At 48.5% G+C, this 144179-nt stretch overlaps 2 protein-coding genes and 2 pseudogenes across 2 annotated transcripts in view; 2 read left to right on the top strand and 2 right to left on the bottom strand.

Annotated features, from left to right (window-relative positions):
• The window catches only part of LOC123129308 (disease resistance protein RGA2-like), a 6739-nt gene extending 5698 nt beyond the window's left edge, over nt 1–1041 (bottom strand). The window contains exon 1 of the mRNA XM_044549525.1: nt 1032–1041. Within this exon, the coding sequence (XP_044405460.1) occupies nt 1032–1041 (10 nt within the window). The remainder of the gene's footprint in view (nt 1–1031) is intronic.
• A 59787-nt stretch (nt 1042–60828) lies between these two features.
• Nucleotides 60829–68115, top strand: LOC123131687 (disease resistance protein RPM1). The gene is made up of 6 exons (XM_044551364.1): nt 60829–61134; nt 61624–62837; nt 62927–64030; nt 64125–64223; nt 64605–65348; nt 66003–68115. Exons 3-6 carry the CDS (start codon nt 62942–62944, stop codon nt 67929–67931), a joined length of 3861 nt encoding a protein of 1286 aa, XP_044407299.1. The 5' UTR covers nt 60829–61134; nt 61624–62837; nt 62927–62941; the 3' UTR covers nt 67932–68115.
• A 4534-nt stretch (nt 68116–72649) lies between these two features.
• LOC123129307 (disease resistance protein PIK6-NP-like) lies at nt 72650–74299 on the top strand (annotated as a pseudogene).
• A 10963-nt stretch (nt 74300–85262) lies between these two features.
• LOC123129306 (disease resistance protein RGA2-like) lies at nt 85263–115524 on the bottom strand (annotated as a pseudogene).
• Between the last annotated feature and the right edge of the window lie 28655 nt (nt 115525–144179).

Raw genomic sequence — 144179 nt, 5'->3', positions numbered from 1 at the left:
TCCCGCAGCTCACGAGGCGACCGCTGCCCCAACAACCTCCTCCTCCGTGCCACCCTCCCTCGCCGTCACCGCTGGTGGCCTGCGGCGGCGGCGGCGGGGCGCGCCCGCCTCCTCCTCCTCCACTCTGCTGCTCCTGAGTTTGCCTTCTTCCTCGCAAGCGGCGCCCCCGCCCAGATCTCGAATCCCCTCCCTCCCCCTCGCGCCATGGCCTTGCCTGGGGTGGCGCTGCCATAGGCGGGTGCGGGGCGGTGTGGACTACGGTCATAGAAGAATGGTATTTGTCTGGTATTGGAAGTTCAAGGTTGCAAACACAGACAATTTTGAAGTTCGGGGCTATACATTAAGCTTTAATGGTTTAGGGTTGCAATATGGACTTATCTCTTTAAAGAAATACTTTTGTTGGTAAGGGTTCGTATTAACAAAATATTTTCTCGAAGGAATAACTAGTTGCTTCAAATTGGCCACAATCAAATTTTGTGGCCGTCGGATTCTCAGCCTGAATCTTAGCTCACATGCCTTGAGTGTATACCTTTTTTCTGGCCCTGCGGTTTTTGGTGTGGTTCTATTTTGGGTTTTTTTGTTTTGGCAATCCCGACCCGGATTGGACGGTGGGGTGATTGGTGTCCTTTTTTTAATGTTTTTTTTGTATCGACTCAATTGTGAGTCAGTTTGTCCTCGGCTGAATCCCGAGGTGGAGAGAGGGAGGGAGGAGAGGGTAGCATGGCGAGGGGCGGCAGTTGTAGTCGACGCCGATGAGACAAGTAATTGTGCCCACTTCCCTTCCTATGCTCAACCTATTGTCCTTCTCATCCGTGTTGAGTTGTTGATCGGCCGGGGTCAGCGAGGCCGATGCACCGACCACATCCACATCACCCCGCGCCTCGCCTCCTGCCACACCTTCTCCATACTATGTGACCTCGGTTGTTTTAAATTGATTTATGAGCACCCTCGGCATCGTTGTCCCGCGCTGAAGCAGCCGAAGCCGGTCACATCTTCTGTGCCGTGGGCCTGAACGAGGCTACTATGTTCACCTTGCACCATCGAATTCTCCGACAGGTTTGGTGCAGATTTCAGATGGTTCGCTTGTGGCACAACTCGAGGTTGCGAAAATTTCCTTGGTGTTAACTCCGTGGAAGTGGGACGGCTTCCCTCGTGGCCACCATGCCTTTCTGGTAGACATACGGGCAGCCTAGTAGGCCGGTTTTTTTCTTGGCCGGTTGTTACTACTATGATAGCACCAACCTCCTGCCTCCACCTTATATACACGTTGGAGGCTACGGTTTTACAACGAGGAAGATGCGGTCTAGGCCGCCGCCAGTGTAGACCTGGGGCCAAGATTATCTATGATGCCTATTTGCTCCTCCGGGCTCCTTCCTGTCGTCGGGTATGTGGTGGGCCTTGGGCCGTTGGGAAGGCCAGTAGCCGGGCTCCCTGTGAGTGAGCCACCCCTTGCCACGGAAGCGGCCTGGCTGCTACTGTGGTGCAAGCGCCAGAGTGTCAGTAGGGCGGCCCAGCTACTGTTGTTAGGCGCCCCTGATGGCGAGCATGAGATGGGCCCGCCCATGCGCTGATACGTCTCCAACGTAATTTTTTATTGTTCCCTATTATAGTATCAATCTTTGATGTTTTATATGTAATTATATGTTATTTTATATCATTTTTGGGAACTAATCTATTAACCTAGTGCCAATGCCAGTTGTTGTTTTCTACTTGTTCTTGGTTTTTTCAGAAAATCGATACCAAATGGAGTCCAAACGCTACGACATTTTTTTACGATTTTTTTCTGGACAAAAGAGACCCTAGAAACTTCGGGGGAGGGCCAGAAGACCTACAAGGAGGTGATAAGGAAATAGGGTGCGCCTAGGGGTGGCCCGTCCTGTTACCTTGTGGGTCCCACGTGGCTCCTTTTGACGTATTTCCACTTTTGTAAATTCTCAGATATTGGGAAACCATCAGAGAACCCCACGAAATAACTTTTCCTCCACCGCAAGCTTCTCTTCTTCCGCGATCCCATCTGGAGGCCTTTTCCGGCATCTTGCCAGAGGGGTAATCAATCACGAAAAGGCTTCTACATCAACCTTGTTGCCCTACCGATGATGTGTGAGTAGTTCACCATAGACCTACGGGTCCATAGCTAGTAGCTAGATGGCTTCTTCTCTCTCTCTTTGATCTTCAATACCATATTGTCCTCGATCATCTTGGAGTTCCATCCAATGTAATCTTCTTTTGGGTGTGTTTGTTGGTATCCAATGAATTATGGGTTTATGATCTGAATATTCATGAGAAGTAATTGTGTCTTTTCTGATCTTTATTGTGCATGATTTTTATAGCTTTGTATTTCTCTCTGGTCTATCCATTTGGTTTTGTCAACTAGAATGATTTATCTTCAGCGGGAGAGGAGCTTTGTATGGGTTCAATCTTGCGATGCTCTATATCCTAGTGACAGAAAGGGACAAGACACGTATTTGTATTGTTGCCATTAAGTATAAAATGCCGGGGTTTATTCACATTGATTGGGTTTACTTTGTCTATATCATGTCATCTTGCTTAAGGCGTTACTCCGGTTTCATCAACTTAATACCCTAGATGCATGCTAGATAGCAGTCGATGCGTGGAGTAATAGTACTAGATTGCAGGCAAGAGTCGGTCTACATGTCTCGAACATCATGTCTATATACATGATCATTGCCTTGAATATCGTCATAATTATGCGCTTTCCTATCAATTGCTCAACAGTAATTTGTCTACCCACTGTATGCTATGTGTTTGAGAGAGAAACCTCTAGTGAAAACTATGGCCCCTGGGTCTACTTTAAATATAAAAAGAAATCCTAAAAATATTTGCTACAATCTATTTTCTTTTGCAATTTATCTATCTATCACTACAAGATTTAATCCTTGCTAGTAACGAGTTCAAGGGATTGACTACTCTCTTGCCCTTGTTGGGTGCAACTATTTGCTTTTGTGTGTGCAGGGGCTGCTCGCGAGTCTTTGCGTGATTCTCCTATGGGTTCGATAACCTTGGTCCTCACTAAGGGAAATACTTATCTCTACTGTGCTACATCTCCTCTTCTCTTCGGGGAAAATCCCGACATAGCTCACAAGTAGCAGGAGCGCGTGAGGCCACATGCTACGACCTCGATTTTATCTTCACGTGTTTTATTTTTTATTTTTCTACTTTTACTTTTTATATACTAAGAAGTAGACATAAAAAATAAGTTCTAAAAAATTAATGATGTATTAAAAATGTGTTTCTAATGTATACAAACAATGTTGAATGTATACTGAAAAGTTGACATGTATTGAACAATGGTGGGGTGCCAGATCTGGAGTTCGATGGTGTGTCCAGGGTATTGCCCTTGTCTAATTCGTTCAACGATAATGACTTCACTTTTGGTGAGCTACCTTGGAGTTCCGCAAACCTGCGTATCGGCGATGGAGCCGCGTCGTGCTCGGTGAGGAGGTGATCGGTTAATTTTTTTATTCGGTGACTGTTGTGGTGGTGTCGGAGGCAGGTGACAAGTATTGGTGTCAAGCTCAAAGACTTTATGTTGTCTTTTTAGTATTGTCATGTCGGCATTTACGTAATTGTACTCTGATCTTTATGATATTAATGAGATACATATTACCATGCAAAAAAATTGTATTGAACAAAAAATAAACCAATGAAAATCAACAACAAATCAAAGAAAAGTGAGGAAAACCAATAAAAACAAAAAATGAAAGAAAACAAAAAAAATGAAAAACCAAAGAAAATCAATGCAAAAGAATGGAAAGAAAAAAATTCGAGAAACAAACAAAGAAACCCGATGAGAACCAAGAAAGAAACAAAAGAATACAAAGAAAGTAAATAAACTAGTGAAAACCGAGAAAGAACAAAGAAAATGAGAAAAAGAGAAAGAAAAAACACAGCAAAAACCATGAAAGAAACGGCAAAACCCAGTGACAAACGTAGAAATTAAAGAAAATGAAGAAAACCGGGGAAGAAATAGAAGAATAAAACTAAAGAAGAACCAAAGAAACCGAAAGAGAAATTGGGGTGAGCCTTGTTCCAAATCGGTCCTCTCAAAGCGCCGGGTCCATACGGGTTTCCAGCCCGTTTTTACCAGAGAAATTGGGGTGAGCTCAAGGAAGATGTGGTGAAAGGAGTAATGGAATTTTTTGAATCAGGGGCAATGCCCACAGGAGTAAATGAAACAGTGATTGTCCTTATACCAAAAGGAAATGATCCCCAAACAGTAAAGGACTACAGACCCATTAGCCTCTGTAACGTTATATATAAGGTGGTGTCGAAATGCCTGGTCAATCGGCTTCGACCCCTGCTGGACGGAATTATATCAGAGAGTCAAAGTGCCTTTATCCCAGGCAGGATGATTACGGACAACGCCATTATCGCTTTTGAATGCTTCCATAAGATCCAGCACAGCAGGAATGGGAGGGACAACTACTGTGCCTACAAGCTCGATCTGGCCAAAGCCTATGACAGGGTCGACTGGGGCTTCATGGAAGAAATGCTCCTGAAACTTGGATTTTGCAGGAGATGGACCAACTGGGTTACGCAGTGTGTTAGGTCAGTGAGCTACTCGGTGAGATGCAATGGCGAATTATTGGAACCGTTTATCCCCTCTAGAGGGCTTCGCCAAGGAGATCCACTAAGCCCATATCTATTTCTGTTTGTTGCCGATGGCCTGGTGCATCTGCTGAAGAAGGAGATGGCGGAAAACAGTTTAACTCCCCTAAAGATTGCTAGAAACGCCCCAGGTATCTCTAACCTCTTGTTTGCTGATGATAGCTTAATCTTCTTCAAGGCCACCTTGGAGCAGGCTGCTACAATCAAGAGAGTTTTGGACACGTTCCAAAGAAGTACGGGCCAGCTCCTCAGTGAGAGCAAGTGCTCTCTTCTTTTCAGTGAGGTATGCCCATCTGAATCAAGAGAAGGAATCAAGAAAATCCTCGGGGTACAATCTGATTCTTTTGAAAGTAAATACCTTGGGCTGCCCACACCAGAGGGGAGAATGAAGGATGACAAGTTTCAGCCTATCATGGATAGATTTGGGAAGAGATGCAGTGCATGGTCGGAAAAATTCATGTCCTATGCGGCAAAGGAGACCCATGTCAAATCTGTAGTCCAAGCCCTTCCGGTGTATACAATGGGTGTGTTCATGCTATCAAAAGGTTTCTGTGAAAAGTACGAGCGGATGATTAGGAAATTCTGGTGGGGAGAAGAGGAGGACCAGAGAAAAGTGCATTGGATGTCCTGGGATAGATTGACTATGCCGAAAAGAGGAGGAGGTATCGGTTTTCGAGATATGCACCTTTTTAATCAGGCGTTGCTGGCTAAACAAGCTTGGAGGTTGATTCAAAATCCTGAGAGTCTATGTGCGAGAGTACTGAAAGCCAAGTACTACCCCAATGGGAGCTTGTTGGATACCGTCTTTGCGTCGGATGCGTCCCCAGTATGGAGGGCGATTGAATTTGGGCTAGAACTTCTAAAAAAAAGGTCTTATCTGGAGAGTGGGTGACGGAAAAAGCATACAATTTCAGCGAGATCAATGGATCCCAAGGAAAGAGGGACTCATGACGGCAGCTTTGATCAGAAGGTCAAGAATTCGCTGGGTTAATCAACTCCTGCTCCCAGATAGAAAGGAGTGGAATGAGGCACTAATTAGACAGATCTTTCACGCTTTTGATGCTGACGAGATTTGTAAACTGTCAATCCCGTCTTCTGATGCAAGGGACTGCATAGCGTGGCACTACGAAAAGAACGGAATGTTCTCAGTCAGAAGTGCATATAAGCTTGCTATGGGTTTAAAGTTTCAAGACAGAGATAACCCATCTAGCTCTTCTAGAGATCCGAATGATCGTAGTATTTGGGACTTAATCTGGAAAGCCAAAGTGCCTGGGAAGGTCCGCATCTTTGGCTGGAAGATTGCCACAAGCACTCTCGCCACCAGAAAGAATAAGTGGAAGAGAACCATTGAGCTTGATGCCACTTGCAATCTTTGTGGTAACAGAATCGAAGACGAATATCATGCTGTCGTAGCGTGCACAAAGAGTAGAGCTCTGCGCTTGGCTTTACGGAAGAAGTGGGGTTTACCTGCAGAGGACGGGTTCAGATATACTGGAGATGACTGGCTGCAAATACTGCTTGACACTGAATCTGAGGATATGCGTGCAAAAATCCTCTTGTTGTTATGGCGTTGCTGGTACTTAAGGGAGGACTGCATCAGAGGACCAGGCAAGGAACCTATATTGGTTTCAGTGCAGTTCTTGATGAAGTACGAGGAGGAGCTTCGAACCTGCGGGCTGACTACTGAATCTTATCAGGGGAAGTGTGGACAGGGCCTGGCGGCCCCCCAGGACCAAACCACGGTGGCGCTGAACAACAAGTGGAGTCCACCTGACCGGGGCACAATCAAAATTAACACAGATGCATCTTTTATCGCAGAGATGGGAAGCAGTTCTGCAGGTGCGATAGCAAGGGACTTCAGAGGCCGTGTATATCTCTCGGTCTATAAGTTGTTGCCGTCTTGCAGTAGTGTGGAAGAGGCAGAAGCCCGGGCAATTTTGGTTGGCCTGCAAACATTGGCTGATTACCATAGAGGTCCCATCAGTCTTGAAACTGACTGCCAAACCATTGCCAAAGAACTGTCTGATGACCAGAAATCACGCTCGGCCTGCTATGGCCTGCTTGTGAATATCAAAAACACCTTGACAGCCTTTCAATCTTATACCATCAGCAGTACTGGAAGAACTGGAAATACTCTGGCACATGGATTGGCGGCAGAAGCTAGGTGCGCTGGAGATAACCTGATACTTGCGGACGTAACGGACAGTCTTCGTTCTCTCATGATTAGCGAATGTATTTGTCCTTCTGAGTAGTTTGTCCTACTCTGATTCTCAAAAAAAAAAAGAAACCGAAAGAAAAACAAAATAAAGAAACCAAAAGAAACAAAGGAAACCATATCGAACATGGGCCAGTGAAACAGCCTAGTGGTAAAGAAATTATACCGTGCCCAGTACTATACGGTGGAACTACGTGCATCCTTGCAGGTGCCGTGCCCCCCAACCTCCGCAAATTTAGTGAAGAAATTTTTATAGTGATTTTTAGATTGGAAAAAATAGAGATCATTCTGGAGCGTCGCCCTTGGCCAGAGTGCTGTGTCGATCCGCGACATCGCGACTTTCAGTCGAGCAAGATAGTTGACAACGCCAGCAACACGAGATTCCAGTCGGAATATGTTCATGGCAGCTTTGTCCTTCACTAGAGAGAGGATGGGGTCCAGGCTTGTCTCAACTCGCCCGGTCTCTTCCTCGAAGTTCTGACAAAATTCTGCACGCACAATTCAAAGACGAGTCAGTAGTGATATGACGAGTCGATGGTGACAAGTCAGTCGAGTAAAAGGAAGCACCTTCAAGCACGGTGAACAACTTCTTGGCAAGGCCCCCCCCCCCAGAAAGTCCTCCAGATCGTTCCGCTTGCGAGCAATGCCTTCCATCTTTTCAGTCAGGTTCTTCTTGTCCTTCTTCAGACGAGTCGCCTCCTTGTTGGCCTCATCAAGAGAAGTTTTCAGCTTAGCATTCTCTTCCTCTAGCTTGCCAACTGAAGCCAGCTTCTGTTCAGCAAGGGCGGTTTTCTCTTCATCTGTCTTCTGTGCGGCTTCAAGGTCTTGATCCTTCTTGGCCAGAGCTTGGTTCAGAGTTTCTAACATCCAGATTCAGAAAGGGCAAATAACACCCAGATTCAGAAAGGGCAAATAACATCCAGATTCAGAAGCAAATCAGTCGACAATTTCTACTTACCAGTGGCCTCATCCTTGGCCTTCTACAGATTTGTCTTGGCCAGCTCCAGATCAAGGTTGAGCTGAATCTGCTTCTTCTCTAGATCGGTGAAACGAGCCCCAAGTTCACAAGATTTCTATAATAAAAAGACGGTCAATCGACGGATGGAGGGGTTGGTTACTTCAGAATAATAATCTCATAAATTCAGCAAATTTTAAGACTACTGCACAATCAAACATCCAACAGTAGTCTCGGGGACTACACCCAGTGGGTGCACCTAGCGTGCCCCCACTGGTCCAGTTTTCACTCAACATGGTCTGTCCAGCCCGAATGCAAAAAAAAGAGAGGAGAGAGTTCTTAGACCATAGTCGATTGCCCGCAGTCGACCACGGTCTCGGGGACTACACCCAGTGGGTGCACTTAGCGTGCCTCCACTGGTTCAGGTTCCACTCGACATGGTCCGACCAGGCCGAGTGAGGAAATTCCGATTCAAAGACTACAATCGACTGCCTGCAGTCAACTATAGTCTCGAGGACTACACCCAGTGGATGCACTCAGCGTGCCCCCACTAGTTCAAAGATCCAACCAACACAACCTAGTTGACTCAAGATACAAATTTGCTCAGTTGCAAGTCAAAACACACATTGGGTGTACGAATGCGAAACACAGACAGATGCAAAGATTCCTCGAGGAAAGTTTTTAGGTAGCATATCCTAACAGAACAAGCTAAAAGAGTCAGTCGGCGATCTGCTAACCTGGATGTTGCTCTGGAGAGCGGAGCTGGCGTCATAAGTAGCTTGGCTAGCTTCCCGGACCATCTTCATCTTCTCCATCATAATGCCCGCCTGGCGTATAGCCTCTTTGGCAGCACCCACCTGGTCCTCTGGGACGTGATGTGTAGCAAAAAATGAAGGTGGATCGGCTGGAGTCTACGTGGCTGACGCTGAAGGCTGAGCACTCGACAGTGGTATGGCGAAGGTGACAGAAGTCCGATTGGCATCGCCGGCCTCCTGGATTACCGGTTCTGCCACCGGCGTCGACTGAGGCGTCTTGCCAGTGGACGTTTTCCTGCTTCTTCTTCCCAAGGGCCTCAGTGGCTCGTCCTTGTCGTCGTTTGGGAGATCAATGACGTTGGGAGGAGCTGTAAAAAGATCAGTCGCCAGAAATTCATCCTCATTGGTTATACCGCAGTTCAATCGACAAAACAAAGACAAGATCACGAAGGTTATACCTGGGTTGGAGGTGACCGCATATTCCATGTCCTCATCCTCATTTTTGTAAGTAGAATTCCCAGAGGTAGCGGCACTGCTAGTTTCAAGATTCATCCGGTCAAACCAAGAAAATAGTAGACAACACAAAACCTCGGGTAAAAATGAAGACAGAACACTCATGCAGAGGCAACAGGGATGTCGATTTTGATTTTGGGAAGAGCCTTCCGAGTCTTCTGCGTTACAACCTTGGATTGCTTCGGGGCCTCTTCAGTCAGCGCCGGAGAAGACGTTCGAGGACGCTTCGATGACTGCCTGGTCTGAACAGTCGCTTTGTCGTGGACGCTTGCCGGATCGAGAGTGAGCTTGGATCGCCTTTCCCTACGGGGAGGTGAGTCGACCTCTTCTTCATCACTTGGGTCGTCGCTCTCCTCGTCCTCTTCACCATCAGAATGACACTCGCCGCTCTCGCCTCCGCTCGCCTCCCCCTCCGGGTCCTGCTCCTGCTCTCCATTGGGCATCGAATACATCTCAATAAGAGCCTAGAAGACAACAAGCAAGACAAAAGTCAGTCGGTTGACTACAAGCAGTTACATGATAAATCAAGATAACACTCGGCAATTCAGAGTTGGACCTTGTCTGTTCGTACGAGTTGTCGAGTGGAGGGACTCTCCTGGCCCCTGGGGTTATCTTTGTTGCCAGTGATACCCCTCAACCACTTCTCCACCGTATCTTCGTCGACTTCTTCTGGATGGACCCGAGTGGAATCGTCAATGCCCGAATACATCCACATCGGATGGTCATGGGCTTGAAGCGGCTGAATGCGTCGTCTGAGGAAGACTTCCAACAAATCCATGCTGGTCAAGCCATCACAGATGAGCTGGACCACTCGCTCAACCAGCACCTTCACCTACGCTTTCTCCCCTGGGGTCACTTTCAAGGCGGAGGGCTTCTCTACTCGAGCCATGGAAAAGGGGGGAAGTCCAGTCGACTGACCCGGAGTCGGCTGGTCTTTGCAGTAAAACCAGGTCGACTGCCACCCTCGGACTGACTCGGGAAGGATTATGGTTGGGAAAGAGCTCTTAACCCTCATTTGAATCCCAAGACCCCCACACATCTGGATCACTTTTGTCTTCTCACTCGGATTAGCTTTTTTGACCGACTGAGAGCGACACGTGAAAATGTGCTTGAAGAGGCCCCAGTGTGGTCGACAACCTAAGAAATTCTCGCACATAGACACGAAAGCGGCAAGATACACGATGGTGTTGGGGGAAAAGTGATGAATTTGCGCTCCAAAGAAGTTCAAGAAAGCTCGAAACAAAGGATGAGGAGGCAAAGAAAACCCGCGGTCGACGTGAGTGGCGAGGAGGACGCACTCACCCTCCTGCGGTCGGGGCTCAATCTCTTCCTCCGGGAGCCGCACGTATCCGTGGGGGATCAATCCCTCCTTGGCCAGATCGTCGATGTCGTCCCGACGAATCGTCGACCGGATCCAATCGCCCTGGATCCAGCCGCGCGGCAGACCAGACCTCGACGAAGATCCGCCCCGGCTAGACTTCTTCCCCTTCACCTTTGTCGTCGCCTTTTTCGCGCGCTCCAAAGCCACCGTCTTCTCCTTCCCCATCGCAGTGGACGGAGCTCGAACAGAGCGGCGCCGCCGGGGCGGGACCGGATGCGATGGAGAAAACGGAGAAGGAAGAGGAAGAATGGGAACACACTGTTCAAAAACCCCTGTCCGACGCCTTATATGAGGTTGCTTCCGAGTGACTGACCTGTGTACCCGGGCGATCCTATCAAATCCCGCAACAGTCGCGTGCGCAATACGTGGCGAAAAAGGTGGCGCAGAAATTGAGGCGGCCCTGCCTAATCCAACCCGATTACTGCGGCCTCCTCCGCCCGCGCGCTTCTCAAAATTCAAATCCCGCGAGATCCGCGAGCAACGGAGCAACCTGTCAGACGGAAGATTTTCTCCATATCAACGCTCGAAGCTTTTCAGTAAAAGTTCACTCGACAAAACCAAGAATGGATCAAGGCGACTGAAAAAGAAGTTGGTGTCACCGTGTTGATTCGTCGATCCCAACAAGACACTTCCGAAGCGTGAAAATTGAATTGGAAGTATTTTCAACTCCTTCTCCACTCAAACCCTGGACCATTCGGGGGCTAATGATGAAGCTATGTACCTAGGGTAGGGTTATAGGCCTGACCTAGACATCCTCCCCAAGGACATCACCCTAAAGTCAGAAGCATTTGAAGGGTACCATCATCCACTCGACCAAAAACATTCCACTCAGAAGAATCAATGTCACTCGACCGTAACAGAAACCACTTGACATACAGAAGATCTAAAGTCACTCTGCACAGCAACAGTCGGGCGTATACTCATAGACTTAATGATCATTTATATCACTTTATTGCGGACGTTACCTGTAACGCTTCCTCTTTATGTACATTGAACTCCTTGTAACATGGACTAGCAGGGGTCCTGGCACACTCTATATAAGCCACCTCCTTCCACAGGCATAAGGGTTTGCACCCCCTGTGACACACACACGCATAATCCAGTCGACCGCCTCCGGGCACCGAGACGTAGGGCTATTACTTTCTCTGAGAAGGGCCTGAACTCGTAAAACTCGCGTGTACAACTTCGCCATAGCTAGGATCTTGCCTCCTCATACTTACCCCCCATTCTACGGTCAGTCTTAGAACCACGACACCCCCTCCAGCAAGGTGCCGGAACGGGTCTAGATTGGTTTTCGGTGGCTACAGAGGCTTGCGGCGGCGGAACTCCCATCTAGGTTATGTTCTGGGGTTTTTTGTATATATAAGAGGTTTTGGCATCGGGAACAAGTCAGGGGGGTCTCCGAGGCGGCCATGAGGTAGAGGGCGCGCCCAGGGGGTGGGCGCGCCTCCCACTCTCATGGGCAGCCCAGGAGTTTTCTGGCCCAACTCTTTTACTCCATGGCCTTCTTCTGGTCCAAAAATAAGCTCCGTCAAGTTTCAGGTCAATTGGACTCCGTTTGGTTTTCCTTTCCTGCGATACTCAAAAGGAGGAAAAACAGAAACTGGCACTGGGCTCTAGGTTAATAGGTTAGTCCCAAAATTCATAAAAAATAGCATATAAATGCATGTAAAACATCCTTGTCGGGGTACTGATCCACGAACACCTATGGGACCGGCGGACCGGGCCCCTTTCGGTTCGGCGGGGGCGGAGATTGTGCAAAGAGCAAATCGAGGCGATGCACGCGAGCGATTTACCCAGGTTCGGGCCGCACGGATGCGTAAAACCCTACTCCTACTTTGTGGTTTGTATTGATTTCTTGCTCGGGAGCGCGGAGTGCTACAGTACACACCAGCAGCTAGCGAGACCGAGTGTGAGTGTTCGAACCCCCCTCTACATTGCACTCGGGCCTCCTTTTATATGCGCAAGGGGTCACCGACAGGTGGCAACGGAGGTAAAGGGCAAAAATGGAAAGGTGTTGTGGTAGGCACAGCTACCCGCTATAGTGTATCATACCTAACCCTGACGGTAGGGGACAAGGGTCTTAAATGCCCGTCTGTGTCGCCTAAACAGTGCGAAAAGGGACCGCCAGGGACGCCACCGTTCGCCACGATGGCGATCTTGTCAGCGCCGCTTGCCACCGCACGCCCCTGGCTGCACAGCCTTCCGCCATGTACGCCTGGAAGAGCCCCAGAGCGACACGTTGGTGGATGTGCTAGAGCGCGGGCACAGAGAGGTGGCTTGCCGCGGCAAGTAGCTTGCCGCGGTCGTTGTCTTGTCGGGACGCGCGGTGCGCCGCGGCAAGTTCCTTGAAATGCCTTGGGTGGCCTTCCCGGCAAGCTCCTCTTGCCGGGGTCTTGGGATGCTTTTGATAGCCTTCCCAGCAAGCTCCTCTTGCCGGGGTCTTGGGATGCTTTTGTTAGCCTTCCCGGCAAGCTCCTCTTGCCGGGGTCTTGTCTCTTTGACTTGAATACTTTGTTCTTGAATGGCTCCAAAGGAACCACGGAGGACCTTGGCGGTCACCCGGCAAGCCTTGCCGCGGGATGCTGCGACTGCTCGTGCACAAGTTCGGGATACTAGGGTACCCTTACTCTAGTACACCGACAGGAGCCCCCGGGCCTGGGCCATACACGGTGCCGAGCGCTATTGGGCCAGGCCCAAAACAGGGCACGGGCACGCGCGGCCTAGGTTACGTCGTATCTTACTCCGTATCCACCGCCCCCCCCCCCCCCCGAACGGCACGCGTTAAATGCGGCATCGTGGGAGAGGTCGTGGGGGTTACTTTATTCGGAAATGCGGAACGTCCGCCCCCTCCTTTATAAGCAGGGGAAACAGGGGCAGTTCGCCCACTTGCCCGTTGCCGTTTCCAATCTCAGAAATCTCCGCCGCTCCCTCGCCTTCCCAGAGCTGAGAGAGAGAGAGCAGCACTCCGCCCCCACATCGCCACCAGCACCACCGACGCCGTCGACCTCCTCCACTGCTTCCGCCATGGCTCCAAAAGCCGACAAGGGGAAGGCCGTGAAGTCGACCGAGGCGCAGCGGCTCGCGGCGCTGCAGAAGGAGCAGTCCGTCTCCCCCCCCCCCAAGCTTGGCGCGAAGGAGCTGAGGGAGAACTATTACCTGTTCTGGTCGGCGGAGACGCGCGCGCATCCGCGCACCAAGGTACTCCCCGCTGCCGCTTGGAAGAAGCCTCCGAATGGATACCCCTTTTTTGCTCTGTTCTTCTACTGCGGGCTCTGCCCGCCCTTCTCTGATTTCTTCTGCGACATCATGAATACCTATGGATTCCACCTCCTTGACTTCACCCCCAATGTCGTCCTGACAATGGCAGTTTTCGCACATCTCTGCGAAAACTTTGTCGGAGTCCTTCCCAACGTAGCCCTCTTCCGCCACTTCTTCATACCCCGGGTAGAGAGAGGAGAGCCCCTATCCGGCGGAGTCGCCTGGGTCTCAAGGTCCGGCAAGAAGGAAACGTATCTGGAGGGAGAATTCCGCGGCAAGTGGGAGGAGTGGAGAGCTGATTGGTGCTGGATTGACGAGGAGAGCCCGCAGCCATTCACCATCCGGCGCCGAACCCCAGTAGCCCGCGGCAGCGATTGGAGCGACGTGGCCCCAGAGGACGACAGGCTGAAGATTGCTGTCACCAGGATCCTGTGCCTGAGGCTTGCCGGGCTTACTGTTGGCGCTGTTGGCGCAGACTTCCTTCGCCGCCGCATCGCCCCCTGCAGGAACGGGGGAGGCCCACTTGGGAGTTCAAGAACGCGGCAGACATCATGAGGCTGCGGCCGGGCCTCAACTACAACTTCACAGTCCTGGAGCTCAACGCGATGCTGCAGGAGTTGTTCAAATATGACCCCCAACATCCCGAGGTGTTCAGGTTGCCGGGGGGCGTCGTTCCGCTGTGCAACAATTCCTCGCTCGACCGCATCCGCGCAATGATGCCGGAGTGCGACTCGCATGGAATTGTGCCGACTTGGCAGGAGCCAGCCGACGAGGTCGTGCAGCAGTTCTTCGACGACTTGGTGGAAGTACCAATCCGCCTCGACGAGAAGGACGGCCTCACTCGCGACACCACGGATGCGGAGATGGCGCTCATCGCCACTAGGCTGGAGGAGGCAGCGGCAGCCGTAGCCACGGGCGAGTTTGGATTCACTTTGGAGGAGGCTGATGCAGCGGAAGCGACAAGCCGTGCCGAGCGAGGGGAGCCTGCCAGCAAGAAGGAGCTTGCCGGGCATGACACCGAGCCGAGCGAGCCTGCCAAGGACACGAGTGGTTCGTTGGAAATCAACTCCTCTTCCACCTCGTCTTTGAGTAGCTTGGCGCAAGCAGAGCCTCCATCTCCACCAAGAAGGCGCCTCCGCAAGGTCAGTGACGTGGCGGAGCGGCAAGCGGGTCAACAGTCGCCACGCCGCGTGACACGCTCCACCACGGCAAACACCGTTGCTGCGGGAGCGCCTCATGCTGCGACGGCAACTGGAGCGGAGTCTACCCGGACCACCGCTTCAGTCCCTACCGCTACTCACGCCGTGCCGACAGCCGGAGCGGGGTCTTCTTAGACCGCCGCCACTGCTCCCGCCAAGCGGCCAAGGGAAGCTTCTCCTCCGCCTCCTCCTGCCGGGCACGCGCCGGGCTTCGACTTCTCCGCGTTAAGCTCCGACGAGGAAGAAGAAGAAGAGTAAGCTTCTCTTGCTGTACTTGCAGTTCTTCAATTCTTGCTGTTGATCTTGTTTCTCACTTGCTTTTCTTCTGAACTTGTTCCTTTTTAGGACTCTGGCCCAGAGAGCGGCAAAGAGAGCTAAGGTCCCGGTAATCATCATCGAGGACGAGCCCACTGCGACGGCAGGTGGCGCGCCCGAGATAACCTTGCCGGACCCGGCGACTTTCCTCCAGGGCAGCCCCGAGCGTAAGTGTATGATTTACTTTCTGCTGCGGGGCGCGCTCGGGTACTTGTCTTTGCTGATATCTGCTTGTTGACTTGTGCAGGAGCCGAGCAGCCCTACCAGGAGCCAAGGGAGAATCCCCCGACAAGGGAGAACTCTCCGGCAAGGGATGGCTTCCCGGTAAGGGAGAAGTCTCCGGCGAGGGAGGGTTCCCCGGCGAGGGACAGCACCAGCGGCCCCCTGACAGCGGAGACCACGACTGCCGAGCCTGGTGCAGGTACTCCTCTTGCCTCAAAACTTCTTTCGGGTTCTTCTTCTTTTGATCTTCTCGAGTTTTTGCTGGATTTTGCTTGACTCTTCTCCCCTTGCCGGCTGCCAGACCCATCTGCTGCGGAGCGGATGGAGACCGAGGTCGCCGCCGAGGACGTAGCCGGCGCGGATGATCCCGCCGCCGCCGAGGCCGCCAAGGCTGGCGCCGCAGCGACTGGCGAGGGATCTGGCGATCGTACTGACGGCCCAGAGGCCGCAGGAGCGCCAGGCGCTACACCGACCACCGACCCGTTCGCCGAAGCCGCAGCGCCAAGCACCGAGGAGCCCCAGCCGGGCGTTTACTTGAAGGCCGGCGAAGGCGTCTTCATCAACCTCCCCTGGGCGTCAAGCTCCAGGGCGCCGGTCGAGGGGGAGATCTTCGATGGAGAAGTGCTTGCCTCCGCGGGGTTGAAGCTGGTCGACGCGCCAAGCAGCAGCAGCAACGAGCCCGAAGAAGAGCGGCTGTTGTGGAAGTTGATGTCGCTCTACCGCACGCGGCAAGCCAAGCTGGAGTCCCGCGAGGCACTTGTCGTGAAGGCGGGAGCTGACATCAAAAAGCGCGCAGAAGAGCTCAGGGGTTTCCACCGGGAAGCCCTCCGATCCCTGGCGGAGGAGCCGGAGCAGCTCGGTGAAGCGCGGAAGGCCTTTCTCCTCGAGAAGGCCGAAGCCGAAGAGCGGCAACGACTTGCCGCTGTGAAGCTAGCCGCGGAATAGGGCGAGCTGGCGCAGCGGAAGGTCAATCTTGACGCCCACGAGGAGGAGCTTGCCGTGCGCGAGGGAAAGCTCGGCGAAGCCCTCAAACAAGCAGAGGGCGCCGCCGCCGCCGAAGCCACCAAGGCGGAGTTGAATACGAAGGTGGCGCAGCTAGAAGCCGATCTCGCCGAGAAGGGCAGAGAGCTCAGCGCCGCCAAGGTCTCCAACGTGGATCTTGAGTTGAAGCTAACCACTTTGACCAAGACTCTGGACAGCGCCAAGAAGCGGGAGGCGGCCTTGAAGGAGGAAATCAAGACCGACAAGGCGCTGTTGGAGAGCGCTGCCGCCGCCCAGAACGCCTTCAGGGAGACTGTGACGCACTGGACGGAGAGTCTGGTGAACGCCGCCACAGATATCGACAAGGAGCTGGCGCAGCTGGGAATGGAGGATCTTGGGTATCCCTCCGACGACAACCTCCAGCCCAGCGCCAAGCTCGTCCTGTTCTTCAAGGGCGTGGCAACAGCCCTCCAGCGACTCCGGGAGAGGATACCCAAGCAGCTGGCCGACGAATCGCGCAAGATCTGCGCAGGAGCCCTTGAGAAAGTGTTGATGAAGGTGGCCTTCCGCAATCCGGGCCTCCGCCTCACCAACATCCTCAGGACCTTGCCGCCGGAGGCTGATCTGGAGGAGCTCAAGGCCCTTGTCGCATCCATTATGGACAAGGTGAGCGGGATCAAGAGGGTCGAAGGTGATCGCGTGGATTAGGCCGCCCATTTCTTCTTTCCTTGTTGCTGTTTGGCATGTTATGAAAACAAACTATTAGAGCCGCGACAAGCTATCCTTGTAATATAACTTTGTTCTATGGAATGATTGCAACGTTATTCCCTTTACTTGACTCCTCCCTTTGTATGTCTTTTTACCCTACGCTTTTAGGGAACTTGCCGGTGCAGGCACCTGGGCCGCGAGCGCTGAGTGCGGGACGTCAGCAGCCTGCTGGCGGTGACGCTACCGGCAAGAAACCTTGTCGCAACTAGTTGCAGCTCACTTAAGTTGCTGAGCGAACTCGAAAACAAAGTAAGGGCGCTAGCAGCTCACTTAAGTTGCTGAGCGGACTCGAAGCAAAGTAAGGGCGCTAGCAGCTCACTTAAGTTGTTGAGCGGACTCGAAACAAAGTAAAGGCGCAACTAGCTACGAGTTGGTTCCTCCACGCATAGGTTTTCCATACAAAGTGTGGTCGTTCAAGGGAGATAACTTAAAATTTAAAAAATTTGATTGCTCAAACTTTGGCAACTTAGCTTTTCTGTTGTTTGCTTCCCGGCAAGGCGAAAGTTCCTTGAGCGATGCCTGGTCCATACCACTATCTTCTCCTTTCCCCCCGGCAAACTTGTGGGCGAGGGAACCTTCTTTTCCTTGAGAAAAAAGAAAGGAGAGAAAATAGAGATATGGAGCCTTACGGCTCGTTATTGCTCACCGTGGGGTAGGTGCTGCACAAAGTGTCAGATCATATATGGAAAAAATAGAAAGCATAAAATCGACAAAATGTGCGGAGCACATGAGCTTTATTTACGCACGGGGTCTGCGCCCGGCTTTGTACGAAGGATTACATTCAACAGCGGCAAGACTTGTACAAAAAGTGGTTGCCGGAACAGGTTCCGACAACCGCGCCTTACGGGTAAAACTTATGAAGATGCTCAATGTTCCAGGAGTTGCTCACCGGAATGCCATCTTCAGTCTCAAGGCGGACAGCGCCAGGCCTAGTGACTCGTTTCACCCGGTAAGGGCCTTCCCACTTCGGCGTCAACTTGTTGGAATTCTTGGCGGACTAAACACGCCGAAGAACAAGGTCGCCTTCCTCGAGACTTCTGGCATTAACTTTGCGGCTATGGTAGCGGCGCAAAGCTTGCTGGTAGCGAGCAGCTCGCACAGCAGCCTGAAGACGATCTTCCTCAAGGAGCAGCGTGTCATCTTGCCGCAGCTGCTCTTGCTCAAGCTCATCATAAGCGAGCACTCGAGGTGACCCGTATACGAGTTCCGTGGGGATAACTGTCTCTGCTCCATAGACTAGAGCGAAAGGTGTCTGTCCAGTGGCTCGATTTGGCGTCGTCCTGATCGACCAAAGAACCACCGGCAGCTCCTCGATCCAGTTTCTTCCGCACTTGTGCAGCCTGTCGAAAGTTCTGGTCTTGAGCCCGCGCAGCACTTCAGCATTTGCCCTCTCCGCTTGACCGTTGCTTCTCGGGTGAGCAACAGAAGCGAAGCAGACCTTGGCGCCAAGATCTTGGACATACTGCATGAAGGTGCGGCTCGTAAATTGTGTACCGTTGTCGGTGATTATCCTGTTAGGGATCCCGAAGCGGCAAACAATCGACCTGAAGAACTTGACTGCTGACTGTGCTGTCACCTTCCTCACTGGTTCCACTTCCGGCCACTTTGTGAACTTGTCGATTGCAACGTACAAGTACTCAAAGCCCCCGACAGCTCGGGGAAAGGGGCCGAGGATGTCGAGCCCCCAGACCGAAAATGGCCAGGATAAAGGGATCGTCTGGAGAGCTTGAGCTGGTTGGTGTATCTGCTTGGAATGGAACTGGCACGCTTCACACTTGGTTACTTGTGCAGTTGCATCCTGGAGGGCTGTTGGCCAGAAGAAACCTTGCCGGAATGCTTTGCCGACAAGTGCTCTTGCGCCAATGTGGTGACCACATATGCCTCCATGTATCTCTGCCAACAACTTTTGTCCGTCTTCCCGGTGAATACACTTCAATTTCACACCGTTGAGTCTTCTTCTGTACAGTGTCTTGTCGACAAACTGGTACATACTTGACTTCCAGGCTACTCTTTCCGCTTCTTCTTGCTCTTCGGGAAGTTCTCCTGTCTGAAGGAAATGGACAATCTTCTACGCCCATGCTGGAACTTGTGGCTCGACAACAAGGACTAAAGGCGAATATGCGGCTGCGGGAACATCCGCTTCTACGGCGAGAACCTGGGTCTCTGCCGGAACTTGACGTTACCCAGCAAGCTTGCCGGAGCAAAACTTGTCGAGAGCTTCTGCTACAACGGAGCAAACCCTAGGGGTTGCCGGAGCAGACTGCTCCTCAGCGCTCTTGGTGTTGATCTTGGGGACTGCTGCGGGAACATCCACTTCTATGGCAAGAACCTGCGGCTCTGCCGGAGCGTGACGTTCCCCGGCAAGCTTGCCGGAACAAAACTTGTCGGGAGCTTCTGCTACAACGGAGCAAACCCTAGGGCTTGCCGGAGCAGACTGCTCTGCAGCGCTCTTGGTGTTGATCTTGGGGACCTTCTTGGCGGCGGCTTCGGGAAGCTCTGCCGGCAAATAGTCACCAGAAACCAACTTCCTCTTCTTGCTCTGCCCATTTGATGGCGTTACGGACGGTTGAGTCAGCTTGAGCACAAAGATCCCTGGTTCCACAGGTAACTTAAGTGCGGCGCACTTTGACAGGCCATCTGCAATGGCGTTTTGAGCTCTTTGAACATGCTCCATCTGCAGGCCGTCAAAGTGCTCTTCTAGCTTTCTCACTTCGTCGACGTAAGCTTCCATCAACGGACTCTGATAATTCTTGTTTACTTGGCGGACGACAAGCTGTGAGTCACGCCTGATAATGAGCTTCTTGATCCCAAGGTCTACCACGATCCGGAGACCGACAAGCAAGCCTTCATACTCTGCAGTATTGTTTGTTGCTTGCTCCTTGGGAAAGTGCATTTGGACTACGTACTTGAGGTGCTCTCCGGTGGGTGCGACAAGCAGCACTCCAGCGCCGGCGCCTTGCAGCAAAAAGGCACCATCAAAGTACATCAACCACTCTTTGCTTGCTTCCTTGTCGGGGATGCTCGTTTCTTGAATTTATTCATCTGGCGTTGGCGTCCATTCTGTTATAAATTCTGCCAATGCTCTGCTCTGGATAGTTGAAGTACTTTCAAACTTGAGGCCAAAGCTTGACAGTTCCAGTGCCCACTCAACAATCCTGCCTGTCGCTTCTGGATTCTGCAGTATCCTTTTCAGCGGAAAGCGAGTAACCACTGTGATCTCATGTGCTTGGAAGTAATGGCGCAGCTTTCTCGAGGCCATGAGAAGGCCGAAAAGCAATTTATGCACACTAGAGTACCTTGACCTAGCCCCCTGCAGAAGGGAGCTGACAAAGTAAACTGGGCGCTGCACCATCTTCTTCTGTACCTCGTCGTGCATCTGCGCAGATCTATCTTTGTCGGGACCAGAGCTTGTCGGGGAAGCCCCCTGCTTGTCGCTGGATGTGCTTGCCGTGGTTGCAGGCTCATCACCTGCCTCCCTCTCCGCTACTAATGCAGCACTAACCACTTGATTGGTTGCCGCTATATAGAGCAGCAACTTCTCTTGTGGCTTAGGTGCGACAAGTATTGGGGGGGAGGACAGGTACCTCTTCAAGTCTTGCAGCGCAGCCTCCGCTTCCGGAGTCCATCTCATTGGACCTGCCTTTTTCAATAATTTGAAAAACGGCAGGGCGCGCTCAGCTGACCGAGAGATAAACCTGCTGAGAGCAGCCACACAACCGGCAAGTCTTTGTACATCCTTGACGTGCTTGGGTGCTTCAATCTTCTCAATGTCTTTGATCTTGTCGGGATTGGCTTCAATTCCTCGCTGAGACACGAAGAACCCGAGAAGCTTGCCGGAAGGGAACTCCAAACACACACTTCTCTGGGTTGAGCTTGAGGCTGATCTTGCGCAGATTTGCAAAGGTCTCGTCTAAATCTTGTATCAGGGTTGCTTTGTCCTTGCTCTTGACCACTATATCATCCATGTAGGCTTCCACATTTCTGTGTATTTGCGGCTCAAGGGCGACATGGACTACTCTTGCAAATGTTGAACCAGCATTTTTTAATCCGAAAGGCATCCGTATGAAACAGTACGTGCCACATGGAGTAATAAATGCGGTCTTCTCGTCATCTTCTTCTGCCATGAAGATCTGATGATATCCTGAGTATGCGTCAAGAAATGAAAGCAAATCACATCCGGCTGTGGAGTCAACAATCTGGTCAATGCGCGGCAAAGGAAATGGGTCTTTGGGACATGCTTTGTTAACATCGGTAAAATCGATACAAAGTCTCCATTTCCCATTTGCCTTGCGCACGACTACAGGATTGGCCAACCACGTGGGATGGAGCACTCCTCTGACAAGGCCTGCTGCTTCCAATTTCTTGATTTCTTCTGCAATGAATTCTTGGCGCTCCACTGCCTGCTTCCTGACCTTCTGCTTGACGGGCCGCGCATGAGGACAAACGGCAAGGTGGTGCTCAATCACTTTCCTGGGAACGCCGGGGATGTCAGACGGTTGCCAGGCAAACACGTCGACATTCGCCCGCAGGAAAGCAACGAGCGCGCTTTCCTATTTGGGGTTGAGATTGGCGCTGATGGTGAAGGTACCACCAGTGCCGTCCTCCTTGGCGGACACCTTCTTCGTCTCTGGCGGAGCCACCATCGTCTTCTTACACTTGCCGGTGGAGCTCGATGGTGCGTCCTCGGCGGCAGCGCAGCACTCTGAAGAGGTGCGCTTGCCGGGGTAGGCACCAGAACTCTTGCTGGACTTGGTCTTCTTCCCCCCGGGAGCTTCAGCGGCAAGTGGCTTGCGATCTGCTGCGGCTGCTGCTTCCCGGTAGATCTTGTCGGCACAGATAAGTGCATCCTTCTTGTCGCCAGGGACAGAGATGACACTTATCGGGCCTGGCATCTTCAGTATGTTATATGCGTAATGAGAGGCCGCCATGAACTTGGCGAGTGTTGGACGGCCAAGTATCCCATTGTAAGGCAATGGAATATCGTCAACGTCAAATGTGACCCTCTCAGTCCTGAAGTTGAGCTCGTTGCCAAATGTCACTGGCAGCATGACTTTCCCTTTCGGTTTGCTCCTTCCCGGGTTGATTCCTTGGAATGTGCCGGTCTCTTCGAGCTTGCTGTCAGGGATCTGGAGTTTTTGGAGTACAGTGGAGGAGATCAGGTTCAAGCCGGCCCCGCCGTTAACTAGCATCTTGGTGACCTTGAGGTTGCGGATAGTTGGTGAAACCAACATTGGCAAACACCCGACTGCAGTTGTGCGATCAGGGTGGTCCTCAATGTCAAAGACGATAGGCGTGCTGGACCACTTCAGAAGTTTGCGCGATTCGACAGGTGGTTCCGCTGCATTGACTTCCCGCACCCACTGCTTGAGTTGGCGGTGTGAAGTATGCAGGGAAGCGCCGCCGTCTACGCACAAGACCTCTGTGGCTTTCTGAAACTCCTGCTCACTGGTCTCAACATCATCCATATCTTCGTCATCGTCGTCGTCTTCATCGTTGTCGCGGCCGCGGGGAGGTCTGTCTCCTTGCCGCTGCTTGGCCTTGCCGCGGCGTCCTCCCCGGCTGGCGCGCTTCTTGCCAGATTCTGCAGCGCCACCTTGGGCCCTCTCCTTGTCTCGTCGCTCGTACTCAGCCTTTTGCTGCTGGACAAGCTGCTCGACCTTCTTGCAGCTTTGGAGGTCATGGCCCTTGGTGCGGTGAATCTTGCAATATTGCTTGTCGGAGCCGTCCTGCTTGTCGGCGACCGCCACAGCCTGGCAGTTGGCGCACGCGGCAACCTCCTTGCCGGAGCTACCAACTTTGGCCTGCTTGGCGCCACCTTCGTTGTCGGACTGCTCAACGACTAGCACCTCTTTGCCTTTCGTCTTCCTGTTCCGCCGCCGGTTCTTCTTTGCCGGGGCAGCATCCTCACTGTCAGATCCTTCTGCTCCGGTTTTCTCTCCGGGGAGTTTCCTCCCTTCCCCAGCACGCGCACACTTGTCGACCAGGGCATATAGCTCACTGACGTCTCTGATCCTGCACATCGCCATCTCCTCCCACATCCTGCGGTTACGCACGTTCTGATGGAACGCGCTGATGACAGCGGCGGGGTGGACGTCTGGGATGTTATACTGTACACGGCTGAACCTCTGAATGTACTTGCGCAGGGGCTCTCCTTCCTTCTGGGCGAGCAGGTGAAGGTCACTCTCTTGGCCATGAGGTTTGTGGCCGCCTGTAAAGGCGCCAACAAACTGATGGCATAGGTCCGCCCAGGAGGATATGGAGTTATCCGGCAAGTGCATGAGCTAGGACCTGACGTTGGGCTTGAGCACCAACGGGAAGTAGTTGGCAAGGATCTTGTCGTCTCGCCCCCCGGCAGCCTGCACCGCGATGGTGTAGATGCTGAGGAACTCCGACGGATGCGTCTTGCCATCGTACTTCTCCGGTACATCTGGTTTGAAATTCTTCGTGCTGGGCCACTGGACTTGCCGCAGCTCACGAGTGAACGCAGGGCAACCTACAGCGTACGGCAAGTCGCCTGGTTCCCCTGGCGCATGCATGTCAACAGAGGGCCCGGCGCGCTGGTCTGATTGACGTCGCGCTTCTCTTCGGCGCTCGATGCGGGTACGAGCATCTTCTTGTTGTCGTTCTTGAAGAACTTGGCGCTGATCGCGATGAGCTCGCGGATCTGACGACGCGGTGGAGTCGCTGTCGAGATGGATCCGGTGAGTCGGCGATCTTGGCCTTTGGGGCGGAGAGTGCACAGTAGTTGCACCCCCACCAGCCTTGTCGTCTCCGGCTCGCGCCTGGCTGGCTTGCCGCGGCTGCGACGTGCTCGGCTGCCGCGGAGTGTCGCCGTTGGCGAAGCCGATGAGACTCTGGATGGTGGCCCTCCAATCATCGATCTTGTCCGCCGTTGGAGGGTAGTCTAGGAGCAGCTGAGCTCGCACCAAAGCTTCGGCTGCAGTGTCAGGTGGCGGTGGCGAACGGTGCGAGGAGTGGGATATGCTCGGACTTCTAACCACGTTAGAAGGAGCAGTACCCCGTCCAAGCGACCATGTCTCGCTCGCGCCAGCAGGTTGACGTGCATGGTGGTCTTTAGCGCTTCGAGATCCACCAGCTCAATCTTGATCTAGCGAACGCATGATACCGTGAGTACCATGACGCTGCCAGTCTCGCGCCTCCTGAGACGGGCACGGTGCATGCACGGACGCTGAGGTCTTGGAGTGCGCCCGGTCGTTATGGGAACCGGCTATGCCGCCGATGGGCAGCGCAGCCCTGTCCTTGGACCTGGCAGCACCGCGAGCTCCGTCGTCGACGCCCGTTCTTCCGCCGGCGTCTGCCCCACCAACCGTTTGCTCCGGCGGTGGTTGGCTCGGTGCGGACGGAGCAGATGCCTCCGAAACCTTCTTCTTCGGCGGCATGTTGATGAAGACGATGAAGCTCTAGCTCGCGAGAACGCCGGATCTGGTTCACACAGCTTCGACGCCCCCTACCTGGCGCGCCAAAGATGTCGGGGTACTGATCCACGAACACCTATGGGACCGGCGGACCGGGTCCCTTTTGGTTCGGCGGGGGCGGAGATTGCGCAAAGAGCAAATCAAGGCGATGCACGCGAGCGATTTACTCAGGTTCGGGCCGCACGGATGCGTAAAACCCTACTCCTGCTTTGTGGTTTGTATTGATTTCTTGCTCGGGAGCGCGGAGTGCTACAGTACACACCAGCAGCTAGCGAGACCGAGTGTGAGTGTTCGAACCCCCCTCTACGTTGCACTCGGGCCTCCTTTTATATGCGCAAGGGGTCACCGACAGGTGGCAACGGAGGTAAAGGGCAAAAATGGAAAGGTGTTGTGGTAGGCACAGCTACCCGCTACAGTGTATCATACCTAACCCTGACGGTAGGGGACAAGGGTCTTAAATGCCCGTCTGTGTCGCCTAAACAGTGCGAAAAGGGACCGCCAGGGATGCCACCGTTCGCCATGATGGCGATCTTGTCAGCGCCGCTTGCCACCGCACGCCCCTGGCTGCACAACCTTCCGCCACGTACGCCTGGAAGGGCCCCAGAGCGACACGTTGGTGGATGTGCTGGAGCGCGGGCACGGAGAGGTGGCTTGCTGTGGCAAGTAGCTTGCCGCGGTCGTTGTCTTGTCGCGTCCGGGAGCTGTCGCTCACCGGGCCTTGCCGGGACACGCGGTGCACCGCGGCAAGTTCCTTGAAATGCTTTGGGTGGCCTTCCCGGCAAGCTCCTCTTGCCGGGGTCTTGGGATGCTTTTGATAGCCTTCCCGGCAAGCTCCTCTTGCCGGGGTCTTGGGATGCTTTTGTTGGCCTTCCCGGCAAGCTCCTCTTGCCGGTGTCTTGTCTCTTTGACTTGGATACTTTGTTCTTGAATGGCTCCAAAGGAACCACGGAGGACCTTGGCGGTCACCCGGCAAGCCTTACCGCGGGATGCTGCGACTGCCCGTGCACAAGTTCGGGATACTAGGGTACCCTTACTCCAGTACACCGACAATCCTAGAAGGATAATATAATAGCATGAATACTTCATAAATTATAGATACGTTGGAGACGTATCAGCATCCCCAAGCTTAATTCCTGCTCGTCCTCGGATAGGTAAATGATAAAACAAATAATTTATGAAGTGTGAATGCTAGCAGGTGCACAAGTTTGATCAATGATAATTTCAATCACCTTTTCTAGCATCAGTATATGTCATAACAGTAGCTCAACTCATAAAACTTTTCATGATCAAGTAACACGCTATACATATGTTAAAGCATAGACCATAAACTTTCTTGAAAACTAACAAACTATGTTCTCAGTCATCAAACAATTGCAATTCATCTTATTTTTAGGAAGGGTCTATGTAAGAGCTTTGATTTAGCAAATCCCACATACTCAACTATCATACAGTCTTCCATGATTGCTACCACTCAAAGCATATTTTTAGAACAAATAGCATCCATCGAACACAGAGAAAGATAGGGGCTTAATGTTTTGTTGCCCAACTTACTTATCATATAGATAATTGTCAAAAATAATAATTCATGATCAAATATATTTGAATGGCCAAGTATGCTTAGATCTTTCCCTATCACATGATGCTTGCCAACTAAAAAGTAGGTTGGAATGAGAAGGAATACTACTGACTCTTGAATAAAAGTAAAAGATAGGCCCTTCGCAGAGAGAAGCAGGGATTTGCAGAGGTGGCAGAGCTCGAAGCTAAAACAGAGATGAAAATAATTTTGAGAGGTATGCTTTCATTCTCAACATAATGACCAAGAGTTCCCAATATCTTCCATACTAGATACATTATAGGTAGTTCCCAAACAGAAAGGTAAAGATTTTACTCCCCCTCCACCAACAATCACACTCCACGGCTTGTCCGAAACAACGGGTGCCGTCCAACTATCAACAATCCTGGGGGAGTTTTGTTTACTTTATTTGCGAATTTGTTTTTGATCTTTTGATCATAGGACTGGGCATCCCAGTTACCAGCCATTTTCTCGTGAATGATGAGCGGAGTCCACTCATCGTGAGAATAACCCACCTAGCATGGAAGATACTGACAGCCCCTAGTCGCTACATGAGCGATTCGGGCATACAAAACAGATTATTATTTGAAGGTTTAGAGTTTGGCACATGCAAATTTACTTGCAGCAGGTAAATACCGCATATAGGTAGATATGGTGGACACTCATGGAAGAAACTTGGTGCAAGGAATTTGGATGCACAAGCAGTATTCCTGCTTAGTGCAGATATTTTGGCTAGCAAAGGATTCTAAATAGCAAGCACCACATGCTAGACGATCCATAACAATATAACTTCTATATAAATATACCCAAGCATAACTCATTATGTTGTCTTCCTTGTCCAACTTCAAATAATTTGATCAACTTTGAAAATAATTAATGGGGCTCACAATCATAGAAGATGTCCAAGATAGTATATTATATGTGAAACCTCTCTTCCTTCAATATTCTTTCATGGATTGTTCAAGTGACCAATACTATGTTTGCTAACCTTCAATAAATTTACCACCTCTACTTCTTATATGTGAAGTCATTACTCCCCGTGGGATAAGCGTATGAAACATATATAATTTCAGATTTATGATATTCAACTCATTCAACAATTTACTCATAGGATATAAGTGAAGCACATGAGTAAATGACAAACTACTCCAAAAAGATATAAGTGAAGATCAATGAATAGTTAAATAATTATGTAGCTTTGTGAAGACTCTCATTTAAGAATTTAAGATCTTGGGATATTATTCAAACAACAAGCAAAATAAAATAAAACTACATTTCAAGGATAGCACTCGTCATGTGAAGAAGCAAAAACTTAGGCTCAACCGATACTAACCGATAATTGTTGAAGAAGAAACGTGGGGTGCCTACCGGGGCATCCCCAAGCTTAGATGCTTGAGACTTATTGTAATATTATATTGGGGTGCCTTGGGCATCCCCAAGCTTGAGCTTTTGTGTCTCCTTAATTCCTCTCATGTCACGGTTTCCTAAATCTCGAAAGCTTCATCCACACCAAACTCGACAAGAACTCGTGAGATAAGTTAGTATAAACCAATGCAAAAACCTTATCATTTTCTAATGTAACAAATCACTGAAATTATTATTCAACATTTCATAATAAATGCCTCTGCATATTTAATACTCCTATCCTCGAATAGAATCATTAAACAAGCAAACATATGCAAACAATGCAAACATAACAGCAATCTGCCAAAACAGTACAGTATAAAAAGAATGCAAGATTCATCATACTTTCCTAACTCCAAAAATTATGAAATTCTACCACACTGTAGAAACTTTATCAGAGCTCAATATGCAAAAAAATTCAACATTTTATCATATTCTGACTTTTCTAGGGAATTTTTGCAACAGCGGTAAACTTTCTGTTTTGAAACAGCAACATGTATACTTGCAAAATAAGCATGGTAAAGGCTATCCTTGACATTTTTATTGAAAATAGAGATGCAAAACATTTTTCTGAATAACAGCAAGCAAATACTAACAATATAAAAAGACGCTCCAAGCAAAACACATATCATGTGGTGAATAAAAATATAGCTCCAAGTAAAGTTACCGATGAACGAAGACGAAAGAGGGGATGCCATCCGGGGCATCCCCAAGCTTAGGCTCTTGGTTGTCCTTGAATATTACCTTGGAGTGCCTTGGGCATACCCAAGCTTAGGCTCTTTCCACTCCTTATTCCATAGTCCATCGAATCTTTACCCAAAACTTAAAAACTTCACAACACAAAACTCAACAGAAAACTCGTAAGCTCCGTTAGTATAAGAAAATAAATCACCACTTAGGTACTGTTGTGAACTCATTATAAATTCATATTGGTGTAATATCTACTGTATTCCAACTTCTCTATGGTTCATACCCTCCGATACTACTCATAGATTCATCAAAATAAGCAAACAACACATAGAAAACAGATTCTGTCAAAAACAGAACAGTCTGTAGTAATCTGCATCAAACGCAGACTTCTGGAACTCAGAAACATCTGCCAAAATTGGACGACCTAGATAATTTGATTATTGATCTACTGCAATTGGAATCAGTATTTTATCACTTTCTGGTGATTTTGAACAATTCTTTTCGTGAGCTGAAAGTTTCTGTCTTTTTCAGCAAGATCAAATAATTATCATCCAAGAAGATCCTATAGGCCTTACTTGGCACAAACACTAATTAGAACATAAAACCACATCTAACCATAGGCTAGATGTTTTATTTATTACTGAACAGGAACAAAAAGCAAGGAACAAAAATAAAATTGGGTTGCCTCCCAACAAGCGCTAACGTTTAACGCCCCTAGCTAGGCATGATGATTTCAATGATGCTCACCTAAAAGATAACAATTGAATAATAAAGAGAGCATCATGAAGAATATGACTAGCACATTTAAGTCTAACCCACTTCCTATGCATAGGGATTTTGTGAGCAAACAACTTATGGGAACATGAAACAACTAGCATAGGAAGGCAAAACAAGCATAACTTCAAGATTTTCAACACATAGAGAGGAAACTTGATATTATTGCTACAAGCATATATTCCTCCCTCATAATAATTTTCAGTAGCATCATGAATGAATTCAAAAATATAACCATCACATAAAGCATTCTTTTCATGATCTACAAGCATAGAATTTTTATTACTCTCCACATAACCAAATTTTTTCTCATCAATAGTAGTGGGAGCAAACTCAACAAAATAACTATCTTGTGAAGCATAATCCAATTGAAAATTAAAATCATGATGACAAGTTTCATGGTTATCTTTATTCTTTATAGCATACATGTCATCACAACAATCATCATAAATAGGAGGCATGCTTTCATCATAATAAATTTGCTCATCAAAACATGGGGGACCAAGCATATCATCTTCATCAAACATAGCATCCCCAAGCTTGTGGCTTTGCATATCATTAGCATCATGGGTATTCAAAGAATTCATACTAAGAACATTGCAATCATGCTCATAATCCAAGGATTTAGTGCCAAACATTTTAATACATTCTTCTTCTAACACTTTGGCACAATTATCGGAATCCTTATTTTCACGAAAGACATTAAAAAGATGAAGCATATGAGGCAACCTTCATTCAATTTTTTGTAGTTTTATTTTATAAACTAAACTAGTGATAAAACAAGAAACAAAAAGATTTGATTGCAAAATCTAAAGATATAGCTTCAAGCACTCACCTCCCCGGCAACGGCGCCAGAAAAGAGCTTGATGTCTACTACGCAATCTTCTTCTTGTAGACGTTGTTGGGCCTCCAAGTGCAGAGGTTTGTAGGACAGTAGCAAATTTCCCTCAAGTGGATGACCTAAGGTTTATCAATCCATGGGAGGCGTAGGTTGAAGATGGTCTCTCTCAAACAACCCTGCAACCAAATAACAAAGAGTCTCTTGTGTCCCCAACACACCCAATACAATGGTAAATTGTATAGGTGCACTAGTTCGGCGAAGAGATGGTGATACAAGTGCAATATGGATGGTAGATATAGATTTTTGTAATCTGAAAATATAAAAACAGCAAGGTAGCAAGCGATAAAAGTGAGCACAAACGATATTGCAATGCATTGAAACAAGGCCTAGGGTTCATACTTTCACCAGTGCAAGTTCTCTCAACAATAATAACATAATTGGATCATATAAATATCCCTCAACATGCAACAAAAGTTACTCCGAAGTCACTAATAGCGGAGAACAAACGAAGAGATGATTGTAGGGTACGAAACCACCTCAAAGTTATTCTTTCTGATCGATCTATTCAAGAGTCTGTAGTAAAATAACACGAAGCTATTCTTTCCGTTCAATCTATCGTAGAGTTCATACTAGAATAACACCTTAAGACACAAATCAACCAAAACCCTAATGTCACCTAAATACTCCAATGTCACCTCAAGTATCCGTGGGTATGATTATATGATATGCATCACACAATCTCAGATTCATCTATTCAACCAACACAAAGAACTTCAAAGAGTGCCCCAAAGTTTCCACCGGAGAGTCGAGACGAAAACGTGTGCCAACCCGTATGCATAAGTTCACAAGGTCACTGAACCAGCAAGTTTATCACCAAAACATACATCAAGTAGATCATGTGAATATCCCATTGTCACCACAGATAAGCACATGCAAGACATACATCAAGTGTTCTCAAATACTTAAAGACACAATCCGATAAGATAACTTCAAAGGGAAAACTCAATCCATTACAAGAGAGTAGAGGGGGAGAAACATCACAAGATCCAACTATAATAGCAAAGCTCGTGATACATCAAGATCGTGCCGAATCAAGAACACGAGAGAGAGAGAGAGAGAGAGATCAAACACATAGCTACTGGTACATACCCTCAGCCCCGAGGGTGAGCTACTCCCTCCTCATCATGGAGAGCGCCGGGATGATGAAGATGGCCACCGATGAGGGTTCCTCCACTCCAGCAGGGTGCCGGAATGGGTCTATGGTGGTTTTCGGTGGCTACGGAGGCTTGCTGCAGCGAAACTCCCGATCTAGGTTATGTTCTGGGGGTTTCTGTATATATAAGAGGTTTTGGCGCCGGGAACAAGTCAGGGGGGTCTCCGAGGCGGCCACGAGGTAGGGGGCGCGCCCAGGGGGTGGGCGCGCCTCCCACCCATGTGGGAAGCCCGGTACACTTCTGGCCCAACTCTTTTACTCCATGGCCTTCTTCTGGTCCAAAAATAAGCTCCGTCAAGTTTCAGGTCAATTGGACTCCGTTTGGTTTTCCTTTCCTGCGATACTCAAAAACAAGGAAAAAACAGAAACTGGCACTGGGCTCTAGGTTAATAGGTTAGTTCCAAAAATCATATAAAATAGCATATAAATGCATATAAAACATCCTAGAAGGATAATATAATAGCATGAATACTTCATAAATTATAGATACGTTGGAGACGTATCACTAGCTAATAACTATGGACCCGAAGGTCTGGGGTAAACTACTCACACATCATCGGAGAGGCTATGGTGTTGATGTAGAAGCCCTCCGTGATCGATGCCCCCTCCGGTGGAGCGCCGGAAAAGGCCCCGAGATGGGATCTCACGGGTACAGAAGGTTGCGGTGGTGGAAATAGGGTTTCGTGGTGCTCCTTGATGGTTTCGGGGTACGTAGGTATATATAGGAGGAAGAAGTAGGTCGGTGGAGCCACGAGGGGCCCACAAGGGTGGAGGGCGCGCCCAGGGGGTAGGCGCGCCCCTGCCTCATGGCCTCCTCGTTGATTTCTTGATGTCCACTCCAAGTCCTCTGGATCACGTTTGTTCCAAAAATAATGCTCCCGAAGATTTCATTCCGTTTGGACTCCGTTTGATATTCCTTTTCCGCGAAACTCTGAAATAGGCAGAAAAACAGCAATTTGCACCGGGCCTTGGGTTAGTACATTAGTCCCAAAAATAATATAAAAGTGTATAATAAAGCCCATTAAACATCCAAAACAGAATATATAATAGCATGCAGGAATCAAAAATTATAGATACGTTGGAGACGTATCACCCCGGGAGGTCTATGGGCCTAATGGGCCAAGGGGGGATAGACCAGTCCACAAGGGGGCTGACGCGCCCCTCTCCCTGGCCGGCCGGCCCTAGGGGAAGGAAAGGGGAGGGGTGGCCCCTCCTGCCTTTCCCTCCTCATGAGAGAAAGGAAAGGGTGCACCACCTCCCCCTGCCTTCCTCCCGCACTCAAATAAGGAAGGGGCGCGGCTTGGGAAGGACCCCAAGTAGGATTCGGCCCTACTTGGGGCGCCTCCTGTCTGCTTCCCTCTCCCCCGCCTATATATATGTGGGAGGGGGCGCCACACATAACCATGACAATCTCTTAGCTGTGTGCGGCACCCCCATCCACAGTTTCGTCCCTCGGTCATTTTCATAGTGCTTAGGCGAAGCCCTGCGGAGATAGCATCATCACCACTGTCACCACGCCGCCGTGCTGCCGAAACTCATCCACTGCTTCACTGTCTTGCTGGATCAAGAAGGCGAGGACGTCACCAAGCTGAATGTGTGCTGAACGCGGAGGTGTCGTACCACTAGTAGAAAAAGGGTCAAATGTGAAGCACATTAGTGCCGGTTTGTAACAGAACTGGCACTAATGTGATCAATAGTACCGGTTCGTGGCGGCGATCAATAGTACCGGTTCATGGCGAACCTTTAGTACCGGTTCATGCCACGAACCGGTACTAAAGAGGCTGTGGCAGCCTGCGGTCAGGCTATGGCCCCACCATCACCATTTAGTGCCGGTTCGTACCACGAACCGGTACTAATGAGGTTATGGCAAGCTGGTTTTAGTCCCACCTCGCTCCCCTAACAAGGTTTTTACCACCTTAAATATGTTACTTCTCAAACTATCACAAGCACTTGGTCTTCATTGAACTCTATGTGTAGAATTTGTGTCCGCAATATGAGTCTTCACCGGTTTACAAATCGTTGAGGACTCATATTGATAATTCAGATTGTACACAAAAAGATCATTGATGATCAAAGTATTTTTGATGTATAAGATCATATTGACAATTCAGACTATAAAGAAATATAAGATCATGATCTAAATGCTCTTATATTTTTTGCGTTCAGTATGCACCATTCAAAGCGACGCCATCAACTTTCAACCATTTATGCCTTCATTTGCTATTTTTCATGCATTTAATGATTTGTTTTGAGAGCTAAATGACCTTAAAATTGAAAAGCACTACAAATGAACTCTGAAAAGGTTGAAATTTGGCATGGTATCATCATTTCACCCACATAGCTTGTGCAAAAAAGTAGAGAGGGTTACGGCAAAAACTGGATGCACTTCATTTACAAACTAGACAATCTCTTTCGAAGTATTCGGGTTTCTGACGAAAACTCATCTGTTACAAAGGCATTTCATTTTTTAAACTTATTACAACTCGAGTCTTTTTGTGCATTCAGTATGCACCATTCAAAGCGATGCCATCAACTTTCAACCATTTCTGCCTTCATTTGTTATTTTTCATGCATTTAATGATTTGTTTTGAGCTAAATGACCCTGAAATTGAAAAGCACTACAAAATGAGACACATTAGTCCCGGTTTGAATTTGAGCCGGCACTAATGTATCCATTAGTGACAGTTCCAACGGCTAGGCGGGAGGAGCTCTTTAGTACCGGTTCGTGGCAAACCTTTAGCACCGGTTCGTGCCACGAACTGGTACTAATGAGGTTGTGTCAGGTCAGGCTGGGCCCCATGAGCACCTTTAGTACCGGTTCATGGCATGAACCAGTACTACAATTTCTTAGTAAGCTGTTTTTTAGTCCCACCTCGCGAAGAGAGAGGCACTAGGAGCGGTTTATAAGCCCTGAGTGCAGAGACGATGAAGAAGAGGCTCAATGCTCATGTTGCTTAGCTTCAAGCCTTGAGGAATATGGTAGACTGCATGGAGCTATGTGTAGTGCAGTTTACACTATTCCGAAAGGCTTGAAGCTAATTAACGAGCATTGCACCTCTTTTTTATTTTTAATAACTTATTACAACTCCGGACTTCTTCTGTTACAGCAAAAACTGGATGCACTTCGTGTACAAACTGGACAATCTCTTTCAAAGTATCAGGGCCGGTTTCAGACGAAAACTCATCTGTTACACCGGCACTTCATTTTTTCAAACTTATTATAACTCCAGACTTTGAACCATCAAGTTTCAACCATCAACCTGGCATGGTATATAAAAATAAATGAATAGAAGAAAATAAATAAAGCAGAAAAGAAAAAAAAACTATAGCAGAAAAGAAAAAAAATATAAAAAACTACTCAAAAATAAATAGAAGAAAATAAATATAGCAGAAAAGAAAAAAACACTCAGAAATAAATAGAAGAAAAAATAAAGCAGAAAAGACAAAAACTATATAAAAAAATTCGGGGCGCTGCCCTATGGGCCTGCTAGACCACGGGCGTGCAATTTCAGGCCCACAAGGCCCAGCACACTCACAGGGCAGCGCGCCGTAGTTAGGCCCAGAAGCCTGCTTTATAGAGGAGTTCGAAAGGGCAGCCGCGGCTGGGTTTATAAACCAGTGTGGCTGCCCTTCGCTCGACGAGGTGGGACTAAACTTTGTGCACCGCGGGTGGCAGCGCACCATCTTTAGTACCGGTTGGTGGCTCCAACCGGTACAAAAGGGTGACCTTTAGTACCGGTTGGAGCCACCAACCGGTACTAATGGCCTGCTCTTCCCGCCTCTTGGCCTGGCCAAAGTTGGCCTTTAGTACCGGTTGGTGGCTCCAACCGGTACTAAAAGCCTCTCCTATATATACAACACTTACGAAAATTTTCAATTAGTTCCTGTTCGTCTTCGTCGGCACCCCCGCCCCCGCCCCGTATCGTGCCCCGTCCCCGTCGCCGTCGTCGCGCCCCGGCCGTCCCCACCCCTGTCGTCGCGCGCGCCCGGCCGTCCCCGTCCCCGTCGTCGCGCGCGCCCCGGCCGTCCCCGCCCCGTCGTGTCGTCCCCGTCGTCGCCGTCTCGCACCGCCGCCCGTACGCCACCGCCCCCACTCGTACGTACACACACACAGACACATACACACACAATTTTTTTACTTATTTTCTGTTTTTTAGATTAATGCATGTCAAATTGTTAATTAGATGAATTACCTAGATACGAATGTTAGATTAATGTGAAATGTTAGATATGAATTAGATAGAAAATTTAAATATTAATGTCAATTGTTAGATGAATTAGCTAGATATTAATTAGGTATATGAGATTTGAACTAGTTGAATTAATATAACTAGCTTATTTTTAGTAAATGCTAGTTGATATAATAGAACTAGTTGAATTAGTTGAAATAATAGAACTAGTAATGTTTCACCTATATATAGAACTTAACTAGCTATATGTTAATGTTAATGATTTTTTCTGTTATTTGTTAATGATTTTTTCTGTTATTTGTTAATGATTTTTTCTGTTTTTTTATTATATATATATTTTTAGTTTATATAAATGTTAGATTAATGTCAAATGTTAGATGAATTAGATAGAAATATATGTTAGATATTAATGTCAAATGTTAGATGAATATTAGAATTAGCTAGATATTAATTAATGTTAGATAGTAAGTGTTTAATGTTTCACCTATATGAACATAGGAAATGTCGTCTGACGATGAAAAAGATTTCATTATGTGCGAACACCGTGAAGACCAACGCGGCCTGTGCGACAGAAATTTCCTTATTGATAATAGGCGCTTCAACATCAAGCTGGATGAGACATTCGAAGTGGATACAGTAAGTCACAATGGCAAGTATTTTTTTCGTAATAAAGCATGACTTAGGCTTCATTTGCTTCAACTTATAATTTTAAATTTTCACTATTCTACTGGCGCATCCCCTGCCATGCTCGAATTTTTGTCTTGGATAAGATAGGTTTCAGTGCGATGAATGATATGGAGGTAAAGAGAGTTACTTGAAGACCGAGCATGGGTATACTTTCAACGTCAAATTATACAATGCAGACACATACACCCATTTTGAATGCAAAACTTGGCAAGCACTATGCAAAGCTTATGCATTTGAGCCTGATATGGTTATCACCTTTGATATTCGTCCGGAAGATGATATTGAAGGTAATAGAGACATCTGGGTCGATGTGCAAACGCCTCCAGTTCTACCATTATGTGAGTTTTTCTCAACCACGCTTATGTCTTTGATATTGTTTATTCAAAAATAGTTGACAACTAATTTCTATTGTCAGCTTATTTCGGTTCAAGCAAACATGTCCGACGCTTGGTAGAGACGACCTACTACTGTCCCGGGGCTGAACTAAACTGCGAGAAGATAAGTCATTATGTTTCATGGCTTGAGGATCTTCATACTGTCAAGACAAATTTTCTTCCTGCACTTAGAAATGTTAGTACTCAAAACGTGCGACCAATAGTGATCATATTGAACTACGGTCACATCTATAATGGAAAGATGGTAAATTTTTTACTATTTGTTCTTACTGCATCTTTTGCATACATTATTTTTGAAGCTAAACTTTCATTACTAAGTATATTAATTACTATACGATGTTCTTCAATAGGGACTCCCGATGATAGTTGTGCCTCAGTGGATCGAGACAAAAGATCGCATGTCAATGGTTAGCTTACGACTAAGATATCCTACATTGCACATGAGTGCATTCAGGATTTCTGAAAGCGATGAATGCTTAATAGTGAAAGATTGGAGCAAAATTGTTAACGATCCCAGAGAAGTACTAGGGGGCAGCAAGGAGAAGCGCATCCCACAATTAGGAGACAGATTCATCTGCATGCTTACGTATGATGAATCAGGAGAGCTATACATGTTCTATGCTATTTTACCTGAGAGGGAGCAGCAGGAGTGATTTAGCTAGTTCATGCTCTTAGTACTTGTCCTCTCATTTCTGCATTCTCGTCCTGAACTTAATCTCAAAGAGTGATTTGCTTGTTATGAACGCTTGTAATATCATGACCATGACCATGTTGAACTCGATGATATCTTTGCTTCTGGTACAAGTGAATGTTTCTTCTTTAAAGCTAGTGTTGGTGGTGATTAGATAGCGGTAATGAAATAGTGGTAATGACGACTACGAAGATTTTTAGCTAGCTAGTATATACTGTTGTTGGTGATGATATGATGCAAAACTTTATATATTAATATGTGATGATGGTGATGATGATGATGACGAGTTATTATATATATCATTTATGAAAGAAACCGTAAATTAGTTTGAACTGGATGGATCCTAGCTAAGTGATCAAGTATATATATATATATGCCATATCCATATTACTTGATCACTTAGGTGATCAAGTAATATATATGGATATATGTCATATACTTGATCACTCAGCTAGGTAGGATCCACATATGCATCGAGTCGAAACTAATCTGCGGTACTTTCACCTAATGATTTAACAACTCATTATAATGTAAAACAATCCTAAATTAAATTGATAACACAAATTTAAAGGAAAAATAAAAAATAAAATCAAAACCCACAAACATTTAGTACCGGTTGGTGTTACCAACCGGTACTAATAAAATTAAAAATGGAACATTTTTTGAAATTCCATAACAACTTTTTGAAACAAGAACATTTTTAGAATTTTTTAACAAAAATTGAAAACAAGAACATTTTTGGAAAATCTTGAACATTTTATGAAATTGGGACCAAATTTTGAAAACGAGGACATTTTATAAAATTCCTAATAAATATTTGCAATTCTAAACAAAAGAAACATGAAAAATAAAAAAACAGCAAAGCAAAGAAAAGAAATTACAAAAAGAAAATGAAAAAAATTATAAAAGAAAAAGAAACAGAAACAAAAAGGAAAAAAATGGGAAATAGAAAACCGGTTCAGGAACCTCCTGGAAGATTCAGAACAAACCGGCTGAGAACCACCTAGAAGATTCCCAAAACCGGATTCGCTCAAACGTTTGAAGGGGTCGACCCATCCGAACCTTCTTCGATCTGCCCTGTGCGTCGCCTCTACTATTTGCCGCAGCGAGCGGCAAGTAGGAATTCACCTATGTCTCGCATTAAGCCAGACTATAGGAAACTCTCGCGTTGAGTGCTACAGTAACAGACCGGCCGAATAGACTGCACTTAAAACAAACAACATTGAAAAAAGGGAGGGCACAGATGTGGTCTCCCAAGATTCAAACTTGCATTTCCTCGATGAGAAGTAGTGAAGCCAGCCACCAGGCTTTCACGTGTTTGTGTTCACTAGTAGGACGCATCATACTTACAGAAAGGAAGAGCCGGTTTTTCTCCCTTCTTTTCCTGGTTTTTTCATTTGTGTCTTCAATTGTTTTTTTCATTTCTGTATTTCGTTTGGTTTATTAGTTTCTTTCTTGGTTTCATTTTTTAGTTTTTCTTTGTTTCCTTTTGTTTTTCATTCTACATTCTTATATACATGATCAACAGAAATTTAAATACTTGTTCAACCTTTTAAAATACTCATTCAATATTTTTTTATACGTGATCAACCTTTTTCGAATACTTGATCAACATTATTTAAATAGTCATTCAACATTTTTTAAATACTTGTTAAACATTTTTCAAACACATTTTCAACATTTTTATATACAGGATCAACATTTTTTAAATACTTTCTCAATATTTTTTGCAAATACTTGTTCAAGAGTTTTCAAATATTAGTTCAACATATTTCAAAATTCCTGCTCAATATTTTTTAAATACTTATTCAACATTTGTTGTTCAAATACTTCTTCAACAATTTTTACATAGATTTTGAACATTTTTTTTCAAATACTTGTTGCTCATTTTTAATACTTATTCAACACTTTTTCAAATACTTGTTCATCATTTTTCAAATACTCGTTAAACATTTTTTAATACTGATTTAATATTTTTCTGATACTTGGTCAACATTTTTTAAAATGTGTTTTTGAAGAGTGTTTATTGTAATATTTATGTATATAATATTTTAAAGTATAAAGAAAAGTACCAAAAGAAAGCAACAAACGAGAATAGAAAACAGAAAAAATAGGCCGTTGCCTCCCACCGGGCTGGGCCGTCCAACTGGCGCTTACCCCGACGCGAGACTCCTTCCCTGTCTCGTGTAATGCGAGAAAATAGGGGGCACCCGCCTTGCAGGGACACGCAGGACACACGACTCCTTTTTTTTTTTGAAGCCACTAGTTAACGAGCGCCCCTCGGAAGCCTCGCAACGATTAGTATCACTTGGCGCGCTTTCAGCCATTCGCGACATGTCGCGTTCTGGGTGCTCCTTCCGGATTTTTTTTCCGCATGCGTTTTCGGCTATTTGAATGATTTTTTCCGGTTTTTTCGACACTTTGATTTTTCACCGGTCTTCCTTAGCTTTTCGACCCAAAAAACTTTCTTTTAATTTTTTTTGCGTGTAAAAACGCGTTTTTTTTTGCGAGAGTCACGGTTTTGCTTCCGCGAGAGGCACGATTTTGCTTTCGCGAGAGTCACGGGCATGCCTCTCGGAAACGAAAAAAACGCGTTTTTTGTTCTTTTTTCCTTTCGCGAGGGTCATGGTTTTGCTTCCGCGAGAGGCACGATTGTGCTTTTGCGAGAGTCACGGCCGTGCCTCTCGGAAACGGAAAGAAAACGCGTTTTCTGTTTTTTCCTTTCACGAGAGTCATGGTTTTGCTTCCACGAGAGTCTCGGTTATGCTTCGCGAGAGTCACGGCTGTGCCTCTCAGAATTGAAAAAACATGTTTTTTTTCTTCCGCGAGAGTCATGGTTTTGCTTCCACGAGAGACACGGGTGTGCTTTCACGAGAGTCACGGTCGTGCCTCCTCGGAAACGAAAAAAAACGTGTTTTCTCTTCTTTTTTTTCCTTCCGCGAGAGTCACGGTTTTGCTTCCGCGAGAGGCATGGTTGTGATTTCGTCGGAAAGGGAAAAAACCTGTGCTCCCGATTCAGTTTTTTCGTCTGGTTTTTTCGTGAAAAAAAGTTCGTCAAAACCTATCAACATGGGTTCTAGTTTTGAAAATCTCGATGCGAGGAATCCAACGGTGAAAGCGGTTTGAGATTTAGACGCACGATTTGAGAGATAAAACATTTTGAATAAACGAATCTACAAAAAAGGAAAAACTCCCAGGTTGCGACAAGTGGCACGCTGCATGTGCGCCACTTGTCACAACTTGGAAAGTTGGAGTGATCTTTGCAACGAGTACTCCTCAACTAGTGATTTTGTTTTTTTCCGGTTGGTTTGCCTCTTTTGCTGGTCTTTTGTAAAAATGCTAAAGGGAGTGGGGGCATCTGGCCTGGCCTGGGCCAACTGGGTGCCTGCTGGCTGCCAAATGTTTTATTGTAGTAAATTGGGTGGATGGTGAGATTAATTTTGGTGATCAATAACCTGTCTGTATTTTTGTCATTTACGCGGACTGCTTGTGGCATCAGCTGTCTCAGTAAATTTAGTGGTTGCATGATGCGTGAGTTAATTATATTTTATGAGCAATGCTACACCTACGGGAAGCTACGAAAACTTTTACGTAATTGCTGCCGGGGGGATCCGGCTTGCCTGCTCCCTTTCCATGCTTCCATCCGTGCTCCCACCTCATCCAACGACTGTCTTTTTTCCTTTTTTCTTTCTAATCTAATCATCTCCCTCCTGTTTTTAAGGGGGTGGGGCCGGGTCTTATTTTGTTCCAATCAAATCAAGCCACGTATGCAGGAGCACGGATGGGCACACGGGAGGGGAGCAGGCAAATCTCGTCCTCGCCGGGGCACACACCGTTGAAATCAGGGGGGCGGTTAATTAGGAGTGGGTGGTTAATTAGACGAGTAAGAATAGGACAAGTCAGCACGTAAGCTCAGTGTAAGTGCATCTAGTGCCACCCCTAGTTGGTTTTGGAGTATTGACGACAAACCTAGTTGAGGGACTAATGTGTTTGTGAGAATTGCAGAATAATACAGTAGAAGTCCCTCATGATTCGGTTTTACTACCAGAGATGACCCCTAAAAATGTATGAAGATATTGAAGTCAAAGGTGGTATATGAAGATATTCATATTGAAGACTATGACAAGAGAAGACACGATATGAAGCCTATGGAGCTCGAAGACTTAGATCTTTCATAGTTCTTTTTCTTTTGTGTTGAGTTATAGAAACCACCATACTGTTAAGTGGGGTTCAAAAGAACCAGTCAGAATGACTGAAGTGATGCCTAAACCAAAAAACTATGTCTTCGAGTGAAGACAATGAGAGCGAATCTTGTCCAGAGTCGGACAAGTCAGCTTTGCTTGTAGCCCAAGTAAAGTTGTCGTGTGAGTTTGAAATCTAACCGTTGGAACACGTGTTAGTTCCTTAGTGACCCAGGGTCATTTCGGACAAATCAGGTCGGGTTGCCAAGTGGCTATAAATAGCCCACCCCCTACAACCATAAACGGTTGGCTGCTCAGATTAAAAGCACGGCTTTTGTCGTTTGAGAGAAACCCACCTCGAAGCCTTTGAGAGAGAATTCCTTGCGAGGATAAAGACCTAACCACCAGAGCCAGAGAGAATTGAGCATCACTTAAATCTTCTTGTCTGTGTGATCTGAAGACTTATTAAACTTGAGGACTGTGCATCCTCCAGCGGTTAGGCGTCGCGTTCTGAGCATCCAAGAGACATTGTGGATTGCCGGTGAACGAAGTCTGTGAAGGTTTGGGAGTCTACCTTGAAGACTTACCAGAGTGATTGGGCGAGGTCTATGTGACCTTAGCTCAACGAGAATACGGTGAGGACTGGGTGTCCTGAGCTGCGTGTTCAGGACTGGGTGTCCGGGACTGTGTGTCCTAAGGTTTAAATACCTAGCCGCTCCAACCAGACGTACAGTTGTCACAACAATTGGAACTGGTCCAACAAATCATTGTCTTCAACGAGTCACTGGTTTCATCTTCACTTCACTTTACTTACTGTTACTCCTTGTGAAGTCATTGTATATCTGCTCTATCATTTGTCTTCACTGAGTGACTGCGTGTTCTGTTTGGCTTCACAATATCTTCCTACCTGATCCTTACTACCTAGCTGCTATTAGTCTTTGTGCTTTCACTTTATTGAATACTTGACTATGGTTTGCCTAGTGTAGCCTACCTTCCGCTGCATGGTAATAGGTTTAATTTTACCGTTTGTCTTCAAAACTCCCATGTTCTGAAGACTTTCATAAAAATCGCCTATTCACCCCCCCTCTAGTCGATATAACGCACTTTCAATTGGTATTAGAGCAAGGTGCTCCCTTGTTCTGTGTGATTCGGTTTAACCACCTGGAGTTTTAGCTATATCGACTGCAGGGATAATTAAAGTCTCCGCTGCGTGCCCCGTCTTTGATGGAACTGAATATCCCTACTGGAAGAATAAGATGCGTATGCATCTTGAAGCCATTGACGTCGACCTGTGGTATGTCATCGAGAACGGCGTTCCCAAGGCTGGAGAAGGTGTCACTGCTGCTGATGTCAAGAAATTCATTCAACTGGACTCTACTGCCAAGAATATCATATGTGGTCATCTGACCAAAGGACAGTATGGCCGTGTGAGTGCTTTGAAGACATCCAAGTTGGTCTGGGACTGGCTCTCCAAGGTCAATGAAGGCATCTCAACCCAGAGAGATCAGAGAATCAGTGTCCTTCGCAACCTCTTCAACCGCTTCAAGCGAAATGACAATGAGAATGTCCAGCACACATTTGACCGACTCACTGACATCACAAATGAGCTTCAAGCCCTCGGCGCCACTGAGATTACCAAACACGAAGTCGTCAAGACGCTGCTGAGATCACTTGATAGTTCGTTTGACATCCTGGCCCTGATGATTCAAGAACGTCCTGATTTCAAGACACTCGATCCGTCTGACATACTTGAGAGACTCAACACACATGAGTTTCAGCTTTCGGAGAAAAGAGAGATCTACGGTCCAAACTATGGGTGAACTCGTGCCTTGAAGGCAAAAGCTGTCTCCTCATCTAAAGAAAAATCCGACAGCAGTTCTGATGACCCTGAAGACATTGGAAGGGAACTTGCTATGCTTGTCAAGAAGCTCCAAAAATTCACCAAGAAGAAAGGCTTCAGAAAGTCTTCCCGATCAAGTTCAAGGAATGATGAAGCTCCTGCTCATGACTACAAGAAGAAAACATGTCACAAGTGCAAGAAACTTGGCCACTTCATCTCTGAGTGTCCACAGTGGGACAATGAGAACAAAAAGAAGAAGAAGAGCAAGTAATATGACTCTGACGACAAGAAGAAGAAGAAGAAATACTCAAAGTCTTCTTCCAAGTCTTCCTCAAAGTCTTCATCACACAAGAAGAGCTCATCTGGCAAGGCACATGTGTTTGTTGGCAAGGAAATGGATTCAGAGGAGGAGTCTGCTTCTGAGGAGGCGGAGGTGGAGTCTGAGGAGGAATCCGACTCAGGCGTCGCAAGTCTGGCTACAGCATACGTTGCCAAGTCCATCTTCAACACTGAAGACAATGACTTCATCACCGACACCGATGCAAATGACAAGGACTACTCCGCTTCTACCTACTGCTTCATGGCGCGCGGTGCCAAGGTAAACACACGCACTACTCACTATCAAACATCTAGTGACGATGACTCTGATTGTGGTTCAAAACCTAGCTACAAAACACTTGCTAAAATTGCAACTGAACAACAGAAAGCTATGGAACATATTCAAAAACTGTTAGGCAGAAGCGATGATCTGTTAGGTGCTGAAATGACTCGATCTGAATCCTTAATTGAAGACATAAAAAATCTTCACGTTAAGTATCAGGAACTTGAAAGTCGTCATGAAACTCTCTCAACAACTCATGAAAAGCTTTCCTATGATTATCTTCAAAGGAAGCAAGATCTTGAGAAATTGAGAGCGGTTCATAAAGATCTTAGAACTGAAAACGAGTCACTTCGCGCCAAACAGATCAGTCCCGCTCAGGAAGGATTTGAACCACCATGTCTTAAATGCATTGAGCGTGATAATGCTACTTCTGTTGCTGAATGTTCTACTGCTACTGCTGTTGCAATATCTTCAACTGTTGATGTGGTAACTAACCCCTCTGCTGAGGATACCACCGCTATTGCTGATGAGAATGCTAGGTTGAAGACATTGCTTGAAACAGGGATGTACAAAAGTCTTAAAGGGCATCAGACGCTATGTGATGTCCTGAAAAAGCAGATTCTGAACCGAAACCCTAGGAAAGAGGGTGTGGGGTTCGTAAGGAAAATGAATGCAGATGGCTCTTACTGGAAACCTGAGCAGTACCCCAAAACCATGTGGGTTGCTGCAAAGGAACCTTCAGCAGATCCATCCAATCTATCTGGCTTCACTTGTGCTAACCCCATTATCATTGATGAATCCTTTGATGCAAACTATATACTGTTTAAGAATCAGAATGGTGAAGTGTTTGCCAGGTACATTGGTACTAACTGCAGGAATGGACCGCCTATGAAGAAGATCTGGGTTCCGAAAAGGTGTCTGGAGAGTCTTCCTGTGAATGTCATCATGACACCTCACGTGAAGAAGACAAACCTCAGACCAAAGGCTTCATACGGTCCAAAGGCTTCATACAGACAGAGGACTCACCTGAGTCGCACTAACGCAAATGTTTTGCAGGAAAATCATACTCAGGCATATGAATATGAGAGTGGTTCATCAAACCGCCATGTTCATAAGACCAAGAACTATTCTGCTTATTCTTATGAGTACTATTGTCCGCCTGCAAGACTGTTTGCTAAGGCTTCAAAGCCAAAATTCTCAGATGCTGCACTTAGACTTATTGCTTCTAAGCCACCCTTGAAGATGTGGGTGGTTAAGAAGGCTTAACTCTCTTTTGCAGGGAAAGGTCTCCAGCAGAAAACCAAAATCGTCTGACGCTACTACTGGGGACCTTAAACATCTTGTAGGGCGCAAGATCAAATGCCCAAATGGTCTTACTATGTACTTCGTACCTGAATCGCTTGCTACTCTCCCTATTAGTCCTAACCTGGATCTAAGCTTTCATAACCCACTGGTTCGTCAAATGTTTTTACTTCACAATGCTCTTGGTGAAGCCTATCCCCCTAACTGCACTGTAGGGTACGACACCAGCGTCTTCAGAATGGATTATTGACAGTGGGTGTACAAATCACATGACTGGCAAAAGAAGTCTTCTTATGGACTCAACCTTACGTCCATCCGACAAGAGCCACATCACATTTGCTGACACTGGTAAAAGTAAGGTATTGGGTCTAGGTAGAGTTGCAATCTCAAGGGATCAACACATGGATAAAGTCATGCTTGTTGAATCCCTTGGCTTCAACTTAATGTCTGTCTCAATGCTTTGCGATTTGAACATGATCGTAATGTTTGGAAAATATCGTTGCCTTGTACTAATGGAATCTGACAAGTCTCTAGTGTTTGAAGGGTATCGAAAAGATGATTTGTACGTGGTAGATTTCTTAGTAGGGCCACAGCTTGCAGTATGTCTTCTAGAAAAGGCTTCAGAATGCTGGCTCTGGCATCGGAGGCTTGGACATGCTGGCATGAGGAACCTCCACACCCTTGCGAAGAAGAAGCATGTCATAGGCATCGAGGGCGTCAAGTTCAAGAAAGACCACTTGTGCGGTGCCTGTGAAGCAGGGAAGATGACGAGGGCCAAACATCCCTCGAAGACAATCATGACTACTACTCAACCCTTCGAACTGCTTCACATGGATCTTTTCGGTCCCACTCATTACTCAACTCTAACTACTACTGCTTGCCTCTATGGCTTCGTTATCATTGATGATTATTCTAGATATACTTGGGTGCACATAATCCTTTACAAGACTGAAGTGCAGGATGTCTTCAGACGCTTCGCCAATCGAGCTATGAACAATTTTGGCGCCAAGATAAAGCACATCAGAAATGACAATGGCACTGAATTCAAGAACACTGGCCTTGATACATATCTTGATACCTTGGGAATCACACATGAATTCTCAGCCCCGTACACGCCACAGCAGAATGGCGTCGTCAAAGGCAAGAACAGAACACTAATTGAGATGGCCAGAACGATGCTAGATGAATACAAGACCCCAAGAAAATTCTGGCCCGAAGCCATTGATACTGCATGCCATACAATCAATCGTGTTTATCTTCACAAGCTACTGAACAAGACATCTTATGAGCTCCTTACTGGCAAGAAGCCAAATGTCAGTTACTTCAGAGTATTTGGCGCAAGGTGCTGGATCAAAGACCCACATCACACCTCAAAATTTGCTCCAAAAGCACATGAGGGTTTTATGCTTGGATATGGAAAGGATTCGCACTCCTACAGAGTCTTCAATCTCTTTCATTACAAAGTGGTTGAAACAGTGGATGTGCGGTTCGATGAGACCAACGGTTCACAAAGAGAGCAGCTGCCAAATGTGCTAGATGAAGTTCCATCCAGTGAATCAATCAAGCTAATGGGAACTGGAGAAATTATACCTTCTGAAGCTCATCCTGAAGAAGAACTTATCATTTCAGTACTTGATCAACATGAAGACAATGCTCAGCCTGAAGACATTCCTTCCAACAACGACAATGAACAGCAAGAGCAAAGTCTTCGCCCTATACATCCTCGCGTTGCCAATGAAGTGCAGATTGAAAGAATAATTGATAGCATCAATGCACCTAGTCCACTCACTCATTCAAGGGCAACTCATCTAGCAAATTTCTGTGGGCACTTCGCATTCGTCTCAATATCAGAACCCAAGAAAGTTGAAGAAGCCTTCATGGAACCTGAATGGATTCAAGCTATGCAAGAAGAGATTCAACAGTTTGAGCTGAATAATGTATGGGAACTGGTTAAGCGTCCTGATCCACGGAAGCACAATATAATAGGCACCAAATGGATATACCGCAACAAGCAAGATGAGCATGGTCAAGTTGTCAGAAACAAAGCTCGTCTCGTTGCTCAAGGATATACTCAAGTGGAAGGCATTGACTTCGATGAAACATTTGCTCCTGTGGCTAGATTTGAAGCCATACGCATACTGCTGGCCTATGCAAATCATCATAACATACTTCTATATCAAATGGATGTGAATAGTGCCTTTCTCAATGGCAAGATTGAAGAAGAAGTGTATGTTGCACAACCGCCTGGCTTTGAAAATCCAAAACATCCTGACATGGTATACAAGCTCAACAAGGCACTGTATGGCCTCAAACAAGCCCCTAGGGCCTGGTATGACACACTCAAATACTTCCTGAAGAGCAAAGGCTTCATACCTGGTTCCCTAGATCCCACTCTTTTCACGAAGACATATGCTGGTGAACTGTTTGTGTGCCAAATATATGTGGATGACATTATCTTCGGCTGCACCAATTAGAAGTACAGTGAAGAGTTTGGATATATGATGCAAGAGCAATATCAGATGTCCATGATGGGGGAGCTGAATTTCTTCCTTGGTCTTCAAATACGACAACAACGCAATGGCATCTTCATATCTCAAGAGAAGTATCTCAAAGATTGCCTGAAGAAGTTCGGTATGCAAGACTACAAAGGCTTCACAACACCAATGCCAGCCAAACATCATCTGGGTCCTGACGACAATGGTAAAGAGTTCGATCAAAAGGTATACCGCTCCATGATTGGTTCTTTACTTTATCTATGTGCATCTAGGCCAGATATTATGCTTAGTGTGTGCATGTGTGCTCGATTTCAAGCGGCACCAAAGGAGTCGCATCACTTAGCTGTGAAGCGAATTCTTTGATATTTGGCTCACACCCCAACTCTAGGATTATGGTATCCAAAGGGCTCAGAGTTTGATCTGGTTGGATTCTCGGATGCTGATTATGCTGGTGACAAAGTTGATCGCAAGTCTACATCAGGCACATGTCACTTTCTGGGACGATCACTTGTATGTTGGTCTTCAAAGAAGCAGAACGGTGTATCTCTCTCCACTGCTGAATCTGAATACATTGCTGCTGGATCTTGCTGCGCTCAACTTCTGTGCATGAAGCAAACACTCAAGAACTATGGCATTCATCTGAAGCAAGTGCCTCTTTACTGCGACAACGAAAGCGCCATCAAGATTGCTAACAACCCAGTTCAGTACTCGAAGACAAAGCACATTGAAATTCGTCATCACTTTCTCAGAGATCATGTTGTGAAGGAAGACATTGATATCATACACGTCAACACTGAAGAGAAATTGGTAGATATCTTCACCAAGCCCTTGGATGAGAAGAGGTTTTGCAAGTTATGGTGAGCTAAATATCCTGGAATCCTCAAATGTCCTGTGATCAGGCACACATCCTAACCCTTATGCATATTGATGACTTAGATGTGCAACACACGAAGTGAAGTATATCTTGAAGAAGACATATATTCTAAGTGTGAATACATTAATGTGGAATTTGACTTCGGAGCGCCACGATAATTGTGCGTCATGTCTGGGTCTAATACTTCCTATACGGTGGGTAACGCCACCACCAAACGTTCTATTTTGAAGTGTTTCACTCATGGCGTTACCTTGCAATGTCTTCACATTTGGTTTGGCTTCGATCTCAACATATTTTCATGATTATCTTCACTATGTTGATTATATATATATATATATATATATATATATATATATATATATGCTAATGTTCTGTCCTCTACAGCATTCACTTATAGCTATGTCTTTGTGTTGAATCTTTTGAACTAAGTGAATGTGATCAGACCCCAACCTTTCTATGTTTTCTATCTCAAACTCTATCTCTCCAAGTCATATGCATTCTATTGAAGCTGTCGAATGTCTTCTCTGTGTCCTTGTCAGCAGAAGATACAGAGACAACCATTAAGTCCGTTTTCAATGCTCATTCCTCCACATGAAATCCGGAGAAGTAGGAATGACCACCCGACAATCCAGGCGTGCGTGGGACGTGGAACAAACCCCAAAATTCCGCATACTGGCCACGTGTTCCTCAGATGCGAATCGCCAGGGGCACCTGTGTAATAGCACAGTGCCGCCCCTGTGCCTATAAATACACACTCACAACGGTAATTATCTCTTCTTCCACCCTCGCACGAACCCTAGCGCCACCACTAGCTCTCGACGACACCGGCGACGAAGCGCTTCGCTGCCGCAACCTCTCCGATGCCGTCTTCACGCCGACCACGGACATCGTCCTCTCCGCCGTCGCCGTAGGTCTCCTCCGTCGCCAAGTTAGGGCACGGAAGAGTGAACTGCTCGGCCTCATCTCTCACTCCGTCTAGTAGTTCTCAGTGTGGTAAATAAAACTCCCTTTTTACAGCACCGTTGATCTTATTGATCTGTCACTTTCTACCACAAGTAGTTTCTGTTCACACAAGCTAGATCTCTCTCATACTGCATCTCATAACATGCCTAGTATATTCACTTGTACTTCACAAAGTAGTTAGATTCCTCACTTGTACTGATCTGTGGATTCGTACAAATCTGGAACCAACTTCTTATCTATGAGTGAATGTCTTCGCATGATGAGGTCAATGTCTTCTAAACTGATTTGTCTTCAAAATCTTCTGAGAATGCATATGACCTCTTCCCCTTCCCTCGCACCTTAATGCTGTCACAGGTACATGTTCGTGGGAGAATCCTTTGGTTCTCATAGTCTGCATTCATTTGCAGAATTCTTACAACATCACATAAATTCTCCCGAAGCCAGTTCCTGGTGGTCCAGCAAACGAAAACCTTTGAAGCCTTTGAACGTCTTGAAGCCTTTCAAGTTAAAGTTTATGGCTTCAGAAAAGGCAGCAAGGAAGGGTGGCAGAAAGCGTCGTGGTGAGACCTCCAGAGATCTGCCAGATGAACTCTCAGAAATGTACAAGACAGATCCTGAAGAGGATTACAGTCAGCGCAAGACCCGAATCCAATGGATTCGAAGATATTGGGCAGAACAATGGTTCAAATACAGATTTGTGACCCAGGAGTATGCTGAGAAAAACACCATCAAGAGACCATGGGGAGACATCCTATTCAAGAATCTTCTACCCAGGTCCAGAGATGAAGCCGTTGCTCAAGGCTTCTATCCATGCATGGTCCGTGGACCACAGCCTGCTGATGCACACTCGTCGTCACTGCTATGGTGTCGTGACGACAATCTGTTCAAGCACAACTTGCAGTTTGCTCAAAACTTTGCGAAGCAGAACAAGAAGACTTTTGGGTTAGACTTCAACCCTGGTCCCTCATCTCCAAGGGCAGATGGCACACGACATGCAGAACCCAATGTCATCGGTCCTTTCGCCAACCTTGAAGGCCTCATCACCTACATCTTGGTTCAAGGGACTGCAGTGAATGAGCCTGCGGCTGACACTGAGTCTGATGACGCGCCTGCAGTGTCGAAGCCAAAGCAGTTGAAGAAGCCAAAAGCTTCAAAGCCAGCCCCTTCACCAAAAATCTCAAGGGCGAAGCCATTGGCAACTGCACCTCCTGAAGACAGTGTGCAGTCTGAGGATTTATCACGCGTCTCCAAGCCAAAGAAGGCCAAGATGCCTCTGTCTCACACTGGCAAAGAGCCAACAGCTGCTGCCATCCTGCGCAATGACGACATTGATCTGTCAAGTGATGAAGATCTTGCAGATGACGCTCTTGAGCAACTCATCAAGAGCAAAGAAGAAGCAGAAATCTTCAATGATCTGCCTGTCTTTGATGTCACCATCATCCACAACTTCATTGACGAGTGGTTTGACACGCCAAACATCAGCTTTGAAGATCTGCAGCTACCTATTGGCCTCAGTGTCGCCTTCCAAGGCGCCATTGCTTCAGAACTTGCTATTGCCCAGCGCATTGTTGAACTAAAGCAGAAGATTGACTATGAAAAGGCTCAGTTCAAGAAGCATATGGCCAAGCTCAGCGTGCAAGAAGTGAAGAACTTCAAGACAATGATGCGCGAGCTCAAGGAAGCCTTTGTGAAGAAGCGTGCAGAAGCTCAGGGTTCGCGTGAGCGCATGAAGACTCTGGCTAACAGATGTGTGCAAGCCTATAATGAGGCTGAGAAGCGCAAAGCACTTGGGTGTCCTGGCATCGACCCCAGGATAGCCGCAAAGAAGAAGAAGGAGCCTGCTACGGCTGAATCTGATGCACCAAGGCAAGAAGCAGTTCCGATTGTCTTCCCAACAAGAATGACTGGCTCGAAGCTAAAGAGCCGGTCAACAGCTTCAGAGCTCAAGAAGACAAGAACTGCTGAGGCTGAAGCCAGGAAGAGGAAACACTCTGAAGCCTCTCCTACTGCCCCCACCAAGAAAAAGAGAAAGACCAAGAAAGCTCGGGCTGCTCCCACAGAGCCCTTGATAGTTGAACCCATTTCTATGGTTCATCCTAACGCAGAACGTCAACTGACAGTTCATGAGCCTGCTTCCACAGAGGCTCCTGAAGCTGAAGACATTCCAGCAGAAGATCCCATCGCTGCTGAAGACATTGGTCATCATGACAATGTAGAAGATGATGCAGTCCTTCCTCAGTTAGAAAACAGCGAACTCATCAGCATTGATCGTCCACTGACGCCAATTGCACAGGATGCTTCATGGGCAGATCGCCCACAAGAGGAAGAAGACTATGAGGCCCAGCCCACTCCAACTCCACAGGCGTCGTCTGCGTTCCGCAGGCTTCGCAAAGGTCCAAGGCCTCAAGTCTCTGCTGAAGACATTCCGGCTGCATCAGCCGCAGAAGAAGAAGTACCACAAGATCCCACTCCCCTGCTCCACCAAGAAGCAGTTCTCCAGGAGAACGTGCCTGTGACCGACCCTCCAGCTAGTCAAGTGGAGGATGCAAATCTTGAGGCTGCCACAACCAACAATGAAGCTAATGTGGAGCCCTCCCCAGCAAAAGCTTCAGAAGATAGTGAAGCCACTGATCCCGCCACTTCTGTTCCTGAGTCTGCTATCGGTCCCCAATTCAACTATCATGTTGAGCACAGGCCTCAGGTCCAGAAGCCAATCCCAAGACTGCCAAGGTTTCTAGGTCCTGCATCAGCACCTGGCTCCTTCAACATCAATGGCTTCAGGGCAGACAACACGTTCTTCAATAGCTCCAGGAACCCCTACTCAAGGGAAAGGATATCATCTGATCAGTTCTGGAGCTATCCTCAGCGAAGCTATTACTCTTGCATTCTTTACAACCAAGGTCGCATTTTTCCACACAAGCGCCTTGACGTTGAAGCTATAGCTGGTCTACCCTGTCTAGAAGAAGCGTTGGATTGCTTCAAGCAAGTGGGTCTGCTGCAATTTGTTACTGCTAAAGAGCATTGGAATGAAGAGCTGCTGCTACAATTCTATGCCACACTTCACATCAAAGGATACAGCAGCGATCCAAAGACTTGGGTCCTGGAGTGGATGACTGGCAACGTTCATCACGAAGCCAATGCATTTGACATCATTGAGCTCACTGGCTTGCCCACTCCTGGCGATCTCTTTGAGCAAGGCTGTCAGCTGCATGCTGAAGCTATTGAGAGCATTTTTCAGCGGCCAGAACCTAATATGAGTCAAATGCTCAGCATGATGAAGCCATTGCCTCAAAATGCCGCGTATCCCACAGAGTTCTTCGTTGAAGACCTTGAGTACCTGCCCAGAACCATCTATCACATCATCAGGCGAACTCTCTGACCTATCAAAGGGCACTCTCCAAATGCCAAGCTTCAGGGTGCAATGAAGACTTTGGTCTTCTATATACTTCATGGCAAATGCTTCAATGCACAGGACTTCTTCATACGCCAACTTGCTGCATCAGGCATTGATCTGTTTGGTTTGAAGTTCTACGCCCCTTGGGTCATGCGGCTGATCAAGCTACACTCCGCCATCTCTTATCAGCCCTTAGCCCACAACCGTAGGATCTTCTTGCCTGACGTGGACATGTCTACTGAAGCCATATATTCTGAGCTTGCTAAGCAACCTCTAAGTCTTTAGAATGCAGAATATCAGAGTTTTACACAGAACGTTGAAGGCGTTGAAGCAGTTTCTCGGGTGTATCCTTTGGCTGGCACTACACGTGCACCACACCCTGTTTCCACTGAAGCCACTGACAGTGCCACTACTTCAAGACCCAAGAAGCGCACTCGTGTTCTCAACGACCGAGAGCTTCTTGTGGCCCTACATCAGAAACAAGATAGGCATCATGACTGGCTGAAGCGTCAGATGAAAAGCCTCTTGGTGGATGTTAATCGCACTCGAAATCTTGCCACCAAGAATGCTTTCGTTGCCCATGAAACATGTCGGCGCACATGGAAAGGGCTAACGATGATGCTTTCTTAAAGCTGATCTTCAAGAGGATGGCTTCACTGAGAGATTCAAGTTTGACTCCACACCTCCTCGAAGGGCTGTGCTGCTGGGAACTCCATCCCTTGAAGACTCTGAGTTCTCTTCCTCTGCTGCCACAGTCACTGCCAGAATTATTGAGGAAGAAGACGATGCTACTTCACCGCCACCTGCTTCAGCACCTCCAAGCTCTTCTGCACCGCCAAACAACACCAACAACACTGCTACTTCACCTACTCCTCATGGGAACGAGTAGAGGCTCCATGTCTTCAAACCTTTTTGGTCACTACTGACAAAAGGGGGAGAAGCATATGAGATTGATAGTCTTCAAGCGGGTTCATATGGGCGGGTGCCTTATATTTTGCTTCGTGCTTACAACTCTCGTTTTTTTGCTATATTTGGTTCTTATGAGTTGTAACACTTAAACTAGATGGTCGTCTACTACTTATTTGCCACCTTGTTTTGCGAAGATAAATTCCGCATGTGCGACGAGAAATTCCGCACTTAGATCATTCTGCAGTCGTCCATTTTCCATTATGCATGGCATTATCTTCATATACTTTCACATGCATAGTAGATTGTCATCATAAGTTGAAGTGGATCTCCACAAGTATCACCTGCCATGTGCATTTGCATTCCAAAAGCAAATTAACTTATATGCACATCTTCAGGGGGAGCCCTTGCAACTTATGAAGACAATTCCTTATTCTTTACAGTTTCACAGATTATATTCCCCGTTGAAAACTTCAACTAGTTTGTCATCAATCACTAAAAAGGGGGAGATTGTAAGTGCATCTAGTGCCACCCCTAGTTGGTTTTGGAGTATTGACGACAAACCTAGTTGGGGGACTAATGTGTTTGTGAGAATTGTAGAATAACACAGGTAGAAGTCCCTCATGATTCGGTTTTACTACCAGAGATGACCCCTAAAAATGTATGAAGATATTGAAGTCAAAGGTGGTATATGAAGATATTCATATTGAAGACTATGACAAGAGAAGACACGATATGAAGCCTATGGAGCTCGAAGACTTAGATCTTTCGTAGTTCTTTTTCTTTTGTGTTGAGTCATAGGAACCACCGTACTGTTAAGTGGGGTCTAAGAGAACCAGTCAGAATGACTGAAGTGATGCCTAAACCAAAAACCTATGTCTTCGAGTGAAGACAATGAGAGCGAATCTTGTCCAGAGTCGGACAAGTCAGCTTTGCTTGTAGCCCAAGTAAAGTTGCCGTGTGAGTTTGAAATCTAACCATTGGAACACGTGTCAGTTCCTTAGTGACCCAGGGTCATTTCGGACAAATCAGGTCGGGTTGCCAAGTGGCTATAAATAGCCCACCCCCTACAACCATAAACGGTTGGCTGCTCAGATTAAAAGCACGGCTTTTGTCGTTTGAGAGCAACCCACCTCGAAACCTTTGAGAGAGAATTCCTTGCGAGGATAAAGACCTAACCACCAGAGCCAGAGAGAATTGAGCATCACTTCAGTCTTCTTGTCTGTGTGATCTGAAGACTTATTACACTTGAGGACTGTGCATCCTCCAGCGGTTAGGCGTCGCGTTCTGAGCATCCAAGAGACATTGTGGATTGCCGGTGAACGAAGTCTGTGAAGGTTTGGGAGTCTACCTTGAAGACTTAAAAGAGTGATTGGGCGAGGTCTATGTGACCTTAGCTCAAGGAGAATACGGTGAGGACTGGGTGTCCTGAGCTGCGTGTTCAGGACTGGGTGTCCGGGACTGTGTGTCCTAAGGTTTAAATACCTAGCCGCTCCAACCAGACGTACAGTTGTCACAACAATTGGAACTGGTCCAACAAATCATTGTCTTCAACGAGTCACTGGTTTCATCTTCACTTCATTTTACTTACTGTTACTCCTTGTGAAGTCATTGTATATTTGCTCTATCATTTGTCTTCACTGAGTGACTGCGTGTTCTGTTTGGCTTCACAATATCTTCCTACCTGATCCTTACTACCTAGCTGCTATTAGTCTTTGTGCTTTCACTTCATTGAATACTTGACTATGGTTTGCCTAGTGTAGCCTACCTTCCGCTGCATGGTAATAGTTTTAATTTTATCGTTTGTCTTCAAAACTCCCATGTTCTGAAGACTTTCATAAAAATCGCCTATTCACCCCCCCTCTAGTTGATATAACGCACTTTCACTCAGTACGTAAAAATCTGTACGTAAGTCTAGCATTTTTTATATTTTATTCTATCAACTTGCTGGTTCCCCACCAAGACTGATTGTGGCGTGTTGGCCACAACTTTTCCTCTGAAAACTAGGCTCAGTTCTTTTGCAGGATTCTACCAGAATCTGCCTCTCTCTAGCTTTTTCTAGAACCTTTGAGCCTCATTTGTTTTACAATCCTGGGAGAATCTGGTAGAGGTCAGATTTTGGGAGAATCTAGCAAAAGAACTGGGCCCTAGTACTCGTATGCATGTCCAACGCGAAACTCTACACCTTTCGCCCAATAGTAGTTGCATCCATGAAGCAATGAAGCATGTCAGGCAATTACAGAAGTATATGCACAAACATATACCACAAATTGGAAAAGATTACGACCGTTCAATTGTGAACAAACTGAAACTATGTACTCACTTCCCTAGTTTTAGTGTGAACAGATAACAATGAAAACTACGATCTTCCCACACAAAAAAAACTATGATCTAAACCATTCGAAAATTACTTGTGTATTTTGAAAAGTTTACCAATGATAACAATGGGGATGTCAAATAATTGCCTGGATACTGCAAACGTTTCTTGGAAATGAAACTGCTTTAGTCAATGTTGTTGGTATAGTACCAAATATCGCATGTGTTGTTCACCAGTCACCATCGAACATACACAAAACACAGAGAGCCAAATCGTCATAAGTAAACATTTCAAATTTCATCATGGATGACAAGCAAACATTATATTGTAGAGTGGGTGGTTGGAATAGTCACAATCTATAATTTGTCCGCATTCTTGTCGTTTAGGTAGAGTGGTTGTAGCATCAATTGGCTCGGTATAATGAGTGGTTACATGATGGTCAAGTTAATTATATCTAATCGAATCAAATTGCTAGTGCGCGGTCAAGGAAATATGCTTGAGTTTGATCATGTTGGTCATTTATTCCCTTGAAAGTTCTAACTTGCATATGAGAGTTCCATCACTAATGGTGACATGCCTCCTCTCCATAACGTATGATCATGAATAGTACCCCTGACTAAAGTATGTCTACAGTGTTATCTGGCTGCAACCTTCGATCTGGGCCATTCATTCTTGATCTAACGGGCATGTTACAACATTCTCTCTTGATCACTGGTCATCACCATACATATCAAACAAACAGAGCGCCACGGCCGGCCGGTTAACGATATATTGTAAGTTGGGTGATTGGAAATAATAACTAGTCATGATCTACAATTTGTATGTATTCTTGTCATTTAGACAGATTGGTTATGACAACAGCCGCCTCAGTATAAAATAGTGGTTGCTTGATGCTTGCGTTAGTCATATTCAATTCTATCAAATTGCTAGTGCCCCTCCAAGACTGATTATGCATGCTGGTCAAAACTTCTCCTTATAAAACAAGTTGTACTCGTATGAGTGGCTACCAACACGAAACCGTACACCTTTCCCCGAATAATAGGTGCAAGCATGAAGCAATCGATTATGTCAGACAATCATAGAAGTATATGCACAAATGTGAAGCACAATTGGAAAAGCAGACTCAATTCTGAATCTATTGAAAGTATGCAATCGTCTTCCCATATTTTAGTGCCTGAAGATAACCATGAAAACTAAAATATATACATTACCGAAAAAGGGTTTCCCCTGCCTTGTATTCCAAAGCAACCAGCCAACATAGGATACATCTCGACGCTGGGGCGAGCAGCACAACAAGCCCAAAGACAAAAAAGAAGAAGAAACATAATGCCAACAACGGCAGAACGACAAAGCGCGGAAGGCCCGCCACCGTTGCGCCCTCCGGAAACACCCCACCACCGCCCGAGGCTCCGAGTGCCGCATGCCAAGTAGCACCTCCAAGAACGTATGCGATGCCGACGACGCTGCTGCCCGGACAAGTCCTAGGGTTTCCCCCGGTATGCGGAGGAAAGTAGGGGATGGCTACCACCGACGCCCTTCAAGAAGGAATGGTGGCACCCGCCGGTGTCACCGCATCGGCGCCGGATGAACCGGCAAGGATTTCTCCCGCACACCAAACACCACCGCCCATCCGGAGCCAACCATCCAAACTACCACCCAATGCGCCACCACGGTTGCGCCGCCGTCCATGTCGTCTCACTACGAGGACCACCACAAGGCCGAGAAGACCGGAGAGAAGCGCCACGCAACGAGAACAACAGCACCAATGCCGAGCGGAAGGGAACCAACTCCACCGCCGTCGTGCGAGAAGTCGAGCCTCTGGCACTGTCGCGGTAGCCGACCGGACACGGCAGCGGGGCATACCAGGCCACCCCTGGCCCGGCCAGGCCCGAAACGGACCCTCGAAGCCCCGCCGGTCGTGCTGCAGCAAGCTGGCATCGGTGCCGCCAGCCCCCGTCGCGCAACACCGCTCCCCTGCATCCTGGGACTCACGCCGCCAACCAGCCCCGCCCAGGCCCAGATGGGCCCTGTAGGGCCTAGATCTAGGCCGAGCGCCGCCGCCAGAACGAGCCACAGCGCCACCCCGCCGCCAACGACGGCGCCGCCGCCCAGCCGCCTGCCTGCTCTGCGACAGGGAACCCCGCCGCCAGCTGGACCGCTGCCGCCTAGGAGCACCCCCCGGTGCAGCTCCGCCTCGTGCCGGAGCCAGCGGGAGGGGAAGGGCAGGAAGGCCGTCACCACCAGCGACCCCGGCGCCAGGCCGACCGCGGGCGCCAGCGACGGCGGCTGGGAGGAAGGGGAGAGGGTGGCTGGAGGCGGGAGAGAGAGGTGCGCGGCCGACCGCCCGCGGGGGGGGGGGGGGGGGGGCAAAGCGGTCGCGAGAGTGAGGAGGACGGTCTCTCTTGAGAAGGCATTCAAGAGCTGCCTAATTATATACATTCAAAAACTACTTATGCATTTCTTTCAAATTACTAACCAGTGGTGCAAGTTTATTTAAAACAATACAGACGTAGACACTCATACATACACGTATACGTACACTCATCCTTATGAACGCAGACACGCACAACTTGCTTATGAGCACCTCTGAGAGACTGAATTGGCGGAAGCATATTTTAGTGCCTGAAGATAATCATCTTCAGATTGACAAAGTCATCACAGACGCCTTCGTTGTCAATGGGAACATCTCCTCCCACTGAATGCCCGTGTGCACAGGTTGATAACTAGTACTTAATTACGATTGGAATGTCAAGAAATTTCATGGAGAGTATAAACCTTTTTATTGAAATAAAACTGATGCAACCAATTTTGTTGGCACATAGTACCAAATATCATATGGGTTGTTCACCGGTCACCATCATATCAAATATACAGAGAGGCAATTCGTCATCAGTTAACATCTCATCACGTATGGCCAAAATGCTTATCATAATGTGGATGGTTAGAGCAATTAACTTGTTGTGATCTATAATTTGTTTGTATTCTTGTTGTTTAGGCAGAGCGGTTGTGGCATCAGCTGCCTTGGTATAATTAGTAATTGCATGATGCTTGAGTTAATCATATCCGGTTCAATCAAATTACTAGTGTCCATCCAAGAAAATATTGTTGAGTTAATCATGCTGGTCCAATTATTTTTCCTTCGAATTTCTAACTCACATATTAGAGTTCCATCATTAAGACATGGAGGTGGCTGCTTGGTTTTCTGAATATCAGCATTATCTCTTGATCCAAAATTAACCAACAATACTAAGAGCAGAGTCATGGAGGTGGCGGTGGTTACCACTGCCCGTGCTAAAAAAAAACTAGCCTTTGGACCGTCGAAAAGGCACCCAACGACATGAATTTTTTTATCTTGTTCATAATGCAAAATGCATTAAAAGAAATATACAAATGAAAAAATCACCAAAAAAATCTAAAAATGAAAAGTTTAGCCCTTGATCTGGCCTCTGGGGGACCCTCATTAAAGTTTATAATGTGAAAGATGCGAGATCAGGTTCTATTGTTGAACCTGACTAAGTCTATTTGTCACAAAATAAATATGACACAAAACCAGGACATTTTTTCATTTTGTGCTTATGATTTATTTCACAAAAAAGTATGTATAATAAGATCATGTCAAATATTTTGAAATATGTTAGAAATTAATCATATTATGTAAGATTGCATTAAATGTTATTGCATCCATGTTATAGATCTTGTGTGACAAAAAAACTGGTAGACATGACAATAGTCAAATACTAAGTTACGGTGTCCGTTCTCTAATCTTTTTAACTTCTTAATAAGAAACCATGAAAGAGAATTGAAGAGGCTTAAGAACCAAATCTTTTAGCCAACACAATCACACGAATCTCCGCAAGAAAAACACGTTCACAAAAATGCAAAGTTCATAAAGCCTAGGTGAAGTATTGTTTTTCCAGGAGGAGTTAAGCATCAAGAAACTACGTTATAAAATGTACTTAGATGTTCGTGTTTCTCCAATCGTCTCCGTGTCCCTTTTTGGGTGATAGTACTACTTTTCTTTTTAACTGATATCCATACATGCACTGGCGGAGCTTAGGCAAGGCCAAATGGGCCATGGCCCGCCCAGCTCTGCAGTTTTTTCTCACAATATAGCTAGCCCATGGGTTGTAGAATGCCAGCTAGTAGTAATTCCTTGCAGCCTGGCCCATTCAGCCCGCCCAGCTTTTTTTGGCAAGCTTCGCCACTGCATACATGTAGCTTCCATATCTCATATAATTCATCTTAAATACGGATGGGTGCTCTAGACATCTAGAAGATGCTAGGGTATCATATATAGATACTCTACCATCTACCAGTGTTGTAGTTTTGTACTACTCATTATCAACTTTTGTCTCTACCGTGTTCAAAAAATAATAATGCTCAGTCATAATTGCACGTCAACTCTTGTATAGAATGCCCTTTTAAATTTTGTAAATTCATTAATTATTGTACATGATCATATCGTGAACGTACTAGATTGCTATATGCACAACTAAGGATGTGAATATCATACATCTCAAAATAAAAAGGATGTGAATATCATATGTGATGGTATATATGATTAAATTTCTTACCGACATCGCTTAATCTATAATTTTTCTTATGTTTATAATTCTTGGATACTTGATATTTCAACGCACCTTATATTTTTCATATATATTTGGTAGTATTATGACTCTAATAAATCTCCTTATGCCTACTCTCTTTTTAGAATTTAGTTTACTACTTGAAATTCTTGAGTATCCACGCTATTAATTGTCGAAAAAAAGAGAAGAGGATCCACGCTATTACGTGACATGTGGTGTACAGTGATCCATCGAGAAGCGTAAACACGAAACATACGCTTCCACATCGCGAAGGCGTAAGGCCAGGGTCAGCTTCCCTCGGGCACATAGTTATCATTCATTCCCAAATCACTGTGATCGGCGGCCGTAGGGGCGTAGGGCGGCGGCGGCGGAGCCTAGAGGCGAGGCTTGGTGGCGGCGCCCCATGGCAGTCGGACGGAGGGCTCGGGTGGTCGGGTTGCGGTGGCGACCTGACTGCGGCCGGTAGTTCGGATTGCATCGTGGCTTCGGTGGTCGGGTCGCGGCGAAGCACGGCGGCGGAGGCTTCTGTGTGAAGGCCGACATGGTCGCAGCCTCCCGCGAGCTCCCCACCCACCTCGGCACTGAAGGTACAGCTCCTGTTTTACATTGCGCATTACTACCGTTAACAGAGTCGATTTGCTTTGGCGTTGTCGCGAATAAGTAGTAATATCTAGCTAAACTACTCGCGTTGGTAAAATTACTACACCTCCTCTCCACAGTTTTTCTGCGACCGAAGATTAAAATCAGACCCAGCTAAACTGATCCCAAAGTCAGGTCGTAAAACTAAAAACAGTCGGTTGGTAAAATTAAACCAATCTCTGCCTCTTGGCGTTGTCGACATTGGGACTGGCCATGTGGAAAAATAAGCTCAGAGCCAAATTAAGTTGGTCGACAGCCATGTGCGCAACTACTAATCTCAAAGTTAAATTTAACTAGGCTTGATAGATGCAAACCACCTCAAGGCTTAACCGCCTGCCTCGCTGTTACCTGGAGTAATCATCAGCGATTATGCTATCTAGACTTATGCAGCCAGTCTTCTTGCATCTCTAATTCTCTATATACCTGCAATTGTGCAGATGCTATGGGCGCCGGATGTGGTGACCCTATCTGTTTGCTAGACTTATCTGCAGTAAATAGTATACTCACTCTTTTCAGCAAATACCGCAATAAATGCTTTGAGTACTTGTTTGTTTGCTACACAAAAACAGTGCAGTAAAGGATAAGGATTCAGCCTCCTCAAGTCAGTTGCTGTGTCAAATATGTTCGCTCTATTCAAGAAGTGACACTTGTTTGTTTTTTCAAGGGTTCTTCACCAGTCACCTTCAGATCAAACCTGCAGAGAGTCAATTCATCATAAGTTAACATTCCATCACCGCCGGCCAGCAAACTTTTCATTGTTAATCGGGTGGTTGGAATGATTAATTAGTCCGTAGTACTAGTACGAACCTTGATTTGTCTGTTTTCCTGTCGTTTAGGCAGAGTGGTTGTGCCATGTGCTGTTTCACTGTATTTAATGGTTACTTGATGCTTCAGTTAATTATATCCAATTCAATCAAATTGCTAGTGCCCCTCCAAGAAAATATGTCTGACACCCAGCATGGTGGTCAATCTTTTTCCATATAAATTCTAACTTGCGTGTGAGAGTTCTATCATTAAGCCATCCTAGGCTGCTTGGTCTTCTGAATAGCAACATTTTCTCTCGTTCTTAAAGTCAGGGATCAAAATTGTACCAATAGTCAGGTTTTAAAGTTAAACAAATATCTGCCTCTTGGCATTGTCGACATGGGATTGGCCGTGTGGACAACTAATCTCGAAGCCAAATTAAGTTGGTGAACAGCCAGCTTTGGACATTACCGTTGCCGCTGCGGCAATGTTTGCTGTGTAGAACATTATCGCTGCGGCAAATTGTTGCAGAGTCCTAGTGATTCTGTTCTGTATTTCCACATAATAGTAGTATGTATCAAATCAGATGCAGCTTAACCCATTCCAAATCAGGTCGTAGGATTAAGATAGTCAGTCAGGTCATGCCACCAAGTTAAACTGAAGGATGAATAAAAATGAGAAACAGTACGTTAAATATAGTGAGACAGCACAGTTACACAGCCAGTTGTGCCGTCCCATTACACACCCAGTTAAACTAATCTTAAAGGCAACATGAGCTGGGATTGGGCATGTGGGTGCGTATGATGGTGCTAAATTACTTTGTTAGGACCCCAGAGCACATGATGGTGCTTCGAGCCTTGCAATGAAGAAGAAGAAAAATGCCAACTTGACATAAGCCTTGTACCTGGTATGGATTCCCTTTACTAATCCACCCGCCCTTGTTAGCTGCTAGCTCAACTCATATCTGCCATTAACACCAACACCTCCACATCACAGCGAGGAAGCAGAGCCATGGAGGCGACGGGGGTGAGCTTAGGGAAGGCCGCACTAGGCGGCGCCTTGAGCTACGCCAGTTCCAAGGTGGCCGAGGAGGTCGCCCTGCAGCTCGGCGTCGAGCGTGATGTGAACTTCATCAGGGACGAGCTGCAGATGATGCAGTCGTTCCTGATGACGGCTGATGAGGAGCAAAGCCAGAACAAGGTGCTCACCACTTGGGTGCGACAGATCGGAGTCCTCGCGTACAAAGTGGAGGACAGCCTCATGGATTTCGGCCTCCACTCAGAGAAAAAGCCATTTTTGGGGTGCATTCCCCGTGACCCAGGTGATCGACGCCGCATCGCCAAGGAGGTGAAAGAGCTGAGGGCCAAGGTAGAGGACGTGAGCGACAGGAACTTGCGGTACCGCCTCATCAAGGAGAGATCACGCTCCAAGCTTACCGCAGCAGAGGAGCAGGCCCGCATTGCTGCTACGGCAATGTTTGGCATCAAGGAAGCGAAGTTTGACATCGATAAAGTGAGGATTGCCACCTTCGAACAGGAAAGATCATCAGAGGTGGACCTTTGCAAACTGATTACCAGCAACGCTGTAGACCTTAGGGTGATCTCCGTGTGGGGAACTAGCGGTGATGTCGGGAAGACGTCCTCCATCAAGGAGGTTTATGATGACCCAGAGGTATTGAAGAGGTTTGGATTCTTTGCTTGGATTAGATTGATGCATCCTTTCAATCCACAAGAGTTCCTCTGGAGCATGGTAAGGCAATTTTATGAAAATTCCCGCGATGAGGTTGGAAAGGCAGAACAAGAAACAAGTGTCGGGGCTAATGTTCTTTCCAAGATGGAGAAAATGGATCAGAGTGATTTAATCCGTGTGTTTAATGCACAGTTGTGTAGCAATAGCTACCTGGTTGTCATAAATGATCTGTCCACAATAGAAGAGTGGCATTGCATTAAGAAGTACTTTCCTGACAATAAGAAACAAAGTAGAATCATCGTTTCCACACAGCAAGTTGAAATTGCAAGCTTGTGCCCGGAGAAACCGTACCAAGTTTCTGAGTTAAAGCAGTTCTCATCTGATCAAACTATTTTTTTGTTCCACAAGAAGGTAGATCTTTTTCTTGTCTTGGTTTCTGTTATAAATTTGTTTCTGTTTGCCTATGGATAATTAATTATCGTTTTCATTTCGTGTTTAATTGCAGGATTCAGAGGAGCAGGCCGGCATGGGCAGTTTGAGTGTGGTAATGTTTGAGATCAATGAAGAAGCAATGGATGCTGATGCGGAAATGGAAAAACTGAAGGTGGGACTCCGCCAGCTGGTCGAGATTCTAAATTTAGATTACATGTTTACGGGCTATATTTGGGCTGTAGAAATGTTCGGTAGTTTGTCTCTTTTATCCTCACACACGCACACACACTGAAATTGTACCTAGTCAAATTTGATACCATAAACATCTGTGTATGGAGCTACCTGCTAATCCTGATGCTCAAAGATATTTAACAAACTTAAAAAATGCTGGCAAATAAATTGAGACATGTCGAGACTTGCCTCTCATTAGAACTTATGCTAACTGAAGGCATACACATGAAAATCCTCAATATTTAAAGACATGCAGATAGTCTATATGTGAAAATTTTATAACACAAGTACATAAATTCTGAAAGATCTGTTTTTTGTTCAGGCTATGCATGAGTCATGTTCTGCTGAGCCCATTTCGGACTCAAACAACGCTACTACTACTGAGAAAAACATGGCAATGCTCCCCGGTGAAATACATGAGGAAGACGAAGAACCTAAGAATGCAGGTGAAGAAAAAGTTCATAACTCAACTGCTAGAAAGAAGGCTAATCGCGACAGGACGCTAGCACTAGCTGATGAAGTGCTCTGTGGGCGAGAAAAAGAGACATTTGATATTATCAAATTAGTTGGCCAACCAGACAACAATCAAGGCTGTAAGGTGATCTCAGTTTGGGGAACTGACGGTACTGGAAAAACCACTTTTGTCCGACACATCTACCAAAGCCCGCAGCTTGGTGGATGGAAGCGTGCCTGGGTCACTGCATCACGTCCTTTTAACCATGAAGTACTCCTTAGAACTTTGGCTTTGCAGCTTCTGTATACTATTCAAGAAGATCCTGCCGAATCAACTAGAGAGCAACAGAAAAGCATATCTGTGATGAAACTTAAAGAGCTGAAGGAGGAGCTGGCTCGGTTACTGAAATTGCAAAGGTGTCTTATTGTTCTTGATGATATATCATCCGCTCTTGAATGGGATGTTATCAAATCGTGTTTGGATAATGCTGGAAGGATCATCGTCACCACAAGAGAAGAAAATATTGCTAGACATTGTTCAAGAGTATACAAGAACATCTACAGTCTTGATGGTCTGAAAGATGATGCGGCACTCGACCTCTTCATAAAGAAGGTACTTTCATAATCTTTGGGCCTGTCAGGGCGTTTTCCTCATTGTGTATGGGTCCTGCTGTATTTGGCCTGCGTTGTGGAGAACGCCCCGGCAGGACAAAGATGAGCACACAAGACACCATGTCCATGGTGTAAAGATATTGAACCACCAACCAAGGCCAACAACCGTGATGCCGCACAAAACCTCACTTTTTTTACCTCCTGTAAGATATGAGATGTAGGTCTTAGAAAATGCAGAAAGTACTTGAAAATTTGTATTTGTGATTTTTTTTGAATGTATAGAAAATGTTCTTTCACTTTGAATTGTAATAGTCTCCAGGATTACAATGTTTAGTGCTCACCTGAGTGCATATTTGAGTGTTCACGATCGTGCTCCTAGGTACACTTTGAATTGTAATAGTCTCCAGGATTACAATGTTTAGTGCTTACCAAAATACAAGGATATTCCAATGCCTAGTGATGCCAACATATGTTGCGGATTACAAGTTCAATATCCCTTGTAGTAACAAAATGGGAATTTGAACAAAAAATGTTAAATCAAAGGAGAGATAATTCTTAGTAATTGCCTTGCAGAAACCACAAGTTCATATTATTTCATATTCTTAATTTAGCAACGGTAATTCTTAATCCAAATAGTTACCTTTTGCCCATGCAGGTATTCAAATACAACATTGAAAATAATAAGTTGGGCCCAGTTATGAGGGAGGAAGCAAGAGCTACCCTGCAGAAATGCGCTGGACTTCCCCTTGCAATATCAACTGTCGGTGAATTCCTAGCCACTAAGAGAAAAACTGATGTTGAATGGAGAATGATGAATGATTGTATTAACACTGAATTGGATATGAATCCTGAACTTAGGACAACAGTTCTTATGAGGAGAACAATAAAGACAACTCTTATGAGGAACTTCAATAGTTTGCCATACCATCTCAAGTTTGCTTTCTTATACTTGTCCATCTTTCCAGAAAATCACAGAATTAGGTGGGGTCGCTTGGTGAGGCGGTGGATTGCAGAGGGATACTCCAGGGATATGCATGGCATGGCTGCAGCTGAACTTTGTCAGACATACTTTGATGAGCTCCTGAATAGGAATATGATCCTGCCAAAGGAAGGGGTAGACCATTACAGTCAGAAAATCAAGTATTGCCAACTTCATGATATCATTGGTGAAATATTCATCTCAAAGGCTAGGGAGGAAAACCTTGTTTTCACACTGGAGGAAGGATGCTGTTTGAGCGACACAGAAGGTGCAATACGTCATCTTGTCATAGGCTACAACTGGAAAAGGGATGAAAGTGTGTTGCCAAGCATGCTAGACTTGTCACATGTACGGTCATTGACCGTGTTCGGAGAGTGGAGACCCTTTTTCATATCCGATAATATGAGGTTCCTCCGGGTGCTCGACTTGGAAGACACATCAGGGTTAAGAGATCATCATCTTGATCAAATTGGGCAGCTTCGTCACCTCAAGTACCTTTCTCTACGAGGATGTCACAACATTTTATGCCTGCCTAGTTCCTTGTGCAATTTGAGGAACCTCGAAACACTGGATGTTAGAGGTACACGTATTTATGAGTTGCCAACAACAATCACCAATCTTCAGAAGCTCCAACACCTCCGTGCAGATGGTTATCAGAACAGTGATAATGTCAAGGGAGAGGATGACATAGTTAACAAGTATGAAGGTTACACCGATCGTTTCTCTGCATGTCAAACATGTCATCTTTTCTTGAGACCACACATGTTAGATGCTGGTTTGAACAGGCATGACATTTTCAATATATGCCGCTTCAAGAAGGTAGACGTAGGTGGTGTTGTACTTCCTAGAGGGATTGATAAATTGAAGGCCCTTCACGCACTAGGTGTTGTCGATGTTTCTCATAGAAATGGAAAGGCAACTCTAAAAGAGCTTGGAAAGCTTAGTCAACTGCGTAAGCTCAAAGTTGCTGGCATGAGGTACAGAAACAGCACTGAGTTATGGTCTGCCATTGCTGGTCACAATCAACTTCTATCTTTGTCAGTTGAAGCAGAGGAAGAGGGCTGTCAGTTAGATGGTTGTTTCAGTGAGGGTTTGGTGCCACCGAGCAGCCTGGAGAGCCTCACTCTCGTTGGTCATCTAGTCAGTGCAACAGAATGGACCCATAAGCTTCAGAATCTCTCCAAGTTGGTGCTAGAGAGCAGCAGATTGGATCGAGATGATGACATACAAACCATCGGGTTTCTACCAAAACTTGCAGTTCTACGCCTGAAATATAATTCGTTTATTGGGACACAGCTCTGTTTCGAGAGATCATATTTCCCGAGTCTTATGGTTCTGGAGTTCGATGGATTAAACAGCCTGGAGTGGATGCTGTTTGAAGAAGGCGTAATGCCTAAGCTCGAGCTGCTACAAGTTGGTGGGTGCTCAAAGCTGAATGCATTCTCCGGGCTGCCAGGCCTCACAAGTCTCAAGGAAATTCAGTTGGCTAGGCATGGTGTCCCTGAAAATGTGACCAAACAGGTGCAGAAGCAGGTGGCGGAAGTGCGTGGGTGCAGTGGCAGACATGGTCTGCCATTGCTGGTCACAATCAACAGGTCAGGGTGAATATTATTGTTTGTGTATATCTCTGGACATGTATGTTTCCATCCGATTGGTGTTGTGTACTTGCTCCTGCATTATACAATACTGTGGGGATTGTGACTCTGGTACTACTAGATACCGTTCGTATTTGTATGTGTGCTTGCTTGTTTATCTTTACTGATTGCTGATTCATATCAATACAAGTTGCTATGGCCAGTGAATTTAATTTAAAAGACAAAGGATACCGCAATGCTGACATCTGAAGATGCCTGTTCTCCCAATTGAATTTTAGTATTTCATAGCTGTTTCTCTGGTATAGTCTGGTGGTTACTCCCAGCTCTACTAATCTGTGGATTTACTTTTTCATTTTACATTTGGTTGAGATAGAAAGCTTTCCAGAATTACTAATTGATGTATTTGTTACGTAATAAAAAATGATCTTGCATATGCATGGCACTGGGCCGAATACAGCAGTACTAATACATAGCACTTCCTTTGATGTCCTTTACATTCATAGAAAAATCACTGCTGAGTCACTTGTGATGCATTTCCTTTGTCGTGGTATCACTGAATGTGATGCAACACCATATAAACATTGATTGCAGCCAAGATAAGACTTCCGCTCTCGAAAGTGCCTTTCTGCTCCCGAGCTCATTTGAGCTCGGTGAACAGTAAAATCGAAAAAAAATCAAAAAAATTCAAAAAATTCCAATTTTTTTTGGGAGAAACATTGACAAAAGTTCTAAGTTCTTGCAAAAATTCATCATGAAATCACATTCCTGTAAAGCGTGGCAAAAAAACAAATTCAGTGCTCCAAAATGCTTTTGAAAGTAGCTTTTTCAGAGTACTGATTTTGTTTTTTTTGCCACGCCTTCTAGAAATGTGATTTCATGGCGAATTTTTGCAAGCACTTAGAACTTTTGTCAATGTTTCTCCCAAAAAAAATTGGATTTTTTTAAAAAAAATTTGATTTAGTTGTGATTTTACTGTTCACCCGAGCTCATTTGAGCTCGGGTGCAGAAACTCCGCGTCCCTTCCGCTCTTCTATTTTTCAAGGAAGAAGAATACATAGCACTGCATGAGTCATAGCTCTAAAAAGATCAGCAAATATCTATTAACTTCCCAGTTCACAAACTTATGACTGATTCTCTGAAGTAGGGTCATTCCAGCCATAATATGTACTTCTTCTGTCGGGGTTTATTGCCCCCCTTGTAATTTGGGTCAAAATTTGAGTTTATTCCAGATTTATTTAGGCATCACTTCAGTTTGAACGTTGGACCACTGAAGTATCAAACTCTGTCCTCGTGTATGCTGTAGCATCAGTCTGAACATTGACGTCCAAACTTGTTATACATCCCATATGTTCTCAACAAATAAAAGTAAACTACATCAAATGGATTGAGCAAAATATGATGGCGTCCATTGCACTAACACACATGTGTCACCAGCCGTCACTTATTTCACACACGACATAAATTGCGAAACTCCTTTGGCCATGTATTTGAGACAAGAAGTTAAGGTGCTAACTGGGAATTGATCCGTACCCCACAGCCTCTGTGTGATTTCTTCCAACGAAGCCACACATTATATCTCTGGCTGTCCTGAAGTTATGGCTCCATTCCTTGTAAGATCAGGGGTGTTTCAAGTTAATGATTTTCATTCAGAACTTTCAGACAAAAGCGAAGTAAAAGCTGGAAGGGAAAACTAGTGTTAGCACGCGTACCGTACGAAGCCTCACATCATCATCTGCTGTTCTACTATCTCATTACCATCCGATCTTCTCGCTTGAACTTTGGACACATGAATATCCAGAACCTCTTTAATTTTGCAACTGCCTCTGCTCCACCGATTGAAACTAGTTCAGGAAACCAACTGATATCCAATTCCTTAAGTGATGCAAGATTACTGAGCCAAAGAATGGATGTTACGCCCGGTCATCCACTCATGTTCAGTGACACAAGGGATTTGAGGTTTTCTATGCACCCAGGGACACATGCAGAGTAATCCCCACATTCCGCCAATGTGAGAGTTTGGAGAGATGATGGTAACACCAATCCTCTTTGCCAGTTCAAGATTGGGCATTCACTAACACTCAATTTTTCCAGACAACGAAAATTATGAAACCGTGCTGTTGGTAGTGATATTAAGCCCTTGCAATACATAATACGTATTCTCTTGATGGTTGGTACATAATCTGGATGCAGAAAATTGTCAAGGCTTGATAAATTTTGGCAGAAAAGTAACTCCAGCTCTGTCAGGGACCGAGAAATACCAATGCTATCATCAATCTTGTCAAGCAAAGCGGGTATCTCGTTTAAATTTATGTTCTGCGGCTGAAAGCAGATTGGGAGAGAGAGACCTGGATAATCCTCGAGTGTAGAGATCTGGGACTGGTAAGGGGTTGCAGAGCTCGAAGCACTTCTATTGAATTCTGCTCCACGATTTCACACCTGGTAGCACCTGACCACTGCAGCGTCAACTTGTTAAGATATTTCTTTTTCTTCAGTTCTCCTTCTGCTGCATGGTCCTTACTTAGCATATGAGCATTACTTATTAATATATATCCACGAAACTGGTTCAAATTTTTTATTAATATAAGTCCTTGTGCCGGCTTATCGGCTAGATCAGTGCTACACCCAAGATGGTATGAAAATCCTTATGTTTCAAATCTCCGTAAATTGCTCAAGTTACCGAAATCTTGGCAAACTTTCTATCTTGCATGTTTTGAATTCTAAAATCTGCAGATTATAGAGCCAACAGAAACTTGAAGGATTGCTTTCATAACGGTTCAACCGATATAGATCTTCGTAGAATATGTAGGACCCAATATGGGCATCCAGGTTACGCTATTGGTTATTGACCAAAGAGGAGTCTCGGTCATGAGATTTGTGCCGGCTTGCTGAATTCCAGGCAGGCGTCATGGTGGATTCATGTGAATGGTAGCAGTCTTGGATGCTGTGAGCGGATCCTCCTGATGTTGCGGTGTGTTGGAGCCTGCATGGGTGGGTGGACCGACAATGGCCATGGGAAGTCTGCTGGTACCTGGTGGTGTTGCCGTAGATTTGGCGGAAGCCGGGGTAACAGCAAGCATGTTGCTGCTCTCATGTGAGCCCCGACTGATGACTTTCTGAATCTGCGGAACATCGTCTAGCTTGCAGGTTCACGCCTGCTCCATGTCATCCTGGCGACGTGGCTTGATTGCTTGTTTTGGCTGGTGGCTGAGTGTGTTGCCGGTGCATGGATGATGAAGCACTGGTTGTTTGCATCATGAGGCGGCAAGCAGATGGCATCTTGTGTCTTAGGAGTTCGTTGCATAGATTTAGGTACGGCTTTGTGTGGCATCTAGATCGTCGGCCACAATTGGTGGTTCCGCATATTTACACCGTGGACACGGCGTCTTGCGTGCTCATCTTGGGTCTACTGGGTCTTCCTCCTCATTATATAGATATGGGTCATGCCGTATTTGGCCTACTTGGTGGGAGGATACACCTCGGTGTGTGCCTTTGTCGATGGTGTGAGGCTGTGAGCTGGTGATTTGCCGCCGTTGATGGCCGCTGTCTTCCCTCAAGTTGGGGCAGCCCAACTTTGCCCCTCTTTGCGGAGCTAGTTTGTCTTGTCCTGAGACATGCTCCCTCCATTCCTAAATATAAAGTCTTTTTAGACATTTCAAATGGACTACAACATACGGATGTATGTAGACATATTTTAGAGTGTTGATTCATTCATTTTGCTCCGTATGTAGTCACTTGTTGGAATCTCTAAAAAGACTTATATTTGGTAAAGGAGGGAGTACGTTTTGGCGGGTATATGTCACACTGGATGTGTGTGGAAGGCATTAAGCCCATTGTTAGTTTGGTGGAGTGTCAACTGTAATGAGCGCCTAGCAGTTATAACATGTTGTCCTTTCTGTTGGTTTTTGGTTGTAATGGCTTGTAAATTATTCCTTTCTATCTATGCAACATGTTGCAATACTTTCACGCTTTGTTGGAAACAAATTTGAAGAATTAACGTATCAATTTTGTTGCACTCAAAATTTGTTCCCAAATGCCACAGAAATTCAACAAAGATTTTCTTGATATTGTAATTGGGTATCTCCTTGGAGCAATCAACTCACATTCATTCTTGCCCTGCACAACGTTGTTTTTAAATGTTTTGCCTCCTTGTGCGATTGTGTCAGTTGCAACATCAGATGTTCTCACTATACCTAGGCAGTGATACTTATTTGTTTATCGAAAGTTGGTGAAGTAGCTAAATTACTTTTTTAGGAGCGATTACTTTTTTCCTGGTATTGTTTGGAGGTAAAAATGTGCAAAGTTCTTAAAAAAATGTGAATGCACAAAGTAGTTGAAGATGTGTATTTGAGACTTGTTCAGATTTTTGTAAGTACAGTTTTTTTACTTGGAGTATCTCTTGGGTGCGTTTGAATTGTCTCAATCATGCTCCCAGGTGCAAAATGTTAGTTCCAACAAAACTGTTAGGTCAAAGGTGGAGAGGTATTCTTCATAGTAAATTTATCATTAGCCTCAGAGCTTTGGCTTCCTGAAACCACAAGTTGAAGATAGGACAAACAAGTTCATGCTATTCATACTCTTAATTTAGCAACAGTAATTCGTAATCCAAATATTTAACTTTATCAAATTATGTCCATTGCAGGTATTCAAGAACAGTATTGAAAAAAATGATTTCGCCCCAGCTATGTTGGAGCAAGCAAGGCTTACCCTACCAAAATGTGATGGACTTCCCTTGCAATATCAACTATCGGCGGATTTCTAGCCACGAAACCAAAAACTGCTACTGAATGGAAGAAGATGAATGATAATATTAGCACTGAATTGGTGATAAATCCTGAACTTAGGGCAATAAAGACAATTCTTATGAGGAGCTATGATGGTTTGCCATACCATCTCAAGGCTGCTTTCTTATACCTGTCCATATTTCCAGAAGACCACATAATTAGGTGGGGTCGCTTGGTTAGGCGTTGGATTGCAGAGGGTTACTCAAGGGATATGCATGGCATGAGTGCAATTGAACTTTGTCGGAGGTACTTTGATGAGCTGATGGATAGGAGTATCATCCTGCCAGGGGAAGAAATAGACCAGTACAGTAGGAAAAATAATTCTTTCCAACTTCATGATATGATCCGTGAAATATGCATCTCAAAGGCTAGGGAGGAAAACCTTGTTTTCACGCTGGAGGAAGGATGTTGTTTGAGCGAAACACAAGGTGCAATACGGCATCTTGTGATAGGCAGCAACTGGAAAAGGGATAAGGATGTGTTGGAGAGCATGCTGGATTTGTCACATGTACGGTCATTGACCGTGTTCGGAGAGTGGAGATCGTTTTTCATTTCTGACAATATGAGGTTCCTCCGAGTGCTTGACTTAGAAGACACATTGGAGTTATGAAATCGTCATCTTGATAAAATCGGGCAGCTCCTTCACCTCAAGTACCTTTCTGTACGAGGATGTCGCAGGATTTCATGCCTGCCTAATTCTTTGGGGAATTTGAGGCACCTTGAAACACTGGATTTTAGAGGTACACATTTAGGTGTGTTGCCAAAAACATTCACCAATCTTCGGAAGCTACAGCACCTTCGTGGAGATTCTCTTTTCTTGAAACCACAAGTTTTAGATGCTTGTTTGAACAGGCATGATCTATTCAATCTGTACCGCTTCTCTGGAGGGATTGCTAACCTGAAGGCTCTTCACACACTAGGTAATGTATTTGTTTGTCGTGGCAATGGAAAGGCCACTGTAAAAAAACTCGGAGAGCTTACTCAGCTGCGTAAGCTGAAAGTGAAAGGTATCAACGACAAAGGCAGCTATGAGTTATGGTCTGCCATTGCTGGTCACAGTCAACTCCTATCTGTGTCAGTTGAAAGTCAGTTAGGTGATGTACTAGATGGCTGTTTAGGTAAGGGTTTGACACCACCAATCCGCCTGGAGAGCCTCACTCTGGATGGTAGGCTAGGGAAAGCAACAGAATGGATCGGTAAGCTTCAGAATCTCTCCAAGCTGGTGCTGGAGCATAGCAACCTGAAGCAAGATGATGATGCCATACAAGTCCTTGGGTTTCTACCAAATCTTGCAGTTTTACGCCTGAAGACTTGTTCGTTCGAGGGGACAAAGCTCCATTTCCAGAGCTCATCTTTCCTGAACCTCGTGGTACTGGAACTCTATGTATTAGAGAACCTCCAGTTGGTGCAGTTTAAAGAAGGCACAATGCCTAGGCTCGAGCTGCTGCATGTTGGTGGGTGCCAAGAGCTGAATGCATTCTCGGGGCTGGCAGCCCTCAAAAGCCTCAAGGGAATTCGGTTGGAAGGTAGTTATCGGACTCCCGTCAGTGAAACATTGAAGAAAGAGGTGGAGAGGCAGGCAGCGGAGCATAATTAAGAATCAAGTCAGAGTGAATGAATCTTACTGACTAAACTCTGCGTGCGTGCGCGCGCGCGCGCGCGCGCGCGTGTGTCACTCTCTCTGCGTGTGCACACGTGTGTGTGCGTGTGCGTGTGTGTGTCTCTGTCTCTGTGTGTGTTTACGCGCTTGTATCCCCCGAAAGTGGAATAGCGAACTGAAGCAAGATGATGCTATACAAACCCTTGTGTTTCTACCAAATCTTGCAGTTCTACGGCTGAAGAAGGGTTAGTTCATGGGGAGACAGCTCCATTTCCAGAGCTCATCTTTCCCGATTCTCATGGTGCTGGATCTCAGTTGTTTAGAATATCTCGAGTCGGTGGTGTTTGAAGATACGATGCCTAAGCTGGAGCTCATACAAGTTGGTCTGTGCTGGGAACTGAATGCAGTCTCCTGGCTGCCAGCCCTCAAAAGCCTAAAGGAAATTCAGTTGGACTGTAATCTACAAGAAAGTGTGAAGGCAGTGGTGCAGAGGCAGGTCGCAGAACATATGAAGCAAGTCAGAGTGAATCTTCTTGACTAAACATTCTGTTAAACATTCATACATGTGTATTCTGTTAAACATTTCATACATATTTATAGTGAAGACGTTTGCTCACAAGCGGCTAAATTCAAATTTAATTTCACAACTCGTTCTGTCACCTGACTTTCTTTTACCAACGGCATGCGGCAATAATCAGAACAAAAGGCATCATGCAGACAAATCACAAATAAATTCTAAGACCAACATACTACGAATTACAGAAAATTTCCGGAACCTATGACCGAACCTTTGAATCCGGTTCATTATAATAGAGCACGCATCAACCAAAACTGCAATTCGACACATGCACATTCTCCATTGCAACGTGCTCAGGCCAATGATCCTAATCTTGAATCTGAAGAAATGATTTACCACCTGTTCTAAAACTTAAAATATTTCTTCATCTTTCTTCGATGATAAACCGCCTTCATTAACTTTTCGTGTTTCCTCTTACTCGCATTCTGCATGTGCATCCTTATCTCATAAGGCGGCCCTTACAACTAAGCGAGAACAATTGAAACAGAACACACAGGCGTGATGTTGAAGGGAATAGAGAGCCGAGCACCTCTGCCATCGTGTTGCTGAAATCCTCCTCTTGATGCCTCAGCTTCTCATGAATCCTCCCGTGCTTCCTGTACCTGACATTTAGTTTTAATCAAGCAATTCTTGTCCTATACACGCAGTACGGACTGCATGAAAGAACAACCAGCCAGCTAAAACTGTCTTTCTCCTTTGTTCTTCAGAGCAAAACCATTCGATGAACCACTTTTTTTTTTTTGAATTTTCACCGGGGGGGAGGGGGGGAACCCCCTCCGCCACCTGAATATATTGCGTAAAGAGGCATAGCCCCTGAAGTCAGATTACATAGAGACGGAGAGATATACAGGGGAGAAGAGGAGAACTACATCAGACTACATCAGACTATCTCGCCCCTGTTCGAAGCACCGATAGCCAAACATCTATGTGGGAGCGATCGGCAACTTTCAGCCGAGCACGCCAGAGCACCGCCTCATCTCTGCAGGCCTTCAACGTAGCAACAAGGGACTGCGGATCCTCTCTGAAGACGACAGCGTTCGGTCGCTTCCAGAGCCTCCAGCAGCAGAGTAGGACGAAGGCGGCCGGCGAGGCATCACCAACCGCCGGAGAGACATCCAGGCGATGAAGAGACCCAACCACAGCCCCATCTGCTGCACCGCGAACGGGCAGCCAAAAAAGAGATGGTTGGCGGTCTCCAGAACAGCATCACAGCAGGGGCACCCTGCCTCCGCCGCCGTGAGGATGGTCTTACGGCAAAGCACATCCCGTGTGTGGATGCGAGACATGGAAAGCAGCCACCTGAAGAATTTGACTCGGGACGGCGCCCGGGACGACCAAAGGAAGGATGTCGACGGAGACTCCACCCCACCGAAGCGTGAGAGGGCGTAAACACCACGGGACGAGAGACCTCCACCGGGGGCAGTGCACAGAGCGGCGACTCGGGAGTCCGATCCACTTGCTGGGGGGGAATCATCCATCAGTAGTTGGACAGCAGCGCACTCCTCCACGGCCCTAGGGGTGAGCCGGGCCACCAGCAAGGCACGCACCCCCTGCCTACGTGCCGCCCACACCGAGGTCTCCGAGCAGGCCGCGTGGGTGTAGAGGGCAGGGAAGGCAACCCGGATCACCCCACAGGCGAGCCAGTCGTCGTGCCAGAACGAGGTCGCTCTCCCGTCCCCAACAGCGACCCTGGTGAGGGATCGGTAGACGGGCAGCAGACCTAGGAGGCACCCCAATGCTCGCCTTGGAGGGGGGAGCGGCCGCGCCCTAGGAGGGCCCATCCATCCAGCTGGCCCCAAACCCAGGCGGCCCATCGGGACGGCACACCGGAGTGAAGGCGATGGAGCAGCTTGAGGAGGAGGCAATCGTTCTGGACTCCAAGCGCCCGGACTCCGAGCCCTCCCTCTGCCTTGGCCCGGCAGACGCGGTCCCAGGCGACGAGGCATTGAGCACCAGAAGCCCGGTCTGCAACATTCCACAGGAACGCCCGGCGTAGCCCGTCCAGCCTAGATATAACGGCCGGCGGAAGGCGCATGGCAGCCATGGCATAAGTGGGGATGGAGTCGAGGACCGCGTTGATGAGCACCAAGCGTCCTGCCGGGGATAGCAGCCTCGCCCGCCACCCCGCCAAGTATCGATCAACCTTGGCGAGCATGGGAGCAAAATCTTCGAGTTTGAGCTTGTCGCAGGAGAGCGGCAACCCCAAATAAGTTTGTGGGAAGGAGCCCACCGTGCACTCGAATGCAGCCACCACGGCCTCGAGCACCTCCGGGGCAACATGCATGGGGATGAGAGTGCTCTTGGTGAAGTTGATGACGAGGCCCGTCGCGGAGGCGAAGAGGTCAAGGATGCCACGCAGCCGAGTCGCCCCCTCCGGGCAGGCGCGCATTATGATCAGAGTGTCATCGGCGTACTGGAGCACCACAGGCGGCGCCCCCTCACATAGCGGATGTCGCAGAACCCCGTCCACCCGGATCATGCGCTGGAGCACGTCGGCGACCAGGAGGAACATGTATGGTGAGACAGGGTCCCCCTGCCGCAGCCCCTTGCGGACCGCGAACCACCTCCCAGGCACCCCATTCAGTAGGACGGCAGCCTTCGAGGACTTGAGAATGAGATCCATCCAATCACACCAAACTGCCGGGAACCCCCGAACCTCCATGATCCGTCGAAGGCTGGGCCAGGCAATGGAGTCGAAGGCTTTGGCGAAGTCACGCTTGAACACCAGCATCCCCCCCCCCCCCCGCTTGCAGCAGCACTGCACGAGCTCCTCCGCATAAACGAAGTTCTCCGAGATGCTGCGCCCGGTCAGGAAGCCGGACTGGTCCGCGTCGATGAGGTCGCCGATCTGACGCTGGAGGCGCGAAGTCAGCCCTCGACAGAGGATTTTAACGTCCCTGTTCTGAAGAGAGACGGGGCGAAAATCGCCAGGTGAAGGCACGCCCTCCTTCTTGGGGAGCAGAGCGATGAGGGCCCTGTTTATCCCGTCGAGGCACGCGGTGCCGCCATGCACCTCGTCGAAGAAGCGCTGAAGGTCTCCAAAAACCGCCGACCAGGCGGCCTGGTAGAAGGCGGGGCCAAGCCCGTCCGGGCCAGGGGCGCTAGTTCGGTCAAGCGCGAAGACCGCGGCGCGGATCTCCGCCCTGGAGAAGGGCGCCACCAGCGGCGCACCATCGACCGTAGGCGCGCCGGCGTACAGGGACGCCAGGTCGAACCCCCAGGAGGTGCGGGGGGGCCGGCCCAGCAGGTTGGAGTAGAACCACCGCAACGCCGCCTCCTTGGTGCTGTGATCAACCAGCTCAACGCCGTCGACCGCAAGCACCCGGATGGCGTTCCCCCGACGCCGCTAAGACGCCCGGGAATGGAAGTATCCGGTGTTCTCGTCACCTTCCGCAACGGCCCGTCACTTCCCCCGCTGTCGCCAGTAGGCGGCTTGCCGCGCCATAGAGCCAGCCGACGCAAGGCGGGCATCACTCCGTAGCTCGGATTCGGCCAGGGAAAGCCGCCGGTGCTCCTCCAGGTAATCTAACAGGTCAATCAAGAACTGGCAGTTGTTATCAAAAACAGGAATGAACTTGTGTTGTTGTTTCCAAACCTTGGCCGCAGACCTGAGACATTTCTTCTGGCGGGCAAGGCGAGTCGCAGCACAGGGAGAGCTAGGGGCGCGCGACCAGGACGGCAAAACCGCAGGGAGGAACAGAGGGTCCAGCAGCCAGGAGGTTTCGAAAAAGAAACGCCCCGCCGACGGGATGCGGGTAGAGACGGAGACAACCAGGGGGACGTGGTCGGAAGTGATTCTGGGGCGAGAAGCAAGCGTGGAGTCCGGGAAGAGGGAGTCCCAGGCTGCGTCGACAAAAGCCCGGTCGAGCCGGGCGAGAGTGGGAGGATCACGTTTATTAGACCAAGTGTACAAGCAATCAGTGAGAGGGAGTTCCAGCCATGCCAAGGCGTTGATCATGGCGTTGAAAGCGGACGCGCAGCTGGCGTCAAAACGATCGTTGTTCTTCTCCCTAGGCAGGCGGATGAGATTGAAGCCCCCCACGATCAGCCTTGCCCCATCAATGGCTGGCGACAAGGAGAGCATATCATCGACAAAGGTCGCAGTAAGAGAGTGGTCAGCCGGGGCATAGACGTTAGTTAGGGAGAAGGAGAGGTCGGAGACCGTGGAGGCAAGCTTAGTGGTAAGAGAAAAACACGACCGAGCGCAACTGACAAGGGACAGCTTACGGGGATCCCAAGCCATGATCACTCCCCCTCGAGACCCATCGGCGTCCTTAGTGACAAACTCAGAGAGATAGGGGGGGGGGGGGGGGAGGAAGGACCGAGCTTTGAACACATCAAGAGCCGCGAGCTTGGATTCTTGGAGACACACCACAGTGGGGGACGCGGACGAGATAGAGTTACGAACGAGATCACACTTATCAGGGTCCCCAAGGCCCTGAACATTCCAGAAAAAGAAAGACATGCATTGAACGCGACTAGCCATGGACACCAGCAGGCACCCAAGGGGGAATACAAACACACACGCTACAACGGGAGTAAGACACCACGTCACCCAACCTGACAGCGATAAGGGAAGAACGAAGAAGCAACAAGCCCCGGGCAACACAGTCGGGAGCGGAAACAACCAGGACTCTAATCATGAAGAGGAGCCGACACCGACGAAGACTTGATAGCAGCCGCCGCACGCAGCCCCGCGACGGACGCCGAGGGTAGAGGCCGCACCACCGCATCGATGACATGGTCGCGCGCCGCCTTGTCCTGGAGACGGGAAGAGCACCCAATCAGGGCGTCCTTAAGAGCACGACGCTTGGCCGCCTTGTCCGCAATCAGAACGAACGCGCCCGTGTCAGCCAGAGCCAAACGCGCGTTGCGCCGCTCCGCCTTCTCCCCCAGCCCCGCAAGCCGCGAGCCCGCGCCAGGATCCGCTGCATGGCTATCCATGCAAGGCAGGCCCACGCCCCCCGCGCCATGCAGGCTATGTCGTCGGGCAGCTTAGTGATTTGCACCGAGGAGGCAGAGCGAGGGGAGCCCCAGGCCACCACTGGGGGCCGTCCTCCCCCACCCCACCGACGAGCGCCCGGCGGGAGACGGCACCGGAAGGGAAGGGGCGCCCAGGACCCGCAGGATGGAGTCAAGGGCATCGCCACAGCCCCGGCTGCCGAATCTGCCGACCGGGTGAAACGCCGGGGCCGCGATGTCGCCGTGACGGTGCCGCCCATCGGGCCGGTTGTGGGCGCAGGGGGGGGAGCTGAATAAGGGCACGTACTCGCCGTTCGCGTCGAAGGAGTGAGACATGGGCCAGACCGCGGCAGGCTCGATGGAGATGGCGCGCGCCTCGAACGGCCCTCCCCACGGCCAAACGTCTCACGGGATGTTCCGTGTGCACTCCAGCAGAACGACGACACGGATCGTGGCGAGCTCGTGACCGGAGAGGGCACGGGGGTCGATCTCCAGGACACGCCCGAACCCAGAGAAGGCCGCGGGGATGCAAGTCGGGGTCACGTACTCCGCAGGGAAGCCCGTGGCCGCCAAGAGGGCGCACTGCCGAGCGCGCTGCGGAACGCGCCCGTACAGCTCCTCGCGTTGACGAAAGTGTTAGGGGGCTCGATGGAGACGACGGCAAGACGACGCGCGGCCTCGAGGTCTCCGGGAGGCATAAAAACATCCATGGCATCGGGGCGCTGGGATTCCGCCGCAACGGACACCCCACTGCCCGAGGAAACCTCGGAGCCGGAGGAGGTGGAGAGGCGCGAAGAGCTATGCGGCGACGGCGGGTCGCGAGGAAGAAGCAGCTCTGGTGGCGGCGCAGGGGCCGCAGCGGCCAGGACGACCGGCTGCGGATGGCCGAGCTCAACCAGCGCATGGGGTGGGACAGCGGTGGTGAGCGGACCACCGCGTTCAGCGAGATATCACGCGGCGACGACGGAGGGGAGCGGGCCCGCGAGCTGGACTCACCCACCTCGAGGCGCCTCGGAGCGAGGGCCGACGGCAGAGGGTGACGAGCAGCGGAGGGGTAGGGGGTTTGGCGACGGGGGGGGGGGGGAGGTGGGGGGGGGGGGCGGAGCGGGGAAGCAGCACGGCTTGGCACGACGGACGGGCGAGGAGGGGCCACAGGACAAGAACGGGAGCGAGCGCGGTGGCCGGAGCGGCGGCAACGGCGGCAGCGCACCGGGTCCCGACAATCAACGACGAAGTGCCGCGTCGAGAGGCAACGAAAACAGCCGCGGAGAGAGAGCGGTGGGGGGGGGGGGAGGGCGCGACTGCGGGCGGGGGGCAGGGGCAGAAGGGGATAACAGCGCGAAGCGATATGGGCTCTTGTCCCCAGCCCCGGGAGCAGGAGAGGGCGAGTTAAGGCCGAGGGCCCCCACATCCAACGCGCCAATTAACGTGTCATATCTGGATAGGACGGGCGACGCGGCGCGGACCAGCTCCACCCCCCCCCCCGATCAGAGACAGCCGGGCTACCCGCTCCCCCCCAGCGACCGGATTAATGGAACCCAGCATGGCTTCAGCGGGGGCGGGGCAATCCGGGGGCGAAACGTGGCACGCGATGGGACGGGGCAGAAGAGCGGGAAGGCATGACCTAGGCGGAGGCAAGCGGCTACGAGCCGAAAGGCTATGGCGGCGCCCATGCGCATTAACCGAGCGCTTGAAAGCGGCAGGTGGGGCGGACGCGTGGGACTCGAGGGCGATCGAAGCCAACGCGCGCGCCTCGGCCACCGACAGACATAGCTTGAGCTGCACCGCCGCCGACGCGCCGACGCGGGACTCGACCATGAGCTTGGCGACGGCCTCGCTAGCCACTTGGATGGAGAAAATCAGGGGCTCCGTCTGCACCGCCACAAGACGAGCGGGGCGCACGCAGAAGAGGGTCGAGGCAAGGGTGGAGAGAGAGACAGCGGAAAGAGGGGGCCCCGTCGCGGGGACGACCACCCACACCATCCCGGGACCGAGAGGCGAGCCAGGACGAGGGTTGAAGACGACACTGCACCGAAGGGAGGAGAAAACACGGTCTTGGAAGGCTTTACCTGGACGAGGCACGACGCGGAAAGCTCTCCCCGAAGCGTGGGACTTCTTGCCGCTGTCAGAACCGCTAGGTCGACGGCCAAAAGCTGGAACAGACGGCGCGGTGGGCAGCAAGGGGTGGGTGGGTGGGGGCCGGGGGGGGGGGGGGGGGGGGGGGGTGAGTGGCGGCGGGCGGGGTTGAGGTGGGCGGGGCGGCGGTGGGGCGTCGGCGGGATCGCCTGGCCTATCGCCAGAGCTCACGCCCACCCCCTGCATGCAAATAATCTTCGTTGATCACTCTCGATGAACCACTACAGATAAATCTGAGCTGTTTCTGTCTCGTTTCAATTTCTCATAACCTATAACGCGGCGGCTTAAACGTCCACATGGTGGCTTAAACGTCCACGCGACGTTAACCATAGATCAGGGTTAAGTCTATAGCCTTGCGTCGTTCCGACAGCATATGAGCTAAATAATATTAAATTCAGGCAAAGCGCATAAAGAAATCAAATTTGATGTCTAGCTCTTCTGCCAATCTTCAGACTGCTCGGTAGGAAAAAATATGGATACAACCAAATTGTTACCAACTATAATGTTATTCAGCATGTAGTAAACAAGGGAGCTTTTGGCGGAAAGCCGGAAACAAACTAGGGAAAAAAACAAACTAGGGAGAGGACTGGTTGACAAAATTTGAAGGAAGTTACAAACACTGATATGTGTATAGCTCTCAAGTCCTCAACTTAATATATTACTAGTACAACCATTTCCATCAAGATGAATGTGCTTAAGCCACAACGAATGCACTATCTTTAGGACAACATTTACATTTACACGTCATCAGGTCTGCAGTCTGAAACTCTGTCCTCATGCATGTTAGAACATTGGAACTCTCAAGTGTGAAACGCTGTCCTCATGTATGTTCATGGCATCAGTCTGAACATGGACCCTTCATATTCCAGTAGCAGCATCTGCTGCAGAGATATGACTCTCTGTAAAGCCATAATACAATTGCTTCGCTTCACAAACATCACCTCAGTTTCTCGATTTTGGCTACATTCCCAGAATCGTACGTTATGCATGCCATATGTTCTCAACAGATAAAAATAGTTGGTCACAACAAGTTCAGAGTTCAGACACTCTATGTAAACTGGGCCGGAACTGATCAGTAGTAATCAGCATATATATGGATTGCACATCGATGGAAGAAGCAGCCAGGGGATATACCTAGTACTGGTATTGACACATCATTGCATCTGTCTTGACTTGCAAAAGATGAAAGTACTTATTCTCCTTTATTTGAATCATATCATCTGGGCATAACATCAGAGTTGCCGCCTGTATATTAAATAGAGTCATAAAATCAATCAAAATTTCTTTTCTGGGTAGTAGATTCATGAAACGGAACTTAACTAATATGATTAATCACATAACTGAATCTAACATTGTTTTTCCAGACTTGCTTTGAGAAATAAGTTTGTATCCCTTATGGAGAACTGTACATATCAGGAAGCTAGCTATTTCAGTAATCGGACTTTTCTCGAACTGGTAATAAACTTGATAGCAAGGTGCACTCAACATTTAGTACTATGTTAAATACTCCCTCCATTCACAAATATAAGATGCTTTAACTTTTTCTGATTCATATGTATATAGATACATCTTATTATGTTTGTTCACTTATTTCAGTCTTTATGTAGTCCATATTGAAATATCCAAAACATTTATTATAATTGCAAACGGAGGGAGTAATATTTTGAGAAAATGTGATAAGCACTGAAGAGAACCTTTGAGTGCTCGTAGAGCAAAACCTAGTAAAGTACTGCAATGATTGGGGGAAAGAAACATGCAGCCAATTTCATAAGAATGCCATCTTCTGCAAAATGATTCATCTTTCAGTTTCATACTTGTACACATGTTTCATACAGAACTGATATAGCTTACTTTTTTTTTTCTCAAACACTTGCCTATAGCCTAAATTAATCAACAACGTCACCAAAGCTTCACTATCCTCAATATCAGTTAGTGCAAGGAAGATGCGAGCAATCGACATAGTATATATGAATAAAATGTTGATGAGATACAATAATGGAGAAATATTATCATTTGATCAAATGTACCCAAAAATATGTAACAAAATTCTTTTATGAAAAAAATTGTTGATGAGCTACAATAATGGAGAAATATTATTATTGGATCGAATATGTAACAAAATTCTTTTATAAAAAGGTATCACTATTGTTTTCCTTTTAATAAATTTTCTTTTCAAAACAATTATATCCTTCACAATGAATATTGACCCGTTACAATATGTTCATATATTTTCTTTAGAAAAGGAGGATGCACCCCCGGCCTCTGCATCTGGACGATGCATACGGCAACTTTATTAATTATTAAGCATAAAAGACCTTACAAAGTGGTACATCAGTAAGCCTGAAGCCACCATCTAGGCAACATCTGTCGCTAATCCTACCCCCTTGATGTAGTGGTGCCGAATGTCCGAGCCTAATACCAAACAGACATCGCACCAAATCCTAACATCTAATGCCGGATGCCCCATCCTAGCCACATACCGGGACTGGGTCACACGCCGGTCCGGCGCACTCACCGAGGCTGCCGCCGCCTTCTTCCACCTATCCATCTCCAGAGCAGGTACTGACGCACAGACCTTGCCAGGCCTGCCGTCGACGCCACCATGGCGCCAGACAGCTCGACCACCCTGCGCTCGTCCATCCAGCCGCATTCGTCGTGGATATGCAGCTGCACCATGCTGCCACCACTCGTCGTCAATGACGCGGTAGATACAACGCCGCACCACCTGGCAACCTCCACACCATCGCCGCTGCTGGAGCTACTCGGATCCCACCATCCACAACATCTCTCCCCCGAACAGCAGTTCCTCCCAAAACAGCGCCTCCATGGAGGATACGACGCGCATGACGCCGCCGCCGCCCAATCCAGACTGAATTTTGGACTTTCGTCCGGGAGGGGTTCGGGGGTGGATAGGGGGGACCTCGGCTTCGCCTCCAGGAAGGGTAACGGCGTCAAGTGACGTCGCCGATGCCGGGCCGAACACGCCGACCAAAGTTTCCTCCGGTCCCCATCTTATGCCACCAAACCTTCGTGTACTCCGGATCCGGCAAGCCACGATCCGAAACCTGCGAAGATGAAAGAGCCATGGGGCTCAATCCACCAGAAAGGAGGATCAAGAAGAACTCCTTGTAGATCTCCAGACGCCGAATCCAACGATCCGACGTGGCCAGCGACGATCATCACCACCCCGCGGCGGCCTACGGAGTTCGAAGAAAAGATCCAGATGGATCCGATCTGGATCCGGCGGCACCCGCGACCACCGGTCAGGCCAACGCAGCCACCACCTCATGACACGCAGGTTGCCACCGCCGCGCCGCGCACGACGCCGATGGGAGACCCGCCCGCAGCGCCGCCGGACCCCATGTTCGCCCGGCATTCCTCTGGATCCCGCTGTCCCGCGCCAGCCAAGACGGAGAGCAGGTACAATATGTTCATATATTATCATATATGTTGACCCCCGTTACAATATGTTCATATATGATAAAATAGAACACTTTTCAATGTGAAGGCTCCGGCAAACAAGAAAGACTCTCAGCTCTACCAAAAGGATTTAGTAGCCTAAACCTTCAAGGTAGAATATAGGAGCTTTGTTTTGCGAAGATGTAAAGATACCAAGCATATAGCTGGTCACGTATATAACGAGACAGAAAAATGCTGATGCATAATGCAACCGTCTTTGCTGGTGACAAGAATGCGTACCAATTTCCTCGTCGAAGAGGCTGTCTTACTTCTGTCAGCTCTGGGCAATCAAGAATACACACGGACTCTACCTGAGCAACTGCTACTGAACCACCTATGGATCTGAGGATTGAACAGTGTGCTATTTTCAATTCCTTCAATGCTGGAGTACCCCCCAGCTGACGAATGTCGATGGACTGCATGCTTTGACATGCTTCCAAGTTGAAGCTCTTGAGGGAGGATGGTAATGTTAGTACCATCTGTGTATTTAACTTAGGACAGTTTTCAATATCCAGCTTCTGCAAACAAGAAAAACCATGGAGCTTATCACCTGGCAAGGACGTCAGCTCCTCACCATTCCAAATCCGAATTTCCTTCACAACAGGTAGATAAGCAGGCGTCAGGAATTCATCAAGGCTCAACAATTTCGTGCAGCTGGTAATATATAGAAAATCAAGGGATGAGAATGCTCCAATGTTGTTGCTGCTGCTTGCTTCAGAGACCCCAACTGATACAAGAGAGGCGCATCGGTTCATTTTTAGATACTTAAGGGATGGTAAATTGCTACTCCAGACTTCCAAGGGAATATATGTTAACCATTCGCTCCATATTTCCAAGTGGGCGAGGAAATTGAGGTTCTGAAAGGACCTCACAAATTGATTCGTGAAATACCCAACGTTCTGTAGGTAAATCCTTCTAAGAGAAGTGGGGAAGGCTCAAGGTTTTGGTTACCGAATGAGGTAATTTTACCGAGGGGGACTGATAAATGTGGTTACCACGGTTACCGAGAAATACCGACAAATACCGAGAATATTTCGAGCGAATTTTATAGTTGAATTTTGAATTCAAATAAGAAAATGAACGAATATTCAAACCAGAGACCTCTCAAAACAGGAACTAGGTTGCTACCAACATGCCATAACCAACTTTCATTGCATTAATTAGACCCTACATACCTTACTGTAAATCGAGTGTTTAAATTCAAAAATTTCAAAAAAATGGTATTTTTTGCTCGGTATGACGATTTACCGAGGGGCACGGAAATACGTGGTAACCATGGGAAATCTTGAAATTTCGACTGGTAACCAAAACCTTGGGAAGGCTACAAAACTTTGCCAATTGATTTTAGGACAATCTGTGATCTTCAAAATTTCAAGCCGGTGAAGATTGTCTGCCTGGTCTGGATCACATATGTACGGGCCAAAAAATGATACACTCTGAATATTCATGCATTCATGAAAGTCCAGGAAACTTAACCCTGGCAGGAGGTTAGGACGAAGCCAACTAGGACAAGATTCACCTCCATAACGCCTTATTCTCAATTGTTGGAGATTCCAGTGAGGCAACACTTCAATCTGTTTCTCCATCATTTGTATCGCCTGATCACCAGTCCATTCTATCCAGAGTGTATTAGAGTGATCCTTGTTATAACTAAAGCGCTTTGATTTTATTTTTTGTAAGCTGATGGCATCACTGAAGCCTTCAGGGAAACTCTGAAACACACAATCCTTAGCTTCTATAGCCTTGAGAAGGTGTAGATGACAAACCGATGAAGGAAGGGTGCTGAAAGTAGGACTTCCGAGTAAACAAAGGTACCGTAGATGCTTCAAGTTGCCCATGCTCTCAGGTAACTGCCTTACTCTGGACAGCCTAAAACTCAGTACACGGACTTTAGGGAGATTCCTGAACCAACAGTCAATCACGGGATAAAAATCGTTTGCACTTTTGTACAATTCATTGCACACCAGGGATCGCAATTTTTTCTTGTTGCATAACCTCTTCAACTCTGAACAGCCAACATTTTCATTAGTGAATACTGACAGATGACGAACATTTGAAGGGATTTTATCAAGATCGCTTGCGTGTTTTATGATGAAGCATTCATACATTGAGACCAGCTGTGCCGTATCATGCATCAAATCATGAATAACATACTTATCACTCTCTTGAGTTACTCTCCGTGTGTACTTGTTATTTTGTTCAGCTGCTCTCTGAAAGAATGATCCTTTTACAAGCTCATCAAAACACAAGGATGCCTCTTGAGGTTCCACATATCCTTGTGCTATCCAAATATCTGATAAAAACATTTTATCAAATTGGTGATCTTTGGGATACATTGCACAAATTGAGAAGCACTTCTTCAATAATGGTGGTAGGTACATATAACTCAATCTAAGGGCTGGCAAAATGTCAGCCACATCTTGTTCTAATTGCCACAACTCACTTGTCAATATAGATTCCCAATGTGTTGTGCTTAGGTCCCTTTGCAACAAGCGTCCAAGAGTTTTGGCAGCCAAGGGAGAACCCTTCAACTTAGGAAGTATGTCTTTTCCAATGCACTCCAACTCTAGGTCGTTGCAACTCCTATTGGATCCGAATGCACAAAATTTGAAGAACTCCCAGAAAATAGCATCTTGCAAGCCCTCCAACTCAAAGCTCTTCATGCCAGTGCTGACTAGATTAGCAACCTCAAAAAATCTAGTGGTGACCAAAATCATACTTCCTTGAAGAGCATTTCTCAAAGGTACGCAAAATTTGTCCCACTCCGCGCCACCATTTCTCAATGCATCACCCCACATGTCATCAAGGACAAGTAACAACTTCTTAGATTCCACAGAATGAGCCAGTTTTCTCACGTGGTTATTCAGATTATCAAATGTTGTATCTTGTTCCATCTGCTCCAGAATCTCTTTAATTAACCTCTTTATGTCGAAATCATCAGAAACACAAGTCCAAATTATGCAGTCAAAGTGCTCCTTCACTTTTGCATCATCGCAGATTTGTTGTGCAATAGTTGTTTTTCCGACACCCCCCATACCAAATATGGGAAGCACACACAAATCAGTCGCTCTGGCTTCATTCTCGGTCCTCCCTCTCTTGCTTGTATGTACTCCTAACTTTTGAACCAAGTGTTTCAGTTCTTTTTCACGGCCAAATATTTGTGGCACCTCAGAAAAAGCACTTGTTTCTGGCCTGATTGATTTGTCAAACTTCAATGGTGCTTTATGCAATCTCAAATCCTTCGATTGATAAGCCGTTTCGCCCAGCCCGCTCCCGCGAGCGGGGGGGCGAACCCACGCGCCGCCGCCTCCAGCCCTTCCCCGTCCCCTCCTCCTCCCCGCCGCCGCCGGCTCGTGCCGCCGGGCAAAGCCCGGCCGGCGTCGGTGGCGGCGGGCCCCCATCCCTTCGGCGCGGTGTGGGGCTGGCGCGGGACAGCGCCCTCGCGCGGATGCGCGCAGCCAGGCAGGGCGGCGCGGCGCGGATGCGTCCAGGGCGGCCGGATGGCGGCTTCTGGCGCGGAGGCGCGGCTGACTGCAGATTCGCGGCCAGGCGGGGCGTGCCGGCGTGGGGCGGCCGTGGTCAACTTCTCGGTCCAGATCTGGATCGGGGGGGCTGCTTCGGCCTGCTGCACGTGGGCGGCGCGTCTTGTCGGCAGCGGCTGGATCCCGGGGCGGCGGCCCTGGAAGGTGGCGGCGAGTGAAGCTCAGGCTTCCCGCGGCGGCATGGCGTGGTGTAGTCCCTATCCAAGGCGGATCTGCATCGGCGATCTCGTGGTTTGGCCACGGATTGGTTCAGATCAGAGACGGTGATGAGCGTGCGGGATTCATCCCGGCGGCTCTCGCGGTTTGGCGAGGTGGGGTGGGAGCCCTCCTCCCAGGCTCCAATGGTGGCACATTCAGAGTGGCTGGTGCGCCAGGGCTCCTACGGTGGCACTGCTGTCGCGGTTGGTCGCCGGATCTAGGAGGCTAGATCTGGGGCTTTGAAGGCGGTCGAGACAGTGCACAGGTTGTCGGGTGGATTTCTTGGTATGGATCCGGGTGAAAACTTGGTCTTCGGTCATTTGCCGGAGCCGGTGATGACGATGCTCTTATCATCGTTTCCTTCATGAAGGCATCATCGAGGTGAAGCTTCCAACCCCACCCAATACCTCCGGGGGAAACCCTAGATCAGTTGATCGGATGACGGCGGCATTCATGTGTCGTTACCCCCTTGGGGGCGGCATCCTTGGAGATGCACTCGGGCTCGAGGGACCCGCGGATGGCAGCTTCGGTGGAGCGGTGTTTCCTTCTACATATTCATGGCGGCGGTTCTCGACGGCATGGAGCAGTGGAGGCTTGGCGTCAGATGTGTGGTGAGGGACACGTGCAGGAGGTCGACGTTGTCTGGCGTCGTGGTGGCGTCGATGGCAGAGAGGCCTGACAAGCTCGATGCGTCAGTACATGCTTTGAGGATGGATCGAGGGAAGATGGAGGTGACGGCCCTTTGCAGTGTGTGTGTGTGGTACTCACTGAGAGTGCGCCGAACTGGAGTGTTACCCAGTCCCGCCTATGTGGCCTGGATGGGGCATCCGGCGTTAGATGTTAGGCTTTCGTGCGATGTCTGTTTGGTATTTGGCCCGGACATTCGGCACGCTTTCATCAAGGGGATAGGAGTAGCGACAGGTGTCGTCTAGATGGTGGCCTCGGGCTTACTGTTGTATTACTTTGTAAGGTCTTTGTGAATAATAAATAATATGGCCGCATGCATCACCCGGATGCAGAGGCCGGGGGTGATTCCTCCTTTTCTAAAAAAAAAAAAATGGATGTGATCTAGGTTACCCTGGATTTCCTTCACTTTGTTGAAGTGGTCACAATTGTTGATACTTTTGAAGAACTCTAGAAAGGCAGCATGCATGTGTTCTTCACCTGAATTCTTGCTCTCCTCAAGCTTCAACTTGAGTGCATAATATTTGAACTCATCAAGAAAGTCCTCAGCATCATAAACTGCATCCTTGATGTGCGGGAGAAGCTCGGCTGCTGGTTTCTTATGGCTCTGCCACTCAACACGCTCAATAAGGTCAAGCATCTTGGGCATAGTTGTCTGGAGCTTCCAAATGTCGTTTTCCAAATGACGTAATTGCTCCCTTTCAGCCAGAATCTGGTGTTGCACAACTGAATTGCCTTCACCCAGCAGCTGACGTCGGGCCGCTACGATGCATGGCGTGACCCAGCCAAAAAAATCCCGACATGCATTGATGTCTGCAAATACACCAGCAACTGCCTTGAATGTTTCCATAAACAGCCCGAGGACTGCTGTGATGAATACAAACAAAATTAAGATTAATTGTGAAGAGTTTGATGAGTACAATATTGAAACCTACTACTCCATCCGTCACATAATATAAGAACTTTTCAAGCAGTAGCAATTATCTCAAGTGAGGATAGATGCAATATGAACAGATTGTACCTTCACTCTCTTGCTGGACTATGGTTTGTACAAACTGTTCTCTGTTAGAATGAGTCCGACCCAGGGATTTTATTCTGCCGAGAGAAGGTCAACTGCACTAGTTGTCTGACATGCCTTCTGCAATGACCTGGTGGTTGCCCTTGTAGCCACCTAGTTAAAAGAATTTGATGCTAACTAGTATAAGACTTAGAGCAATATGAAGTTAGATTTAACATTTAAGTGAATGGCCGAGATTAGAGAGTTCAAAAATAGACCAAAATGTCCAGTGAAATTTTGCCTTCTTTCTTTATCTGAAGTTTATATAAAGCGATTACAACTAATTTAAACCCATGAGTTAAATCTAATTAGCAAATAAAATTTTCAGTAAGAATCCCCCAATCAGCTTTCTCATGGAGACTATAAATAAATGTACGATATCATGCGGACATCCAAACAACCATTTTGACAATATTTCTTACGAAATGAGTGAACAGCATTGTTGCTATCCTTTTAAAGGCATTTTATAGAACACCATGCAGGCGGCTGCAGGGTGCCAAGAACAACTAGCCTGACGGAAAGTGACTAATAAGGTTAGGTGTTTCTTTGATCATGTCGTGTGTTTACTTATAAACCCACTCTCTTTTATTAAGGTTGCAACCGAAAATGAAAAAGGAAAAGGAAGGGCAGACGGTGGCGCCTGGAACCAAACAGGTTGTGTGCGGTCTCTCTGTTTCCTCCGCTCGAGACCTGGGAGCTGCGGCGCCGGCGGCTGTCGAATGGCTCTCTTGGGCGGAGTACTGCTACAACACCTCCTACCACTCTGCCCTGCGTGCCACACCCTTCGAGGTGGTCTACGGCCGTCCTCCGCCATCCATCTTGCCGTTCTAGCCTGAGACGGCCCGGACCGAGGCGGCGGCCGATCTTCTCCGTGGCAGGGATGAGATCCTTGCTGAGGTGCGCCAGCGTCTCCTCTAGCCCCAGTAGCTGTCCAAGAAGTAGTACGACGCCCACCACCGCGAGGCGGATTCACGGTGGGCGACTAGGTGTGGTTGCGCCTACTTCACCGCTCCATGCAGTCACTGGACCCGCGCGCAAAGTGCAAGCTGGGTCCCTGCTATGTGTGGCCGTTTCCGGTGTTGGAGCGCATCGGCAACGTCACCTACCGCCTTCTGCTACCTTCGGGCGCTCGCATCCACGACGTTTTCCATGTTGGCTTGTTGAAGCCTTTCTGCAGCGAGCCACCGGCGGCCACGCCGGATCTTCCTCCGACCTCCAAGGGCCGTCTACTTCCCAGTCCAGCGAAGGTTTTGAAGGGCCAACAGAGCCGAGGTGCGTGGCGCTTGTTGATTCAGTGGCAGGGACTTCCGGAGGAGGACGCCACTTGGGAGCACCTCGGCGAGTTCCGCAAGCATTTTTCCGACTTTCAGCTTGTGGACGAGCTGCTTGCGCAGGCGGGGAGAGATGTTATGACCGGCATACACTATAGCCGGAGGAGGCCTCATGGCGCAGGCAGTTAGGGGCCCAACCCAAGTTATCTTATCGTGTTAGGGGCTTAGCCCAATTATTTTATTAGGAGGATTATATGAACTCATGTACGGACTCGTTTTGAAATTAAGAAGAAGCAATTATATTTGCTCGGCTTCCTGAAGGGAGCCGGGAGACCTAAACCCTAGCCGGCGCCCCCTGCGCCCACTCTCCCTCTCGCGTGCGCGACGACAGCGCCCCAGCGCCGGCGACCTCGCCTTCCTGCAGGCCAACCTCCCTTCCATCCCTATAACCTGAGAGCTCGTCCTGGTAGGGACCCGGTTCCTATCAAATGACCTGGTGGTTGCCCATGTAGCTACCTAGTTAAAATAATTTGATGTTAACTACTCCCTCTCTCCCAAAATAAGTGTCTCAACTTTATATTATCTTTACACAGAACAATATGAAGAATGTTACGTTTAACTGAATGGCCGAAGTTGTAAAATAGCCGAATGTCCAGTGCAACTTTACTTTCTTTCTTTCTTTACTTGAAGTTTATATAAAGCGATTACAACTAATTCAAACCCATGAGTTAAATCTAATTAGTAAATAAAATTTTCAGTAAGCATCCCTCAATCAGCTTTCTCATGGACACTATAAATAAATGTACGGTATCATCCGGACATCCAAACAACCATTTTGACAATATTTCTTACGAAATGAGTCAACAGCATTGTTGCTGTCCACATTTTGTCAAACACCATGCAGGTGGCCGCAGGGTGCCAAGAACAACGAGCTTGACGGACCGTGACCAAGAAAGGTTAGGTGTTTCTTTGATCATGTCGTGTGTTTGCTTCTAATTCACTCTCTATAATTAAAGTTGCAAACGAAAATGAAAAAGAAAAAGGAAGGGGAGGCCGTGGCGCCTGGAACCAAACAGGTTGTGTGCGGTCCACTCTCCTCGAAACCTGTGAGCTGCGGCTGACGGCCGGACTAGGCACTAGTACGTACAGTAAGCAGCTAGTAATGGTGTGGTACTGTACCAGTGCAGGCAGCAGAGATGGATGACGTACCTTTTGGTCGTCTCTGATCCTGTTGCTCCGGGAGATGGATGCAGGCGCAGGATGAAGATGGCCGCCGTGGACCGAAGCAGCTGAAGCGGACATAACTCCCTTTGAAGGAGAAGGGGCCTGGCCTGACCTGGCCCTTGCCGGATGCGTGGGCGTAGAAGCCTATGTCGGAGGACGGAGTTACCTATGCCACTACGGTGGCCTACTCACCTGGAATCTTCCTACCTCTCACGAATTAACCAAGAGACATCGCAGATGTCTAGGAAAACCAGCCGGGCTATACCAGGCGCGGGAAAAACCAAGTCATCAGAGTTTTTGAAATAAAATATGGCGCACGCGACGCCGTTTCGCTCAGTTGAACGATTAGTGAATCTGAACCTCTCTCGAGGAAGAGCAGCTGAACTATGCAAGTTATACACCACCAGGCCAACACTTCTGTTTCACTCGGCTTCAGTGTCTTCAGGTCGTGTTCGCCCGAGGATTGAACCGAAGGTCTCTTCCTGGCAGTAGACGAGGGCAGGGGTTGTGACCGTCATTCCCGTAGGCCATAGCTCCATTCCTGCCGACATGGCATGCAATAGAGAGGGCAAAGGATGGAGGCGGAGGCTGCGCATCAGGCGATGGTCGTTGGTCGCTGGCGACAGAGTAGGGAGAAAGGTGGCAGAGGAGTGGATCAACAACAGTCATAGAATAGGAAATGCAGATTGGATACCTTTCTCGAAACTCATTTTGGCTTAGCTCTACAGTCACCTAGAAAACCAGGCGACTGTCTTTCGTGTCTTGTGTGAACGCATTCAACTAGCAGTTTTGCATCTTATCCTTGCATATGGTTTCCTCCAAATTCTCACCAAAGCTAGTTAAATTGGAAGTCAACTGTATCTTACTGAGAGTTTGAGACCATGAATATGATATTCAAAGGGAAAATGTGTGTGTGTATATGGATAGATATGTGTGGACTTGCATGCCACAGTGGGGGTCTTTATCATGCTTTGCACGTGCTTGACAAACTAGAAGCAGAATGAAAAGCATGATGGCTCACAGTTGGACTCTGTTCCTTGATTGAAACCTCAGTATTAGCATGAGCAAATGTTCAAAAAACAAAAAACATGACCAAATATTTCTTGGTACCTAACAAGTCATGTGAGCAAGAAGTAGGCGCATGATGCTTCCATATGGACAATAATAGCGCATAACCACTTAATTTTGCTAGCACCAAAATCTAACCTAAATAAAAAAATTGGAAGTGGCGCAACGGAAACTAGAGTGTCTTATTCAGTGGCACGCACTCTGTCTTATTGTTATCTTCCGAGTTTTATTTATTCCATATTGTAAAAATCCATTCGAAATAAAAGTTGGTTACATTCGAAGTATATCATAATTCAAGCAAGATTCCTAACCAACAGATCTACGTGTACGTCCATATTCAAGCAAGATTCCAGACCAACAGATCTTCTCATTGTGTTTTGCACATCACTTGCTCGGGACACACACACATGTACCAAGGAAGAAAGACAAAGTCAGAAAAATGGGAGCACATGCCACTAAATAGTTCAGCACCTGGCAGAACAGAAATCCATGTGCTCAGTATAGCGCCAGAAATCCATGTGCTCAGTATAGCGCCAGAAATCCATGTGCTCAGTATAGTTACCGCTAGGGATGCAAATCAGCGGCTGATCCATCATGCTTCCTATTCAGCACTAGAAAGATCAGTTATACCTGAATTATGGTGTGTTAGTTTAATTTATACTAGCTTGGCACTTTCATGCGGGACGTTGCTCGGCGCTCTGCATCCCCACCACCGCAAGAGTACATGTATAGTTGGATGCATGACAAATCCATTGGAATTATTTTGAAGACAAAAAAACACCCATTTCAACTAGGAAAATACAGTTGATAAGGAGCAAGATCCATCACATATACAACACTATACAATTTAAATCTTGAAGGATAAGATTTACAACTGCAAGGCGCTAGCTCAATTGTAGCACAATGTGGAAAGATTTATAAGCGGTTCAAAGGAAACATGAAAATGAGTGTGGCACTTATTTGCTGCGGAGACGACGAGGTACATTAGAACCATTCGACCAAAAATGCACCCACTGCTTGTATCTTGGAAGCCTCCAATAGGGGCAGATCGTTCATCACTGTTGTGTAAAGGGGTACGATGACTGAAAGTATGATGTTTTTTTCCCGGTTGTACTGTAAGCTGCAGTTGACCCTTGATCACATTTCCAGCGGCAGAATTATAGGAATGCTTTGCATGAGTATTGCAGGACTCACACACTCAAATAATTGGTACTTCTGCATGCAATGATTGGATTTGGTTTTCTCCAAATTCTCACGAAAACTAATTAGTTGAAGGTCAACTTGTCAAGCCTATCTTATTAAGAATCCGAGACCATGGATGCTATGATATTCAGGAGAACGGTTAGTGTATATATAGAAGTTAGAGAGCAAGGGACTAAGACTGGCAGAGTGTTAGTGGAAGGAGATACAAACCCAGGTTAGCTGACGGTTCGCATGATGGCTCTGCAATATCAATATTAGCGTGGGCAGAAGTTTCTTGCTAACCCACAATTCGTGTGACTAGGTTCATAAGATATGTTCGCCCCAAAAAAATAAAAAGTATTCAAAAGATGTACTGTTAGAAGTAGGCTCCCACTATTTTCTGTACCATAATGACTCATATATATTTGTCATTGTGTCATAATGTAGTACCAAATGAGATCCAATTTCTGTTATGCTACTTAAATTGTATCCAAATTTCTGTATAGAGTGACTTTTAGTTTTTGTCCACTAGTTCTATTTTTCAAAAATTACACCATTTAAAAGCTTTTTGTTAGGATCATCGTACCGTACCCCGCAGATGGCTACCATACCGATCTTCGTCTTACCTTTTTTTTTAGAAATGGAGGAGGACCCCCGGCCTCTGCATCTGGACGATGCATACAGGCACTTTATTAATTATTCACACAAGACCCTACAAAGTCATACAACAGTCAGACTAAAGCCACCGTCTGGGCAACATCTGTTGCTACTCCTATCCAGATGATGTAGGGATGCTGATAGTCTGGGCCTAATACCAAACAGACCTCACAGCCAAACCTAACATCTAAGACCCGAGATCCCAATCAGAACGCCTGCCGGGTATGGGGCACCCACCAGTCCGGCGCACTCCTCAACCAGGACGCCTGCCGAGTATGAGGCCGCCACAGCCACCTGCCATCAATCCATCTTCAGTGTTGTACTGCTGCACCTACCTTGCTTGGTCTAGCTGCCATCGATGCCACCACAACGCCAGATATCGCCACCATCCTCCGCTCGTCCATCATCACACGCCCACCGGCGAGACCCCGCCGCTCCATGCCGCCGAGAGCCGCCGTTGTCGACGTGCCAGATGCCACGCCGCTCCTCCTCCGCGAACACCACCTGCTGCCATTGGTCCCATCCTCTCCGCCCGCAGTTCCTCTAACCGAGCATCCAAACGCCCTAGGCGGCGCCTCCAAGCGTACGACACTCGCAGTGCCGCTGCCGCCCAATCGCAGGAAGATTATGGGTTTTCACCCGGGCATGGTGTCGGGGTATAGGGCAGGGACCTTGACGGCGCCTGCAAGGAGGAGAACGGCGACCCTGGTCGTCGCCACCGTCGGGATGAACGGGTCACCCAGAGTTTCCTCCGGTCCGATGTCACCTCAACCAGCCCCCGTGAACGCAACGAGGCCGACGACCGCGATCGTAAGCCGTCAAGTGCAGCGGGAGAGAGCCTGCAGCGCGAAGAAGATCCACTGGCAACTCACCGCCCACGGGGTCAAGACGTCGTCCATCCACCCCCCATCCACACAGCCCGAGGCCGCTGCCCCGGCGCCACCCACCGCACACATCCCGTCGAGACATGGGGGAAGATCCTCACTGACGCCACCAGGATTCACCACACCATGAAAACACCAAGCCGGGCAGGATGAGGCAAGGCCACGCCGGCCAGATCCATGCGGATCCAACGAACCCCGGCCCACCAACCGCCAGATCAGAGGATCTGGCTCCGATCCCAGGGCCGAGGCGGCCGGATCTGACGAGCGGTGCCGTCCCAAGCGAAGGCGCGGGGCGACAACACCGGAGGCAGCGGCCGCCACAGAGGGCCGGCCTCGGCGACCACCAGGGGAGACGCGGGCGGCGACGCCCGATGCAAGGTGGGGGACTCTCCAAAGGCCTAGGCGGGTGCGCGCGGAAGTCCCCGCCGCTGCCTACCGCCGAGCGGGCAGGCCCGACAACGGCTGCCGACGGCGGAGGAGGAGGAGAAGGCGAGTCGGGGAACCGGCGGCGGCGTAGGGTTTCGCCCCCGAGTCGCCCGAGAGCGGACCTTTATAAGGGACAGACGGAAGAACATGATCATTCCAGAGCATATGCATATACTAGCTTTGGTAAGAATTGTTGGCATTTTAGACTCACCTGCGCAAGCGTAATGACAGAAAAGACCCCCTCTTGTGGAATTTTCAAAAAAAAAGAACACCTACCCGTGATGGCAAGCGGTATGTGGCCCTTTGCGCCACTACCGGCGGCAACAACACTGTTCCTCCACAGAGGACGATGCACAACATACATACGTGAAGACGATGAACAGTGTATCAATAGTGTTACTGCCACAAGTTGTGGCGACAAGAGCCACATGGTTTCCGCACTTGCCGCCATGAGGCAGGTGGTCTTTTTTTTGGCAATTCCGCTCAAAGATGGCCCTTTCTGTCATTACACCCGCGCAGGTGGTCTAAACTGTCAAATATTTATTACATCCATGCACGTGATCTAAAATGTCAAAAATTCAGAATTTTATGGCAGTTTATACGACACAGGTGTAATGACAGAAAGGACCACCTCTGAGTGAAATTAGCAAAAAAGAAGACCACCTCTCTTGTGGCGGCAAATGACACATGGCGGACGAGCGACATGACCATGACGAATTGAAAAGCATCTGAATGTCCCAGTGCACTAGGCTCTGGGCGTAGTGTTAAAGTATACCTTTTGTTCATATCACATGTAATAGGAAACTAGCACAATATCCCACCGAATATTGTATTCTGATTCAGCTGAGGATTTGCTTTGATTTACCTTGATTACTAAGGCATGTACTCCTATATATTGTGAATACAAGGCAGCCCCATGTGTGGCGTGAATCACACAATCCTATTTTGTTTCTTGGTATCAGACTACATACGATCCTCCCTGATTGCCTAGCTTGCTCCCTGCCATCCTCCCTGATCGCTAGCTTGCTCCAGCCATGTCCACCGAACCCAACACCAGCTCCTCCCTCGCCTCCGCAACCCTCCACGCCACCATGAACTCCACCAACGGCGCCCTGATCACTGCCGTCATGCCCGCTGCTGTGTCCCCAGCCGTCAACGTCGCGAGCGTCCGTACCCTTGTCCCTGTGACACTGGACCTCAACGCCTCCAACTTCACCAAGTGGAGGATGCTTATCCGCGTGCTTCTCGGCAAGTACAATCTGCTCTCCCATGTCAACACCGTCACTGCAGAGACGGACCGCACCGTGGACTGGGTTCGCGAGGACTATATTGTCCGCTCGTGGCTCTATGGGTCCATCTCGGACGAGATCCTTAACATAATCATGGCAGAGGACCAGACAGCGCACGAAGCTTGGACGCTCATCACCAACCTTTTTCTCGACAATCAGATGACCCGTGCCGTTTACCTCGAGGCGGAGTTCCGTGGCCTCGTCCAGGGCGAGCTCTCCATCACCGCCTACTGCCACCGTCTGAAGGCGCTCTCCGACGCCCTCAGTGACGTTGGCACCCCCATCTCCGACCAAACGCTTGTCCTCAATTGCCTTCGTGGTCTCAACCCGCGCTTCTCGGACATCACGACGATTGTCACCATGCAGAACCCTCTTCCTTCGTTCAGCCAGACGCGGTCGCTGCTGACTCTCCGCGAGACTCAGCTCGCGAATTCCGCCACGATAGGGCACCAGACGGCGCTCTACGGAGGTGCGCCTCCTCACGGCGCCAGCGGCTCCGCCTCCTCTGGTCCCCAGCGCGGACCTGACCGTGGCGACGGCGCTCGGCACGGCGGCGACGGCCCTCGCTATGGCAACACCTCCGGGGGTGGCTCCTCCGGCTGACACCGCAATGGCGGCAACTGGAAGAAGAAGAAGGGCTCCGGCGGCGGGAACGGCGGCGGCGGCGACCGCTCCAACTCCCACGACAGAAACCTCCAGTGCGGGGCGCCCTCGTCTGCCGGCCCCTGGGTCTGCTTCAATCCTTATACGGGGCAGGCCCAGCAGCTGTTTCAGGCGCCCCCAACAGCGCAACCCAACGCTGGTGCTGGCCTCCTCGGGCCGCGACCACCCGTCCTCCCGCCAGCCCAGACGTTCACCTCCCTGGCCCCGTTGCACGGCCAGGCCTTCGGCAGCAATCCGCTGCCAACTCCTGCATACGGCGGCACCCCGGCGTGGGACTGCTCCGCCCTCCTCGCTGCCCTGAACAACGCCGCGACTCCATCGACAGTCGGTGAGTGGGTAATGGACTCGGGAGCCACGGCACACATGGCCTCCGACCCCGGTATGCTTCAACATCTCACACCTTCTCCCTCCTCCTCCGTTGTCACCGTGGGCAATGGTTCGACCTTGCCCATCTCACACACTGGACACACATCTATACCTTCCTCCACTCGTTCTCTTTTCCTTCGCAACGTATTGCTTGTCCCTCATATTGTCAAGAATTTACTTTCAGTTCGTCGCTTCACAATTGACAATCTTTGTTCTATAGAGTTTGACCCCTTCGGTTTTTCCGTGAAGGATCTTCGCACCAAGGCCGTGATTCTTCGCTGCAATAGTCTCGGAGACCTCTACATCTTCCCATCATCGGTCGTCAACCACCACGCCCATGGACTCCTCGCCACCACCTCCACCGAGCTTTCGCACCGTCGCTTAGGTCATCCGGGACGCGACGCCATGTCCCACCTTCATAAGAACTCTTTTATTTCATGTAATAAAGCAGCCACGCATATTTGCCATGCTTGTCAACTCGGCAAACACGTGCGCTTGCCTTTCGCTAGGTCTACTTCAATAAGCGTCGAACCATTTAAGTTGATTCATTGTGATCTTTGGACTTCTCCACTTTTGAGTAATTCTGGTTTCAAGTACTATCTTGTTATCGTTGATGATTTTTCTCATTTCATGTGGACTTTTCCTCTCCGGAAAAAGTCCGATACCGCGGCGATTCTTCTTAATTTTGTTGCTTACATTCGCACCCAATTCTCACGTCCTCTTGTTGCCATGCAAGCTGACAATGGGACTGAGTTTATCAACTCCACGGTCACCTCATTTTTCTCGACTCACGGCATTCACCTCCGTTTTTCATGCCCCTACACGTCCGCCCAAAACGGCAAGGCCGAACGTGCCATCCGCACGCTCAACGATGTCACTCGCACCCTCCTATTCCAATCCTCCATGCCGCCATCCTACTGGGCCGAGGCTCTCGCCACGGCGACATATCTTGTCAACATCCGCCCCTCACAATCCATTGGCTTTCAAATTCCCTACGTTCGTCTCTACGACGCCACGCCAAAGTATGCCGCTCTTCGTGTTTTTGGTTGCTTATGTTACCCCAACCAGTCCGCTACGGCCCAACATAAACTCGCCCCTCGGTCAACTGCTTGCGTCTTCTTAGGATATCCGTCTAACCACAAGGGTTTCCGTTGTCTAGATATATCTACCCGGCGAGTCATCATATCTCGCCATGTTCTATTCGACGAGACGATTTTTCCTTTCTCCTATTCTGCCCAACGCCCTACGAACCCCCTGGCCGAGCTTGATTTCCTTGTTGACTTGGCCGCTTCACAACACACACCAGCCAGCCCTGTCCTACCCAATGTGCATGTGCATGCCAACCCCTCCACACCGGTGCGAACCACACCAGCGAGTACCCCGCCAACCCACTCCCCATTAGCCCGCACCTCGCCTGGCTCTTCCATGCGCTCACCCGCCTGGCTTTCCTGCGCGCCCGCAACCTGCTATGCATGCCAACCCGCAACCCGCCATGCATGCTGATCCACAACCCACCATGCATGGCGGCTCCCCATCTACTCCCACGACGGATCGGCCCACTTCTTTTCCTGGCCCGACCTTTCCTTCCACTCGCACGACGACGCCGACGCCCTCTGACTCCTCGGCGTCCACTAGTCCATCCCCGCCGGTCGTGGTGCACCGGCCTCCTTCCCCGTCCAACACTCACACCATGGTAACTCGTGCTAAACGTGGCCTCTTTCAGCCCGTTGACCGTCTTAATCTCTCTGCGACTCACACCACTCCCTCTCCTATTCCGAAAACATACCGGGGTGCACACCATGACCCGCACTGGCGTCGTGCTATGACCGAGGAATTTGATGCTCTTGTCACTAACGGGACGTGGTCTCTTGTGCCACGTCCTCCTCGTGCTCATGTTGTTTCAGGGAAGTGGATCTTCAAACATAAATTCCACTCGGACGGCAACCTTGCCCGGTACAAGGCGCGATGGGTGGTACGAGGTTATTCTCAACAACAGGGCATTGATTTTGATGAGACATTCAGCCCCGTTGTTAAGCCTGCGACGATCCGCATCGTTCTCAGCCTTGCGGTCTCTCGGTCGTGGCCGATTCACCAGCTCGACGTCAAGAATGCTTTTCTTCATGGCACTCTTGACGAGGAGGTCTACTGCCAGCAACCTCCCGGCTTTGTTGACGCTCGCTGCCCGGACTACGTGTGTCGACTGCACAAGTCTCTTTACGGTCTTAAGCAGGCCCCACGTGCTTGGTACCAGCGATTTGCCCTCTTTGCACATCGTCTTGGCTTTGTCGCTTCCAAGTCGGATGTGTCTCTCTTCATCTACAGGCGCGGCACTGATCTCGCTTACCTCTTATTGTATGTGGACGACATTGTTCTCACCGCATCGACGGATCAGCTCCTCCGACACCTAACACAGCAGCTCCACACAGAGTTCGCCATGACAGACCTCGGTCCTCTGTCATTCTTCCTTGGCATCTCTGTCACACGGACATCATCGGGCATGGTCCTCTCTCAGCGACAGTATGCCTTGGAGTTACTTCACCGCGCCGGCATGGTTGACTGTAACACCTCCGCTACTCCCATCGACACCAAGTGCAAGCTCTCAGCTCAGGATGGCCCTCTTCTCTCCGATCCCACTGAGTATCGGAGCTACGCCGGTGCTTTGCAGTATTTGACACTCACGCGACCGGACATCGCGCACGCAGTTCAGCAGGCCTGCTTATACATGCATGCACCGCGAGAGCCTCATATGCACTTGGTTAAGCGCATTCTCCGGTACATAAAGGGCACCCTCGACCTCAGCTTACACCTCTCGAGCTCCTCCTCCACAGTGCTTACAGCCTACTCTGACGCTGATTGGGCTGGGTGCCCTGATACTCGACGCTCTACGTCTGGCTACTGCGTCTATCTCGGAGATAACCTTGTCTCTTGGTCGTCTAAACGACAGACCACCGTATCTCGCTCCAGTGCCGAGGCGGAATATCGCGCGGTTGCTCATGTTGTTGCTGAGTGTTGTTGGATCCGTCAGCTTCTTGGTGAGCTTCATCGCCCTCTGACGTCTGCCACGGTTGTCTTCTGTGACAACGTTAGTACTGTCTACATGGCCTCTAATCCGGTCCAGCATCGTCGCACCAAGCACATTGAGATTGACATCCACTTCGTTCGGGAGAAGGTGTCGCTTGGTGAGGTCCGGGTTCTTCATGTGCCATCCTCGCATCAGTATGCTGACATCATGACAAAAGGATTGCCCTCACAACTCTTCTCTGAGTTTCGCTCCAGCTTATGCTTGCTTCCCGTACGACGCACAAGCTGAGGGGGGATGTTAAAGTATACCTTTTGTTCATATCACATGTAATAGGAAACTAGCACAATATCCCACCGAATATTGTAGTCTGATTCGGTTGAGGATTTGCTTTGATTTACCTTGATTACCAAGGCATGTACTCCTATATATTGTGAATACAAGGCAGCCCCATGTGTGGCGTGAATCACACAATCCTATTCTGTTTCTCGTAGAAGAGGAAGTCGAGGTTGAGCAGCATGAGGAGCTAATCCGCGTGGATGAACACACATTGCGATAGTCCATGAGTTGTTGTCAGAGACGCGACTAGCTGGAGTTCCACTAGTTGTGTGCGCCGCTATGAAGTCGGATCTAGGAGATTTCCTGGAACAACTTAACTTGGAAGAAGAGGAATTCGATGATCTTGTTATTGATGAGGATGATCCTGAAATCAACGAAAGCGTCAGATGGCTTGCCCTAGCTAGGGTTCACACGGACAAGTCCCTCAGCCAGACTGCTTTCTACAGGGAGATGCGCGCGGCGTGGAACATAGCCCAGCCGGTTAGGTTTCGACCGGTTGGACCAAATCTGTTCGTCGTTCAAGCCTCCTGTCTTGGAGATTGGGAGCGCATGCTTGATCAAGGACCATGGCTGTTTCGGAATATGCTCGTGTTGATGTGCCCATATGATGGTTTTACCAAGGCAGAGGAGGTACCTATGACCTTCATGCCAATCTGGCTTCAAATTCACAAGCTTCCTGAAGGTTTTTGCAAGGAGAAGATTGTGCAACATCTACTCCGGAACTCGGGTAAGATCTTGGAGATGAGGCTAAACGGAAACACTAGAGGGGATTATGTCAGGCTAAGAATACACCATGACATTTGCCAGCCTCTCACAAAATTTGTTAGCATTGTTCGAGGCCATGAAAGGCAAGTGTTCCTGGTGCATTATGAGAAATTGGCCAGATTTTGCAGCATCTGCGGCTTAATTGTCCATGAGTACAAAGAATGTGGCAATGGCATTTATGAGGAAAAGGATAAGAAATACGGGGCGTGGTTGTATGCTGATGGCCCTAATAGACAACCTCAGGAGGACAATCCGGTGCGAGGAGGGGCAAGGCAGTATGATGCTACACCCCAGTAGACTAAGGCTGGCATGGGGGCGGTTGACCCTGATATTCTAGATACAGCTACAAGTCCCTCAAAGTCTGGCCATACTTCCATGCAGGTGGATCCGGTGGCCAGGAAAAGGTTAGCTATGGATGGTGTGAACTCTGATGAGGTGCTTGGTGCCCAGAAATCAAAGGAGGATGCTCCTGCGCTGACCCTTGGTAAGGGAGAGGATGATGGGACCAATTCACCTAGCAGTAGTAGTGGAAGCAAGCGAGCAAAAACTAGTTCAGACGGTGTAGCGGGCGAGAAATCGGCGGCCTCCTTGAGGGAGGACCGCCGGGCACAATGAGTCTGTTATGTTGGAACTACCGGAGGGGACCTCCAGACAGTTCGCGAGGTTTTGGCCCTCTCTAAAGCCAATTCCCCGGGGCTCATTTTCTTATCTGAAACTAGACAAGCCTCAAATAAAATGGAGCGACTTAAGTGGAGACTACAGATGAAAGGTTTTGCAGGAGTATCAAGTCAGGGTCTTAGTGGAGGCCTTGCTCTTTACTGGGATGAGAGTTTGCAAGTTACAGTTCTTGATGCATGTGCACGGTATATAGACGTGCGGATAGTGGATGCTGCGAATGATAAATCTTGGAGGACAACCTTCGTGTATGGCGAGCCGAGAGTGCAGAATCGGCATCGTACGTGGAGTGCTCTATCTGATCTTAGGGCAGTTTCTGTTGAACCGTGGTTAGTGTGTGGAGATTTTAATGAAGCTATGTGGCAACATGAGCACTTTTCTCAATCATAACGGTCTGAAAGTCTGTTAGCATGTGAATTGTGGGATCTTGGTTTTAGTGGCGTTCCTTTCACATACGATAACGGCCAGTTTGGAGACAGGAACGTACGGGTCCGTCTTGACATGGCTTGTGCGAACAAGGCATGGAGGGACTTGTTCCCCCTCACGCAGGTGATTCATCTTGCTACTTCCTGCTTGGATCATGCGCCGGTACTAGTACGTGTATCTTCATCACCACCAAGAACTAGGCCGAAATCTCGATATGAGATCATGTGGGAGAGACATCCGGGCCTCTCCTCGGTTGTGGCAGAACGCTGGGAGCGGAGCCGGCTGGCGGGAAACCTCGGTGCGGTCTGTGACGCACTGAAAGAGATGATGAACAAGCTGCGATCTTGGAGCAAAGAGAACTTTGGGCATGTCATATCTGAATTGGAAAAGCTGCGCGCGGAGTTGGCGGACCTACAGCTTCATGACGCTGACAGAAACCTGATAAAACAGAAGATGCATCAACTAGATGAACTCCTCTATAGGGAGGAAATGCTTTGGCTTCAGAGATCTCGAATAACATGGGTGAAGGAGGGAGAACGAAATACGGCATATCTCCACCGTCGCACAATGTGGCGGGCTAGGCGGAACTATATCCAACGTCTACGGCGTGCGGATGGTACATGGTGTTCTGTCCCGACGGATATGCAGCGAATGGCTACGTCGTATTTCAAGGAGGTGTATACAAAGGACCCAACCTTGACGCCGGAGGTCGTTTTGGAGAGTATTAATTGCAACGAAGGTAACCCAAGGTATGAACGATATACTATGTGCTCCGTTCTTGGAGGAGGAGGTGTCCGATGCTTTATTTCAGATCGGTCCCCTCAAAGCGCCAGGGACGGATGGTCTCCTGGCGAGATTTTTTCAACGAGATTGGGCAGTGTTGAAAGCTGAAATTACAGCTGCTGTGCTGAAGTTCTTTAGGTCAGGTGCTATGCTAGACAGTGTCAATGATACGACTATTGTTCTTATTCTGAAAATCCCTTTCCCCAAGGAACTTAAGGACTTTAGACCGATAAGCCTATGCAATGTCATTTATAAGATCGTTTCAAAATGTTTGGTGAATAGGCTAAGGCCAATGCTGGCGGAGTTAATATTGGGGAATCAGAGTGCTTTTGTCCCCGAAAGACTTATTTCGGATAACTCTATAATTGTGTTTGAATGCATTCATCATATACAGTCGCTGAAACAAAACAGGCCAGCGGCGTATGCTTACAAGCTTTATCTGTCAAAGGCATATGATCGTGTCGATTGGGATTTTTTGGAAAATGCACTTCGCAAATGGGGATTCGCTGAACAGTGGATATCGTGGATTATGGTGTGTGTCAGATCAGTAAAATACTCTGTCAAATTCAATGGACAATTGCTGGAGAGTTTCTTTCCTTCAAGGGACTAAGGCAAGGTGACCCTTTATCACCGTTTTCGTTTCTCTTCGTTTCTGATGCTCTTTCTGCTTTATTGTCAAAGTCAGTGGTTGAAGGTGCCTTAAAGGGGTTAGCAATTTGTCGAGGGGCACCAGTTATATCCCACCTGCTTTTTGCGGATGATACTATGCTGCTATTTGAGGCTTCCGGCCAGCAGGCGCACATTGTCAAGGGGCTGTTGAACACTTATACCTCAGCTACGGGTCAACTCATTAACCCAGAAAAGTGTTCCATCCTTTTCTCAGACAACTGCTCTGCTGTGGTGGTAGATGATGTCAAGAGTATCCTGGAAATTAAGCAGCAAGTGTTCGAACCTAAGTATCTCGGCCTTCCTGTTCCGGAAGGAAGAGTGCACAAGGGACAATTTGAATCCCTACAAGAAAGGTTGAGGAAGAGATTAATTGATTGGAGTGAACAATATGTCTCAATGGGCAACAAAGAAATCTTGATCAAGGCAGTAGCGCAAGCAATACCTACATATGTTATGAGTGTATTTCGGCTACCGGCCTCTGTGTGTGATGACTTAACACGTATGATGAGACAGTATTGGTGGGGAGTAGAGAATGGAAAGAGGAAAATGGCCTGGCTCAGCTGGGAGAAAATGATCTTACCCAAGGATATGGGGGGCATGGGTTTTAGAGATATGAGGGCGTTTAACCGGGCGCTTCTTGCAAAACAAGCCTGGAGGTTGCTTGAAAGTCCTGATACTTTATGTGCTCGTTTGGTACGAGCTAAATATTATCCCAATGGGAATCTGCTTGATACACTCTTCCCTTCTGGTTCGTCTGTTGTATGGAAGGGAATCATGTACGGTCTCGATCTTTTGAAGAAAGGGCTCATATGGCGTGTGGGCGATGGTTCACTAATCAGAACGTGGAGGGACCCATGGATCCCGAGGAGAGATGACTTCAAGCCAATCACTCCAAAAGGAAATTGTAGATACAATTGGGTAGCGGACTTCCTTGATGAATCAGGTGCATGGAATATGGAGATGCTACGGCAATACTTCTGGGATATGGACGTCCGGGAGATAGTGAAGATCAGGACGTCACCAAGCCAAGGTCAGGACTTCCTGGCATGGTTTCTAGAAAAGAGTGGAGTGTTCACGGTCAAGAGTGCGTATCATTTGGCAGCTGAGAGCCATGTGGAACACGCTGCAGGCTCATCTAGCAATAACCCGAGTGGCCACAGGTCCATATGGAGACGCGTATGGGATGCTCGGGTTCCACTCAAAATGAGAATAATGGCGTGGAAGGCCGTGTCGGGTGCTCTAGCAACGAACCACTGTAAGAAATATATGCATATCTCAACTCGAGATACTTGCCCGCTCTGTGGTACAGAAAAGGAGACCAGTTTGCATGCGCTGGTCACCTGTGATTATGCTCGAGCAGTGTGGACGCAAATGCGGTCAGTTTGGAACCTTCCTGATCATCAACTGCTTCGAGACACGGGAAAGGAGTGGCTCCTGAATATTCTTATGAATTGTACTGATGAAATGCGGGATTGCACTATCATGTTAATTTGGAGGATCTGGTCGTTGCGGTCGGACATGGCGCATGGCAAAGATGTTCCGACCCCGACGGTGACGGCTGAGTACCTCGAGAGTTACATGCACTCACTACACTTGGTGAGAAAGTACTCGACGGAGGAGATTATCAAGGGGAAGATGGTGGTACACAACGAGGATCCGGTCAGGCCGCGTGGTGAGACACCGCGGCTGCCATGGCCGCGACAGGCAGAAGGCCAAGCTGCACTTTCGGTCGACGGGTCGTTTTCTTCATCGGATGGGTCTGCAGCAGCGGGCATGATACTAAAAAGATACGATGGTACGGTAATCTTTGCCGCATATCGATGTATCTTCAATTGCAATGATGCGCTGGAGGCGGAGCTACATGCAATAATGCAAGGAATGGCACTATCAATCCAGCATTGTGATCTTCCCATCATCGTCCAATCCGACTCCTCTCAGGCTCTGTCAGCTCTGACAGGGGAGAGCCTTTCCCGCTCGGCTTATGGTCACTTAGTAGTTGAGATTCGTTATCTCATGGGTGAAAGAGAGTATTCCTTCGAAAATTAAACGAGAGCAGAATAGGATAGCAGATCGTTTGGCTATGTATAGCCGTACAGAAAGTACTACAACTGTATAACATGGACGGGGACCTCCGTGTGTAGAGGAGCTCTTGTCACTTAATTGTAACTCTATGTTTATGGAATAAAACTCTTTTACCATCGCAAAAAAAAGTTGTGTGCGCCCAGGTTGCTGATGCAACTGTTCATGGCGCGCGCGCCTGCCACCCTATCGCCACTAGGACACGTTGCTGCTTCGCCGCGACGCTGTCGTGGTCTACCATCACCACAAGGTCCCTAGTGAAGCCCGACTGCTAGATGCTCTGTGCCACCGCGATGGTGCCACGCATGTAAGTGTCCGGCGAGTGCAGCACCGTCGTCGTGTACGCCACCTGGCTACCGTGCATGTCATGGAGCACCCGGTCGTCGTCGCTGTGCTCCGATATAGGGCAAAAGTGGCGGGCGTGGAGTGGTGCGACTGGTGTTGGACGAGCTGGTGCATCGGGTATGCGCGTGAATGCCACCTCGCCCGGTTGTTGTGGCGATGCTTCGTGTCCCGCGCCTCATGCTTGCTGCTTGCCTCCGGCATGAGCGGGGCTCCCACTGCTAGGAAAAAGCCTATACACATAATCTTACCATTAGCACATTTTAAAATAAAGCGCTGCTGCTATATAGCAGTAACGCGCTCCAAAAGAACTCGCTGCTGAAATAAAAATAGCCGTAGCGCACCTCCTGTAAGCCGCGCTACTGCTATAATTGCTACGGCCCCGCTGCGAAGCTAGTTCTAGTAGCAGCGCGTTAGTACGAAGAGCGTTACTGCTACAGATCATAGCAGTAGCGCCTTGCTCTAAGACCCGCTACTGCTAACTTTACTACAAAAATTTAGTCCCACCTCACTCCGGAAATAGGGTTTCTACCACCTTAAATATGTTACTTCTCAAACTATCATAAACACTTGGTCTTCATTGAACTCTATGTGTAGAATTTGTGGCCGCAATATGTGACAAATCAGATTGTACACAAAAAGATCATTGATGATCAATGTATTTTTTATGTTTATATTTACATGCTGACACATAGCAGTAGCGCGTTCTGAGTGAAAGGCGCTACTGCTAGGTCGTTTAGCAGTAGCGCCTTTCCCTATAGCGCGCTACTGCTAAGCCATTCTATCTTCCACCCCTCACTCTCCTCTCTCTGATCCACTCACATTCACGCTCACTCGATCTCCCCCCTCAACCCGCCCTCCCTCCCCCCCCCGCGCCGGTCCTCCCCCGCCGGCCGCCCTCTCCCCACCGGCCGCCGTCGCGTACCTCTCCTCCCTCTGCGCCGCCGTCACCTCCTCCTCCTCGCTGGACTCGGTACCGCCCTCCTTCTCCGTCCTCCCTCTACTCCTCCGCCCGCCGCCGGCAGGCCCCTCCTCGCTCCGCCTTCCTCCTCCGTCCTACTCTATCCTCCCTCCTCCAGTCGCCCTCCTTCTCCCTCCTCCCTCCTCCATCCACAACCCCTCCTCCTTGCTACATTTTGATTTAGTAGGCTAGTTCATATGCAACATTTTGATTTAGTTGATATGATTTAGTTGATTTAGTAGGCTAGTTGATTTAGAACATTTTGATTTAGTAGGGTAGTTGATATAGTAGGCTAGTTGATTTATTAGGCTAGTTGATTTAGTTGATTTATTAGGCTAGTTGATTTAGTTGATTTATAGAACATTTTGATTTAGTTGATTTAGTACGCTAGTTGATAGCTCTGAAGATTTGGCACGACCTAGCTAGATGCTTGGAAAGAAATGCACCATTTTATTGTTATTTTTTGGCAAAATGTAGGTGCCAATTTAGTTAAATTTTCCACTTGTTTTTTTAATCTGTTACCTTAGGCAATAGCGGCCAAATTAGATGAAATGTCTTGGTAGGTGGTACCCTGATTTGGTAGATATTTGTGAAAAGTTTTTTCGGCAATAGGTGCCACTGAAATGCTTTGGTAGGTGGTACCTTGTCATCTTATAAGTTACTAGATCTTAGGATTATAATTGTCCATCAAATTTCTTCTTGCGGAAGAATCTCTTCATCTAGAGATATCGGTGATATATACACAAGATTTGGTATTTGCCTGCTAGCTGTTGGTTCTATTCTAGAAGGTGTTAGTAAGCTATGAAAATATAAGTGAAGAAGAACCAAAATATCACATGCTACTGTTTTTCTTTCATGTGAAGTGGATCGTTAATCCTTTGGTCATATTGCTTTAGGAAAATGGCACCACCACCACCACCACCATGTCGACTGTGCAAGTCAAGGTGCGACAGCAGCCTTGCAACTGGCAAGCTGTTCGGCATCTACTTCCAGCCAAGTTTTCGTCATGCGGCGGTAAGAAATTATATGAAATGTGTAACAACTATTTTATATGTTTCTCGTATATGGAGGTGACAAAGAGCTCACCATAAAAGGTTATGTTGATGCAAGCTTTGACACTGATCCGGACGATTCTAAATCGCAAACCGGATACGTGTTTACATTAAACGGTGGAGCTGTCAGTTGGTGCAGTTCTAAACAAAGCGTCGTAGCGGGATCTACATGTGAAGCGGAGTACATAGCTGCTTCGGAAGCAGCGAACGAAGGAGTCTGGATGAAGGAGTTCATATCCGATCTAGGTGTCATACCTAGTGCATCGGGTCCAATGAAAATCTTTTGTGACAATACTGGTGCAATTGCCTTGGCAAAGGAATCCAGATTTCACAAGAGAACCAAGCACATCAAGAGACGCTTCAATTCCATCCAGGATCTAGTCCAGGTGGGAGACATAGAGATTTGCAAGATACATACGGATCTGAATGTTGCAGACCCATTGACTAAGCCTCTTCCACGAGCAAAACATGATCAGCACCAAGGCTCCATGGGTGTTAGAATCATTACGGTGTAATCTAGATTATTGACTCTAGTGCAAGTGGGAGACTGAAGGAAATATGCCCTAGAGGCAATAATAAAGTTATTATTTATTTCCTTATAATCATGATGAATGTTTATTATTCATGCTAGAATTGTATTAACCGGAAACATAATACATGTGTGAATACATAGACAAACAAAGTGTCACTAGTATGCCTCTACTGACTAGCTCGTTAATCAAAGATGGTTATGTTTCCTAACCATGAATAATGAGTTGTTATTTGATTAACGGGATCACATCATTAAGAGAATGATCTGATTGACATGACCCATTCCATTAGCTTAGCACCCGATCGTTTAGTATGTTGCTATTGCTTTCTTCATGACTTATACATGTTCCTATAACTATGAGATTATGCAACTCCCGTTTACCGGAGGAACACTTTGGGTACTACCAAACGTCACAACGTAACTGGGTGATTATAAAGGAGTACTACAGGTGTCTCCAAAGATACATGTTGGGTTGGCGTATTTCGAGATTAGGTTTTGTCACTCCGATTGTCGGAGAGGTATCTCTGGGCCCTCTCGGTAATGCACATCACTTAAGCCTTGCAAGCATTGCAACTAAATGAGTTAGTTGCGGGATGGTGTATTACAGAACGAGTAAAGAGACTTGCCGGTAACGAGATTGAACTAGGTATTGGAATACCGACGATCGAATCTCGGGCAAGTAACATACCGATGACAAAGGGAACAACGTATGTTGTTATGCGGTCTGAACGATAAAGATCTTCGTAGAATATGTAGGAGCCAATATGGGCATCCAGGTCCCGCTATTGGTTATTGACCGGAGACGTATCTCGGTCATGTCTACATTGTTCTCGAACCCGTAGGGTCCGCACGCTTAAGGTTACGATGACAGTTATATTATGAGTTTATGCATTTTGATGTACCGAAGGTTGTTCGGAGTCCCGGATGTGATCACGGACATGACGAGGAGTCTCGAAATGGTCGAGACATAAAGATTGATACATTGGAAGCCTATGTTTGGATATCGGAAGTGTTCCGGATGAAATCGGGATTTTACCGGAGTACCGGGAGGTTACCGGAACCCCCCCGGGAGCTATATGGGCCTTAGTGGGCCTTAGTGGAAAAGAGAAGGGGCTGCCCAAGATGGGCTGCGCGCCTCCCTCCCTCCCCTAGTCCTATTAGGACAAGGAGAGGTGGCCGGCCCCCCCTCTCTCTTTTCCCCCTCCGCGAATCCTATTCCAACTAGGATTTGGGGGGGGATCCTACTCCCAGAGGGAGTAGGACTCTCCTGGCGCGCCACCCTTGGCCGGCCAGCCTCCCCCCCTCTAGTCCTTTATATACTGAGGCAGAGGCACCCCAGAAACACACAAGTTGATCCACGTGATCTATTCCTTAGCAGTATGCGGTGCCCCCAGCCACCATAGTCCTCGATAATACTGTAGCGGAGTTTAGGCGAAGCCCTGCTACTGTAGTACATCAAGATCGTCACCACGCCGTCGTGCTGACGGAAATCTTCCCCGACACTTTGCTGGATCGGAGTCCGGGGATCGTCATCGAGCTGAACGTGTGCTCGAACTCGGAGGTGCCGTAGTTTCGGTGCTTGATCGGTTGGATCATGAAGACGTACGACTACTTCCTCTACGTTGTGTCAACGCTTCCGCAGTCGGTCTGCGTGGGTACGTAGACAACACTCTCCCCTCTCGTTGCTATGCATCATATGATCTTGCGTGTGCGTAGGAAAATTTTGAAATTACTACGAAACCCAACAATGGTAGTGGCAACACTAATAGTTATTGTGACCTTAATAATAATGGTTATGGTTACGGTTATACTGATGGTAATGGTGGTCATGGTGGAGTTCTAACAGATGGGATCATGTCAAGTGCATCATTGCCGTCCAACCTAGCACAACCAGTACAGCAGACAATGCCCACTCCTAATTTATTTTCAAGTAACACGATGCATGCCATGGATAATCCAAACCATATAAGGCAACAAGAGCTTGTACCACGGTTATATCAACTCAGCTATGACTGCAGAAATGGAGGGATATCTATGTCGCTTTGGCCTCAGGATGATGGTACTGACCCTCCTAGAAGGTATCAGGGTGAGAAGGAGGTGATGGAAAATACGGCAGCTATGGACATGACCCATGGAATTCAGAATGCTGCAGCCATGGATATGATCCATGGAATTCAGAATGCTGCAACCATGGACATGCCACAAGGAATGCAGAATGCTGCAATTGGGGAGACGGCCAAGGAAATGCTTGGAGACGGTCCTGCTGGTCAGACCGGTGCAGTGCAGCCTCATGGCCTCGGAGGTGATGTTTTCAACTGGGATAACACTAGTTTTGAAACAGCTGGTACATCAGGTGGAGGAGGAATAGTAACAGATGAAATGCTTGATTGGCTAACTACGGATGAATTTGAAAACCTTACCAATTGGTATGTGCTGTTCTCAATATTAGCATGCCAGCATATTTCTATTTCATTGTCCTTTTCGAAGTTTCACTGTTTATTTCTGAGACCCTACACAAATAGAATTTTTTATATTGGCAAAGCATTTTTTTTAATTTCTACTTCTTGAGCGCATGCTCTTCATAAACTGAAATTTGTAAAATAATGACGCAAAACGTTCTACTCTGTGGTTACAACTTACAATTTTAGTCACAGAAGTGCTAAAATAACTTTTGTGAGATGCATTTCCATACATGTTATCTTTTGTCCGGAATTTTCTTAAAACAAGATTTAGTGGCAGGCTTGAAGCATGTCTTTACCGATGCGCTCCAACTCTAGGTCATTGCAGGTCCTATTGGATCCAAATGCACATGATTTGAAGAACTCCCAAAAAACAACATCTTGCAAACCCTCCAACTCGTAGCTCTTCATGCCAGCACAGACTAGATTAGCAACCTCATAAAATCTAGTGGTGACCAAAATCATACTTCCTTGAAGGGCATTTCTCAAAGGTATGCAAAATTTGCCCCACTCCGCGCCACCATTTCTCAATGTATCACCCCACATGTCATCAAGGACAAGTAACAACTTCTTAGATTCTACAGAACAAGCCAGTTTTCTCACGAGATTATTCAGATTATCAGATATTGTATCTTGTTCCATCTGCTCCAGAATCTCTTTAATTAACCTCTTTGCGTCAACATCATCAGAAACACAAGTCCAAATTATGCAGTCAAAGTGCTCCTGCACTTCTGCATCATCACAGATTTGTTGTGCAATAGTTGTTTTTCCGACACCCCCCATACCAAATATGGGAAGCACACACAACGCTCTTGCTTCATCATCGGTCCTCCCTCTCTTGCTTTTATGTACTCCTAACTGTTGCACCAAGTGTTTCACTTCTTTTTCACGGCCAAATATTTGTGGCACCTCGGAAAAAGCACTTGTTTCTGGCCTGATTAATTTGTCAAACTTCAATGGTGCTTTATGCAATCTCAAATCCTTCGACTGATAATGGATGTGATCTAGGTTACCCTGGATTTCCTTCACTTTGTTGAAGTGGTCACAATTTTTGACACTTATGAAAAACTCCTGAAAGGCAGCATGCATGTGTTCTTCACCTGAATTCCTGCTCTCCTCAAGCCTCAACCTGAGTGCATAATATTTGAACTCATCAAGAAAGTCTTCAGCATCATAAACTACATCCTTGATGTGTGGGAGAAGCTCAGCTGCTGGTTTCTTATGGCTCGGCCACTCAACACGCTCAATGAGGTCAAGCATCTTGGGCATAGTTGTCTGGAGCTTCCAAATGTCATTCTCCAGATGACGAAGTTGCTCCCTTTCCGCAAGAATCTGGTGTTGCACAGCTGCACTGCTTTCACCCAACAGCTGATGTCGGGCCGCTAGGATGCATGGTGTGACCCATCCAAAAAAATCCCTACATGCATTGATGTCTGTAAATACACCAGCAACTGCCTTGAATGTTTCCAAAGCCATGGCCATAAACAGCCCGAGCACTGCTGTGATGAATACAAACAAAATTAAGGTTAATAGTGAAGAGTTCCACCGAAAAAGGCTTTCACCCCGCTTTATAATTAAAGCAATGTCCGACAACAACTCGGTACAAACGCACGCCACCACAATACACAGGATACATAGAAGCTGAGCGTAGCAACACGACCCCTAACACTACAAGAGCAACCAGGGACTCCAAGTCTCCAACAGTGACCACGCCGCCGCGAAGAAATGAAGCCACATACGACGAACCGTGAACTCGAAGACGATGCCTTCAGAAAGGTTACGACACCGACGCGCCGCCACCACCCGATCCGAGGATCAGAGTTTCCCCAGGAGCCACACGATGGGCAATGAGAGCCGCGACGACGCCTACAAGAAGGGAACGATCAACGCCGCCGCCGGTCCGTCCGAAAATAGAACAGGCTTTCGCCCCGGCCAACACTCACCGCCACCGAACGCCACACCCCGGCTACCACGCCGCCCACACGGCCATGGCCACCAGGCAGCACCGAGCGACAGGCTCTTCCCATGAGCACCACGCTACCAACACCAGGGCCGCCGCCCCGGCATCCAAGACCTCGACACCACCTCACTCGAAACCCGCCACTACCCCAACCGAAGAGACGAGCGGACCCCGTGGCAAACTAGCTTCCATCGACTCGTCCTGCCGCATCAGACGCGAGACGAACACAGTCCTGCTGCCGGGCGCAAGACGAGCACGGTCCTGCTGCTGGGCGCGAGACGGGCGTGGTCATGCTGCCGGGCGCGAGACGGGCATGGTCCTGCTGCCGGGCGCGAGACGAGTTTGGTCCTGCTGCCCTAGCGCGAGACTAACGATGGGCCACTGATGGGAGAGGGCCATCACTTCAACGGAAATAGCACCAAGGACGATGAGGGGACAGATCGAAGGCCGAGACAAGCGACCAATTGAAGAACCGACGCCGGGACAAGCCAGCCGCCACCGTAGCCGACTTGCCAAGCCGCCATGAAGCCATCCACGGCCGGAGCAGCAGCCACCCCGGGCCACAGCCCAACACGCGCCGACCCGCGAGCTCCAAGCGTCGGAGCCGCCGGGCACGCACCCGCGCCACCAGCCAACATGGCCGCCGCCTGCACCGAAGTCACGGCATAGGCCCGCGCAGCCGCCGCACCACTACCAGCCAACCCCGCCGCCGCGCCACCACACGATCCCGCAGCCGGAGCTCGGACTAGTCGCCGCGCCGCCAAGCCCGGGTCAAAAGCCCCCGACTTGACCCAGAAGGGGCCAAACAGGGTCCGTCACGGCGAGCCACAGGGTCAAGGAGGGATGGCGCCGACTCACAGCCGCGACCAGCCCCACAAGACACGCCCACAGGCGGGCGGGACCACAACCGCCAACACCAGCCGCGGCCCCCGCCGCAGATCGGGATCCTAATCGGGGGGAGCCCGACCAACACCCCGCCACCAAGGACGCAGCCGCGCACCACCACTCCCAGCCTAACGGCCGACGAAGCCCGACGACCCCGCCGCCGAGAGCCCCGCCGAGCTCCGCGCCCCCACGAGCGGCTGACCCGCGCCACCGCAGCCTTGACCAGGGGAGGGAAGAAAAGGCCCCGCCGCCGCCCGCGTCGCACGGGCTTCGCCCGGCGGACACTTTTCGGCAGTGGCGAGGGGGAGGAAAGGTTGGAGGGGAGGAGTTCGCCGGCGGCAGATCGGGGGCCCCCGTGACGCGCGCTCGGGGCGCGTCGCGGGAGCGGTTCAGCTGGCTCTATCGAGGAGTCCTCTCAAGCCGTCTCCGTGTGTGCGTGTGTGTGTGTCTTGAAGAGTTTCACGAGTACAACATTGAAACATACTAGCAATTATCTCAAGTGAGGATAGATGCATTATGAACAGATTGTACCTTCACTCTCTTGTTGGTCGACGGTTTGTACAAACTTTTCTCTGTTAGAATGAGTCCGACCCAGGGATTTTATTCTACCGAGAGAAGGTCAACGAGACAGCCACACTAGTTGTCTGACATGCCTTCTGCAATGACTTGGTGGTTGCACATGTAGCCACCTAGTTAAAAGAATTTGATGCTAACTAGTATAAGACTTAGAGCATCTCCAACAGCCGCGCTAAGCGCCGTGCGCAAAAAACCTGTTTACCGCGCGTGCTGCGGCTGGTTTTGCACGCCCACCTGCGCTGGCTCCAGCAGCCGCGCTATAATGCAGCGCGCGCGCCGCTCCAGCAGAGCGCAAAAATACAGCGCGCGCGACTCGCCGGGCATTTTGCATATATGATATTTTGGACAAAAATGAACATGTGAAATTTGACACAAACAAGTTGATGAATAAAAGTTCATGCCCACAAGTTCATCCAACCAAGTTCAAATGCAAACTAAAGTTCAAGACATGAAAGACACATCAATCTTCATCTTCCTCGTCTTCGTCTTCGTCCTCGTCTTTCGAAGACGACTCTTCCGCCTCCGAAGATGAATCTTCCTCCCTCTCCTCATCACGCACCGCATCATGTGAAGCTCCGATGGTGTTGGCAAGATCTTCAACGGCATCTTCATGGGAATGTGTGTGAGAAGGCACATCGAAAGACATTGCACCCATGGCGGCCGGAGATGCACCCATGCCTCCCATGAGAGAAGCAAAACTCATGCCTCCCATGGCGGCCATAGCGTCGGAGGGTGCTCCAAAGCCACCCATGCCTCCCATGGCGGCCGGAGGTGCACCCATGCCTCCCATGGCGGCCGGATGTGCACCCATGCCTCCCATGGCTCTGAAGCCACCCATGCCTCCCATGGCGCCGAGGCCACCGCCACCCATGGCGCTGAGGCCACCGCCACCCATGGCGCTGAAGCCACCGCCACCCATTGCACGAACCAAGGCTCTTTTTTGGATCAAGACTTCTTGTTGGGAAAGATTGACATACTCTTTTTGCGCCGCATTGAGGTTAGATGTGTCCAAGAAGAACAAGTGCTTCTCCCATTCCAACAACTTAGCTCGCTCCTCGTTGCTCACTTTCCTCTCCTCCAAAGCCACCTTTCTCTCCTCGGCCGCCACCCTTCTCTCCTCGGCCGCCAACCTCCTCTCCTCGGCTACGGCATCTTGGTTCCTTGCCATTTTCCTCACCTCATTGGCTTCGACCCTTTCCTTCACAATAGCTTCCATAGCATTTTTGAGCTCATCATCTCCTTTCCTCTTCTTCTTTTCGGTTTTGTCTTTCTTGCACCCATCTGGTCGTTTTGGCTTCGAGTATGAAACCGAGTTGGGTGTGGGGCTTCTCTTGCCGTCATCACTTGATGCATCATCCTCCTCCTCATCATCATTCATCTCAATTGCTCGCTTCCGTTTGTTGCTCAAATGCAAATCCTCCAAACCATCACGCTTCTTCCATTTCTCATCATCCTTTAACACTTCATAGCAATGAGGCAAGGTAAAGACCCTGCCTTTCTTGATCTTCCCCTTCTTGGTTGTCCCTGTCGCTTCTTTGAACAAGTTTTGTGCAATGTTGTACTACAAGAAAAACAAAACAAGTTAGCACTTTGGTCACCAAAAACAAGTATGATGAACATATATGAGATGCCACTTACTCGATCATCCTCATTTGTGCCACTTGGGTTAATCTTGTCAACTGCCTTTTGTACGGCCTCCCACTTTTGACAATCCGAGTTGATTGTCGACCATCGGGACCGAAGTGATCTCTCGGAGCGGTCAATTCCACTCAAGTTGTGAGCATCAAAGTGTTCTTTCATTCGCCCCCAATACGCGTCTCTACTTTGATCACCTCCAATGGATGGATCCCTCGACACTTGCAAATAAGTATGGCATAGTAACTTGTCATCGTTGGTTGAGTAATTGCCCGCTCTTCCTTTCGGCGCCTCGACAATTCCCTCACCCTCCTCGTCCACCTCAAACTCATGGTCTTCGAAATGAATGTCATTGGTTTGAGACCAATGCGAATTGTTGGACCCAACACCCATAGTGGACATGTATGCATCATCGTTGAGACTACAAAGTTTTTTGAACAATGCAAATAAGCTATCTATATGTGATGATGATTCATTGAAAAAATAAGAAGAAAAGAAAAGTTGGAAATTTTTTCACCTTGGGGGCATTTCGTCGAACACGTGGTGCGCGTCGGCGGCCGGCTCAACGAGTGAGCTCGCCGGCGCTTCGGTAGCCGCTGCGGCCATCGAACACCCTGCAAGCTTCTTTCCCCTCGCCTTCGTGGTGCCGGAGCCGTCCGCTGCCTTGTTTTTCTTCGCGGATGTTTTGCCCTTCTTCGTCCGCGCCGCATTGGGGACCTTCTTCGACGGTGCGGCGGCGGCACGGGACGGCGCCGGCGCGACGCCACCCGGCGCCGTGGTCATCCGCGGCGGCAAGAAGAGGCTGCGCGCGAGGCCGACGCTCAGCGGAGCTCCGGCGGTGGCGACGCCAGCGCTTCCCGCGCTAGGGTTTCCGGCGGCGGCGACGGCTGCGGCGGCGGCGGGGGGGTCGCGGCTGTACAGCGGGGTGAGCGGGGCGCTGGTGTGCGCGTCCATGGGTGGGTGGCAGGGCGCCGGCTCCGGCGCGCGCGGGGCGTAGGACCTGTTATAGCTAGCGCGCGGGGCGTAGGAGAGGAGAGTGTGCGGCGCGAGCGCTCGAGTGTGCCGCGTGCTGTAGCTAGCGCCCGAAATACGCCGCGCGGGTAAGTGTTTTCAACCGCGCGCCCAACCTGTTATAGCGCGCGCGCCGTTTTTGCGGGCCCGCTGGAGCGACCCGCCACGTTGCGCGCGCGCTAAAACGGCCTAATTTGCGGCGCGGCGCTAGTTTAGCGTGGCTGTTGGAGATGCTCTTAGAGCAATATGAAGTTGAATTTTACATTTAAGTGAATGACCAAGATTAGATAGTTGTAAAATAGCCCAATGTCTAGTGAAGTTTTGCCTTCTTTCTTTATCTGAAGTTTATATAAAGCGATTACAACTAATTCAAACCCATGAGTTAAATCTAATTAGCAAATAGAATTTTCAGTAAGCATCACCCAATCAGCTTTCTCATGGAGACTATAAAATGTACGGTATCATCCGGACATCCAAAAGGCATTTTGACAATATTTCTGACGAAATGAATGAGCGACATTGTTGCTGTCCTTTAAAAGGCATTTTTATCAAACACCATGAAGGTGGCTGCAGAGTGCCAAGAACAACGAGCCTGACGGAAAGTGACCAATAAGGTTAGGTGTTTCTTTGATCATGTCGCGTGTTTACTTAGTGTTGAGGTTGTTTTTATTAATGAAGGGAAGGCAGTGGCGCCTGGAACCAAACAGGTTGTGTGCGGTCATTCAGTTTCCTCTGCCACTTCAAAACCTGCGAGCAGCTAGTAATGGTGTAGGTACGGTACCAATGCAGGCTGCAGAGATGGATGACGTACCTTTTGGTCGTCTCTGATCCTGTTGCTCTGGGAGATGGATGCAGGCGCAGGATGAAGATGGCCGCCGTGGAGCGAAGCAGCTGAAGCAGACACAACTCCATTTGAAGGCGAAGGAGCCTGGCCTGACCTGGCCCTTGCCGGATGCGTGGGCGTAGAAGCCTATGTCGGAGGACGGAGTTACCTATGCCACTACGGTGGCCTACTCACCTGGAATCTTCCTACCTCTCACGAATTAACCAAGAGACATCGCAGATGTCTAGGAAAACCAGCCGGGCTATACCAGGCGCGGGAAAAACCAAGTCATCAGAGTTTTTGAAATAAAATATGGCGCACGCGACGCCGTTTCGCTCAGTTGAACGATTAGTGAATCTGAACCTCTCTCGAGGAAGAGCAGCTGAACTATGCAAGTTATACACCACCAGGCCAACACTTGTGTTTCACTCGGCTTCAGTGTCTTCAGGTCGTGTTCGCCCGAGGATTGAACCGAAGGTCTCTTCCTGGCAGTAGACGAGGGCAGGGGTTGTGACCGTCATTCCCGTAGGCCATAGCTCCATTCCTGCCGACATGGCATGCAATAGAGAGGGCAAAGGATGGAGGCGGAGGCTGCGCATCAGGCGATGGTCGTTGGTCGCTGGCGACAGAGTAGGGAGAAAGGTGGCAGAGGAGTGGATCAACAACAGTCATAGAATAGGAAATGCAGATTGGATACCTTTCTCGAAACTCATTTTGGCTTAGCTCTACAGTCACCTAGAAAACCAGGCGACTGTCTTTCGTGTCTTGTGTGAACGCATTCAACTAGCAGTTTTGCATCTTATCCTTGCATATGGTTTCCTCCAAATTCTCACCAAAGCTAGTTAAATTGGAAGTCAACTGTATCTTACTGAGAGTTTGAGACCATGAATATGATATTCAAAGGGAAAATGTGTGTGTGTATATGGATAGATATGTGTGGACTTGCATGCCACAGTGGGGGTCTTTATCATGCTTTGCACGTGCTTGACAAACTAGAAGCAGAATGAAAAGCATGATGGCTCACAGTTGGACTCTGTTCCTTGATTGAAACCTCAGTATTAGCATGAGCAAATGTTCAAAAAACAAAAAACATGACCAAATATTTCTTGGTACCTAACAAGTCATGTGAGCAAGAAGTAGGCGCATGATGCTTCCATATGGACAATAATAGCGCATAACCACTTAATTTTGCTAGCACCAAAATCTAACCTAAATAAAAAAATTGGAAGTGGCGCAACGGAAACTAGAGTGTCTTATTCAGTGGCACGCACTCTGTCTTATTGTTATCTTCCGAGTTTTATTTATTCCATATTGTAAAAATCCATTCGAAATAAAAGTTGGTTACATTCGAAGTATATCATAATTCAAGCAAGATTCCTAACCAACAGATCTACGTGTACGTCCATATTCAAGCAAGATTCCAGACCAACAGATCTTCTCATTGTGTTTTGCACATCACTTGCTCGGGACACACACACATGTACCAAGGAAGAAAGACAAAGTCAGAAAAATGGGAGCACATGCCACTAAATAGTTCAGCACCTGGCAGAACAGAAATCCATGTGCTCAGTATAGCGCCAGAAATCCATGTGCTCAGTATAGCGCCAGAAATCCATGTGCTCAGTATAGTTACCGCTAGGGATGCAAATCAGCGGCTGATCCATCATGCTTCCTATTCAGCACTAGAAAGATCAGTTATACCTGAATTATGGTGTGTTAGTTTAATTTATACTAGCTTGGCACTTTCATGCGGGACGTTGCTCGGCGCTCTGCATCCCCACCACCGCAAGAGTACATGTATAGTTGGATGCATGACAAATCCATTGGAATTATTTTGAAGACAAAAAAACACCCATTTCAACTAGGAAAATACAGTTGATAAGGAGCAAGATCCATCACATATACAACACTATACAATTTAAATCTTGAAGGATAAGATTTACAACTGCAAGGCGCTAGCTCAATTGTAGCACAATGTGGAAAGATTTATAAGCGGTTCAAAGGAAACATGAAAATGAGTGTGGCACTTATTTGCTGCGGAGACGACGAGGTACATTAGAACCATTCGACCAAAAATGCACCCACTGCTTGTATCTTGGAAGCCTCCAATAGGGGCAGATCGTTCATCACTGTTGTGTAAAGGGGTACGATGACTGAAAGTATGATGTTTTTTTCCCGGTTGTACTGTAAGCTGCAGTTGACCCTTGATCACATTTCCAGCGGCAGAATTATAGGAATGCTTTGCATGAGTATTGCAGGACTCACACACTCAAATAATTGGTACTTCTGCATGCAATGATTGGATTTGGTTTTCTCCAAATTCTCACGAAAACTAATTAGTTGAAGGTCAACTTGTCAAGCCTATCTTATTAAGAATCCGAGACCATGGATGCTATGATATTCAGGAGAACGGTTAGTGTATATATAGAAGTTAGAGAGCAAGGGACTAAGACTGGCAGAGTGTTAGTGGAAGGAGATACAAACCCAGGTTAGCTGACGGTTCGCATGATGGCTCTGCAATATCAATATTAGCGTGGGCAGAAGTTTCTTGCTAACCCACAATTCGTGTGACTAGGTTCATAAGATATGTTCGCCCCAAAAAAATAAAAAGTATTCAAAAGATGTACTGTTAGAAGTAGGCTCCCACTATTTTCTGTACCATAATGACTCATATATATTTGTCATTGTGTCATAATGTAGTACCAAATGAGATCCAATTTCTGTTATGCTACTTAAATTGTATCCAAATTTCTGTATAGAGTGACTTTTAGTTTTTGTCCACTAGTTCTATTTTTCAAAAATTACACCATTTAAAAGCTTTTTGTTAGGATCATCGTACCGTACCCCGCAGATGGCTACCATACCGATCTTCGTCTTACCTTTTTTTTAGAAATGGAGGAGGACCCCCGGCCTCTGCATCTGGACGATGCATACAGGCACTTTATTAATTATTCACACAAGACCCTACAAAGTCATACAACAGTCAGACTAAAGCCACCGTCTGGGCAACATCTGTTGCTACTCCTATCCAGATGATGTAGGGATGCTGATAGTCTGGGCCTAATACCAAACAGACCTCACAGCCAAACCTAACATCTAAGACCCGAGATCCCAATCAGAACGCCTGCCGGGTATGGGGCACCCACCAGTCCGGCGCACTCCTCAACCAGGACGCCTGCCGAGTATGAGGCCGCCACAGCCACCTGCCATCAATCCATCTTCAGTGTTGTACTGCTGCACCTACCTTGCTTGGTCTAGCTGCCATCGATGCCACCACAACGCCAGATATCGCCACCATCCTCCGCTCGTCCATCATCACACGCCCACCGGCGAGACCCCGCCGCTCCATGCCGCCGAGAGCTGCCGTTGTCGACGTGCCAGATGCCACGCCGCTCCTCCTCCGCGAACACCACCTGCTGCCATTGGTCCCATCCTCTCCGCCCGCAGTTCCTCTAACCGAGCATCCAAACGCCCTAGGCGGCGCCTCCAAGCGTACGACACTCGCAGTGCCGCCGCCGCCCAATCGCAGGAAGATTATGGGTTTTCACCCGGGCATGGTGTCGGGGTATAGGGCAGGGACCTTGACGGCGCCTGCAAGGAGGAGAACGGCGACCCTGGTCGTCGCCACCGTCGGGATGAACGGGTCACCCAGAGTTTCCTCCGGTCCGATGTCACCTCAACCAGCCCCCGTGAACGCAACGAGGCCGACGACCGCGATCGTAAGCCGTCAAGTGCAGCGGGAGAGAGCCTGCAGCGCGAAGGAGATCCACCGGCAACTCACCGCCCACGGGGTCAAGACGTCGTCCATCCACCCCCCATCCACACCGCCCGAGGCCGCTGCCCCGGCGCCACCCACCGCACACATCCCGTCGAGACATGGGGGAAGATCCTCACTGACGCCACCAGGATTCACCACACCACGAAAACACCAAGCCGGGCAGGACGAGGCAAGGCCACGCCGGCCAGATCCATGCGGATCCAACGAACCCCGGCCCACCAACCGCCAGATCAGAGGATCTGGCTCCGATCCCAGGGCCGAGGCGGCCGGATCTGACGAGCGGTGCCGTCCCAAGCGAAGGCGCGGGGCGACAACACCGGAGGCAGCGGCCGCCACAGAGGGCCGGCCTCGGCGACCACCAGGGGAGACGCGGGCGGCGACGCCCGATGCAAGGTGGGGGACTCTCCAAAGGCCTAGGCGGGTGCGCGCGGAAGTCCCCGCCGCTGCCTACCGCCGAGCGGGCAGGCCCGACAACGGCTGCCGACGGCGGAGGAGGAGGAGAAGGCGAGTCGGGGAACCGGCGGCGGCGTAGGGTTTCGCCCCCGAGTCGCCCGAGAGCGAACCTTTATAAGGGACAGACGGAAGAACATGATCATTCCAGAGCATATGCATATACTAGCTTTGGTAAGAATTGTTGGCATTTTAGACTCACCTGCGCAAGCGTAATGACAGAAAAGACCCCCTCTTGTGGAATTTTCAAAAAAAAAAGAACACCTACCCGTGATGGCAAGCGGTATGTGGCCCTTTGCGCCACTACCGGCGGCAACAACACTGTTCCTCCACAGAGGACGATGCACAACATACATACGTGAAGACGATGAACAGTGTATCAATAGTGTTACTGCCACAAGTTGTGGCGACAAGAGCCACATGGTTTCCGCACTTGCCGCCATGAGGCAGGTGGTCTTTTTTTTGGCAATTCCGCTCAAAGATGGCCCTTTCTGTCATTACACCCGCGCAGGTGGTCTAAACTGTCAAATATTTATTACATCCATGCACGTGATCTAAAATGTCAAAAATTCAGAATTTTATGGCAGTTTATACGACACAGGTGTAATGACAGAGAGGACCACCTCTGAGTGAAATTAGCAAAAAAGAAGACCACCTCTCTTGTGGCGGCAAATGACACATGGCGGACGAGCGACATGACCATGACGAATTGAAAAGCATCTGAATGTCCCAGTGCACTAGGCTCTGGGCGTAGTGTTAAAGTATACCTTTTGTTCATATCACATGTAATAGGAAACTAGCACAATATCCCACCGAATATTGTATTCTGATTCAGCTGAGGATTTGCTTTGATTTACCTTGATTACCAAGGCATGTACTCCTATATATTGTGAATACAAGGCAGCCCCATGTGTGGCGTGAATCACACAATCCTATTTTGTTTCTTGGTATCAGACTACATACGATCCTCCCTGATTGCCTAGCTTGCTCCCTGCCATCCTCCCTGATCGCTAGCTTGCTCCAGCCATGTCCACCGAACCCAACACCAGCTCCTCCCTCGCCTCCGCAACCCTCCACGCCACCATGAACTCCACCAACGGCGCCCTGATCACTGCCGTCATGCCCGCTGCTGTGTCCCCAGCCGTCAACGTCGCGAGCGTCCGTACCCTTGTCCCTGTGACACTGGACCTCAACGCCTCCAACTTCACCAAGTGGAGGATGCTTATCCGCGTGCTTCTCGGCAAGTACAATCTGCTCTCCCATGTCAACACCGTCACTGCAGAGACGGACCGCACCGTGGACTGGGTTCGCGAGGACTATATTGTCCGCTCGTGGCTCTATGGGTCCATCTCGGACGAGATCCTTAACATAATCATGGCAGAGGACCAGACAGCGCACGAAGCTTGGACGCTCATCACCAACCTTTTTCTCGACAATCAGATGACCCGTGCCGTTTACCTCGAGGCGGAGTTCCGTGGCCTCGTCCAGGGCGAGCTCTCCATCACCGCCTACTGCCACCGTCTGAAGGCGCTCTCCGACGCCCTCAGTGACGTTGGCACCCCCATCTCCGACCAAACGCTTGTCCTCAATTGCCTTCGTGGTCTCAACCCGCGCTTCTCGGACATCACGACGATTGTCACCATGCAGAACCCTCTTCCTTCGTTCAGCCAGACGCGGTCGCTGCTGACTCTCCGCGAGACTCAGCTCGCGAATTCCGCCACGATAGGGCACCAGACGGCGCTCTACGGAGGTGCGCCTCCTCACGGCGCCAGCGGCTCCGCCTCCTCTGGTCCCCAGCGCGGACCTGACCGTGGCGACGGCGCTCGGCACGGCGGCGACGGCCCTCGCTATGGCAACACCTCCGGGGGTGGCTCCTCCGGCTGACACCGCAATGGCGGCAACTGGAAGAAGAAGAAGGGCTCCGGCGGCGGGAACGGCGGCGGCGGCGACCGCTCCAACTCCCACGACAGAAACCTCCAGTGCGGGGCGCCCTCGTCTGCCGGCCCCTGGGTCTGCTTCAATCCTTATACGGGGCAGGCCCAGCAGCTGTTTCAGGCGCCCCCAACAGCGCAACCCAACGCTGGTGCTGGCCTCCTCGGGCCGCGACCACCCGTCCTCCCGCCAGCCCAGACGTTCACCTCCCTGGCCCCGTTGCACGGCCAGGCCTTCGGCAGCAATCCGCTGCCAACTCCTGCATACGGCGGCACCCCGGCGTGGGACTGCTCCGCCCTCCTCGCTGCCCTGAACAACGCCGCGACTCCATCGACAGTCGGTGAGTGGGTAATGGACTCGGGAGCCACGGCACACATGGCCTCCGACCCCGGTATGCTTCAACATCTCACACCTTCTCCCTCCTCCTCCGTTGTCACCGTGGGCAATCGTTCCACCTTGCCCATCTCACACACTGGACACACATCTATACCTTCCTCCACTCGTTCTCTTTTCCTTCGCAACGTCTTGCTTGTCCCTCATATTGTCAAGAATTTACTTTCAGTTCGTCGCTTCACAATTGACAATCTTTGTTCTATAGAGTTTGACCCCTTCGGCTTTTCTGTGAAGGATCTTCGCACCAAGGCCGTTATTCTTCGCTGCAATAGTCTCGGAGACCTCTACATCTTCCCATCATCGGTCGTCAACCACTATGCCCATGGACTCCTCGCCACCACCTCCACCGAGCTTTCGCACCGTCGCTTAGGTCTTCCGGGACGCGACGCCATGTCCCACCTTCATAAGAACTCTTTTATTTCATGTAATAAAGCAGCCACGCATATTTGCCATGCTTGTCAGCTCGGCAAACACGTGCGCTTGCCTTTCGCTAGGTCTACTTCAATAAGCGCCGAACCATTTAAGTTGATTCATTGTGATCTTTGGACTTCTCCACTTTTGAGTAATTCCGGTTTCAAGTACTACCTTGTTATCGTTGATGATTTTTCTCATTTCATGTGGACCTTTCCTCTCCGGAAAAAGTCTGATACCGTGGCGATTCTTCTTAATTTTGTTGCTTACATTCGCACCCAATTCTCACGTCCTCTTGTTGCCATGCAAGTTGACAATGGGACTGAGTTTATCAACTCCACGGTCACCTCATTTTTCTCGACTCACGGCATTCACCTCCGTTTTTCGTGCCCCTGCACGTCCGCCCAAAACGGCAAGGCCGAACGTGCCATCCGCACGCTCAATGATGTCACTCGCACCCTCCTATTCCAATCCTCCATGCCTCCATCCTACTGGGCCGAGGCTCTCGCCACGGCAACATATCTTGTCAACATCCGCCCCTCACAATCCATTGGCTTTCAAATTCCCTACGTTCGTCTCTACGACGCCAAGCCAAAGTATGCCGCTCTTCGTGTTTTTGGTTGCTTATGTTACCCCAACCAGTCCGCTACGGCCCAACATAAACTCGCCCCTCGGTCAACTGCTTGCGTCTTCTTAGGATATCCGTCTAACCACAAGGGTTTCCGTTGTCTAGATATATCTACCCGGCGAGTCATCATATCTCGCCATGTTCTATTCGACGAGACGATTTTTCCTTTCTCCTATTCTGCCCAACGCCCTACGAACCCCCTGGCCGAGCTTGATTTCCTTGTTGACTTGGCCGCTTCACAACACACACCAGCCAGCCCTGTCCTACCCAATGTGCATGTGCATGCCAACCCCTCCACACCGGTGCGAACCACACCAGCGAGTACCCCGCCAACCCACTCCCCATTAGCCCGCACCTCGCCTGGCTCTTCCATGCGCTCACCGCCTGGCTTTCCTGCGCGCCCGCAACCTGCTATGCATGCCAACCCGCAACCCGCCATGCATGCTGATCCACAACCCACCATGCATGGCGGCTCCCCATCTACTCCCACGACGGATCGGCCCACTTCTTTTCCTGGCCCGACCTTTCCTTCCACTCGCACGACGACGCCGACGCCCTCTGACTCCTCGGCGTCCACTAGTCCATCCCCGCCGGTCGTGGTGCACCGGCCTCCTTCCCCGTCCAACACTCACACCATGGTAACTCGTGCTAAACGTGGCCTCTTTCAGCCCGTTGACCGTCTTAATCTCTCTGCGACTCACACCACTCCCTCTCCTATTCCGAAAACATACCGGGGTGCACACCATGACCCGCACTGGCGTCGTGCTATGACCGAGGAATTTGATGCTCTTGTCACTAACGGGACGTGGTCTCTTGTGCCACGTCCTCCTCGTGCTCATGTTGTTTCAGGGAAGTGGATCTTCAAACATAAATTCCACTCGGACGGCAACCTTGCCCGGTACAAGGCGCGATGGGTGGTACGAGGTTATTCTCAACAACAGGGCATTGATTTTGATGAGACATTCAGCCCTGTTGTTAAGCCTGCGACGATCCGCATCGTTCTCAGCCTTGCGGTCTCTCGGTCGTGGCCAATTCATAGCTCGACGTCAAGAATGCTTTTCTCCATGGCACTCTTGACGAGGAGGTCTACTGCCAGCAGCCTCCCGGCTTTGTTGACGCTCGCTGCCCGGACTACGTGTGTCGCCTGCACAAGTCTCTTTACGGCCTTAAGCAGGCCCCACGCGCTTGGTACGAGCGGTTTGCCCTCTTTGCACATCGGCTTGGCTTTGTCGCTTCCAAGTCGGATGTGTCTCTCTTCATCTACAGGCGCGGCACCGATCTCGCTTACCTCTTATTGTATGTGGACGACATTGTCCTCACTGCATCGACGGATCAGCTCCTCCGATACCTGACACAGCAGCTCCACAAAGAGTTCGCCATGACAGACCTCCGTTCTCTGTCATTCTTCCTTGGCATCTCTGTCACTCGGACATCCTCAGGCATGGTCCTCTCTCAGCGACAGTATGCCTTGGAGTTACTTCACCGCGCTGGCATGGTTGACCGTAACACCTCCGCTGCTCCCATCGACACCAAGTGTAAGCTCTCGGCTCAGGATGGCCCTCTTCTCTCCGATCCCACCGAGTATCGGAGCTACGCCGGTGCCTTGCAGTATTTGACACTCACGCGACCAGACATTGCGCACGTAGTTCAGCAGGCCTGCTTATACATGCATGCACCCCGAGAGCCTCATATGCACTTGGTTCAGCGCATTCTCCGGTACATAAAGGGCACCCTCGACCTCAGCTTACACCTCTCGAGTTCCTCCTCCACAGCGCTTACAGCCTACTCTGACGCTGATTGGGCTGGGTGCCCTGATACTCGACGCTCTACGTCTGGCTACTGCGTCTATCTCGGAGATAACCTTGTCTCTTGGTCGTCTAAACGACAGACCACCGTGTCTCGCTCCAGTGCCGAGGCGGAGTACCGTGCGGTTGCTCATGTTGTTGCTGAGTGTTGTTGGATCCGTCAGCTTCTTGGTGAGCTTCATCGCCCTCTGACGTCTGCCACGGTTGTCTTCTGTGACAACGTTAGTACTGTCTACATGGCCTCTAATCCGGTCCAGCATCGTCGCACCAAGCACATTGAGATTGACATCCACTTCGTTCGGGAGAAGGTGTCACTTGGTGAGGTCCGGGTTCTTCATGTGCCATCCTCACATCAGTATGCTGACATCATGACAAAAGGATTGCCCTCACAACTCTTCCTTGAGTTTCGCTCCAGCTTATGTTTGCTCCCCTACGACGCACAAGCTGAGGGGGGATGTTAAAGTATACCTTTTGTTCATATCACATGTAATAGGAAACTAGCACAATATCCCACCGAATATTGTATTCTGATTCGGCTGAGGATTTGCTTTGATTTACCTTGATTACCAAGGCATGTACTCCTATATATTGTGAATACAAGGCAGCCCCATGTGTGGCGTGAATCACACAATCCTATTCTGTTTCTCGTAGAAGAGGAAGTCGAGGTTGAGCAGCATGAGGAGCTAATCCGCGTGGATGAACACACATTGCGATAGTCCATGAGTTGTTGTCAGAGACGCGACTAGCTGGAGTTCCACTAGTTGTGTGCGCCGCTATGAAGTCGGATCTAGGAGATTTCCTGGAACAACTTAACTTGGAAGAAGAGGAATTCGATGATCTTGTTATTGATGAGGATGATCCTAAAATCAACGAAAGCGTCAGATGGCTTGCCCTAGCTAGGGTTCACACGGACAAGTCCCTCAGCCAGACTGCTTTCTACAGGGAGATGCGCGCGGCGTGGAACATAGCCCAGCCGGTTAGGTTTCGACCGGTTGGACCAAATCTGTTCGTCGTTCAAGCCTCCTGTCTTGGAGATTGGGAGCGCATGCTTGATCAAGGACCATGGCTGTTTCGGAATATGCTCGTGTTGATGTGCCCATATGATGGTTTTACCAAGGCAGAGGAGGTACCTATGACCTTCATGCCAATCTGGCTTCAAATTCACAAGCTTCCTGAAGGTTTTTGCAAGGAGAAGATTGTGCAACATCTACTCCGGAACTCGGGTAAGATCTTGGAGATGAGGCTAAACGGAAACACTAGAGGGGATTATGTCAGGCTAAGAATACACCATGACATTCGCCAGCCTCTCACAAAATTTGTTAGCATTGTTCGAGGCCATGAAAGGCAAGTGTTCCTGGTGCGTTATGAGAAATTGGCCAGATTTTGCAGCATCTGCGGCTTAATTGTCCATGAGTACAAAGAATGTGGCAATGGCATTTATGAGGAAAAGGATAAGAAATACGGGGCGTGGTTGTATGCTGATGGCCCTAATAGACAACCTCAGGAGGACAATCCGGTGCGAGGAGGGGCAAGGCAGTATGATGCTACACCCCAGTAGACTAAGGCTGGCATGGGGGCGATTGACCCTGATATTCTAGATACAGCTACAAGTCCCTCAAAGTCTGGCCATACTTCCATGCAGGTGGATCCGGTGGCCAGGAAAAGGTTAGCTATGGATGGTGTGAACTCTGATGAGGTGCTTGGTGCCCAGAAATCAAAGGAGGATGCTCCTGCGCTGACCCTTGGTAAGGGAGAGGATGATGGGACCAATTCACCTAGCAGTAGTAGTGGAAGCAAGCGAGCAAAAACTAGTTCAGACGGTGTAGCGGGCGAGAAATCGGCGGCCTCCTTGAGGGAGGACCGCCGGGCACAATGAGTCTGTTATGTTGGAACTACCGGAGGGGACCTCCAGACAGTTCGCGAGGTTTTGGCCCTCTCTAAAGCCAATTCCCCGGGGCTCATTTTCTTATCTGAAACTAGACAAGCCTCAAATAAAATGGAGCGACTTAAGTGGAGACTACAGATGAAAGGTTTTGCAGGAGTATCAAGTCAGGGTCTTAGTGGAGGCCTTGCTCTTTACTGGGATGAGAGTTTGCAAGTTACAGTTCTTGATGCATGTGCACGATATATAGACGTGCGGATAGTGGATGCTGCGAATGATAAATCTTGGAGGACAACCTTCGTGTATGGCGAGCCGAGAGTGCAGAATCGGCATCGTACGTGGAGTGCTCTATCTGATCTTAGGGCAGTTTCTGTTGAACCGTGGTTAGTGTGTGGAGATTTTAATGAAGCTATGTGGCAACATGAGCACTTTTCTCAATCATAACGGTCTGAAAGTCTGTTAGCATGTGAATTGTGGGATCTTGGTTTTAGTGGCGTTCCTTTCACATACGATAACGGCCAGTTTGGAGACAGGAACGTACGGGTCCGTCTTGACATGGCTTGTGCGAACAAGGCATGGAGGGACTTGTTCCCCCTCACGCAGGTGATTCATCTTGCTACTTCCTGCTTGGATCATGCGCCGGTACTAGTACGTGTATCTTCATCACCACCAAGAACTAGGCCGAAATCTCGATATGAGATCATGTGGGAGAGACATCCGGGCCTCTCCTCGGTTGTGGCAGAACGCTGGGAGCGGAGCCGGCTGGCGGGAAACCTCGGTGCGGTCTGTGACGCACTGAAAGAGATGATGAACAAGCTGCGATCTTGGAGCAAAGAGAACTTTGGGCATGTCATATCTGAATTGGAAAAGCTGCGCGCGGAGTTGGCGGACCTACAGCTTCATGACGCTGACAGAAACCTGATAAAACAGAAGATGCATCAACTAGATGAACTCCTCTATAGGGAGGAAATGCTTTGGCTTCAGAGATCTCGAATAACATGGGTGAAGGAGGGAGAACGAAATACGGCATATCTCCACCGTCGCACAATGTGGCGGGCTAGGCGGAACTATATCCAACGTCTACGGCGTGCGGATGGTACATGGTGTTCTGTCCCGACGGATATGCAGCGAATGGCTACGTCGTATTTCAAGGAGGTGTATACAAAGGACCCAACCTTGACGCCGGAGGTCGTTTTGGAGAGTATTAATTGCAACGAAGGTAACCCAAGGTATGAACGATATACTATGTGCTCCGTTCTTGGAGGAGGAGGTGTCCGATGCTTTATTTCAGATCGGTCCCCTCAAAGCGCCAGGGATGGATGGTCTCCTGGCGAGATTTTTTCAACGATATTGGGCAGTGTTGAAAGCTGAAATTACAGCTGCTGTGCTGAAGTTCTTTAGGTCAGGTGCTATGCCAGACAGTGTCAATGATACGACTATTGTTCTTATTCTGAAAATCCCTTTCCCCAAGGAACTTAAGGACTTTAGACCGATAAGCCTATGCAATGTCATTTATAAGATCGTTTCAAAATGTTTGGTGAATAGGCTAAGGCCAATGCTGGCGGAGTTAATATTGGGGAATCAGAGTGCTTTTGTCCCCGAAAGACTTATTTCGGATAACTCTATAATTGTGTTTGAATGCATTCATCATATACAGTCGCTGAAACAAAACAGGCCAGCGGCGTATGCTTACAAGCTTTATCTGTCAAAGGCATATGATCGTGTCGATTGGGTTTTTTTTGGAAAATGCACTTCGCAAATGGGGATTCGCTGAACAGTGGATATCATGGATTATGGTGTGTGTCAGATCAGTAAAATACTCTGTCAAATTCAATGGACAATTGCTGGAGAGTTTCTTTCCTTCAAGAGGACTAAGGCAAGGTGACCCTTTATCACCGTTTTCGTTTCTCTTCGTTTCTGATGCTCTTTCTGCTTTATTGTCAAAGTCAGTGGCTGAAGGTGCCTTAAAGGGGTTAGCAATTTGTCGAGGGGCACCAGTTATATCCCACCTGCTTTTTGCGGATGATACTATGCTGCTATTTGAGGCTTCCGGCCAGCAGGCGCACATTGTCAAGGGGCTGTTGAACACTTATACCTCAGCTACGGGTCAACTCATTAACCCAGAAAAGTGTTCCATCCTTTTCTCAGACAACTGCTCTGCTGTGGTGGTAGATGATGTCAAGAGTATCCTGGAAATTAAGCAGCAAGTGTTCGAACCTAAGTATCTCGGCCTTCCTGTTCCGGAAGGAAGAGTGCACAAGGGACAATTTGAATCCCTACAAGAAAGGTTGAGGAAGAGATTAATTGATTGGAGTGAACAATATGTCTCAATGGGCAACAAAGAAATCTTGATCAAGGCAGTAGCGCAAGCAATACCTACATATGTTATGAGTGTATTTCGGCTACCGGCCTCTGTGTGTGATGACTTAACACGTATGATGAGACAGTATTGGTGGGGAGTAGAGAATGGAAAGAGGAAAATGGCCTGGCTCAGCTGGGAGAAAATGATCTTACCCAAGGATATGGGGGGCATGGGTTTTAGAGATATGAGGGCGTTTAACCGGGCGCTTCTTGCAAAACAAGCCTGGAGGTTGCTTGAAAGTCCTGATACTTTATGTGCTCGTTTGGTACGAGCTAAATATTATCCCAATGGGAATCTGCTTGATACACTCTTCCCTTCTGGTTCGTCTGTTGTATGGAAGGGAATCATGTACGGTCTCGATCTTTTGAAGAAAGGGCTCATATGGCGTGTGGGCGATGGTTCACTAATCAGAACGTGGAGGGACCCATGGATCCCGAGGAGAGATGACTTCAAGCCAATCACTCCAAAAGGAAATTGTAGATACAATTGGGTAGCGGACTTCCTTGATGAATCAGGTGCATGGAATATGGAGATGCTACGGCAATACTTCTGGGATATGGACGTCCGGGAGATAGTGAAGATCATGACGTCACCAAGCCAAGGTCAGGACTTCCTGGCATGGTTTCTAGAAAAGAGTGGAGTGTTCACGGTCAAGAGTGCGTATCATTTGGCAGCTGAGAGCCATGTGGAACACGCTGCAGGCTCATCTAGCAATAACCCGAGTGGCCACAGGTCCATATGGAGACGCGTATGGGATGCTCGGGTTCCACTCAAAATGAGAATAATGGCGTGGAAGGCCGTGTCGGGTGCTCTAGCAACGAACCACTGTAAGAAATATATGCATATCTCAACTCGAGATACTTGCCCGCTCTGTGGTACAGAAAAGGAGACCAGTTTTCATGCGCTGGTCACCTGTGATTATGCTCGAGCAGTGTGGACGCAAATGCGGTCAGTTTGGAACCTTCCTGATCATCAACTGCTTCGAGACACGGGAAAGGAGTGGCTCCTGAATATTCTTATGAATTGTACTGATGAAATGCAGGATTGCACTATCATGTTAATTTGGAGGATCTGGTCGTTGCGGTCGGACATGGCGCATGGCAAAGATGTTCCGACCCCGACGGTGACGGCTGAGTACCTCGAGAGTTACATGCACTCACTACACTTGGTGAGAAAGTACTCGACGGAGGAGATTATCAAGGGGAAGATGGTGGTACACAACGAGGATCCGGTCAGGCCGCGTGGTGAGACACCGCGGCTGCCATGGCCGCGACAGGCAGAAGGCCAAGCTGTACTTTCGGTCGACGGGTCGTTTTCTTCATCGGATGGGTCTGCAGCAGCGGGCATGATACTAAAAAGATACGATGGTACGGTAATCTTTGCCGCATATCGATGTATCTTCAATTGCAATGATGCGCTGGAGGCGGAGCTACATGCAATAATGCAAGGAATGGCACTATCAATCCAGCATTGTGATCTTCCCATCATCGTCCAATCCGACTCCTCTCAGGCTCTGTCAGCTCTGACAGGGGAGAGCCTTTCCCGCTCGGCTTATGGTCACTTAGTAGTTGAGATTCGTTATCTCATGGGTGAAAGAGAGTATTCCTTCGAAAATTAAACGAGAGCAGAATAGGATAGCAGATCGTTTGGCTATGTATAGCCGTACAGAAAGTACTACAACTGTATAGCATGGACGGGGACCTCCGTGTGTAGAGGAGCTCTTGTCACTTAATTGTAACTCTATGTTTATGGAATAAAACTCTTTTACCATCGCAAAAAAAAGTTGTGTGCGCCCAGGTTGCTGATGCAACTGTTCACGGCGCGCGCGCCTGCCACCCTATCGCCACTAGGACACGTTGCTGCTTCGCCGCGACGCTGTCGTGGTCTACCATCACCACAAGGTCCCTAGTGAAGCCCGACTGCTAGATGCTCTGTGCCACCGCGATGGTGCCACGCATGTAAGCGTCCGGCGAGTGCAGCACCGTCGTCGTGTACGCCACCTGGCTACCGTGCATGTCATGGAGCACCCGGTCGTCGTCGCTGTGCTCCGATATAGGGCAAAAGTGGCGGGCGTGGAGTGGTGCGACTGGTGTTGGACGAGCTGGTGCATCGGGTATGCGCGTGAATGCCACCTCGCCCGGTTGTTGTGGCGATGCTTCGTGTCCCGCGCCTCGTGCTTGCTGCTTGCCTCCGGCATGAGCGGGGCTCCCACTGCTAGGAAAAAGCCTATACACATAATCTTACCATTAGCACATTTTAAAATAAAGCGCTGCTGCTATATAGCAGTAACGCGCTCCAAAAGAACTCGCTGCTGAAATAAAAATAGCCGTAGCGCGCCTCCTGTAAGCCGCGCTACTGCTATAATTGCTACGGCCCCGCTGCGAAGCTAGTTCTAGTAGCAGCGCGTTAGTACGAAGAGCGTTACTGCTACAGATCATAGCAGTAGCGCCTTGCTCTAAGACCCGCTACTGCTAACTTTACTACAAAAATTTAGTCCCACCTCACTCCGGAAATAGGGTTTCTACCACCTTAAATATGTTACTTCTCAAACTATCATAAACACTTGGTCTTCATTGAACTCTATGTGTAGAATTTGTGGCCGCAATATGTGACAAATCAGATTGTACACAAAAAGATCATTGATGATCAATGTATTTTTTATGTTTATATTTACATGCTGACACATAGCAGTAGCGCGTTCTGAGTGAAAGGCGCTACTGCTAGGTCGTTTAGCAGTAGCGCCTTTCCCTATAGCGCGCTACTGCTAAGCCATTCTATCTTCCACCCCTCACTCTCCTCTCTCTGATCCACTCACATTCACGCTCACTCGATCTCCCCCCTCAACCCGCCCTCCCTCCCCCCCCCGCGCCGGCCCTCCCCCGCCGGCCGCCCTCTCCCCACCGGCCGCCGTCGCGTACCTCTCCTCCCTCTGCGCCGCCGTCACCTCCTCCTCCTCGCTGGACTCGGTACCGCCCTCCTTCTCCGTCCTCCCTCTACTCCTCCGCCCGCCGCCGGCAGGCCCCTCCTCGCTCCGCCTTCCTCCTCCGTCCTACTCTATCCTCCCTCCTCCAGTCGCCCTCCTTCTCCCTCCTCCCTCCTCCATCCACAACCCCTCCTCCTTGCTACATTTTGATTTAGTAGGCTAGTTCATATGCAACATTTTGATTTAGTTGATATGATTTAGTTGATTTAGTAGGCTAGTTGATTTAGAACATTTTGATTTAGTAGGGTAGTTGATATAGTAGGCTAGTTGATTTATTAGGCTAGTTGATTTAGTTGATTTATTAGGCTAGTTGATTTAGTTGATTTATAGAACATTTTGATTTAGTTGATTTAGTACGCTAGTTGATAGCTCTGAAGATTTGGCACGACCTAGCTAGATGCTTGGAAAGAAATGCACCATTTTATTGTTATTTTTTGGCAAAATGTAGGTGCCAATTTAGTTAAATTTTCCACTTGTTTTTTTAATCTGTTACCTTAGGCAATAGCGGCCAAATTAGATGAAATGTCTTGGTAGGTGGTACCCTGATTTGGTAGATATTTGTGAAAAGTTTTTTCGGCAATAGGTGCCACTGAAATGCTTTGGTAGGTGGTACCTTGTCATCTTATATGTTACTAGATCTTAGGATTATAATTGTCCATCAAATTTCTTCTTGCGGAAGAATCTCTTCATCTAGAGATATCGGTGATATATACACAAGATTTGGTATTTGCCTGCTAGCTGTTGGTTCTATTCTAGAAGGTGTTAGTAAGCTATGAAAATATAAGTGAAGAAGAACCAAAATATCACATGCTACTGTTTTTCTTTCATGTGAAGTGGATCGTTAATCCTTTGGTCATATTGCTTTAGGAAAATGGCACCACCACCACCACCACCACCATGTCGACTGTGCAAGTCAAGGTGCGACAGCAGCCTTGCAACTGGCAAGCTGTTCGGCATCTACTTCCAGCCAAGTTTTCGTCATGCGGCGGTAAGAAATTATATGAAATGTGTAACAACTATTTTATATGTTTCTCGTATATGGAGGTGACAAAGAGCTCACCATAAAAGGTTATGTTGATGCAAGCTTTGACACTGATCCGGACGATTCTAAATCGCAAACCGGATACGTGTTTACATTAAACGGTGGAGCTGTCAGTTGGTGCAGTTCTAAACAAAGCGTCGTAGCGGGATCTACATGTGAAGCGGAGTACATAGCTGCTTCGGAAGCAGCGAACGAAGGAGTCTGGATGAAGGAGTTCATATCCGATCTAGGTGTCATACCTAGTGCATCGGGTCCAATGAAAATCTTTTGTGACAATACTGGTGCAATTGCCTTGGCAAAGGAATCCAGATTTCACAAGAGAACCAAGCACATCAAGAGACGCTTCAATTCCATCCAGGATCTAGTCCAGGTGGGAGACATAGAGATTTGCAAGATACATACGGATCTGAATGTTGCAGACCCATTGACTAAGCCTCTTCCACGAGCAAAACATGATCAGCACCAAGGCTCCATGGGTGTTAGAATCATTACGGTGTAATCTAGATTATTGACTCTAGTGCAAGTGGGAGACTGAAGGAAATATGCCCTAGAGGCAATAATAAAGTTATTATTTATTTCCTTATAATCATGATGAATGTTTATTATTCATGCTAGAATTGTATTAACCGGAAACATAATACATGTGTGAATACATAGACAAACAAAGTGTCACTAGTATGCCTCTACTGACTAGCTCGTTAATCAAAGATGGTTATGTTTCCTAACCATGAACAATGAGTTGTTATTTGATTAACGGGATCACATCATTAAGAGAATGATCTGATTGACATGACCCATTCCATTAGCTTAGCACCCGATCGTTTAGTATGTTGCTATTGCTTTCTTCATGACTTATACATGTTCCTATAACTATGAGATTATGCAACTCCCGTTTACCGGAGGAACACTTTGGGTACTACCAAACGTCACAACGTAACTGGGTGATTATAAAGGAGTACTACAGGTGTCTCCAAAGATACATGTTGGGTTGGCGTATTTCGAGATTAGGTTTTGTCACTCCGATTGTCGGAGAGGTATCTCTGGGCCCTCTCGGTAATGCACATCACTTAAGCCTTGCAAGCATTGCAACTAAATGAGTTAGTTGCGGGATGATGTATTACGGAACGAGTAAAGAGACTTGCCGGTAACGAGATTGAACTAGGTATTGGAATACCGACGATCGAATCTCGGGCAAGTAACATACCGATGACAAAGGGAACAACGTATGTTGTTATGCGGTCTGAACGATAAAGATCTTCGTAGAATATGTAGGAGCCAATATGGGCATCCAGGTCCCGCTATTGGTTATTGACCGGAGACGTATCTCGGTCATGTCTACATTGTTCTCGAACCCGTAGGGTCCGCACGCTTAAGGTTACGATGACAGTTATATTATGAGTTTATGCATTTTGATGTACCGAAGGTTGTTCGGAGTCCCGGATGTGATCACGGACATGACGAGGAGTCTCGAAATGGTCGAGACATAAAGATTGATACATTGGAAGCCTATGTTTGGATATCGGAAGTGTTCCGGATGAAATCGGGATTTTACCGGAGTACCGGGAGGTTACCGGAACCCCCCCGGGAGCTATATGGGCCTTAGTGGGCCTTAGTGGAAAAGAGAAGGGGCTGCCCAAGATGGGCTGCGCGCCTCCCTCCCTCCCCTAGTCCTATTAGGACAAGGAGAGGTGGCCGGCCCCCCCTCTCTCTTTTCCCCCTCCGCGAATCCTATTCCAACTAGGATTTGGGGGGGGGGGGGGGGATCCTACTCCCAGAGGGAGTAGGACTCTCCTGGCGCGCCACCCTTGGCCGGCCAGCCTCCCCCCCTCTAGTCCTTTATATACTGAGGCAGAGGCACCCCAGAAACACACAAGTTGATCCACGTGATCTATTCCTTAGCCGTATGCGGTGCCCCCAGCCACCATAGTCCTCGATAATACTGTAGCGGAGTTTAGGCGAAGCCCTGCTACTGTAGTACATCAAGATCGTCACCACGCCGTCGTGCTGACGGAAATCTTCCCCGACACTTTGCTGGATCGGAGTCCGGGGATCGTCATCGAGCTGAACGTGTGCTCGAACTCGGAGGTGCCGTAGTTTCGGTGCTTGATCGGTTGGATCATGAAGACGTACGACTACTTCCTCTACGTTGTGTCAACGCTTCTGCAGTCGGTCTGCATGGGTACGTAGACAACACTCTCCCCTCTCGTTGCTATGCATCATATGATCTTGCGTGTGCGTAGGAAAATTTTGAAATTACTACGAAACCCAACAATGGTAGTGGCAACACTAATAGTTATTGTGACCTTAATAGTAATGGTTATGGTTACGGTTATACTGATGGTAATGGTGGTCATGGTGGAGTTCTAACAGATGGGATCATGTCAAGTGCATCATTGCCGTCCAACCTAGCACAACCAGTACAGCAGACAATGCCCACTCCTAATTTATTTTCAAGTAACACGATGCATGCCATGGATAATCCAAACCATATAAGGCAACAAGAGCTTGTACCACGGTTATATCAACTCAGCTATGACTGCAGAAATGGAGGGATATCTATGTCGCTTTGGCCTCAGGATGATGGTACTGACCCTCCTAGAAGGTATCAGGGTGAGAAGGAGGTGATGGAAAATACGGCAGCTATGGACATGACCCATGGAATTCAGAATGCTGCAGCCATGGATATGATCCATGGAATTCAGAATGCTGCAACCATGGACATGCCACAAGGAATGCAGAATGCTGCAATTGGGGAGACGGCCAAGGAAATGCTTGGAGACGGTCCTGCTGGTCAGACCGGTGCAGTGCAGCCTCATGGCCTCGGAGGTGATGTTTTCAACTGGGATAACACTAGTTTTGAAACAGCTGGTACATCAGGTGGAGGAGGAATAGTAACAGATGAAATGTTTGATTGGCTAACTACGGATGAATTTGAAAACCTTACCAATTGGTATGTGCTGTTCTCAATATTAGCATGCCAGCATATTTCTATTTCATTGTCCTTTTCGAAGTTTCACTGTTTATTTCTGAGACCCTACACAAATAGAATTTTTTATATTGGCAAAGCATTTTTTTTAATTTCTACTTCTTGAGCGCATGCTCTTCATAAACTGAAATTTGTAAAATAATGACGCAAAACGTTCTACTCTGTGGTTACAACTTACAATTTTAGTCACAGAAGTGCTAAAATAACTTTTGTGAGATGCATTTCCATACATGTTATCTTTTGTCCGGAATTTTCTTAAAACAAGATTTAGTGGCAGGCTTGAAGCATGTCTTTACCGATGCGCTCCAACTCTAGGTCATTGCAGGTCCTATTGGATCCAAATGCACATGATTTGAAGAACTCCCAAAAAACAACATCTTGCAAACCCTCCAACTCGTAGCTCTTCATGCCAGCACAGACTAGATTAGCAACCTCATAAAATCTAGTGGTGACCAAAATCATACTTCCTTGAAGGGCATTTCTCAAAGGTATGCAAAATTTGCCCCACTCCGCGCCACCATTTCTCAATGTATCACCCCACATGTCATCAAGGACAAGTAACAACTTCTTAGATTCTACAGAACAAGCCAGTTTTCTCACGAGATTATTCAGATTATCAGATATTGTATCTTGTTCCATCTGCTCCAGAATCTCTTTAATTAACCTCTTTGCGTCAACATCATCAGAAACACAAGTCCAAATTATGCAGTCAAAGTGCTCCTGCACTTCTGCATCATCACAGATTTGTTGTGCAATAGTTGTTTTTCCGACACCCCCCATACCAAATATGGGAAGCACACACAACGCTCTTGCTTCATCATCGGTCCTCCCTCTCTTGCTTTTATGTACTCCTAACTGTTGCACCAAGTGTTTCACTTCTTTTTCACGGCCAAATATTTGTGGCACCTCGGAAAAAGCACTTGTTTCTGGCCTGATTAATTTGTCAAACTTCAATGGTGCTTTATGCAATCTCAAATCCTTCGACTGATAATGGATGTGATCTAGGTTACCCTGGATTTCCTTCACTTTGTTGAAGTGGTCACAATTTTTGACACTTATGAAAAACTCCTGAAAGGCAGCATGCATGTGTTCTTCACCTGAATTCTTGCTCTCCTCAAGCCTCAACCTGAGTGCATAATATTTGAACTCATCAAGAAAGTCTTCAGCATCATAAACTACATCCTTGATGTGTGGGAGAAGCTCAGCTGCTGGTTTCTTATGGCTCGGCCACTCAACACGCTCAATGAGGTCAAGCATCTTGGGCATAGTTGTCTGGAGCTTCCAAATGTCATTCTCCAGATGACGAAGTTGCTCCCTTTCCGCAAGAATCTGGTGTTGCACAGCTGCACTGCTTTCACCCAACAGCTGATGTCGGGCCGCTAGGATGCATGGTGTGACCCATCCAAAAAAATCCCTACATGCATTGATGTCTGTAAATACACCAGCAACTGCCTTGAATGTTTCCAAAGCCATGGCCATAAACAGCCCGAGCACTGCTGTGATGAATACAAACAAAATTAAGGTTAATAATGAAGAGTTCCACCGAAAAAGGCTTTCACCCCGCTTTATAATTAAAGCAATGTCCGACAACAACTCGGTACAAACGCACGCCACCACAATACACAGGATACATAGAAGCTGAGCGTAGCAACACGACCCCTAACACTACAAGAGCAACCAGGGACTCCAAGTCTCCAACAGTGACCACGCCGCCGCGAAGAAATGAAGCCACATACGACGAACCGTGAACTCGAAGACGATGCCTTCAGAAAGGTTACGACACCGGCGCGCCGCCACCACCCGATCCGAGGATCATAGTTTCCCCAGGAGCCACACGATGGGCAATGAGAGCCGCGACGACGCCTACAAGAAGGGAACGATCAACGCCGCCGCCGGTCCGTCCGAAAATAGAACAGGCTTTCGCCCCGGCCAACACTCACCGCCACCGAACGCCACACCCCGGCTACCACGCCGCCCACACGGCCATGGCCACCAGGCAGCACCGAGCGACAGGCTCTTCCCATGAGCACCACGCTACCAACACCAGGGCCGCCGCCCCGGCATCCAAGACCTCGACACCACCTCACTCGAAACCCGCCACTACCCCAACCGAAGAGACGAGCGGACCCCGTGGCAAACTAGCTTCCATCGACTCGTCCTGCCGCATCGGACGCGAGACGAACACAGTCCTGCTGCCGGGCGCAAGACGAGCACGGTCCTGCTGCTGGGCGCGAGACGGGCGTGGTCATGCTGCCGGGCGCGAGACGGGCATGGTCCTGCTGCCGGGCGCGAGACGAGTTTGGTCCTGCTGCCCTAGCGCGAGACTAACGATGGGCCACTGATGGGAGAGGGCCATCACTTCAACGGAAATAGCACCAAGGACGATGAGGGGACAGATCGAAGGCCGAGACAAGCGACCAATGGAAGAACCGACGCCGGGACAAGCCAGCCGCCACCGTAGCCGACTTGCCAAGCCGCCATGAAGCCATCCACGGCCGGAGCAGCAGCCACCCCGGGCCACAGCCCAACACGCGCCGACCCGCGAGCTCCAAGCGTCGGAGCCGCCGGGCACGCACCCGCGCCACCAGC

Source organism: Triticum aestivum, chromosome 6A (assembly GCF_018294505.1).
Source record: "Triticum aestivum cultivar Chinese Spring chromosome 6A, IWGSC CS RefSeq v2.1, whole genome shotgun sequence".
NCBI lineage: Eukaryota > Viridiplantae > Streptophyta > Magnoliopsida > Poales > Poaceae > Triticum > Triticum aestivum.
Note: the sequence above shows the minus strand (reverse complement) of the source record. Positions and strands in the feature narration are given on the sequence as shown.

What these genes read in the sequence shown, in the direction of transcription:
- LOC123131687 (XM_044551364.1), top strand. Translation starts at nt 62,942, where the DNA reads ATGGAGGCGACGGGGGTGAGCTTAGGGAAGGCCGCACTAGGCGGCGCC. An exon ending in CGGAAATGGAAAAACTGAAG is followed by an intron (nt 64,224 to 64,604) that starts GTGGGACTCCGC and finishes TTTTTTGTTCAG; the next exon opens with GCTATGCATGAGTCATGTTC. An exon ending in TCGACCTCTTCATAAAGAAG is followed by an intron (nt 65,349 to 66,002) that starts GTACTTTCATAA and finishes TTGCCCATGCAG; the next exon opens with GTATTCAAATACAACATTGA.